The sequence below is a fragment of the Nothobranchius furzeri genome, chromosome 18 (genome assembly GCF_043380555.1).
Source record: "Nothobranchius furzeri strain GRZ-AD chromosome 18, NfurGRZ-RIMD1, whole genome shotgun sequence".
NCBI classification, from domain to species: Eukaryota; Metazoa; Chordata; class Actinopteri; order Cyprinodontiformes; family Nothobranchiidae; genus Nothobranchius; species Nothobranchius furzeri.
In genome coordinates this window covers 21,714,834-21,859,012 of record NC_091758.1, presented here as the reverse complement: position 1 = coordinate 21,859,012, position 144,179 = coordinate 21,714,834, and the positions used below count along the sequence as shown (strand labels likewise).

The 144,179-nt window shown below is 41.5% G+C and overlaps 2 protein-coding genes across 3 annotated transcripts; one reads left to right on the top strand and one right to left on the bottom strand.

Moving 5' to 3' along the window:
• Positions 1-37,875: 37,875 nt before the first annotated feature.
• Positions 37,876-69,007, bottom strand: crip2 (cysteine-rich protein 2). Its single transcript, XM_015969589.3, has 8 exons — positions 68,849-69,007; positions 46,545-46,639; positions 41,896-41,953; positions 41,684-41,815; positions 41,225-41,293; positions 41,028-41,122; positions 38,918-38,975; positions 37,876-38,707 (listed from the first exon to the last, which is right to left on the bottom strand). Exons 1-8 carry the CDS (start codon positions 68,889-68,891, stop codon positions 38,640-38,642), a joined length of 618 nt encoding a protein of 205 aa, XP_015825075.1. The 5' UTR covers positions 68,892-69,007; the 3' UTR covers positions 37,876-38,639.
• Positions 69,008-85,400: 16,393 nt separating this feature from the next.
• Positions 85,401-141,299, top strand: mta1 (metastasis associated 1). 2 transcript variants are annotated; one of them, XM_015969587.3, is made up of 18 exons: positions 85,401-85,540; positions 99,561-99,628; positions 103,454-103,547; positions 119,557-119,683; positions 120,633-120,696; positions 122,095-122,212; positions 124,426-124,528; positions 126,148-126,247; positions 126,464-126,652; positions 130,330-130,404; positions 130,660-130,718; positions 132,311-132,450; positions 132,600-132,751; positions 133,472-133,661; positions 133,765-133,854; positions 133,978-134,133; positions 138,076-138,210; positions 141,115-141,299. In XM_015969587.3, the coding sequence occupies exons 1-17, from the start codon at positions 85,513-85,515 to the stop codon at positions 138,183-138,185; spliced, it is 1,863 nt and encodes a 620-aa protein (XP_015825073.3). In that variant the 5' UTR covers positions 85,401-85,512; the 3' UTR covers positions 138,186-138,210; positions 141,115-141,299. The 2 variants fall into 2 exon arrangements, with proteins under 2 accessions (XP_015825073.3, XP_070402982.1); XM_070546881.1 differs by lacking the exon at positions 141,115-141,299 and having other exon boundaries at positions 138,076-138,214.
• The last annotated feature ends 2,880 nt before the right edge of the window (positions 141,300-144,179 follow it).

Sequence of the window (144,179 nt, the reverse complement as noted above, 5' to 3'; positions counted from 1 at the left end):
ATTTACCATAAAACAAAAATAAATTTGCATAGTAAAATATGAATGCTTTGTTTTTTATTTTGATTTACGAGCCTTAAAATAAAACTCTAGAAAATTGGAGAGAGCATCCTGGAAAAATAGTCTTGTGCTTTATAAAAATAAGTTTCGACAAACTAGAACTGCATATTTTTCATCACTAATTTAGGAGAATAAGAATAATCCTAAATTTATTTTCAGTACAGTTGCCAAACTTACACAGAATCATTGCTCTGAACCATTTTTCCCTTAGCCCTCAGCAGCAATGACTTTATGGGATTTTTCAGGGGTAAAATTAATTCTATTAGAAACAAAATCTTTAGCATCCTCCCTAATGCAATTTCTTCTTCCTCAGTAAGTGAGGCAGCATCAGAGGTAACTGTAGCCCCTCATCTGTGTTTGAACTGTTTTGATCCAGTTGAGCTTTCAGAGTTATCAAAAATATTAGCTTCATCTAAACCTTCAACTTGCATTTTAGATCCAATCCCAACCAAATTATTTAAAGATGCATTTCCTTTGGTTACTGCTCCCATTCTAGAAATAATCAATCTATCCTTAGTAAATGGATATGTACCACAGGATTTTAAGGTTGCTGTAATCAAACATTCACTTAAGAAGCCTTCTCTGGATCCAGATGACCCAATGAATTATAGACCAATATCTAACCTTCCATTTTTATCCAAAGTCCTGGAGAAAATAGTGGCCATCCAAGTATGTCAGCATTTAAACACTAATGATCTGTTTGTTTCAGTCTGGTTTTAGAGCGTATCACAGCACTCAAACTGCATTAGTGAAAGTTACAAGTTACGCTTCAGACCTGTAACAATACTGTGCAATAATTTGTATATAACACCTACTTTCCATATGTACAAAGCGCTGCAGAACTGTACCCCCCCCCCCCAAGTATGTTTGTTTTACACTGAGTAGGAGATGCTCTGTATCTCACTTTACACCTGTATAGTGACAATAAAGGCATTCTATTCTATTCTATTCTATTCTATTCTATTCTACAAATGATATTCTCGTGGCCTCAGATAAGAATCTTGTGTCTGTTCTAGTCTTGTTAGATCTCAGTGCTGCTTTTGACACGGTAGATCTTGTAGAAAGACTTGAACATGTTGAAGGGATCAAAGGAACAGCGCTAGGCTGGTTTAAATCCTACCTGTTTGACAGATTTCATTTTGTATATGCACATGACAAATCTTCTTCATACTCTGGGGTTACTTCTGGAGTACCACAGGATTCAGTGCTTGGACCAATTCTTTTTACTATGTATATGCTCCCAATTAGTAAAATCATTAGACAGCATTGGATAAACTTCCACTGTTATGCTGACGATACTCAGTTATATTTATCTATTAACCCTGATGAACCTAGTCAGTTAGGTAGATTACAGGCTTGTCTTGAAGGCATAAAAAATTGGATGACTCAAAACTTTCTGCTTTTAAATCAAGACAATAAATCTTTGGACTGGAACTTCAGGAAAGAAAATTGCTTAGTCGATCACCTGACCTGAATGGCATTAAATTAGTCTTCGAGAACAAAGTAAGGAATCTTGGTGTTATGTTCGATCAGGACATGTCATTCAAATACCACGTCAAACAGGCTTGGAGATTTCCTTTTTCCACCTTCGGAATATTGCTAAGATTAGAAGCATCCTTTCCAGGAGTGATGCTGAAAAACTAATTCATGCGTTTATTACATCAAGACTGGATTACTGTAATTCATTACTCTCAGGAAGTCCACAGAATGTAGTTAAAAGTCTTCAGCTTGTCCAAAATGCTGCAGCTAGAGTTCTGATGAGAATTAAAAAGAGAGATCATATCTCTCCTGTCTTAGCTTCCCTACATTGGCTACCTGTAAAATTCAGAATAGATTTTACACACGCACGCACGCACACACACACACACACACACACACACACACACACACACACACACACACACACACACACACACACACACACACACACACACACACACACACACACACACAGAGGCTGCTATATGCTGAGAAGCTCCCATATCCGTGAGGAGCTATTAGAAGAGATGCATCTGCAGCAGCTCTCTCCTACACATGATAGCTGGTTCTACTCTAATTTTTTGAAACAACTTGTTTCAGGCACATAATTCCTAAAACCAAACACTGACAGAAAACAGGTGGAAAGTTTTATTCATATTTTGAGTATTTAGAGGAAGAAAAGACCAGAATCTTCATGTATTGCTGTTTAGCCAAAGTGCTAAAAATTCCCATCTGAGTTGTTCTTCAAATGTGCAAAAGCAATAATGCTAACTGAATACTCTGTCTGCAGCAGAGCATGACAAGAGCTGGACAGCATGCAGGTAATCCGGGTGTAACAAGAAGAAAGTGTCTGGAGTCTGAATGAAAAAATCAACAGCTTCAAAAGAATGCATAAAATTTCAGCATTAAAGCGACCAGTTAACCTCTGAATCCATCAAAATGAGCCTTCATTGTCTTTTGCATTGTCTGGTTTTTGGAACACGTTATGTACATAAATTAACTTGCATGTTCCAGACTTGAACCAGCCTCCCCCAAACATATATAAAAATATATATTTTTCTAATGGCTAAAAAATGTCACCCAAATATTCCACACTACACTCCCTGGAAGAAGTCAGAAATGGAAGATAAGTTCAGACCATGTTTTTATTGGGTCCTTTTCCAGCCTTGGGCACTCAGTCAGAAAAAACACACCCTTTCACACACACACCCTTTCACACACACACACACACACACACACACACACACACACACACACACACACACACACACACACACACACACACACACACACACACACACACACACACACACACACACACACACACATGCATGTGCAAATGCTCTTCAAGTATTTGAATCTGCATGGGAAATCTCAAGGACTGAGGGAAAACATGACTGCAGACAATTTTGAAAAAAAAAAAAGGCAAAATAAACAAACAAAAAGAACCATTTAAACAGTGAAAATTTAAAACATCCATAAAAACCCACTGAGCTACAGTAAACTGTCATCATTAAGGCCCATTTAGTGCTGGGTTCTGGCACAGGCTCAACTATTTAGTCGGAAAGAAGAAAAAAAGGTCAAAATAAACAGTCATAAGCGGCAATTTCCTTAGCAACTGGTTGTTGTTTGCCAGGATGGTTGTGTCCGCTGCCATGGCAACGGTAGCTTCCTCAACAACAGGAAACGAGGAGGCTGAATGTTCCTCAGCTAATTTCCTTTTACAGACATGAGAGAAAATTCCCCTATAGGACGAACGTATTGGTTATTTTGATCTTTTTACATGTATTTTATCTTTGGATCCTCACATTGCGAAGTATCATTGTTTGTTGTACATTTATGGAGCATTCATGCTCCTTTGGTCAGCTGTCATGCTGTTTTTAAACGTGCTACATAAAAAATTTGGTTTGGTTTGGTATTAACTAAATTCTCCAGCTGTTCGGTTCAGGGCAAATTTAGAACACACCCTGTCATCGTGTGAAACGTGTATGATTAATGCTAACCCAGCTGGATGAAAGAGAAGAAGCAAAGTAAAACTTAGGTTTAACTTAATTGGCCCAACTCCACCAGCCTCCACGGGGCAGAACGGGCGGTTGATGGATCTTGGCTGTGGTAAATGAGAAGGAAATGGGAGTTAACCTCACAGGGCTGTGTAAGTTTCCAGAAGGAAATCGCCTAAAACCAACCTTCAGCTCATTCTGATCCTATAAAATTAGAGGACTGACAGCATGATTGTTAGTGTACATGAAAGAAGATGTGGATGGGCTTCATCCACCGACACGGACATTATGATAGCCTACAGAGGGTTCTGGGGCCCTTGGGAAATTGGTTTTCATCAAACTTGGATCAAATAGTAAAAATTAACATTTGAGGATCTGATTCTAGGATAATTGAGAGTAAATACACAAAAACACAGATGGGTAAGCATGTGTTCCTGACAACCCACATAAAGGCATATATATAAAGGTGACCTGGATAATTGAGTCAAGAAGCTCTTGTCATGTTCCTGAGCCGAGGTGAGCACTCTCTCCTCACTAACCATCTCTGAGGCAATATTCCACAGGCGAGGAGCGGAGGGAGCTGCAGGTGTGCCAAATCTCCAATCTGGAGGTCAGGTATAAAAGGAGGATGGAGACACCACACTACGCCGGATGATTGCACCTGTTAGGTAGCCCCAGCCTCTCGACTTCGTTTGCTTGTTAAATCTTTGATATTGGATTATTGGCTCTGAACCTTGGACTGTTTTTCTGGATTATGCCTTTTGGATTTTCCCCGAAATCTGTTTGTTAGCTCTGCTCACGATACTCAACTCGTCACACTTCTCTCGCCGCTTGAACCTCGGATTTCCTGAACCACGTCCCATCCTCTTCTACGCCTGCCCGTTTATCTCCGCTGCCTCACCCGCCTCAGCCCGCTGAATTCCACCTGCGCTCACCTTGGCTACCCTCCTTTCCCACACGTCGTGGACTACCATATGGACTAACCCCAAACGGCACACCCTCACTGGATTCACCAGTGCACTTTTTGTTCCTGCTTAGAAAATAAAGAACTTTTCTTTTTACCCACCTATTGAAGTCGTGTTGATTCTGAATGTCTTGGGTTAAACACCTCCCGCGAGTCATGACAGCTCTGTCCTCAGATCCATTCATTTTCTTCAAGATATTGAAAGTTAGCTTGTGGTCACTGCTGCTCTTGGAGGATCCTTTAAGTGTTCCCAGGCCAGAGAGGATCCAATCCCTCAACCAGGTTCTTTGGAAAGAGATATTATTATTAGTAGTAATGAGAGCAATACCCTCATCACTGAAGATGACACCTGGATCCACCCATCCTTCCATTTTCCCCCGCTTATCTGGGGTCAGGTTGCGGGGGCAGCGGTCTAAGCAGGGAGGCTCAGACTTCCCTCTCTCCAGCCACGTGGGTCAGCTGCGTTCCCTAGCCAGGCATCTGACGGTATCCCTAACCGTCGGTGGACACCAACGGGTTCGGAGATTGCCAACGCAACACTAACGACCCTGTGGCTGCAGCTCCGGTTGATTGCATCGACAATGGAAGCATGGAACCGGGCCCACTCAGACTCAATGTTCCCTGCCTCCCCCAGAACATTTTGGAAGTTCTGTTGGAGGCGAGAATTGAAACTTTTTCTGACAGGAGGCTCTTTCAGACATTCCCAGCTGACCCTCACAATATGTTTGGACCTGCCAGGTCTGACCGGCATCCTTCCCCACCATCAAAGCCAACTCATCACCGGGTAGTGGTCAGTTGGCAGCTCCACTCCTCTCTTCACCCGAGTGTCCAAGACATGCGGCCGCAGATCAGACGAAACAACAACAAAGTCAATCATTGAGGTGCGGCTTAAGGAATCCTGGCACCAAAGGTATGGACACCTTTATATCTGAACATGGCGTTCATTATGGACAATCCATGACGAGCGCAGAAGTCCAATAACTAAAGACCGCATCGCAGGGTGCCGTATCACACCTCTCCAGGTCTCACTGTCGTTGCCCAGCGTTAAAGTCCCCCAGCACAACGAGGGAGTCACTGGAAGCACCAGCACCTCTTCCAATGACTCCAAAGAGGGTGGGTGATATATTAAAGTCAAACAACATCTTGTTAGGAACATCAGAAAGATAAGTGTTAATCAGGGGAGCCTGAGATGAATAACCATAAGTTAACTAAGGTCCAAGGAGAGCATAACCTATGATGTTTATAGCACAGGTAAATACTGGCTGGCTGTTATAAAAATACCAATAACACCACTAATACCACAGGACACAGTTATTGCCTCCAAACTGCAATAATACAAATACATCTGCATAAACATAGCAAGGGATGAAAAACCCGGGTAGCAGAAAAACTATTCAGTTACACGTTTTAAATAATTTTCCATCGTAAATTACTGAAATAGTGAGATGTGTGCTGAAGCAACACACACACACGCACGCACGCACTCACGCACGCACACACACACACACACACACACACTCCATTTTACCATTTGTGTCTACATCTCACACATCTGGTTTTCTAACTACAGTATTCAGCGTCAGCACACCCTTGATTTGTTGCATTCTTACTCTCTCGTTGTTTTTGAAAACATTTTTCAAATGTTGATGAGCATTTTTCACTCCTGGCTGCAACTTTCTGTCTGTTTCAGGCTGACATTGCCCCCGTTTCTGTTCTTCTAGTCAACGTCCTCCTGGAGATGCTCTTTGTCTCACCCTCCTCCCTGAGATGACTTATTTTCTCACATTAAAAGTCTTGTTTTCACCTCAGATTTCGGCTGCTGGAACTCATTAGCTGGATAATAACCAGCAAAAATGCTTGCTGGATTAAATTAAGGGAGGTTTTATTCTAAAAATGGTCTGACTCTAATTTTCCACAATTGGTCTTTGTAAAATAGCTGGAGGCGGGACTTTGAGTTGAATGAAAACACAGCAGAGATCAGTTAGCAGCAGGCTACAATACCACATGTTAAATGTGTTTCCACTGAGGTCTTGTGTGTGCAGCATCCTGAGGAAGCATCTGTAATCATGCAGTCTCCTGTTCATTTAGCATATCTGGCTTTAAATAAATGGTAGATGACAGAAAACCTCCTTCTTGCCAGCTGGTTAAAAACTTTGAGGAAACAATCAGATCAGAACATTTGTGTCCTACACAGAGAAATAGTTTTAGATTGAGGAACTCCTGTATGATGGATCAGCAAGTCCATGCTCACACTCCCACCTCCCACATGGCTTCCATGACAAACCATTAATATTCTTTTCACTATGGTGGGTCAATGAGGAGGTGGCTTTAGGTGAGTCCCAACCACCAGGTGCTTACCAACACCCTTCTCTCCCAGGCCCAGCTCCAGGAGTGTCCCTCCTATTCTGGGGTTGGTTTATCATTGTTTGTCATGGTCCGTGGTGAGCTGCCTGTCTGAAACCCTGTTTTTCCCTGAGCCTCGTCTGCAGGCGGGCGTGTCTGAGAGCTACCAGCTGCAGCTAATCCTGTCATCAAGGCCCAGGGGATTTAAGGAGCAGTGTGACACTACACCACGCCGGATGATGACTGTTTGGGTTGCTCTAGCCGCTAACCTGTCGCGATACTGTGTACTTTACTAGTTCCTGTGTACTTTACTAGTTCCTGTGTACTTTACTAGTTCCTGTGTACTTTACTAGTTCCTGTGTACTTTACTTGATCCTGTGTACTTTACTAGTAGTTCCTGTGTACTTTACTAGTTCCTGTGTACTTTACTAGTTCCTGTGTACTTTACTAGTTCCTGTGTACTTTACTAGTTCCTGTGTACTTTACTTGATCCTGTGTACTTTACTAGTAGTTCCTGTGTACTTTACTAGTTCCTGTGTACTTTACTTGATCCTGTGAATTTTGCTGGATATCCTGCTGCCAGAAAAAGCCTGACTACTCTTCCCTGCTCCTCTCCAGGTTTCGCTCCACACTCCACCAGCTCCATAACCAGCTCGGACTCCTGCAACCCAGATCACACTGTCTCCTCCCGTGACCGCCCGCTCTCAGCCGCTCACCTGCCCTCATCAACCTCCGCTCCTACCTCTTCTCTGGGTACAGCAGTCATCGCCTTCTGGATCTCCGCAGCTCACCCGGACCAGGTCAACCCCTCCCCATACATTTTGTCTCTACAGGAAAACGTTAAGCTCCCGCCTAATTACAAATTCTCCAATTATTCCCACCGGATATTCACTCTGCCTCCCTCCTCAGAATCTCGCCCTGGAATCCTGTTACCTCTGCAGAGCTTCTTCTGTTCCCGTTACTCCTCTTAGTTCTTCATTTAAAAAATAAAACCTTTTTACACTTGTTTCTGAGAATTGATTGTGCATGTCATGGGTCAAGAAATTGCCACCCAACATGACATTGTTGTCCTAGGCCTTTGAGTCTGACCCCCCATCACCAGGAGAGACCCTACTGCAGTGTGACGCCCTGAGCCCCTGAGACAGGAGTCGGTTGAGGTGCTTTGGCCATCTGACAAGAATGTATCCTTTGGAGGATGTAGGCTCTAACCCTAACTGTAACTCCAATCCAGCACATGGTGGAATGGGAATGAATGAATTCTGGAAAGTGTCATCCAAACCAGCCTGAAGGTCTGACCGTGGAATTGAGCTGACTAGTACTCCTACAGCAACACTAAAGACATTTAAAAGGAAACCTTTTAAAATCTTGGCACGCTCTCTTTAAAGCTCAATTCATCAGAGAATTTGTGTTGTGAGTTTGAGATTGAGGAGGTACAATCCAGTCCTTTTGAAAGACCTGAAGGCGTTGTGTTTCAAGAAAAAACTCTAGATGAGACGAGGCTGTGGGCATTAGAGGCCAGTGGCATGTCCAGATCTTTTAAAATGGGGTGGCCCAGGTGAGGCACAACTTTGTGCATGGGTGGCACCAATGGTTATGCTTTTTTTTGTTTTACCCCCAATCCTTTTATGGACAAAGAAAAGCCTATTTAAAGGTAAATTAATGTGGTGGCACCTGGGGTGGCCAATCAGATTCCAAGGGTGGCATGTGCTACCCCAGACCACTCCCTGGACACGCCCCTGTTAGAGACGATAAGATCTGCAGTTGTTGTTCCCTAAAACCACAGGACATAACGTTGGGTTGTCTCAATTTCATTTTTTTCCCCACAGTAAAAGAAACATTTGCTCCCTCTGTGAGTAGTAATGTTGAGTTGATCAATTAATGCAACCTTCTTACAAATCCTTTAATTACAGGTTGAAGCATTTTGATAAATTAGATCTAAAAAGTGTTAATTTGGAACTGTGGGCCAATAATTTAGAACCTGCTGGCTGACACACTCAGGTGTTTGTGGCATTCCTTGTAGCTCCTCTGAAAACTCAAAACACTATGATGATTGGGGTCTATTTTTAGCACTGGTATCCATTACAACAGACCTATTAAAGTACAAGTTCCACATTTTTATGTCTCTTGATGCATATATCACAAAAAAAGTGGATTTTTAGCTAATTTTCTGGACTCTTGTTCTTTTTCATGGAGACTTTGTTCATTTTGCGCTCCACATCTCTTCGTGCTTCTTCCACAGAAACAAAAATATTTGAACGGCTTCTTTAAATCTTTGCAAGAACTAGAAAAGCAAGTCAGTTGGAATATTTGTAACCCATCATGTCAGTTTCAAACAAATGGCTAGAAATATTCAACTTTTTTGTACACTTTCCCCAAACTTTCAACATGTGAAAAAGTCTTCCAGAGCATGTGGCTGGCCTCGGCAGCCTCTTAATCAGGACCACTCAGACGGCTGAGTCTTTTAAAAGCTTCACGGTTGGTTTCAGTCTCGTCAGAAGCGGTAGTTAAATCTTGAGCTCTAATAGCGGTCGCTGCCCAAAGTGCTTTGAAGGGTTGGATCTTTATCCTGTAAATGCCACAAGAAACTTGCTTCATATCAATCACCAGAGCAATGATTTATAAAGTGCACTAAATCTAAAGATGGCTAAAGTACTGACGTTCTTTACAGTGTAAAAAACGACTCTGGTAAAAACAAAAGTGCTGAGTGAATTTCTTTACTTAAGTGAAAGTAAAAAGTACAGGTTCTAAAATGTTCTTAAGTACAAAAAGTAAAACAAAATCACCTTAAATGACACTAAATTACTTCTGGATTTGATCAAGAAGAGCAGCAGCATTCAGCTCTGGGTCTTCGTGGTCTTTGATTGTAATGGGCCATTCCCATCTGTACCGGGTCGGCCCGGGCCGGGTAACCCCAGTCGGCCCCAGCCTGGCCCGGTTGATTCCACACATCCTTGCCTTAAGCCCATGTGGGCTGATTCTACCCACCAATCAGAGGCTTGCTCTAATGGAAGGTGTGAATTTGCTGTCAGCAGTGGGCGTGTTGGCCCTGGTCGGCCTGAAGCAGTACCCCTCGGGAAGAGGGCCGAGAATGAGCCTTGGTTGGCCCGGAAAAATACCAGGCCACCCAGATATGTAAACAACCTATGCTACCCGGCCCGGGCCGACCCGGTACAGGTGGGAATGGGGCTTTACTGTCCTGAGAGATCTGGTCTGGTTGCAGCCGCTCTGTGAAAACCGCTGTGAGGGATCTGGAAGTTGTGTGGAGGTAAATGGGTTCTGACAAACACTTTCATGTAGATCCATTTGGAGTTTTTAGCCTCACTGCAGTCCAGGAAAGTCTGACTGTGCTTTTACAGAGGGGAACTCTTTTGAGGTGATTGTTTTTCGTCTGATGTCGCTCTACATTAATGCTGCAAAAGAAAAACTGTAAATGGCCTGTTTTGCTAAGCACCTTCTAGGGTTCTACAACCCCCCAAGGCCCTTAACACAATCAGTCATCCACCCATACATGCTGTTACGGCTGTTGCCGTTTGCCTCAGAAATCTGACACTGCAGAGGACAATCAGTGCTTCCTCCACCTCCTACCTGCACAGCTGCACTCACTTGGGCTGATCACCTCCTGAGCAGCATAAAAGGGAGAGCTGCCAGGAGGAAGGGAGAGACTGGATCTGTGCCAGTTCTCTCATGTGCTCCATTTGTTTGTGTTTTAATGGCTTTTAAATGGGTTTTAGTTCTTTAAGCTTAGTGAAGCTTAAGAGCTTTTAGAGGTTTTTAACAGACGAGGGACCAGAGTGCTGGTTACCTCTTGGCTCCCAAACTTGTGTTTAAGTCAGTGGACTTTGTTTTGTGAATGTTTGGGAGCATTTGATGTCTGTTTTAAACGTGAACCCTTGGCCATTTTAACAATGTGTTTAAGTACTTTTAGATTTGGAGCTTTTTGTCATTTTAAAATCCTTGTAATAAATCTGTGTTTACAATTTCCACAACTGAAGCACATGCCTCTGTGTTACTCCCCGTCCTTCTCCATATCCACCAATAGAGGACGTAACACACATTCACTTGCTGGTGATGATGAGCTACATTGTAGCCACAGCTGTCCTGAGGCGCACTGACAGAGGCAAGGCTACTGAACTCTGTCTCCACCGGTTCCTTTATCCACCACCAGCAGGCAAAGGGGGTTAAGTGTCTTTCCCAAGGACACAACAGCAGCATTCCCTGGTGGGAGCCGGGATCGAGCCTACAACCCTCTGATTACTGGACAACCCTCTACTCCTGAACTACTGCTGCCCCGAGTTATTTTACATTCAAAACATCTGAACTCAGAATTTGTTGATGTGTTTTAGACCTGGTTGTGCTGTGTTGTTTGGAAATCCTTGAATGTAACAACTGCAATCAATCGGTAATATGCCTTAGTGGAGAGATTTGGCTCACCTCAGGTCCAGGTTTGGTCGGATCATTCTATCATGTTGTGAGGGTGGAGATGGTGGACCAAGTGTGGTGGTGGGTTCCAGGAGGCAGAAGAGCAGGCACGGATGAAATAAAAATGGATTTAATAGCAACGGGAGTGACAGGACAAAACGAGACATGCACATACAATGATCCGACAAAGGACAGGAGCAAAACAGGTGGTATAAATACACAAGGCTAGTTAGGAAAACATGGGCAGGTTAACGAGGGACAGGTGAGAACAATACGGACTAATCAGGGCAGGAGAGAGACAGTCAGGAGGGCAGGGGCAGATCGTGACAGTAACCCCCCCCCCTAAGGGGCAGATACCAGACGCCCACAAGGCCACACAACACAGGAGACTGGGGACACTTGACTTGACTCGGGACGGGAACACTTGACTCGGGACAGGGACTCGAAGACTCGACTGGACAGGAAACACTTGACTTGACTGGACAGGAAACACTTGACTTGACTTGACTGGAGAGGAAACACTTGACTTGACTTGACTTGACTGGACAGGAAACACTTGACTTGACTGGACAGGAAACACTTGACTTGACTTGACTGGACAGGAAACACTTGACTTGACTGGACAGGAAACACTTGACTTGACTTGACTGGACAGGAAACACTTGACTTGACTGGACAGGAAACACTGCAGCAGCAGGCGTGGGACCCAGCAAGAACTGCAGCAGCAGGCATAGGACCCAGCAGGAACTGCAGCGTGAAGGGCCTGCAGGTATAGACCCTGCAGGCGTGGACCAGGAAGTGGGACAAAACAGCAGGAGCGACGCGAGGGAACCAGGAGCGGTAGCAGGTACTCGACCACAGTTCTGAGCAGGTGCACACCGTGACTCGACAGGATCCACAGGCAGGCTCAGGTGAAGGGAAGCAGACCACAGAGCAGGAAGACCAGCCCTACCACCCCGGAGAATGATGGCGTGCGTAGGGGGTTTTACCTCCATCAGAGAACTCCAGGAACCACAGCTTCTGTGAAGAAACAGGACGGGGCAGAACAGCAGGAGAGGAGAAAAGACCTTGACCACCCCGGAAACTGATAGGATGCGCCAGGATCACCCAGAGGGCTTGACCACCCCGAGAACAGGTAGGATGCGCCGAGAAACACAACTCCAGGCCGGAATCTCCCTCCGCACAGGTCCAGGTTTGGTCGGATCATTCTGTCATGTTGTGAGGGTGGAGATGGTGGACCAAGTGTGGTGGAGGGTTCCAGGAGGCAGAAGAGCAGGCACGGATGAAATAAAAATGGATTTAATAACAACGGGAGTGACAGGACAAAACGAGACATGCACATACAATGATCCGACAAAGGACAGGAGCAAAACAGGTGGTTAGGAAAACATGGGCAGGTTAACGAGGGACAGGTGAGAACAATACGGACTAATCAGGGCAGGAGAGAGACAGTCAGGAGGGCAGGGGCAGATCGTGACAGTCTCAGGAACACCATGTTTGAGGTCAAAGGTCAAATGTTTTGTTTTAGGATTTTTTTCATAGAGAGCAGACTTCCTGTAACCTGGCAGCAGCCAGATCTCTCAGTGTAGCCCCGCCCCGTGTTGAGTCTACACATTTCGGTCTGGAATCTCTGCAGCAGCAACCATCTGACAGAGGGAGGGCCATCTGGTAGAATACTTGGAGCTGATTGGAGGATGCGTAGGGTAGTGCCTGGCTGGCAATCAGAGTGACAATGCTGATACTGAAGAGGAACGGTAGTGGGGCACAGCAAAAACTTGATTTCCCAGACACTAACGTGGTTTTTAACCAATTGGATTGGCCCAGTTTGGGCCGGAGGTCGGACGGTTTGAACTGGAGCGGTACAAGATGGATTCTCCTGAGGTTGGAAAACTCCAAATGTTGTGAGAATTCATCTTGCAGCGCAGGGTTAGAATTCATGGTTCCATTAGTTACAGAAAATCATCTAGGTTCAGAAGAAGGAACTAAGCCCCAGACCATCCCACTACAAATGTGGGTATGATGTTTATTTTCCTAAAAGTTCCACTTTTGTCCACTGAATGTTTACCCAGAAGTCTCAGGGATCATCATGGTGTTTTTTGGTCAATGTGGACCTTTTTTTTTTTGTTTGTTTGTTTGACAGATGGATTGTGACCATAGATGTTCTAAGATTTTAAGGTCTTTGTTTCTTCATTAAGGGAATGCACGTGTTTTCACAGCACCGTAAATAATTTAAAAAAGTACCTCAGCTAAGAACCCATCAGTAAGACCATTACGGGCAAACTAATCGCACTCTTAAAGAGACACTCCCAAATACATCAAAGATGTTTTTCTGTATATTTCCAGGTGGTAAAACCATAAAAATCTGGTGGTTTCCCTCTGATCAGTTTCAGACTGGATCCAAATAAAATAAAGGTTCTTGTGGTTGGGGGATTTTTGTACCACATTTCTGGCATCCCTACCAACCCTGCAGAAATACAAGCCAAAGAGCCATCACATGCTAATAACTTGTTATTCCTATAATTAGTGCAAATCTTTCAGCGTGAGTGCATCTGAAGTAGACTGGATTTACATTTGATCTCTTGAAATGGAGTGATTTTCCAAAATCCGGATTTCTGCTTGAACAGAACAGAAAAGAGGCTGCTCAAATAACGCTAAAGTCAATGAAGTTCAAAATAACTTGGAATGCTTTTTGTCTGAGAAAGCCACGTCTCCATGGGAACCGCCTCCCGATAACACAAACAGGCCTCGACTGGCTGGCCCGGCAAAGAAAAGGCGGGAGCAGAGAAAATGTTTTCCCAAGTGATGAGCTCTGGAGAGTCTCTGTGGTGGGTGTTCATTATGTGGGAACACTTTATGGCCACTGGAGGAGTCTGTGCGGTAACAGCTGGGTCAGAGTGTAAAGAGTAAAAACCCTGTGAGTGTCTGATCATTATCAATGTGCAAAAACGCATTCCTTTCCTTTTAATTAAATTTAGGAGGTCAGAAAATATGTGGGGAATGAGAGCTTGACGTTTCTATCTCCGTCACCTCCACCCAGTGACATTTCAGTCATGTATCCTCCTCCAGCAGTGACAAACTGCTCCGTGGTATTTTGGTCCAGCGTCCCTCCTCGCCCATTTTCCATCCGGGCCTGGCAGCTGCACACTGCCTCTATTGTGCGCACCGTGACCGGATACGTAACAATGAGGGAAGCGGCTGTGATGTCAGCGGGTGTGTCCTCAGACAGCATAGTGCACCGTGTTCGTGACGTCCATTCAGACTAAAACTTATTTTATTTTGTGCAGTGGTTCTTTCCCATCAGACTCACCTGTTGTAGATCGCTTCACGAACAGCCTCAGTTTGGAGAAACAAGTTTTATCTCCCAGGATTGATGAGCTAACTGGTAGTAAGAGCATAACCACAAAGTATTTCTGCCATTTTAAATACTTTAAATCACCTGATATTTCTGCTGAATAATGATGTCATAGGATACTGATGATCCTGAAATAGTGTTTGGATAAAGTGACAGCTCCCACAACATTTTTTCTGAGTACGTGGATGAACTTGTGGAATAAAATCATTCATTTTGCATTTAAGGTTGTGTGGTGCTAAGATCAGATCTGTATTTTTATTTGGTAGTTTGTAATTAGTCGTATTCTCAAGGCTGACATCAGAACATGCATTAAGCAACAAAACAAAACCATCTGCGAATGCTGCACATGCAAAATGGATTTCGTTAGAACAGAAATAATTTGCTTAATAACCAAACAACTCCCTTTGCTAGTCAAACATGTGACTGCGTCTCCGGCCTTTTTGAATTTCCTGTTTTTTTGTTTTTTGTGAATTTTTTCAGAGCTGTTTATAAATACAACAAAGTGTTAGATCACATGTCAACGGTGAAATATTAAATATTTCTACAGTTTGTCATTTGATCCAAGGCTGTTTAAATGTCATGTACTCCGATCAAAATAGATTTTGTGGAAATTTTAATTGAATCAGGTTTTCTTTATTTTATTATGTTACGTAAATATTTCCTTTACAAAAACAGGTAAAGAGCATCATTAACTGTTCAGAAATGATTTTTGGTTTTGACATTTTAGAAAATGTTTAAGATATTCAACATTAAACATGGAATTGTTAGTTGGATGAGCCAACTTCATAGGCATGTTTTTCATAGTAACCTAACTTCAAAGGCAGCGTAGTCATGGTAACCAGTGAATTAGCATTCAAACAGCATTTTTGCAAGAAATGCAATTTATCTTGGTGTTATCATTATTGTGATAAACTGTTTCTATGTGCAGAATTCATTGACAAAGGGTGAATTATTTGACTGAAACCTGCTGCTGAAAGAAGAAAAAATACCAAAAATTACCAAAATATTCTAAAATGTATTATTATTTATTGGACGTAAACATCACAAAAACAGTGGATCTTCCTCCTCGTCACTGTTATCATTCCACATAAACTACATTCCTGCAGTTTTACATGAACTTAAATAAAAAATAAAAAAGTTCCCGAGAAACACACAATTACCAAAGCTAAACCTCGTCTTTTACTTTGGGAACTTGTTTGCTTAGTTTCCCATCCATCCCTGTCTAATAAACTCCGGTGTATGAAACTTCACTGGTTTGCATGACTAAATATGCAAAAACAAGAGAAGTGAACTAAAGAAGGGATAAGAAAAAGCCCTTGATGTTGGCCTGATCCACTTTGAGACTAAAAAGTTGTGAATGGGTTTTGAACTAACCCCACATCAGATGTTTCTCTGCTGAGGAACACACACGAAGGTCTAAACTTCCTCCTGACTTTTTATTCAGCGTCAGCAGAAAGTCTTCCTGTGTTTTTCTAATCATTTTCTCTTTCTCCTGCTTCTCTTTTTTCTGTTTTACATTGTCGGACACGATTGATGAGAACAGAAAGCAGAGCTGTTGTTCTTGGATTTGGGACCCGTCACTGGAAACCTGTTAAATAATTTGTGTTATATTTTGGCAGCAAATCAAAGCGGGCACACGGGCAAAGAACACACTCATTATTTGTGCAGCCATCTTTTTTTTAATCCTCTATCGGAGTGCCACATAATACCAGATAAGGGCAGCTGGTTGCTTTAGGTTAAAAGTGGAGCTTCTTTTGCCAGAAGCGTGATAAAAATCCCTTCTTCGTGGGCTGGTTGGGTCCAGAGGGACCGGCAGGAGGCAGGGATAAAAAGGATTCAGAGAGGAGGCAAGGCGGAGAGGAGGTCTTGGCTTCAGGCCCCACAGTGGCAGCCTGCCACGGTTTCATGTCTCTGCTGCTGTTCTCATCAATTTGTAACAGCAGACAGCCCACCTGTGCTGGGCGATTGTTCATGTGGAGCTGCAGGGGGGTGGGGGTGGGGAGGTGGGAAAAACACGGCCTGTTGTTCATTTGGTTGGGTAGCAAGGAGGTTCTGGGGTTCAGGTTTTAGACACAGGTCCATCTGGTGATGTTGAGTCAGGTCTGTGCTGCAGAAGGGAGGAGATCATTGCTGGTTCTTCAGGCATGACCTGGGCGATACCCAGAGAGTGCCGTTAACTGGAGCGGGTCTGAGTGTGGATGTCCTGGTAACCGTTTCTCTTTCATATTAACCAAACATGCCTCCATGTGGCTTTGGCCGAAGGAAATTAGAAGTTGTTTTAGAACCACAAAGAGCAAATAATTGATTTAGGTTTGACTTCAAAGTGAATATTAGACAGAACTAAAAGAAAGTTACCTTATTTTTCTAAATATATAAAATCACCTTACAGAAGGTATGGTTTAAGTTCCTGATCAGTTTTCATGTTCCCTCTGCACTCACCTGATCACCCTGATCAGATTCTTTCCTCCTCTGTAGAATCGATGGAAGCTCCCTGCAGCCACAACTCCATGGCCAGATCACCTACAGCCTTCATGCAGACCAGACACACCACCTTCAAGTCAAGTCAGGTCAGGTCAGGTCAGGTCAGGTCAATTCAAGTCAAGTCAAGTCAAGTCAGGTCAGGTCAGGTCAGGTCAATTCAAATCAAGTCAAGTCAAGGCAGATCAAGTCAGGTCAAGTCAGGTCAGGTAAGGTCAGGTCAAGTCAAGTCAAGTCAAGTCAGGTCAGCTCAAGTCAAGTCAAGTCTGGTCAGGTCAAGTCAGGTCAGGTCAGGTCAGGTCAGGACAGGACAGGACAGGTCAAGTCAAGTCAAGTCAATTCAAGTCAAGTCAAGTCAAGTCAGGTCAGGTCAGGTCAGGTCAAGTCTATTGAGTAGAAACTAGTCTAACTGAGTCAGCATTGTTGAATCAAGTCAAGCCAATAGAGTTAGCTGTAAAATCAAGTCTGTCAGCCCAAGTCAAGTTACTTAATTTTTGATGTGTTAAATAAATAAATTCAGTTGAGCCAAGTTCACCTTAACTACAAAATTTATGATTGGTTTAATATTTGGGTCCAGTTCTCCTGAACATGACACCTGCAGCTTTTATTTTGCAGTCCAATAAAATCCAGGTAGTTAAAAACCAAAAACCCATCCTCATGTCCTACTGATGCCCATGTTGTGCTTTTTCCAACTCTTAAAATCTGTCCAACACCAACGCAGCTTTTCATCCATAATTCAGGAAGAAGAAGAGAATGTTTCTGTGATGTTTGAGTTCAATCACAGCTTTCTTTAAATCTTCACAACAAGCAGCCTCTGATCCTGCGATTTGTGACTCTGAAACCGGGCCTGCCAAACAGAGTGAGTGAGCGAACCCTGGAGATTTGTCCCATTTCCATGAACGTGACCTCTACTTTTGGCTGCTTTGGTCACTTTGCTGAAGTGCTCTGACATCTGTTGGATATATTGAGTCCATCAAAGAATGCAGGATCTATTTAGGGAATAAAACAGTGGAAATAATAATTTATGATGTGAAACAAAATCCTATTCCCTCAGTGAAGAAGAAACGCTCCCAAGAAAGAGAAGAGAGGGAACTAGTGTCAACATGAACCAAAAAAATTAAATAAAAAAAATAAAACATAATAAAAACACTAAATAAATAAGATTTTTTTTGTTTTTGTACCAAACATCAGTGTTTTGATGAAGCGGTACACTGAAACAGAGGTGTGCGTGTGTTTGGATGTTTGGACTCATGCGGGGACTGCAGTACTTACTCTGAGTCGGCCACAGGATCTGAAACTAGAAGCCAGTGAGAAAATACCATAAGTGAGATTCATGGTTGCATGTACAGCAAATTCATTGCATCTCTCCGACCCCAGACAGAGAGGGATTATTCGTATCAAACCAACGCTGACAGATTTGTGTTCGGTTCTCCAGGAACCCAGCAGCGTGTTGACCTTGGCAGTGGTGCTACTGTCTGACTGACTAACCTGAACCAGAAGGAGGAAAACGGTGATATTTTTTCTTGTTAAAATTATGAGCATGACAAACAAACTACAGAATGTATGTAGGAACATTTGTAGGATTTTTAGTGAACTTCTCCTGTTCCAGTTGCAGCAACTGTACCTCATTAAAAACACCAAAGATGTTTTGTGATTGCTGTTCATGGATTTATGTTTCCTGCATTCATGATTACCGTAAATCCTCTAATACAGGCCCGGGCCTGTATTAGAGGATTTACGGTAATTCAAACTACAGACTTGTGTTAAACATTAGCAGATTCCCCTGCACCACTATTATTTAACAAAAACAAAATCTTGGCTCTGGTGCCAAAGTTATGGAGTTCAACACCAGAGGTGTGACCAAGTCACTGCTTTGCAAGTCACAAGCAAGTCACAAGTCTTTCCAGTCAAGTCTCAAGGCAAGTCCAAGTCAAAGACAACCAAGTCCAAATCGAGTCCAAAGTCAATGATGTGGAAGTCAAAGTCAAGTCCAAGTCCATAACTTTGAATTTTCAAGTTACAATCAAGTCATCTGTCAAACGTCAATTTTATGACAATGATAATAAATAAATTCCAGAAATAAAGCTTCTTAAAGCTTCATTTATTTGCTCAAACCAGCAGAAAATGCAACTGAAACTGATTATAAACAAAGGGCTGTTGCAGTTAGCAGTAAATCAAACCCAGAACCAAGAATGATTTGTGAATTTTGTCCATGTCGTGCCACTTTTGTGCTAAAATATCAAATAAGCTCAAGTTATCATCAAGTCAACAGATGCAAGTCGGTTGAAGTCGCAAGTCCTTGGCGTTCAAGTCCAAGTCAAGTCTTTATAGATTTTATCAAGTCAAGTCAGAAGTCATTAAAATAGTGACTGGAGTCTGCCTCAAGTCCAAGTCATGTGACTCGAGCCCACACCTCTGTTCAACACTCATGATTTTTAAAAAATGTTTGAAATTTTTATTTTATTGTTTAGCGAATTGCTGGTCTCTGTTTTTAGACTGCTTGTGTGTGTGTGTGTGTGTGTGTGTGTGTGTGTGTGTGTGTGTGTGTGTGTGTGTGTATTTCTTTGTAATGTTTTGAATTGTTTTAGCAGTGTACAGCAATTTGGTCTTCTTGTAAATGATTTGTTATAAAGTATCTTAGAAATCAAGATGGTTGATTAATAATGTTACCCAAATCATCAGCCCTCCACTGCCGTGCTGAAAGCTAGAAATGTTTTTTGTTGCTGTTTTCACCAAACATGCTGAATTATGGGTAAACATCTATTTTTGTCTCATTTTTCAGAAATGTTTCCAGAAGTCCTCTGCTTCATTCAGATTAAACATTTATTAGGCTTTCTCCTGCAGTCCTACTAGACAAATTTTGCTTGTTGAGTCTTAATTGTTGCATCATGAACTTTAACCTGAGAAAAACATGGCGGATTTTAAACTATAAAACTCTACTCCTCCTTTACTGTACACTTATACTATCATCCTGGTTTAGAAGATGCTCTCTGAAGAGTTGAGTCTTCAGGAGTTTCTTGAAAATCAACAAGGACGCCTGTTCTGGTAGTGCCTTGGTAGGTCATTCCACATCTGTGGAACAACTCATGAAAAGAGTCTGGATTGTCCTGAGCGTGGCGTCGCCACTGCTAGTCGACTATCCTTTGATGGCCGTAAGCCTTTTCAAGAGGATTCAGGTAGATGGGAGCTGTACCCTCCAGGCCTTTGTATGCTAATGTTAGCGATTTGAATTTGATGCATGCAGCTAACGGTGGCCAATGGAGCTCAGTGAACAGAGGAGTGACGTGCTCTTGTAGGCTGATTGAAGACCAGACACGTCACTGCATTCTGGACCATTTGAAGAAGTCTCACAGTACAGGCTGGAAGACCAGTGACATTGAAGGGCATCGCTTTGTTTCCTTCTCTTTCTTTGTTTATTGTCATGTCATTTTATGTGTTCTAAATTATTAAAAAGTCTCAGATTGAGAATCTGGGTTTGTGCGACCTATCTGAGCTTTGCACAGTTTGGGATAAATTTAGTGGGACATCGAGAAACTGTCTGACAGATTTCTGACACTTTGTGAATAACTTTAATGGCTCAGAAACCTTTTCCTAATGTTATTTCTGATGTATTTTCTCCTCATGTTAACCCACTCCTGTGTGCTCCAGACCAGAAAACTGACAAAACTCCTGCTTGTATTGAGGCGGTTGCACTGATGATCACTGATTCTAATAAACTGTTTTCAGTGTTGGCTTGGGTTAATGTTTGGCGTGTTTTGAGGTTAGATTTAAATCACTTTAGAACCCAGTGAAGCCCAGATCAACTTGATTATGTCATGACGCCCAAAACTAAACCTGAAACAGACTGTACTTTATTTTTACGACAGAACCTAATACCACTGGATGACAAATAATGTACTACAGCTTTTCGTTTGCTGAACAGATCCTTTCCAAGTATCTCTGGCTTGAATTGCTAATATATATCAACTGTTATACAATGAACCTTTTTAAATTTAGTCTGCTGTGGAAACCAGAGTCAACCTGAACTCAGCATCAGGTTCCAGTTAGATCCCACTGGTGTTGACAGCTCTATTCTTCCTCAGTCCTGTGTGTCCCGTTTCGCCTGCAACAGCTGTCTTTGTTTGGCGCTCTCCATCTTTGGGCCATGAGGTGCATGCAACTGCTGGAAGTGATGAGAAAACAATAAAAAGCTCACTGTTGGCCGCTCACTCAGTAGCTCTACTGACATGTTTTGTATCCTGACAACCGTTCCAGTACAGGTTTTAGACAACAATCCAGAAAAGGGTCAAGATGTTTTAATGGAAATAAACTTAAGTGTGAAAACGAGACTCATTGTTATCTTATGAATCACAAAGTTGCAGCAACTCACCGAAGTGTGCAGCAGCAGCGATGTAACCACACCAGTATCAGTGCAACTTCTTCGGAGATGACGTGAGACTGAAACTACACATCAGGGCAAAGTCATTAACTGTCAATCATTGTGCTTGGATATGGAGAGAAAGAACATCCAGGGCACGTTTCAGTCATCTCAGATATGCAGCCATGTTTCTGGGTGCTTTCAGCCTGAAGCTAACCTCACTCACCACTACAGGATGTTTCTGTTTTAACTCTCACACCAAATATAGAGCTCACATCAGAATGAAAGCTGACAATGTATTTCTCTAAAGAATAAATAAAAAACATACATATTTAAAGAGACAATGTGTAGTTTTTACCATTAATTTCTGGGAAAATCCATCAAAATGTTGTTGAAAATGAATTAAATATTGGCGGCTTTGTAACATACAACCATAGAATCAGGTCTAAAATACATGGGAGTGGGTCTAAGTCTCTGGGCTACGCCGTATTAGTGTCATGAGCCGGGGTGAGTGCTCCTCTCATTTCTCACCATCTTTGAGTTTTTTGTTTTCAGGAGACAGCTGTTCCTCATTCAGCTTATCAGCGGGCCGGCTTATAAGGAGGATGGGGGACGTGACTCGATGCCGGAAGTTTACTACTGATTGGTAGTCTCTAGCCTTTGATTACTCGCTCTCTAGTTCTTGAACTCTTGTGCTTTGTGTAACCTTGTTTAACTTTGGATTTGTTTGGGTCACTCACCTCAGGTTGGCTTCACCTCAGGACTCCACCCAACTCTGTATGGATCACTCCCCGGTTCGCTTCCTGGTTCACCATTCACCCACTTGACCGTCCCGCTCTCCACCACTTCTCGCTCCCTCTCCAACCCCTCACCGGCTCGGATACATTCCCTCTCACCATCTCATCCGCTCTCTGTTCATCACCTGGATTATCACCCCGGCTCACCCCCTCCCTAGTGCTCCTGCTCTTCCGAACCATAAGTCCCTCCATCAGTTTCCCCTGTATTGGACTACAACTCCCAGTACTCACCTCTGCTACTCTGCCCTCTAGACGCTGCTTCCCGTTTCCTCACCCGCTGGACTTCCAGTGTGCCTTTAGTTCCTTGTTTTAAATATTTATTTTTTCTTGAAATCTGAGTCCGTCTCCTGATTCTGCATGTCTTGGGTTAGACATTTGCCCCAGAACATGACAATTAGATGCCATGTTTCCTTCTACGAGAGCCCATGAGGACAAAATACATTACTCGTTTGTAACAAACGGTTAAAAAACTTTCACCATTCTTAAATGTTGTTGTTTTACACATTTACCTCTTCACTTGTTGCCAGTGATAAAATGGAGTTTGATGGGCTGGTTATTTTGCTAAAGTTTGCACTCCCCAGGGTTTCATTTTATTTTTTTACCCTAATGGGCATCTGCTGGTAAGGTCTTACTCCAACACAAAAATACTGTTTGCTTGCAATGATTTAGGTATCTACTGCCCCCTATTGACAGGAAAAAATACACACTGTAGCGGTCACTGTCACTTTAAAGCAACACTAAATAAGTTTCCCTGCTTCTCCCCTCTACTGGTTGAAAGTGGAATTACAACTGTCGTAAACAACCCTCCCACAGCTTGCTGTAGCTAGCACTAGCAACAAGCCCCTTGACATCAAATTAGCCATGAAGTACACACACACTTGTCTTTGTATCCTTGTGTGGACCCCCCATTGACTTCCATTCATTTTGGTGACTCCATTATGCCTAACCCTAACCCCAACCCAACCCTAACCAATACTGTTCTGTTGGGGGGTTGGTTGAGACCGTCACCATTAAAAAATTACTATCATGAAAGGCCATTTAGGTTCACACTTTGGTAGGTGCACAGGTCATGTGGCCAGCCTCTGTCAGCAATAGCAGCAGCCTTTTGCAGACGCACAAAAAGTTTCTGGTTGCAAAGTCATCGATGGGGTCATCTTATGCTACTTGAGTGGTCTGGTTATCATACGCTCTGATCAGCTCTCAAGTGTTCTTGTGGCATTGATGAGCCTCAGTTTGAAGCAACTGTAACAGAGTTAGGGTTCACTTCTACCTTCAGCATTGACCCTGTTATGACCAGAAATCCATTCAAGCAGATTAGGATTTGTTTTGGTCCAAATGGAAAATGACACAATGAAATTAATATAAATACTGTTACAACCTATGATATGATTATAATATAATAGAAAAACTATTCATACTCTCTCTTCCTAAATAGACCAGAAGCCTGCAGAGGTCAAAATTCCTCAAACATATTTTTTGCCTACTGACTGATATGATTTAAATATGAGATTCCAGCCAAGTTTGCTTTCATAACTTTAGTAACTTCAGGCTGATGACCCACATGGACATTATTCCTCTGTGTAGTGGATGCAATCACATCACAAAGATAGCTTAACGTGATAGTTTTTTTTGGCAAAAAATTATTACTAATAATATCATGAATGACATAATATTGCCCACCCCTAGATGGAATTAAAATTTCCATTGTTTTTCTGTTCTTGTCTAACACACAGAGCAGCTAAGTTTTTACCTTGTTTTTCTGACAGTTTCGGCTACGTCCGATTGCCTTCATCAGAGCTTCGGTGGCTTTGGTATCTGAGGGCAGTAGAGGACGACAATAAAGGACAACGGCTGTGACACCAAAGCTCTGAAGGTGACTGGAAGTAGCTGATCTCCCAATACAAGGTAAAAACTTTGCTACTCTGTGTGTTAGACAAGAACAGAAATCAGTGGGAACAGAAAATAAACACAGAAAGACCATAACAGGGAATTTTAATTTTAAAAAAGAATTATAAAGGTTCACATTTCTGACACAGCTGTAACTCTTAGCTCCGGATTGATGGATGACTAGATAGATAGATTAGATAGATAGCCTGGTAATCAGGCTTGTGTCAATAATAATTTACTCGGTGTTAAAGTTTGTTAAATTAAAATATAAAACAAATGTGACAAAATTCTGGAGAGTTAGAAGATTTTTTTTCTAGATGATTTTCTGGTTTTAAAGTTAAAGTCCCATTAGCTGTCACACACACTGATGTGTGTGTGAAATTTGTTCTCCGCATTTGACCCATCCCCTGGGGGAGCGGTGAGCTGCAGACACAGCCGTGCTCGGGAACCATTTGGTGGTTTAACCCCCAATCCAACCCCTTAATGCTGAGTGTCAAGCAGGGAGGCCTTGGGTCCCATTTTTTTCAGTCTTTGGTATGACCCAACCAGGAATTGAACCCTGATCTCCCAGTCTCAGGGAAGACACTCTACCACTAGGCCACTGAGCTGGTAACAAGTTCCTCCTAATAAATCTTCCCTAAGAAAAGAAAAACTTGTTTTTAACAAGGGTCAGGTCCCTCTGTAAAGTCAGAGGAATGTGAATAAATAAATAAATAAAACTATGTATGAAAGTGCACAAAAAGTCTCATTCAGTACAAAGATGAGTCACAGTTACACCTTCTAATATTAAACCAAACCTAATATTTGAATACTTTATATTGTTTTTAATTTTCATCTCCTCTCCAATCATTTCATAGATCATTTTTAATGATGGGGTGGTATTATTATTTTAACTTATTTAATTTCTTTTTCTTATTGTGTGCTGATGTTGAGGCAAAATTAGTTTGATGTTTCATAAGATTTCAATTTATAATTTCATTTCAACTTAAATTTAAAACAAAGAACCAAGTTTGGAAATAAAGAGAGATGCACGGACACATTTTGTTGCAGTTTATTTTTTCCAAAGGGTGGGGGTGGTAGCACCACTGAACCTTTGTGGCACCCAAATGGCAAGCACCGGCCCTGCATTTAATAGAAGGGCTGCTCCAGTCCTCGTCCAGACAGAATTATCCTCTCTTCTGTCTCATGATTAACAGCAGCTGGGATGTTTATGCCTAAAACGCTTTCCTTTTGTTGCAAACATTCCCACTTTCAAGTGAAGCACATTCCTCCATCCAGAGCCGGATTAAATAAATGGACTACACTAGGCAGGTTGCATTTTTAGCCCCCCCCTCCATCGATGTTATGTAATGAATTGAAATCTGAAACTTACAAAATTTACTTATAAAAGTTCATTCACATTTTACATTGCCTAGTTTTAGGTTACAAATTGGTTGTTTGTATGCCAAAATAAGTCATGTGTTGTAGGCTGTTGCCTCTGCTGAATCAGAAATTCTGTCAATTTTCTGAGTGTGAACTTATTGTTTTGCTATTTGAACATTAATAAAATTATTTGACAAATAATTAATAAAACCAGCAACACTTACCAAGGAAACCATTTAGCATTATCTACTCCGGGATAATCTTCAGCCTTCCAGCATCACATGCCTCAATCACAGCAGAAACACATCTAAAGAAGTGTTCCTTGGTTAAGCTTCAGTCTATGTCTCCAGATTTCCTCTGTGATGCAGAAGAATATCCAGTATTTTGAGAGGGATAGTTTACTGCAAAGTACTCATCAGTTTGGTACCACTTTGCAGGATCAGATGGGTAGCTAGTTGTTAATACCCTGTCTGGGTCTAGAGCAGGGGTGTCAAAGATGCGGCCCGCGGGCCGGATCCGGCCCGCAAGCGGGTTTAATCCGGCCCGCAAGACGATTGTGTAAACTTTATTTTCATACTTTACAATGTAGAGTGAAAATAAACTTATCTTTGTGAGCAAGTTTCCTCTGTAATGAGTATGAATAAAACAAAGCTGCGCTCAAGGCTCACACAAGAACTTGAATCACATCCTGAAGTTGGCTGCCACTCAGGATGTGACTTCTGATGTTGATGTGCTGGTGAAAGCTAAAAGATGTAAAGTAAAATGAGTCAAATATACTTTAAGTGCTGCATGAAACGGATCTTGCCATGTGATCTGTGAGCTCTTTGAATCACTAAGGAATGTTTTTTTTATTTAATGTTTTTTTTTTTCAAATTTTCAAGTACACTTCAGGTGTTGTACTTGTACTACACTGTCCTCAGGCTCCAGCCTTGTTTTATATTGATTGAATTAAAGCAAAAATAACAATCTCAAGTTTTTTTTTTTCATTTACTGGTCCGGCCCACCTGGGACTAGATTTCCCTCAATGTGGCCCCTGAGTTTGACACCCCTGGTTTAGAGGAATTTAGATTTTTATGATGATTTATGACAAAATTCCTTAAAATGAATAACTGAACCTAGTTTATCTTTATGTAGATGGTAAAGTGTAGTGAAACAGCGTTAGTCTCAGTCGGCATAAGCAGCAGGGCCCTGCAGGGAATCGAACCCCGTCTCATTACTGAGAGTTCCATTACCAGAGCCTTTTGCTTTGGGCGACTGGAGACGGTAAAGCAAAACCTGCATCAACACAGCATTTAATGTTGGAACATAAATTCTGTCTTGAAGCAGGAAAAAAGAAACCGTCAGAATAAATAATTATTTCCAATTAAATTCATTTTAATATTTTATAAACGTTTTACAGATTTAGAGCCTCCTTTGACTTTTATGCTTTTCGTTAACTTCTCGTTCTTTTACGATGTTTATCCGTTCTTTAGTCGCGGTCAAACGCATCGTAATTTTGTTCTGCGGTGAATCTTAAAGTTATGTTGAATGTAAATAATCTGAGTCTTTATTGCTTTAATTTAACAGCACAGTAACTTGTTAAAATATTCAAGTTAATTTGAATCATTTACATGTTTAGACTATATTTTATTAGCCTTTAATATTTTAGTATTTATTGTTTAACTTTTGTAAAGAGCTATTTTTAAACGCGTGCACATTTAAACACTAAAACCTTTGTTTGCTCCGTCTGTGTCAGAGCTCTGCTGTTCAGCTCCTTCCTGGTTCCTGCAGGACCACAAAGCCCAGAGAAGCTCGGTCCAGCAGGACGTGAGGACACAAACAGACACAGAGAGCTCCTCCTAAACCTGGAATCAAACTTTTCTACAGATTATTTAGAACAGTTTCTTGTGACAGAACAGTTAGTGAAACAGAAAGGACATGATGAAGATGATGTTATCGTCCTTGTCTTTCATACGGATCAAAGATCACCCCAGCTTATGCTCATGTCACCAAGTAAACGTCCCATTTCTCACTAAGACCTGCTCTATCTGCTCTACCAGATTATCAGAAGCATCACTGTAGTTGTAGTTTTGCCTCCATCTTCCTGCCCTCCTTGGTCTCTTGTTTATCTTCTACCACCTCTCACCATCCATCTCAGGTGGGATCTTGTTTGCTCCGATGGCCTCTTGTGTTCCAGCTTACACCTTTTAGTGAACGTCAGAATATCATATACTAATATATACGCGTGTGTGTGGTGTGTGTGTGGTGTGTGTGTGTGTGTGGTGTGTGTGTGTGTGTATGTGTATGATGCTAAACCAGACTGCCTGCTCCATCCGATGAAAGGAAATCCTCTCAGAACCAAAATAAAATAGAAGATTTAGCAACCAGACACAGAAGCCCAGGTGAAACCGTCCACATCAGCATCTCCAGTTCTACCAGCTCCAAAAACACACTTCTTAAATAATAAAACACTAAACTCAGCCAACGGATGAAGACGTCCTGGTGCCAGACGCTACCTAAGACATCACCAGTTCAGCTGACTTGATAAAACACTTGGTGACTAAAACAAACATCTGGTGACCTGGTAAAAAACAGTCCTGGTGCAACAAGCTACCTGAGACAAACGTTTCCAGTCGACCAGTTCAAGAAAGAAAGAAAGAAAAAAAATGATCTTCAGTGATCCTCAATAGCAAACTCTGCCTCTACTGGAGGAGCCTGACCATGACCCACAAACACAACATCATCACTACTCAGACCCACTGGAAGAAAAAGATATCTCTAGTCCGAGTCGGAGTCGTCCCATCTTGGTCTCTTCGGTGGGATGTACGGGAAGCGCTCTCCAGTCCTCTTCTGGCTGGATCCAAGGACCGAGGTAGAAGGAGAGGGTTCTTCTACATCCTGGACCTCTTCAGCGCTCCCGTGGGCAGGCCTGGGATCTTCTGGAAGCTCTTCCGGCGGGGCCAGAGGAGCTACCGCCAGCCAGAAGTCTTCTGGTGGTGGAAGCTACTGGTCTTCATCGCTATCCAGAACTGAGCTACCATAACCAGAGTCCACACTAGAAGCCATAAAACCTTCTAAATCTGACCAATCTGAGCTACTGTCAGTCTCCTCCGACTCCTCGTCACTACTCAGACCCTCAAAAACAAACTCTGCCTCTACTGGAGGAGCCTGACCATGACCCACAAACACCACATCATCATCACTACTCAGACCCTCAATAGCACACGCTGCCTCCAACTCCTCATCCCTACTCTGACCCTCAATAGCACACGCTGCCTCCAACTCCTCAACACTACTCGGACCCTCAAAAACAAACTCTACCTCCGACTCCTCATTTCTACTCAGACCCACAAAAACATACTCAACCCCCGACTCCTCATCTCTAGTCAGACCCTCAAAAACAAACTCTACCTCCGACTCCTCATCACTACTCAGACCCTCAATAGCAAACTCTGCCTCTACTGGAGGAGCCCGACCATGACCCACAAACACATCATCACTACTCAGACCCTCAATAGCACACGCTGCCTCCAACTCCTCATCCCTACTCTGACCCTCAATAGCAAACTCTACCTCTGCTGGAGGAGCCTGACCATGACCCACAAACACATCATCATCAGGAATGTGAAGGGCTGGGTACCCAAAACCTAAATCAGACCAATCTGAGCTAATGTCAGTCTCCTCCGACTCCTCATCTCTACTCAGACCCTCAAAAACAAACTCTAGCTCCAACTCCTCATCACTACTCGGACCCTCAATAGCAAACTCTACCTCTGCTGGAGGGGCCTGACCATGACCCACAAACACATCATCAGGAATGTGAAGGGCTGGGTACCTACCTTCATCGAGAATCCGGATGACGTCCTCAGGGACCCCTGCAGTCACGGGACGCTCCACGATGAAGATGCCTGTGAGGACAAAACAAGACACATTAAATCCACTTGTGTCATAAAACAGTTATGAAAAAGCTACAATGACTTGTTTACAAGAGATGTGTGTCTGCATCTGCACGTGTGCACAAGACACACTTTACTAATCTGGTTGTTTTTGGGGTTTAACAGGTTAAAACAGAGTTTTGCTTTTACTGAAAAAGTTTCCATTTTTAATTTATGTGATTGTTTATTATTTATGTTTCATGTTTATAGCTGATGTATTTCTAAAAAGATGTAATGTTTTACAGCTTGTAAACATAACACTGCTCAAATAATGTTTTAAAATGGGCTCTATAAAAATAAACAGAAGACTCATTGAACTGGTGAAAAGTGTTTAAAATAGATTCAAACAGACAGAAATGCATTTATAAACCTGAGAACCAACTCAGAGAACACATCAAACTTTCTACTTGGATAAAACAGATGAAGTCCTTAAAGATCAAAGGTCTCTAGTTCACTCAGATTTATGGAAACAACTCATGTTCACCGATGCTAACAGGCCGAAGCTAAAGCTAGCTGTATGTTCTAGCATGTTCTATGTCATGACGTTTCATACCTGGTTCATCCGTTGCTATGGTCACGAAACATGTTTATGTTTGAAGCATTCTTTTTTAGAATCGTACATGTCATTTTATTAGTTTTAAAAATTTCGATGTAAAATTGAACTAAATCTGGTCTCCTTCCGCCTATCCATGTCCGGGTCGCAAGGGCAGCATCCCAACTAGGGAGTTCCACACCGTCCTCTCTCCGGTCACCTCCACCAGCTCCTCCGGCAGGACCCCAAGGCGTTCCTGGGCATGTTCGGATATGTACTTTCTCCAACGTGTCCTGGGTCGTCCAGGGGGCCTCCTGCCAGCAGGACATGCCCAAAACACCTCACCAGGGAGGCGTCCAGGAGGCCTTCTAACAAGATGCCCAAACCACCTCAACTGACTCCTTGATATGGAGGAGCAGCGGCTCTATTCCGAGTCTCTACCGAATGTCCGAGCTCCGCACCCTATCCCTAAGGCTGATGCAGCCACCCCGCGGAGAAAACTCATTTCGGACGCTTGTATCCGCGATCGTGTCCTTTCGGTCATTACACAAAGCTCGTGACCATAGGGGAGGACTGGGCGGGAAACCGAGAGCCTTGCTTTCCGGCTCAGCTCCTTCTTCCCCACAATTGACCGGTTCAGCGGGCGCATCACTGCAGACGCTGCCCCATTCCGCCTGTCGATCTCGCACCCTCATCTCTGCTTTATGTGGACGATGTGGTCCTCCTAGCTTCATCAGGCTCCGACCTACAGCTCTTGCTGGGGAGGTTCGCAGCCGAGTGTGAAGAGGCTGGGATGAGGATCAGCACCTCCAAGTCTGAGACCATGGTTCTCGATCGGAAAAGAGCGTTTGTCAACTCCAGGTCGGTGGAGAGGTCCTGCCTCAAGTGGAGGAGTTCAAGTATCTCGGGGTCTTGTTCACGAGTAAAACACCAAATGTGATTTTAAACACACATTCGGTCTCTCAAATACACGAATTTAACATTATAATAATGTTTCAGTAGTTTGTCCTTTAGGAAACATGAAATAAGTCAGACGGAGAATTTAACTGATGTTAGCTTACCGCGCTCCTCCCGGAAGACCAACATCTCTCTGGTAGGTTGGTTCTCGGGTCTTCTTCAGCTAGCCACAAACTTCTTCAGCGATTTCTGCTCTGCAGAGGCTCTCCAAGCTCGTCCAAGGGCTACTTTTGAAGCAAATCTCAAGAGACTCTCTCGACCAAGTGCTGCTCTAGCGCAAGTTCTTTAAAAATTCCATGAGCTTTTATAGACGAGCCCGTTCTAATTCTATGACGTAGACACGCACATGCGTGCAACAGATTCCTAACCTGTCTCTTTGCAGCAGGTGCACCCGAGGGGTCTCTCAGGCCCTCTGGTGGACAGAAGCTATTACTGCAGCTGTTTTCGAACGGTAACTTAGCTAATTATGTAATAGCAGTGAGGACTTTTAGTGCCGTTGTGCTTTTGTAATCTCCAGTTTGAATACATCAGATGTTTTGTATTCAAACAAAAACATGTTTTTTTCGTGACCATAGCAACGGATGAACCAGGTATGAAACGTCATGACGTAGAACATGCTAGAACGCACAGCTAGCTTTAGCTTCGGCCTGTTAGCATCGGTGAACATGAGTTGTTTCCATAAATCTGAGTGAACTAGAGACCTTTGATCTTTAAGGACTTCATCTGTTTTATCCAAGTAGAAAGTTTGATGTGTTCTCTGAGTTGGTTCTCAGGTTTATAAATGCATTTCTGTCCATTTGAATATATTTTTAACACCACCAGTTTAATGAGTCTTCTGTTTATTTTTATAGAGCCCATTTTAAAACAACTTTATTTGAGCAGTGTTGTGTCTACAAGCTGTAAAACATTACATCTTTTTAGAAATGCATCAGCTATAAACATGAAACATAAGTAATAAAACAATCACATAAATTAAAAATGGAAACTTTTTCAGTAAAAGCAGAACTCGGTTTTAACCTGTTAAACCCCAAAACAACCAGATTAGTAAAGTGTGTCTTGTGCACACATGCAGATGCAGACACACATCTCTTGTATTGTAAACAAGTCATTGTAGCTTTTTCATAACTGTTTTATGACACAAGTGGATTTAATGTGTCTTGTTTTGTCCTCACAGGCATCTTCATCGTGGAGCGTCTCGCGACTGCAGGGGCCCCTGAGGTCATCCGTATTCTCGATGAAGATGAAGGTAGGTACCCAGCCCTTCACATTCCTGATGATGATGTTGTGTTTGTGGGTCATGGTCAGGCTCCTCCAGTAGAGGCAGAGTTTGCTATTGAGGGTCTGAGTAGTGATGAGGAGTTGGAGGAGACTGACAGTAGCTCAGATTGTTCAGCTTTAGAAGGTTTTATGGCTTCTAGTGAGGACTCTGGTTATGGTAGCTCAGTTCTGGATAGCGATGAAGACCAGCAGCTTCCACCACTAGAAGACTTCTGGCTGGCGGTAGCTCCTCCGGTCCCGCCGGAAGAGCTTCCAGAAGATCCCAGGTCTGCCCACGGGAGCGCTGAAGAGGTCCAGGAGGTAGAAGAACCCACTCCTTCTACCTCGGTCCTTGGATCCAGCCAGAAGAGGATGAGAGCGCTTCCCGTACATCCCACCGAAGAGACCAAGATGGGACGACTCGGGATCTGACTAGAGATATATTTTTTGTTCCAGTGCAGCGTCACTGAAGATCATTTTTTTCTTTCTTTCTTGAACTGGTCGACTGGAAACGTTTGTCTCAGGTAGCTTGTTGCACCAGGACTGTTTTTTTACCAGGTCACCAGATGTTTGTTTTAGTCACCAAGTGTTTTATCAAGTCAGCTGAACTGGTGATGTCTTAGGTAGCATCTGGCACCAGGACGTCTTCATCCGTTGGCTGAGTTTAGTGTTTTATCATTTAAGAAGTGTGTTTTTGGAGCTGGTAGAACTGGAGATGCTGATGTGGACGGTTTCACCTGGGCTTCTGTGTCTGGTTGCTAAATCTTCTATTTTATTTTGGTTCTGAGAGGATTTCCTTTCATCTGATGGAGCAGGCAGTCTGGTTTAGCATCATACACACACACACACACACACACACACACACACACACACACACACACACACACACACACACACACACACACACACACACACACATGCATATATATTAGTACATGATATTCTGACGTTCACTAAAAGGTGTAAGCTGGAACACAAGAGGCCATCGGAGCAAACAAGATCCCACCTGAGATGGATGGTGAGAGGTGGTAGAAGATAAACAAGAGACCAAGGAGGGCAGGAAGATGGAGGCAAAACTACAACTACAGTGATGCTTCTGATAATCTGGTAGAGCAGATAGAGCAGGTCTTAGTGAGAAATGGGACGTTTACTTGGTGACATGAGCATAAGCTGGGGTGATCTTTGATCCGTATGAAAGACAAGGACGATAACATCATCTTCATCATGTCCTTTCTGTTTCACTAACTGTTCTGTCACAAGAAACTGTTCTAAATAATCTGTAGAAAAGTTTGATTCCAGGTTTAGGAGGAGCTCTCTGTGTCTGTTTGTGTCCTCACGTCCTGCTGGACCGAGCTTCTCTGGGCTTTGTGGTCCTGCAGGAACCAGGAAGGAGCTGAACAGCAGAGCTCTGACACAGACGGAGCAAACAAAGGTTTTAGTGTTTAAATGTGCACGCGTTTAAAAATAGCTCTTTACAAAAGTTAAACAATAAATACTAAAATATTAAAGGCTAATAAAATATAGTCTAAACATGTAAATGATTCAAATTAACTTGAATATTTTAACAAGTTACTGTGCTGTTAAATTAAAGCAATAAAGACTCAGATTATTTACATTCAACATAACTTTAAGATTCACCGCAGAACAAAATTACGATGCGTTTGACCGCGACTAAAGAACGGATAAACATCGTAAAAGAACGAGAAGTTAACGAAAAGCATAAAAGTCAAAGGAGGCTCTAAATCTGTAAAACGTTTATAAAATACTAAAATGAATTTAATTAGAAATAATTATTTATTCTGACGGTTTCTTTTTTCCTGCTTCAAGACAGAATTTATGTTCCAACATTAAATGCTGTGTTGATGCAGGTTTTGCTTTACCGTCTCCGGTCGCCCAAAGCAAAAGGCTCTGGTAACGGAACTCTCAGTAATGAGACGGGGTTCGATTCCCTGCAGGGCCCTGCTGCTTATGCCGACTGAGACTACGCTGTTTCACTACACTTTACCATCTACATAAAGATAAACTAGGTTCAGTTATTCATTTTAAGGAATTTTGTCATAAATCATCATAAAAATCTAAATTCCTCCAAACAGTGAAGAGCTGTTTGTCATACGTCACTAAAAAGATGTCTTACAGGGCAGCTCATGCCGCTAGTACGTCGTGATTAGCTGTATTTTAATCAACTTCATATTCAATAATTACAGAAATTTGTGTTTACTGTTGCAGCAAAACGTCTGAACCCTATGTCGGAGTCCTACACACATTGTAACTAACGGTTTGACCTAAAATAATAACCTAAATCTCTCTGGAACCGCTACCGGTCCTTCTGCACTCCAGACGAGTCCCGTTAGCATGACTGCAGCAACACAGCTAACTGTGTTAGCAAGGGGAAAAGTCATTTGGAAAGCCACGACACACTCACACAGATAAGATCTAAAAGAAGATCCACATATTTCAACAATGGATCCTCCAGAGACCGGTAGAACCTCAGAACCATCCTGGATTACTACAAACACAAGCTAGCGAGCTACTGCAGCATCCCAGTCCGGAGGAATTATTCTGCTGATCTATCGATTCAATTTGTTCTGGAGTTATTTCAATATAAACACGCAGCGGTTCAACTGGCAGCACATTGTTTTATCTATAGATTAGTGAATTATATTCGGACGGTATGATGGGGCTAATGGTCAGCTAACAACTCGTCAGCTGAGGGCTACAAGCTTAGAAATGAAACATTCATCTAAAGTAAACAAACTGAACTGATTTTGGTTCTGAAGATGTTCAGCATCCTCCCTGGAGTCCAGATCAGGCTCACGGGTCTTCTCGCCGTATCCCAGATCTGACCGATCTTGTCATGTTCAAGAAGCCAATGTGAAATGATTTGAGCTTTATGACATGGTGCATTATCCTGCTGTCATGGTCTGCATCTTCCCTCATGTGTCTCCTGATGTTTCTCCATCCCTCTCTAGATTCCCTTTTGTGTCTCATAGTGCCCTCATGTGTCCTTTGTCTGCATCTCATTTATGTGTTTCCTGTTTGTAGGCATTCAATCATCCCCATCCCCTCCAGTTGTAGCTCCAGCCTCTTTGTCCCCAGCTTCTCCTGGGTCTGTCTCCTCCGGGTCTGACTTCGGCCCGGCCTCTGGCTCTGCTGACTCGAGTATGTTCACAGCTGTCGGACGGCTGCCCGAGCAGCCCGACAGAAACTTCTGTAAAGCCCCCCGCTGTCTCTTCTTTAGTTCCTCTTCATTTTTTTTTTTTTTTTTTTTTTTTACGTTTTGCCACACCCGAAAGCATCGTGAAAGTTAGCCTACTCAAAAACACCTGCTAGCTTTGTTGTGTCCCGCTCTAACTCTGACCGCTTCTCTGACGTCCTTAATTGGGTGGCGTCTTAACCCTCTGGGGTCCAGGGTGTAATTTGCCGTGAGTTTTCCTTTGTATTTCCAGAATAAAAACCATAACCACTGCCTTATGTGGTATCAATCTTTTCAGCACAACCTGGACTTTATGAATCTATACTTATTTTTTATATTTGGACATAAAGGGGTTGCATATTAGACCTTAAATCACTCAAAAACATAAAATCTGAATAGGAAAAAAGTTGTTTATTTTACTGTGAAACCAACAAACATTTATGACGAATGTTTTTTATCATTTAGACTGGTAATCTAGACTGTACATGTATAAAAAATATGACTAAATATAGCAAATAACTAATTAAAAAAAATTATTAGCTCTCTGGGATCCAGAGTGTAAATCACCGTTTTTGACTCATTTTGGTTTTTCTTTTGTATTTTCTAATAAAAACAATAAATATTGCCTTATGGGGTATCATTAATTTCAGGACAACCTGGACTATCTGAATTTATACTTATTTTATTAATTTGGCAATAATATACATGGATTTTGGAGAGAGAAGAGTGGCTCCGTCTCACGCCGAGATCTGACAGCTGCGCGGTGCCGCCCACTCCTCGAGGAGCTGGATCTCTGCCTTCATCCTCTGCCTCATCATGACCCAACTCTTCTATGAGGAAGGATGGATCTGCCACATCATCATCAACATCCTCGCTGTTTGCCTCAGCGAGTCTCCGTCCACTTCCTCTGCTTCCAGTTTAAAAAAAAAACAGCCGTACTATCTGAACTGCCTGGTGGACATTTATCCTTCTCATCATCCTTTATATAAGCCTAATAAAAGCCTACTAAACTGCAGAGACAATATATCTGTCCGGATCGCTCCAAAATACAAAGTTTACTGTCAATATCTGTCTAATTGTTTGTTCTTACTCCGTTCCCGCCACTACTTTCCCCGTGAAGCGGCTCCTTTTTGCGCACATCTCTTTACTCGTGCAGCCTTCCTTTCTCTCTCTCAGCTACATAATGATACTTTTTATCAACTGAATATGTGAGACTTCCACCAACAGCAAAAGGATCTCGTGTTTTTGTGGGTTTTTAATGTTCACAAGCACATTCCCGCTCACAGATTACTAAACCGCTGTTTTGACAAGTTATCAGATTGTCTAAAAATAGGTCATTTTTTAGTTTAGTATAACTCCGCTTTTACGTTGCCTATTAACAAAATTTAAAAACTGGGGTGTAGTTTATAATCTCCTTTTTAAAGCTGAATTGAAACCGAAACCCAGGGAGGCGGAGTCTTGCTGCTACAGCATCCCAAATCAGACCTGTTCAAAAGACGCGTATACTTGTCCGTGGACCCCAGAGGTTTAATGTGACGTAGCCAATGAAACGGTCTATGGTTAAGATAAACATTGTCACTATTTTTAGTTAATTGATAAATTATTGAAACAAATTGTAGATAGGAGTCCTAGCTACAAATTCTATCATAGGACATTTGTACATTTAATTTTTAATTTATTTATTTATAATTTTGTTCCTCTGTCTGGGCCCCATCCAGCCAATCAGGCCCTAGGCACGTGCCTACTTTGCCTTTGCGTTAATCCGGCTCTGCCTCCATCTCTCCTCTGCCGTAGACCTGTCGGCACATTTAACCACTGGTTTGGTCAGGTGCTGTGTGCGGAATTGTGCACGTGTGGGGATAACTAATATTTTTTATCTCATCTTGTCTGCTGACAGTAGCGTGTCACGGAAGACGGCTTCAGGGTGATGTCAAATATGAAGTTGGTAAAGTTTCCACCCCAAGAATCACTGAAACCACTTTAAAAGCAATAGCTTATAGTGTTTAAAACTCTAGCGTTGCTTCCATGAAGACTATTTAAACCCTGGTTGCTGTTAGTTTGTCACAAATACAAGAAACTGTCAAATCATCCTAAAACGTCTGACAAAATGAGACAAACACGTTTACTGTTCATTTATTGCAGTTTCTGAAAAGAAAAAGGAGTCCAACATTGACTTTAGTAACACAGATGAAGAGTTTCTGAAACATTCACTCTTGAAATCTAAGAAACGAGCAGCAGGGGTGCTGTGGTACGAATCAAACGAGCCCTGCAGTGACGATGGACATCAAGTAATAAACACAGTGGCAATCGAACAATAATACTAGAATGCACATTCTTACAGAATGACTTGTCTTTAGTTCTACAAGCTAATCTAATGCATTTGCAAATAGCAAAAAAATACACAATACTTCAAGCAGAGCATCATCTGTTGGAGAAGAACAGCAGGGTTTTGAATTTTATTATAAAAATCTTGTTCAGAGATTTATACAGCTGACATTTTATTGCTTTAATATTCTCAATCATCTACAAAAAAAAAAACTTCAGTTAAAGAAATAAATATGTTCCAGAAACTTCCTCAACATTCTACCTGTAAAATACTTTAATGGAACAGATTGGCGGAAACGCTCACAATCACATTTTAGTTCCTTCAGATTCGGATAAAAAAAATAAAATTAAAATAAAACGGTAAAAAGAACATTTCAGGACGTGTTGAAAATAACATCAGAAATGCACCTTTTTACAATATGTTTGGATTTTTTTCACAGCAGGAATGTTGTTATGCAGCCAAAGTACAAATATGACATTAGTAAAATGCAGATTTATTGGCAACGTGCTCCACTCCTGGGCACCATCTGTGCATGCAGCAGCCTTCAAGGTTGGATTTCTCTGCTTGTTGTCATCAATCTACCCACAATGCACCTTTCTATCATTTTTAGTTTGAATCATGTCCCATGAATACACTTGTGTGGAATTTTGAAATTTTTGACTTTTCTGTGTTCTTCTGTAAAATTTGTGGAGTAAATTTGGGAAGAAAGCATAAATGTGGGAATGCTGGATGTGTTTGTGCCCCTTTAGTGGAAGGATGTACCAGTCTGCTACTCCTCATGCTGCTTTATGTGATCCAGAGCAAAGGAGAGGACTTGGGGGAGGATCCACGGCAGATGGATGCCTTCTCAGGTGTGAATGCACAAGTGGAGGGGAGGAGAAGTACAAATAAAGGCTACAGAAAATACTGTGGTAGACGGTCAGTGTAGTGTAGAGAAGAATGGGTGAGGCTGAGGGGGGAGAGGTTCAAGGCTGGGTCACGGCACTGGGCTCCTTGTCATAGACGTAGCTGCCCACACCACCGGTGTTGACGCCTGGAGAGACCACAGGGACAGCAGAGGGAGTCAGCGGGGACAAAGAAGGAGAAAACGAGGTGCAGCATAAGCAGGACGGGTTGCAAAACACTTCCTGTGCAGCTGGCTGCACGGGTGTGGAGGCTGCATATGAAACAACTAGAGAAACGCTTGTGAGACATTCTCTTTTAAGTGATAACTGGTGAGACGGCAGCGCCCCCTAGCGGTTACCTTTGGGCCCAAAGAGAACGGCGTAGCAGGGTTTGTGGCAGTAAGGCTGGCCGTCATGCTGGTGGGAGAAACAAATGTTAGAGATTTCATAAACAGACTCAAACACATTTACATAAAATTAAAACGACTTAACTGTCCAAAAACAGAAACATTAAGACGCAAAGGCTTGTAATCGGCCCTGAAGTGCTGCATAATTACATATTTTTCTCCAAGCTTGATGCAGACTTTTAGTGCTGAAGACTGAAAACCTTCTAGGATCAAAGCCTGGATCCATCTGACCATGTTTACACAAAGGTTTGAGTTCACTCAGCTTTCCAGAGTCTCTTTTCCATGACATCCTACAGATACCAGAACTTTACGGGTGTTTTCCAGTTCAGCAGGGATCAGACACCTTTTATCAACATGAAGCAGCATTAATCTGATGTTAACACTCAGCAGTCACCGTCCTCCACCTAACACGTTCACTTCCTTATCCTCTAAAGAAGGAAGCGGACATGTGTTTGGTCACAAAACAGAGAACTCTGGATGCCTTAGCACATAAATGGCTAAATCAGAGGGTGGGTCTAGAGAAAGTAGCTCCTGTCTGAATTTAAATGGTAAATGGCCTGTATTTGATATAGCGCCTTCTAGAGTCATGGAACCCCCCAAGGCGCTTTACAACACAATCAGTCATTCACCCATTCACACACACACATTCACACACTGGTGGGGATGAGCTACAATGTAGCCACAGCTGCCCTGGGGTGCACTGACAGAGGCAAGGCTGCCGAGCACTGGCGCCACCGGACCCTCCGACCACCACCAGCAGGTAACGTGGGTTAGGTGTCCTACCCAAGGACACAACGACAGCGACAGACTGAACGGGGCTCGAACCTGCAACCTTCCGATTACGGGGCGAGCACTTAACTCCTGTGCCACCGTCGCCCAAACTCACACAGATCATCTCCCCATCCTTATCTTCATGTCCTTCTCGTTTAGCAACACGTTCCAGGAAGTGTTTGTGTCTGAAGAGGAGCTGTAATTGAAAACCTGCTCATTATCCAGATGTGTGTAATCACATCCTCCAGACTACACAACTTAATGTCTCCAAGTGTTTGTTTACAGTGGGTCTCAGGTCTCAGTACACACTTTTGCTGCTGGTTGGGAGGGTCGCCACGGCGAACTTCCCAGAATACAAGTGGGTAAACAAAAGACAGAAGCTCCTAAAGGTGCTGGAAGCGATTATCGGTCCTGTCTTGCATCTATCTGCTGATGGGAGTTCACCTCTTCTGTGGGACAACAGCTGACTCTGATCATCTTTACCGATCTCTGCTGCAAGGATCCTAAACGAACCTGCAGCGGGAGCTTTTCCACCAAGCCACAGATCAGGGAGAAGCAATAATCAAACATCCCGATCACCTAATGGCTGTTAGTCTTCATCAGACACAAACGATCCCCGTTTATGGCCAGATGCTGTACAAGCCTTAAGCCCCGCCCACTCAGTGTAAAAAAAGGATATTTTAGAAAATAAAAACACACCTCAGATGTTGTTTTGCTGCTATGTGCTATTTATTTTTCATCTTTTATGTGTGTTTATGTGTTTATATGAGTGTGTGGGACACCTATTAGTTATCGCTCCTGCTACCATACATTTTTAGTTCTTTGTGTAAAAATACTATTATTCAGTTGGTCTGTAATCCAGATTCCTCCTTTTTGACCATCGTTCCTTCTCCTCTGTGTCTTATATTCTCTTTCTTTAAGCAAATCAAACAAACGGCAAAGACACAAGAATGTATAGAAAACAAAAGTTTACAACATGATTCTAATTACACATGAAATGCCTCCGTCTTTGATTCCAAAATGCCTCGACACTCTCATGAGGGTTCTTTATTGTCTTGCACAAGTCAAGAGGCCTCACTTTGGTTTTTAAGTTTAACCTGCTGCTTTTTTGTTTCTGTAAGTCAGAATATAAAAGGCAATGTGAGAAAAGCTGTTGTAACCAAATAGTGAATGAAACAAGACTCAAACTGAGACATAGTTAAGACATCTTTAAATCTTAAGAGTAGACTTCCTCACTTAACTAAAAGAAATCCTTGTTTCTTGTAAATATGAGTCTAAAACACAGTCTCACCTCTGCATGGCCGCCAGCAGACAGAGTTTTACCACATCTCTCACAGCGCAGACAGGGTCGGTGCCAGTCCTTTCCCAGAGACGTCACCTTCTCAGCTGTTATAGAAATAACACACACACAGACGTACACACACACAACCAGTCAGACACTTAATGTCTTCACACTCCAACGTTCCTCCTCCCTCTTTCACTCCTCACCAAAATACACCTTCTTGTTGCATCGGGGACACAGGTTGGCCTCGCCGGAGAAAGTGGTGATGCTGCCAGCTGCAGATAAATTGCAAACACACACACACACACACACACACACACACACACACACACACACACACACACACACACACACACACACACACACACACACACACACACACACACACACACACACATTAGAAAAGGTCTAATGAGTGTAAAGTCCTCTGGGTTAATAATGAAGGGAAAATCAAATAACTTTCGAAGTGACTTAAACACTTCTCTCATTCCTTTCCTGCCAAAGCTACTCCACAAAATGTTCCACATGTATCCCTTTAAAGCTTACAGCCAGAACAGAGACTAAATCCTAAGTAAGGAATATCTTTTATTTCTGTATTCTTCCCAGCACTTCCACCCTCTGAGGTCCTAGCAGCTTTCCACTAAAGACGCCTTTCCTGTGTTTACCTTTTGAAGGAGCTTTGGGTGCGAACACACGCTTCTCTTCAGCTTTTGAGGCTGAATCCACACTAGTGGGAGACGCGTTGTTGTTGGCTGGAGCGTCATACACATACGATCCTGCTCCGCCAATGTTGACACCTGCAAAGGTGTAACCAGGGGAACGGTTTACATTCCAACATGAGCACGTTACATAACAAGTACAACTGCATGCATTTTACCTTTTGGCCCAAAGAGGGCAGCATAGCATGGTTTGTGGCAGTAGGGCCGTCCATCGTGCTGCAGGAGACAGAGAAACACATGAGGACAAAGACACCCAGGGGAGAGAACTGGACACGACATGCATAAGACATCACATCTAGTTTTCTGATGTCCTTTTGTTTTATTTTTCTTTCATCCGATGATGTTACCTTTTGCCCAAACCCAAAATAACTCCTGCTGTATCCAAGAAACAGGTTTCCGTTGATCAGCACCCTTCAGTCAGAGCCTTGGGCCCGTTTTCACTTTCAGGAGGAACAAAATAACCTGAGCTGTGACACAAGGACCTGGTGCTGAAACACAGAAGCGTGTGATGGGCTCTGGAATCAGGGCCGGGAGCCAGGAAGACCGGTGACCCGAGACCCGGTGACCATAGATGAGAACATTTGAGACAAACAGCAAACAGGGGGCCCAGTTCTGGGTGGTGAGGGGACAATCTGGTCACTTGAGCTCTTTTTTCCCCCAGAAGACGATGTGGAAGAAAAAAAAAGAGGATCCTCGCCGCCTTTAATAATGCATTAGACCGTGACTGGATCAGCTGCTTTAAAGCTGTCTCACACTCTGGAGGAGATGCATGAAGTGGTTAGATTCTGGGCTGACTACTTACTATTTTATCAAATGGCTCAATCATGAGAAATGACCCAGAGTTAACCTCATTTTGTCCCCTTTTGTTCTGGTTTCATCTAATTTATTTCATCTATTAATTTTTAGAGCACCTTCCACAACCTTTAGCAGAAGCCCAAGGTGCTGAACACAACTACAAAAAGCAGTCACACTAATAAATACAATAAAAGATCAAAAATATAAAAACACAATAAAAACAGCATAAAACAGATAAAAATCAACAATTAAACTATTAAAATCCAGACAAAATTGCAGACCCCAGTGGTGAAAATGCCTGGACATAATAATGGGCCTTCAGACATGACTTAAACATCTGGAAGGAAGGTGTCAGCCTAACAGTCAAAGGTAGACCATTCCACAAAGTTGAAGCAAGGGCCACAAACGCACGATCTCCCCTCGTTTTGCATCTGGAACAAGGGACCACCAGAAATTCCTGGTCAACAGAGCGTAGAGAGCGGGTGGAGACACGCCTTTGTAGTAGTGCTGATAAATGGGCAGGAGCAGTACCGTGAAGAGCCCTAAAAGCATTTATGTATGTATGTAAATACATATAATATATGCAAGTATGTAGGTATGTAAATATTCTTCTCCTTTTGAGTTAATTAGTTTTTCTCCTTTTTTCTTGCTTTACTTTATAAATTTAAATTTTGTTACTCAATCAGTCCAGCAATCACTATGTTAAAAGTTCATTTACAATTATACTGTTATTTCATTTGCATTAGCATTATTAGTTAAAAGGGGCAGGCAACATAAGTTTTTCTTCTTTCTGTCCCCTTTTCATTTTGGTTTTACTAATTTACTTTTGTATATTGTTTATTTTTCTTTTTATTTGAATAAATGAAAATAAGGTTTAAAAAAATAAAGCAAGCATCAGCACTTCAGACTTTGCTCTGTACTGCATGTGAAGCCAGTGGAGTCCCGCCAACACCGGACTAATATGGTCACGGCGTCTTGGTTTCAGATAAGAGCTTTTGCCAACTGGTCTCAAAAACAGACTGGATAATGTTTTCATCCCAGTATTATTTCTATTTCATTATTTTAGAAGCTAACAAAAAGACAGAAGGAGTATTCCACAAGGCCGATACAGAAACGTGATGTTCCCCGACTTTACCGCTGAAAAGCTTTGTACACGGATGGTTCATTCCTAACAAATCCATCCTTCTAGAAGCAGGGAGCCAGCACATTTCCTGGTGTTGGTCAGGACTCTGCCAGCAGCTTCTTATCAGTAAACTGGTCCAGGACTCTAACTTACGGAAACTTAAACCCGGTTTCTGTCTCTTTTAATCAGGAATACCATACAGGCCTATGTCCATCTAGCCCATCTAGAGAGCCTCTTTTAACCAATTAAAAATAACACAAAACAAAGTTGAATGTTTGTGTTTAAATTGACAACATAAACAAACACTTTTTGGAGTGTTTGGAGTTTGTGTGAAAGAAAAAACCCAAAATACAATCATTTATAAACCCAAAAACAACTAAGGATTGATGATGCAGTGGTCCCTTTTACTGTTGTTTGTTAGACGGAGTTCATATTTGTAAATCTCTGAGAGGTTTCACACCAAACCCACCCAATAATCAACGTTTTAACATATCTGAGGCAAAAGCAACACTTAGTTTTGGCCTTTTTGGGACATTTAATTCTGAATTAAGCAACAATCTGATGTAATTATTCAGTTTCAGATCAGCCTAAAGGGGAGTTATTTATTGTAATACCAGTCTATAATAAGTTCTGAGGAAGAAAGTCCAAAATTGTTTATTTAAAATATTTAGTTAGTTCTATTATGAGGATGCTATTTGGTTTGGACATATGTAGAGAAATACAGAATAATGAATAGATAAATCCTTTGCTCTTAATTTGAAAGGTAGTGTAGGTTTTGTTAGTAGAGATGGAAAAAATGGTGCTCTCAATGCAAAGTTGTCTTCCCCTTGTCTAGATGAATGGTACCAAACTTTACTGATGCTACACTTTAAAAACGACTTGGTGCTTCACAGGGAAAATATAAAAACTATGATAAATACAACAAATAAACCATGAAATAAAAGAGGTAAACTTTGGTTTTTATTTTTTGGACCAAAAAAACCCCCACTTTTGTTTTTCAATGTAAAACGTAAAAACCATGGGACACAAAATTAAAGGCCTTGGCAGAGGTGTGGACTGGAGACACATGACTTGGACTGGAGTCAGGACTTCTGACTTGACTTCATAAAATCTGTTAAGACTTACGACTTGACTCGGACTTGAATGTCAATGACGTGGGGCTTGAATCGACTTGCATCTGTTGACTTTAATATTTTAGCACAAAAGTGGCACGACATGGACAAAAATCATGAATCATTCTTGGTTCTAAGTTTGATCTTGTACAGCTAAATGCAGCAGCACTTTGTTTATCTGCTGGTTTGAGCAAATAAACGGAGCTTTAAGAAGCTTTATTTCTGGAATTTATTTAATATAGTCATTAAATTGAAGTTGAACAGATGACTTGATTATGACTTGAAAATTCTAAGTTTAGGACTTGACTTGGACTTCCACATCACTGACTTTGGACTCGACTTGGACTTGGTTGTCTTTGACTTGGACTTGACTGGAATGACTTGTGACTTGCAAAGCAGTGACTTGGTCACACCTCTGGGACTTGCCCCTTTAAGTGTAAAAAAAAAACTTAAGGCACAGGATGTGAAGTCCTTAAAGACCAAAACAAGTTTTGAAATTAGCACTCAACTAATTCCTGACCATTAGGATTCATGGAAGTTTAACTGAGTCCAGATGCTCCAGATGTTTTTAGCTCTCTCGCTGTGATTGCTGAAATGCCTCAGAGTGGTGCAGATGTAATAGGCGCGCTCTTTCAGGGTCGACGGTGGTGACTTGTCGGTTTGTCTCATATCTGGCTCGGGGCCAGAGGCCTCGGGGAACGGCTGCCCTGCTTCAGCCCACAGACATCAGGCCACATGGGTCTGACCGCTGTCCTCAGCTCCTTTTAAAGAAACAGCCCATCCTGCTCGGAGGTTCATTACCTTCTACATAAAAGGCCAGCGGTGACAACAAAGAATGACCCAGAACATCCAGCCATGCAGCTTAAAAATGTCCCCCCACATTCAGTTTCCACGATGACGATGAAGCATAGATTTCTTTCCTGTTAAAGTCAGTTTTGTGGCATGAAGCTGCAGCCCGGGTGGGATTTGGATGTTATCCATAGAAGGGGATGGATGGAGAGTGCGCGGGCTTCACAGAGACTGTGTGACTACGTTATTCTAATCAAGCAGAGATTAAAGAGCAGACCAGCATTCATTAGGGTCTGCCAGGATGATTTGCTTTGGTACACCGAGAGAGGTTGAGATCACATCCTCTTTGACGGGAGCCGGATATTCCAGTTGGTGCATGTTTGATATCGGTGCATTGCAAAGAGAGAGTGGAAAGGAGCTGTTGGTCGGGTCGTGAACGACAAAATCAAAAGGAAAAGATAAGAGAGCCCCCCCAAGGGTGAGCGAGCGGTGCACAGTCAGGGGAATGGATGCTGCAGTCTGATTATATAAGATAGAGAGGAAGGATCTGAAAGCAGCTCATCCTGCAGAGCTAAGGGAGTTAGAAATCTCACGAGGACGCAACATATTGACAAAGACACACAACATAAGACAGGGAAAGGAAAGAGCGCACACAGCAAGATCATGATAAAAATCCAAGGTTCAAAAGGCCAAAACATCAAAACATGTGAGAGCTAAAGTTCAATGAATGAAATAATAAGCAAGCAGCAGTGGCTTCCTGTTATTTCACAACCGTAAACATTGAGCTGTGGAGATACAACAGCCTGAGAGGTCACAGACCTTTGGTTTGGAGTTTGAAACATCTCTTGGGAAGACCTGAAAAGTCTGAACATGGTTTGAAAATTGTTGCAGACAGTCCCTGCCTGGTGAGACACGGACTTCAAATGAATACACCAAAGATCAGAAGTGGTGGCAGTGCTGTCTCTGTGCTGCTCCTATTGTTACTGACCTCAGCGTGGCCTCCGGCGTTCAGAAGCTTGTTACAGCGGTCACATTTAAGACACAGCTTGTGCCAGTCCTTGCCCAGCGACGACACCTTCTCAGCTGCACACGACAAGAGAGATAGAAAAGAAAAGGGATGAGTGCAAAACATTTACAACAAGCAGCTTTTATCAGGAGAACAATACAACTTCTTCCCCCTCCTGTTCTGTTTGCTGATGTCACGATCAGTGTGGAGACGAGGGACACCCTTTATTGCTTCGCTATAATGATTAGCTTGTCCTGTTTTGTCTCTGGAGTCAGTGGAGATCCTGTCAACACACCAGCTGTTTGTTTTCTTGGGGGTGGGGACACTGGGAATGCCTGTGTCCCACACAGGAAGCTGCGATGATGTCACACCAGGATCGAACGACAGTGGCACTATACCCAGTCCAGCTGGAACAGCAGGGGGGATCCACATCTAACCCAGATTCTTTGTATTACCCCTTCAAGCGAACTCCCATCCCCCAGTTTACAGTATCCTGCTGCAGAGTCAGACGGACCCTCAACCCCATTTCCGTGCCCTTTTCCTCCAGCCACCCAAACCACTGCCCCTCCAGACAAGCAAGGGACCCTAATCACACACTTTCCAATAATAAATCACCACTGCTTCCACACAATGGGCCCCAAGGAGTCGTGCTGGCAGAGGAGGAAACACCTTCTCTTATCAAGACGAGGCAAAAATAGCCGGATACTAGAGCCTGTTTCCTACATACTTCCACTCAAAACAGACAAACACGTCTGCAATATTACAACAAATATGCCGGAAAACCTTTCCTTCCTTTCACTGTTTGACTGAAATTCCAGAAATACCATAACCTGTACAAAGAAAAGTTTGTTTGTGGACGTACATCAATTACATTGTTTTTTAAATACAGTTTCTATGTTAACAAAACATCAGAAATCAAAACAAAAAGGTATTGCAAAGCAATTATGTCTGTATAATCTATTGTTTTGTCCATAAAAAAGGGTAAAAATAACGAGTTAAAAGAACACGGAGCCTAAATTTGACTCCTATCACACTTCTCCATTTAGCACTCATTTGCGGGTTTAATAGAGTTAGCATTATAAAGAGTGAGCACCGCTTTGACATAACGTGCTGCTTTGTAAGGTCTCTTATCTGAATCACCTTTTCAGCACTTTATTTATATTTTTTCCACACCTGATCAAATTAACTTGCCTCTTTGGGTAATCGTGTTAAAACGGATTTGATTTAGTGTGAATTACTAAAATGATGTTAAAGTATCAAGTGGAAATTTCCCCTCATGATTGTGTAGAGACATGGCGACTCCCTGCTGAGGTTTCTGTTTACTCTCCTGTTTCACTCAGACCAATGGACAAACAACAAGACCCCGGAGATCAGATCAGGATGGGAGTGCAACATGAGGAGGGGGATGGGGGTCTTATCAACATAAACGTAGATTTGCACTATACATGCATTGCTGCAAGGGTTAAATTACTCCTAAAACTGCAACTACAGTCTACAAAATTAAACCAATTTTAATGATCACCTGTCTATTTTATAAACAATGTTTTTTAGACAGCAGTCATTACTTGTGAAAGCTCTTAATTGATCTCTGATTAGTATTTACTGAACACAACAGTTAACGAAGAAGTCCAAAGGACCAGGATCCATAACGGTGATATTCAAAGAGCCAGCAATGTTTATAAATGCTGCTTCAAACAATGTTTATCAATTGATCTATTATTTGACCTGCTTATTCCTGTCATGTTATGATTAGTAAATCTAGCTCGATGGTAGCCCCTGTCAGGTCCATTGACCCAAGAAGTTTGATAAGAAGCCATACGCAATGCATGCTCCATTGCATGTCATTTCCAGTTCTCTATTTCAGATATATCTTAGGTGTATTTACTATTGTCCCTTTGTTTTATTCCAAGGGTAAAGTGATCAAAAGAGATTCTGCTTGATGTGGGAATCTAGAAGAATTATGGTTTGGGTTGAAATGGAAGTCAGGGGGAACGGGTAACGTCAAGATAGGTGTGGGGGTGAAGAACGATGTGTTAAAGCTGGTCATGCACTGTGATTCTTTGCCTATTTTAAGCCAATTTTCCTCTTGTGTGACAATCTTTGAGGTCGGGCCAAGTTTTGGGTCGTGTAGTATGGGGTAAAGATAATTGGCTAACACCTCACCACCAGCTCCTGATTGGCAGGTGTGCAGTCGCATGAACATCAAAAATCCTCGTCCCTTTTGAGGGTACCGCACTGTTAAGCAGTGCCATGACCCAAATATACCTGAACGACGCACACAGTGCAAGCACCAATACATCCAGCCTTTTCCATTTTCATACATTCTTGTTTTGGGCGACAGTGGCACAGGAGTTAACTGCTCGCCCCGTAATCGGGAGGTTGCAGGTTGGGGCCCCACTCAGTCTGTTGCTGTCGTTGTGTTCTTGGGCAAGACACTTAACCCACCTTGCCTGCTGGTGGTGGTCGGAGGGACCGGTGGCGCCAGTGTTCGGCAGGCCTCACCTCTGTCAGTGCGCCCTAGGGCAGCTGTGGCTACATCGTAGCTCATCCCCACCAGTGTGAGAATGTGTGTGTGAATGGGTGAATGACTGATTGTGTTGTAAAGCACCTTGGGGGGTTCCAGGACTCTAGAAGGCGCTATATCAAATACAGGCCATTTACCATAGTTTTATTTTCACACTTTTCTCCACACTCAACGGCAAGGATGGTCATGAAAGTGTGTTTGCTGTGTTTATGTCAAATAATGGATTGCAAACTTTGGTTTACTTCCTTTTATTCTTCTTCCTCCTCCAACCCCCATAAACCCATGCGTGCTTTAAATACAGCAAGCCTCAAGGACAACAGACCTCAATAACAGCCCAACAGTATTTTCTCTTTTGGGTTTTCAGATGCAAAAGTCTGTACCATGTAAAAATGACAATTTTTAGCCTATTTTTAGGTAAAATGTCTGGCTAATGCTAACACACGTACAGTGTGAGCAGTCAGGTTGCATCTAAGCATTACGCTGTATAGTGTGAGAACATGACTAATGTGCTTTGTCCTGAGAAATAGTCATACAGTTTGAGATAAAAGCAACAACTGAAAAAGTTGCAGTGTATGTAAAGCTTAGTGTTTTGGCTTCTGGTTAGGATATGGGGTGGGGTTTAGGCCTAGGTCATGGTCTAGGTTTGAAGGTTGAACATAGGGTGATGTTGCAATTTGTGGTTTCAATGTCGTGTTTTAGGCAGGTAGACAAGTGTAGGGTTAGTGTTGAATCCGACGGACCCGGCCGGTACCTGGTCCGAGCGCACTTCCGGTGACAAAATTGTACAAAAACCATGCTTGATATTCACCAATATATGCAAACTGCACACGTACGTAACAGGAAGAGGCTCATCTAAACTACAGAATCCACATGTTCTCCCTCAACAACACCTTTGGCCAACAAAATGCAACAATTAGCTGCTAAGTGACATGGCCGCAAAAACACGTCAACTACACTGATAAAGAAAAACACAGTAATGACATTGCACTATGATCCTATCCACAGCAGCAGCCATTTAAATTAAAGCCCAGACTCGCTTCCATCCTACAACATAAGTCTCATTACTCTATGTGCAAAACTCATGAAGCCAACTGATAAAGCACCAAAACAAAGCCAATTTCATGATGATTGATGCGTAAATTCAGTCTTACCTTTGCTGTTTCCTGGACATAATCCATGTTATAGTTTAATAAATCCACTCGTTTCATGTAATTCTATGTCCCAATCACCAAACGGCGCAGATAAATGACTATTTTGGGTTGTTTTTACCTGCTGGAGAAACTTTACAACTCTCTGACGTAAAGTTCCATCATTTCCTGATTAACGGCAATTCTACTCCTGCGATTGGCTTTCCAAAGACAGCCAAAAAAAAAAAAAACCTGCTGAAGTGTCTGTATATAAACCTCTGTAGAATTGTTGTTCTTCACGTTATCAAATTCAAACTTTGTACAGTTACTGTCGAGATGTAGAGCTATGTATTTATTGAAGTCTGAAGCTACTGCTACACTTATCCAAAGAGTTATTCAGCCTGAAATAAAAATTAAGCTGGCACAAAAAAAATTAAATAATTAAAAAAAATCTACTTTTTTACAATGTCCATTTATACGTAGTAACACATAAACTAATATTTACACATCTGAAGATTTTACTTTAAAATGAGACCAAAAGCAATCAAAAAGGCATTGAAGTTACAGAAATATACTCATTAAAGTGTGGGCATGCCATTTTGGAGCAGATTCTTCAAAAAAGGCCTAGTTTCAACATTATAGGTTGGGTTATGAGGAGCCTATCTAGCCTGGCAAGCCAGACTAAATAAATACCTTGTTTACTCTGACAACACTCCATTGACGGTTCTCGGTCATGGGGCGGGTTCTACCGTTGTCTTTCAAATGATCTCTGCATGCTACTGGACAATGAACAATGTGACGTACTCACCGCAACCAATGTCGGTAAATGAGGCTGTCCACTGTTGAAGGCGGCAAAAATACATCCATCTTCTAAATAAAGGACTTAAATATGTCTATCTGCTCCTAATTCTATTAAAGCCCAAGTCCAAATAGTCCAAAATCTGCATAAAAGCCGTTTCAAATTAGCTGTCGCCATCTTGTTACACACCGTTGCATCATCAAGCCCACCGGACGATTAGAGGGCCCTGATTGGCCCACAAAGCCAATAGAGCGCTGTGATTTGCCCACAATGCGGATAGAGCACTGTGATTGCCCCACCATTATGGACCAATCACAGCGCATTATCAGTTTAAATCCCCTACAGAAAGCTGTGATTGGCCAGCCAGAATGCTGCTAGGGGCTGTGGAGGTTCCAATGGAGCGTTCCTAGAACAAACTTTGCAAAGCAAGAATTTGGTCTGGTTCACTAGACTAGATCCTATCTGCTTATCTGTAACAATGACCAGGTGAGAGGCAGGAGACACAAAGGACAGGTCTCTAGAACATCACAGACACAGATTTGAACCTTTGATATTCGTGCAGCTAGACAACAGTGCTACCAACCGCACCACACTGCACACCCAGTAAATAAACTACACTGCAAGAAAAACTTACATTACATGAACTAGAATAGCATTGTTCATGTTTGCTGTAAAGCAGAACAACCCCTTCAGATGATGTTTGTAAAGACCAACTTCCACTGTCAGCACAAAGCCGGTGTTTATGTGATGCATTGGCTCTGAAGCTGACTGTATAAGCAGTGGCACCTATTATGTGTTGACTGAAAGCAGGACCGCTGCCAGTGTGTGCTCTGTGTTGTGTTTGTATGAATGAGTGATTCATAAAAACAGACACATCTCTACAACGATTAAAACAAGTGAGCGCATAAAAGGAAATGGACGTCAGAGGGCCAAGTGTGCGTCCTCGTCTCCATACTCGATTGTCTTCTGTTTGCCGGCTCCTATAATAAAGCAGCTATACAGAAAGAAGGGTGAGGTCATCTGTCTGTGTTGTATGGTGAGGGAGCTGCAGTGGGCGAGGTAGGGAGGACCTACATCTGGAGCGGATGATTATTACCCTCAAGACTTCTTCTATAGTGCCAACCAATAAAAGTGCCCCATCATGTTCATCCATTTCCTCTTTACACCAAAAATATAGAAAACATCAAAAAGAAATTACGTAATTACTCCACCGTTACATAATTTTCAATAGAGACTTAAGTTTCCTAAAATAGTCCACATGTAGGCACGGACGATGCTGATGAAATGCCACCACATCTCCCTCTCCTGTCTATTTATAGCATCATCAGAGTAAATGCATCCAGTTGTGTAAACAAGCTCCAGCTCACAGGGAAGTCTCAGAATTACATGTACATAGTCAAGATAAATGAGAAGGTGCCAAGTCAGCTCTCAACCCCAAAAAACTAACACACACATAAAAGAGACTGTGACGAAGTAAACAGCAGACCTCTTTCAGAGAAATCCACCCAAAAAACTATAAATGGTCTCAATAATTCAAACATTTCTACCATCTTTCACAAATGGCAGAACAACAAGCTATAGAGATAAAAACAATCAGTAGACAGTGAAGAACTGGGCTTTTAGATTTAAAAAAGACACTTCTCACCACAACCAGGATTATGTCTAATTCCAGGAGTTTGTTGATCTAATTTGCAACTCTTTCTGACACAGAAACCAAACAGTCGCGATGTCCCAATACAACTTTTTCACTTCCGATACGATACTGATACTGCAGACTTCAGTATTGACCGATACCAATATCAATCCGATACGATATCAGCAGAAATCATACATACTTTTACCTATTTCATAGTGTGGAATGTATGAATGGCTTTATTAAGTGATTTTACTCAATCGGAAAACAAGAGCCAATAACAGTAAGTATGAAAAAAAAGAAATTTTTTTCTTAACCATTGGTTGCAAAAATGTGAACCTTAACAGACTGCTTATATCGGAGACTTTTGATAGCGTCTGATATAATCCGATACAATGTTTTTGGGCCCATATTGAATTACTTCTGATATCAATATCGGAACGGGACATCCCTACCAAACGGATTAGCAAAACCAACCTTAGAATAATCCATTCAGGTAAGAACATTTTATACAATTTTAATAAAAAGATTTTAGATTTGAAAATAATTTTGGCTAAAATCAGACTAAATTGGGTGTAAAGCATAAAGATTTAATTTCGGGCGTTAAAAACACTGACTGAATCCTGTCTGTAAATCACTTCACATAACTATGCAGATGACACCAAGAAAAGACAGTACTGACTTTGTCCAAAGTCCCATTATTACAAAATTTCCAAGTCCTGGATGTCAGGACCTACTGCACTACATATCGTCTCCCTAATGACCTCACTGATTTAGTGAACCACTTTTCTTACTAACATTGCAGGGAGCTTGTACATATCTAAAGCTGTCATTGTGCAGAAGCCATGGGATACCCTGGACAGGTCTGCAGTCCATCACAGGGAGACAATCGATCACTCTCTCACACGCACGCACGCACGCACGCACGCACGCACGCACACACACACACACACACACACACACACACACACACACACACACACACACACACACACACACACACACACACAAGAGCAACTTCAGACTCTCCAATTAACCCGACATGCGTTTGGTTTGTAAGAAAGTACCACAGTACCTGTAAACCCAACCATGCATGGGGAGAATATGCTAGCTGAGTTGAGAAAGTTCACTGCTGGGAATTGAACCTACAACCTTCTTACCGCAGGTAACAGTGCCACCAGCTGCCTTACCACGCAGCCCCCTTATCAAGCTTCTGCCAATCACAATTCGACAACGGATTGTGAAAGAACGGATAACGATGGAAAAGCGCAGATTCTTACAGATGCAAGAGGTGAGTCTCCTCTTTGTTTTGTTAGTTCTGGCGTTGACATCATCCTAGCATGTAACGTTCTGTGACTCTTAAAAACCTGTAAAAATGCAGAAAAACGCTGGCAGCAAAGGGCTTTTCTGATCAGGAAATGGCTGGCAGTGAATGAGTTAACTGACACATTTTGGCTAAATATCACCATTTTTCAATCTGAGGGGAAAGAAGAAGAAGAAGAAGAAGAAGAAGAAGAAGAAGAAGAAGAAGAAGAAGAAGAAGAAGAAGAAGAAGAAGAAGAAGAAGAAGAAGAAGAAGAAGAAGAAGAAGAAGAAGAAGAAGAAGAAGAAGAAGAAGAAGAAGAAGAAGAAGAAGAAGAAGAAGAAGAAGAAGAAGAAGAAGAAGAAGAAGAAGAAGAAGAAGAAGAAGAAGAAGAAGAAGAAGAAAAATATCATTTCTATAGCGCCTCTCAAGATAAAAATCACGAGGTGCTTCACAAAAACAAAAAAAATTGTAAAAATATAAAAAAGCTTTTAGAAAATGCTTAAAAATATATTTAAAATGAGCAAGAATAAGCAATTGCAATTTCAAAGAAAAAAAATGTTAAGAAAGAGAGAGAGAGTGAATAGGAAAGAGGGAAGTCAGTGGATCCTGAGGAAGGTGGAATAGATGGGGAGAGCATAATAAAGAGAGAGTGGTTGAAGAAGGTCATACAAAAGCCAGCTTGAACAAGTGAGTCTTCAGCTGCTTTTTAAAGGAGTTCACCGAGTCCACTGATCTCAGGCTCAGGGGGAGAGAGGTCCAGAGTCTGGGGGCCACAGCAGCAAATGATCTGTCACCTTTGGTCTTTAGCCTGGTGCGCTGCACAACCAGTAGGCTTTGGTGACTGGACCTCAGGGACCTGCTGGGGGTGTAGGGACTAAGAAGATCACCAATGTAAGATGGTGCTTGTCCATGTAAGGCCCTATAGACCAGAACCAGGATCTTGAAATGAACCCCGAAGTTGACTGGCAGCCAGTGAAGCTGGAGGAGAAGTGGGGTGATGTGGGTGTGTTTGGAGGACTTGGTCAGAAGCCGAGCACAGGCATTCTGAACCACCTGTAGACGTTTCAGGGAGGCTCTGCTCAGACACGTGAAAAGAGAGTTACAGTAGTCTAAGTGTGAGGAGATGAAGGTGTGGAGAACTGTCTCAAGTTCAGAGCGAGACAGAATGGGACTCAGCTTAGCAATGTTCCTGAGATGGAAGAAGGAAGAGCGAACAAGAGAACTGACATGAGAATCCAGGGTGAGAGCTGGGTCAAAGGTCACGCCAAGATTCCTGACGGAAGGTTTGGTGTGGGAAGCAAGCTAACCAAGAGAGTCTCTGACTTTGGGAACCAGCTTGTCTGGGGCACAGATGAGGATCTCAGTCTTATCTTCATTCAGCTGTAGAAAGATCCCAGCCATCCAGGTTTTGATAGAGTCTAAGCAGGTGTGTAACAGCTGCAGCTTAGACATCTCATGGGGCTTGAAGGAGATGTACAGTTGGATGTCATCTGCATAAAGATGGTAGGAGATTCCTTTGAAGGAGCTCAGGATGTGCTGAAGAGGAAGCAGATAGAGGAGGAAGAGTAGAGGCCCCAGCACAGAACCTTGTGGGACACCATGGGTAAGAGAGGTGGTGGAGGACCTAAACTTGGAGACAGCCACAGAAAAGGAGCGCTCAGAGAGATAAGAGGAGAACCACTCCAGAGCAGATTCTGATAGGCCTACCCAGTCTCTCAGCCTCTCCAGTAGCAGGTGATGGTCAACAGTGTCAAAGGCTGCAGTCAGGTCCAGCAGGACCAGAACAGAACAGTCCCCTGCATCACTGTGAGTCAGAAGGTCATTAGAGACCCTAAGAAGAGCTGTTTCAGTAGAATGAGCTCTACGAAAACCTGACTGGAAGCTATCATAGATTTTATGTTCATCAAGAGCAGCTGTGAGTTGTTTAGCCACAACCTTTTCCAAGATCTTGGAGATGAACGGAAGTTTAGAGATGGGTCTGAAGCTGCTATGGAGAGAGGGGTCGAGACTCGGTTTTTTAAGAAGCGGGTGGATTACAGCGTTCTTAAAGTAAGCAGGGACCTGACCAGAAACCAGAGAAGCATTAATTATAGAGAGCACGCTGGGACTGATGGACTGAAAAGCACTTTTAAACAAAGATGAGGGTAAGATGTCGAGGGGGCATGCAGAGGTCTTCATAGAGTTAACTAGTTTGGTTAACTCAGGCAAAGAAACAGGAGCAAAGCTATCTAGGATGACGGGCCTGATTGGAGTCGGGAGAGGCGGCGATAAGGCTGAAGGAGAGATGCTAGATCTAACCTTATTGACTTGTCCACAAAGAAAGACAGAAAGTTCTCACAGTCTGTAACAGAGTGGATGGAGGCTGTAGGAGAGGCAGGAGAGACAATGCTGCTGATGGTGTTAAACAGCACCTTGGTGTTCCCTTTGCTCTGGGACACCAGGTTGGAAAAATAGGAAACCCTAGCGTCTCTGACTGCAGAGTAAAAGGATGTCAGAAGATCCTTTAGGTGCAGCAGATGGACGTGGAGATGGGTTTTCTTCCACAAACGCTCAATTTTTCTGCACTGGCGCTTTCGGCTGCGAAGGCTGTCATTTAACCAGGGAGTAGGGTTCACTGCAGGAACTGATCTGGTTCTGACAGGACAGATATGGGCCATTCCCATCTGTACCGGGTCGGCCTGGGCCGGGTAGCGTAGGTTGTTTACATATCTGGGTGGCCTGGTATTTTTCCGGGCCAACCAAGGCTCATTCTCAGCCCTCTTCTCGAGGGGGTCTGCTTCAGGCCAACCAGGGCCAACACACCCACTGCTGACAGCAAATTCACACCTTCCATTAGAGCAAGCCTCTGACTGGTGGGTAGAATCAGCCCACATGGGCTTAAGGCAAGGATGTGTGGAATCATCCGGGCCAGGCTGGGGCCGACTGGGGCCGACTGGGGCTACCCGGCCCGGGCCAACCCGGTACAGATGGGAATGGCCCAATATTGTCCAGAATGGAGAGGCAGTGCTCGTTAAACCGAGAAGTTAAGGAATCTGGGTCGTTATCAGTCACTAAGAGTAAACAGAGAACATGGATGACTTTAGATTTGAGTCCCAGTGACTTTTTAACCTTCAGCTGCATGTTTAAAACCCTTTGGGCCCTAACGTTCCCCAATTGGGGGGCAAAAAGTTTTGAGGACTCTTCTCAAAAGTAGACTTAAAAAAATAAATTCACATCTTAGTTGTAATGTCCGGTTTTAAAATGTAAACAGAGAGCTAATTAAAGACTGCAGCTTTTTATCCTTGATAGCTGGATAGATTAAAGGAAAAATGAGTATTTGTTTTCAAAGAAGACCTGGGCTTGTTGTAGCTTTAAATAGTTCATAATTTAGGGTTTTAGCATGTGAAGGGTTGCATTTGTGGTGGTTCCTGCTTGGGAAAGTGCTTTGTGTGGGCCTGTCGGGTGACTTTCGACCTGCTCGTTACAGAGGCATTTGGAACTCTCTGGATTTGAGTAACTTTTTTTCAATTTTATGTAATTGTGTGTTTAAAGAGACAATGTGAACAATAAATGAATACAAAAATCTATGCCATCAGCTCAAAGACAGAAGTAAATATCCGAGCAGAGGTCATCACTGGAACCTTATGATACCTGCATCACTGTAAGCTGCTTAGCTTCATTTGTAAATTCCTGATTTAAGCTCTCTAGCAGGTGGTCAGTCTCTCTGACTGCAACATCAATATGGTTTAAATCTCAAGCAGCCTGTGAGTCTCCCCATCACTGATTTGGACGTCAATTAAAGGATGCAGTACTAGGGCTGCACGATAATATTACAATATTTTTCTAACCCTGTGATAAACATTGTAAAAATAAAAAAAGTTTGAACAAATGATTTAAAAAGCACTTTAGTTTATTCTGCTATTTTTGCATCTGGTTGACAATGAGCCTGCAGATGTTTTACACATGGCGGGTGGTAAATTACTTTCTTCTACATTATAACTTTAGACACAGTAAAACACACAGAAATGCTAAATAAAGTTCTACTTACAATTCAAAGCCTCATCATTGATAGAACAAATAAGTACTGTACTGTACAAGTCTTGTGTCACAATCCAAGATAACTGCTGAATATCTTCTAAATTTACTTAAGATGCGTCTTTATTAAAGTGACAGTGTGCATTTTTCCTGGCAATGGGGGCAGTAGATACCTAAATTGTTGCAAGCAACAGTATTTTTGTGTTGAGTAAGACCTTACCATCAGAAGCACATCAGACTCCCTTTTATCACTGGCAACGAGTAAAGAGGTAAATGTGTAAAACAACATTTAAGAACAATGAAAGTTTTGTAAGCATTTGTTACAAATCAGTAAATGCATTTTGTCCTCACGGGCTCCCTTAGAAGGAAACATGGAGTCTAATATGGCGTCGTCCCGAGACTTAGACCCGCTCCCATGTATTTTAGACCTGATTTTTATGGTTATATGTTACAAAGCCGCCAATATTTTTCAACAAATGTGTATCGTTTAATTTTCAACAACATTTTGATGGATATTTCAAGAAATTAATGGTAAAAACTACACATTGTCTCTTTAAAAGGTTTTCAATGTAACGTCCAACTTCTAATTAGCTTCAAACATTTACGTTTTTAATCAATACCTTACCTGATCAAATAGGTGACGAGTTACCCCCTCTGCTGGGACAAAATCCTCAACAGCTGGCCGAAAGGTCAAAAGTGGTGCTACCTTTTTTCACGTGTAGCTCGAACCAATTGCGGCATCATATATTGGTTTGATACATCAATGGCCAAAACAATTTTGAAAAGCAACTATATTTCGTGATACCGCGTGGTCTGCTTCCACAAAACCGATTAGGAACTATTGTGATTGGTGGATCCTGTGTGTCTGGTAGCCTCAACAATAAATGAGAACACGTGAGTTAGTTTACCGCCATCATCACAGCTAGACCTGTGATGTGACTATAGCGGACACGTACACTGCGGAAATGTAATGAGTTTGACAAAGAGGGGGAAAACATGCTGCTTGGCATGCTGCAGGAGCTAAATTCAACAAAAAGTCAGGAAATGCCCAAATGTGACAGATCTTCAACAATAGCGATTTATTAGGAGTAAGAATGTTGTAATTAGCACATTTGGTCCTTTGACTTTATTTCAAAGGAGTTTTTTTTTTTTTTTTTTTTAACATTAGATTCATCACCACCGAACATAAATTACGCGTGATTTGGTTTTCGGGGGCAGTCAATGGTCGAGCATCTGAAGCTCTTTAGATTTTAACTTTGTTGTCATTAGCAAGATGATGCATTCTCACTGGAGACTGTCTTAAAACCGAACCTATAAATGGAACGGCGTGGGAACAAACCTGAAACAAATGGTCTACAAACACAGTAAATGGACAGAACATTAGGTAACACAGAGGCCTTCTGTGGGAAACATTAAGACTAATTTCTCCAAATGACTTAACTACGTTTACCCGACTGTCAACAGCTACACTTCAGAGGAAATGTGTCCTGACTTTCACTTGTGACCGACAAACAAGGACCGAGTGCCAAACAGCTGAAGTTACAACGTGTAACAGGACAGGAAAAGTCCATCAGGGGAGCAAGGTTTTGAAATCTCATATGGGCATTTCACTTAAGTCAATAATTCGATTAGTGTGCAATGGGCGGAAATGTAATGAGTTTGACAAAGAGGGGGAAAACAGAGCTGCTGCTTGGCATGCTGCAGGAGCTAAATTCAACAAAACGTCAGGAAATCACTGGAAAGACCTCCATTATTATTTTATTCGCTATTCAGTCGTGAACCAATGATAAATTAAAAGCTCAAGCCTCCTGTAGTGATAGAAGCTGTTGTAAATATCCTAAAACCACAGGCAGGAGGGTTTTGTTCTGGTGAAGCTCCCGTAATGTGGACCCATCTGTTCACAGTTTTCTACAAACAAACCCATCCAAATCTCTCACTCACTCACTCACGCACGCACGCACGCACGCACGCACGCACGCACGCACACACACACACACACACACACACACACACACACGCACGCGCACGCGCACACGCACACGCACACACACACGCACACCTCTTCATCCTCTCATCCAATCCAGTCCTCTATTAGTAACAGCTGAGTCCACGCGGGTGTCTTTTCTGGCTTTTGACCATAGCAGCGTGAGATCTGAGCGTCCTAACAAACATCACGCACCTGAGTGACCGAAGGTGAAGCAGGACCCAGAACATGGAAGGAAAAACACTCTGCTCCAGGTCCCATGAGACATCAGGCTAACAAAGAAAATTTCAGCACCCCGTGCTTCCTGTCTTGCATCCTCTCCCAATTCTGCATTCTGGAGGACAAGTGCCCTCAAGGACATTTAGGTACCATAAAGATAATGGCCATTCAGTTTCACACAGAATTCACCTTCGCCAAAGGAAGATAGAGTTTTTAGACAATTCAACCTGAGTCTATCAGTCCAGACCGCATCTGTGGGATGTCCAAACAAGGTTTTAGCACAGTGAGTTACTTTTAAGAATGACCGCTGTTATAAATATTTAAATGTTTATGACAATATGTTCTATATTTTCATAATTTATAACAATTGATACAAAATTAAAAGAAACTGACATTGAAAGGATAGTTTATTACACTGGCAAAAAATATATGTAAGAATTTTGGAGAATTTCACTGAATAAAGTTGTTTTTTTCCCTTGAAATGCTGTGATGGTGTTGACCATTGAAGTAGATATCAGTGAGCACTCATAGCTCTCTTGTGTGTGTGCCTGTGCAAATTGAGTTGGGCTTGCATGATGGCTGATGCAACCCTGTAGCAAAAACCAGCTCTGGAGGTCATCCGCTGCCTCAGCCATTCGGGGCTTCCTCTCCAGGCCTTCTCCATTCCCCCCCACCCCCCACCCCCACCCCATGTGTGAATAAAAGAGAGTGAATCCCACTGGCTGACGTAAATGGACTGTAGCTAACTTGCATCCTGTCTGCACTGGCCAGCAGAGCCGCAGGCCAAACGGCCTTTCCACAGTCCATCTTCATGACTTGCTGGCCTCCCTGAACTACTGAGCCTACTTTCTCTAGACAGACAGGACACATTTACATGCACATCAGAAAACCGAGCTATTGCCCTTAAATAGACTAACTTTGTTTTATGATGTCTGTATTGTCTTGCTGAAGCCGAACTGGTTCTAATCATGCTGAAGCACACAGATAATGCTGCAGGAGCTCAACTTCATCTGCATGTAAACCAAACTGAGCACGCCAGGAAGTGACGAGACCATGGAAGTGGTCTTCTGATATTGTCATCGTCACAAAGTAACACCAACAAACAGTACAGTACATACCAAATAAGCTGTGCTGCAATGTTGTTGTTATCCATTCCTTCGGCCACTGTGCATATCCTGTTTTAACGTTGTCTTCATCACTTACCACCATTTGTTTACCATTTAGGGTGTTTCTCAATGTCAATGAACCTTGCCTTGATGTCTTGGCCCTACCCTGGATGCCTAGGAGATACATCATCAGGAGCCGCCAAGACGTGTTCCATTGTTCCTGTTCTACCGAGGCGTGTGTTCTCTGTTTGTTAGCCGTTTAGCTAGCTGAGCAAGGATACACGGGAGGTGTCTTGCAGCCTAACCTTGGTAAAAAATTACCTAGAATACACCGCAGTATTTTCAAAAGGATGGCGGATCAGAAGCCTGCAGCTACTTTGGGGGCAAATTTCAAGTTTAAACGTAAGACAATTAATTCAAAATGTTTTTTTTTTTTTTTTAGATCCAAAGCAGTTATCTATGTGGTTAGTTGCTTATTAGTTGCAGCTTCGGTGGCTAGCAGGTAGTAACTCACATATTTAATTTAACAAACATATACACAATTTAATAAGTAAAAGGCTTGTTATATATTTATATTGAAACTTTTACGTATAAAATACAACGTTGTCTCCCATGTCACGTGATGTTACGTGACCGCCGTGGAAGCAGCGGTCATGTGATGCAAGTCTGTTCTATTTAACCATTTTCTTTTACCAAGGAAGGACAGTGTCCTCGTAAGCAAGGCGTCTGGCCTCGCAAGACATCGCCTTGCAAGGCCAGGCGCCTTGACATTGAGAAACACCCCTAGTGTTGTTTTAAGCTGAATGGAAGAATGCAATCACAAAAGGGCGCATGTTGCCACCTAGTGTACCGGAGTGGAACAAACTTCAGTTGAGAGTTAGTTTTCTAACCTACATGTAAACTAGGATAAAGGCTCCCAGTTTATAACTTTTAATCAACCTAGATTGATTTAGATGCACATTTAAACGCACTGGCTGACCTAGCCAAAGGGCCTTCACACAGATAGTCCCTGTTTACCCAGCACCAGATTATATTTTTTAAAGATAATTCATTTGAACTCTGTCTTCTTCTCCAAATTGCTATAATCTGATAACATGTCTCCAAGGGAAAGGCGTCACATAGTGAGGGCAATAAAATCTTATTAAATGAAACCATTTAAATTAGGGGTGGGCAATATAAACGATATAAGGTAGAAATGATATAAAATTGGGTAATAATAGAGTTTTTGGTAATATCGCAATACCGCCATAGCACATGACTCCACTAAGATGTGCACCCTGCTGACTTTGGGACAACAGAATGGCAGTGACTGCAAGCATGGAGTGGGTGGAGGAGGAGGCCTATATGCCTCAAGTGGCATATATTTGGCACATGAGGATATTTGTCATTTTGACATATATAAACAGAGGAAAAAATATATCGCAATATATATCGTTACTGCACATGCTTCAGATTATATCGCAATATAGATTTGAGGCCATATCGCCCAGCCCTAATTTAAATTTTGTAAGCCAACAAAATGAACCTTGTTTACTTACTCAATAAGTTTGATGTGTCACATGATCCTCTTCCTATTGAAAATACAAAAGTTGGATTCAAGATGGCCGACTTTAAAATGGCCACCATGGTCACCACCCATCTTGAAAAGTTTGCCCCCTCACATATACTAATGTGCCACAAACAGGACGTTAATATCACCAACCATTCCCATTTTATTAAGGTGAATCCATATAAATGGCCCACCCTGTAGACATGATTTCCATTTGATTTAGAAAATTTCAAGTATTACCGATGGTAGAATTTAATCTTGTGTGCCTTCCATCAATGGGAGGGTTTGTTGGCTAATGCAAACATAAAATACAAGATGAGCCTTCACTGGATAAAAAAAGGAAAAAGTGAAATTTTATATAAAAGAAACTATATTTGTCTGGCGTATGTATGTATGTTTGGAGCAGAACTACAAACATGAACGAGTAATTTTAGCCTCCATTTGATGAGTCAAGATCTAACTTTAAGGATCACAGCGATAGGACAATGTAATGTAAAAAACAATTATTGTTAAATTCATTTAGTTGCATTCCGCTTTGCTATTTTGCTTCAATTTTTTAAATGTCCATCCATCGATTGTCTTCCGCTTATCCGGAATCGGGTCATGGGAGCAGCAGCCTTTCGATAGGCCCAGACTTCCCTCTCCCCAGCCACTTGGGCCAGCTCTTCCGGGGGTATCCCAAGGCGTTCCTTGGCCAGCCAAGAGGCATAGTCCCTCCAGGGTGACCTTCCTACACCTTCCTTTAGGTCTCCTCCTGGTTGGACGTGCCCAGAAAATCTCACTATGTAGGCATCCAGGAGGCATCCTAATCAGATGTCTGAGCCACCTCAACTGGCTCCTCTTGATGTGGAGGAGCAGTGGATCTACTCCGAGCCCCTCACAGATAACAGAGCTTCTCATCCTATCTCTAAGCCCAGCCACCCTGTAGAGAAAACTCATTTCGGCTGCTTGTATCAACTATCTTGTTCTTTCGGTTACTACCCAAAGCTCGTGACCATAGGTGAGGGTAGGAGAGTAGATCGCCTTCTGGCTCAGTTCTCTCTTCACCATAAGAGATTAGTACAATGCCCGCATCACTGCAGAAGTAGCACCAATACGCCTGTCGATCTTGTGCTCCAGATGTCCCTCACTTGTGAACAAGACCCGGAGATACTTAAACTCCTCCACGTGGGATAGGACCTCATCCCTGACCTGGAGAAGGCATTCTAACATTTTCCGACTCAAGACCATGGACTCGGATTTAGAGGAGCTGATTCTCATCCCAGACACTTCACACTCGGCTGTGAAAAGCTCCAGCGAAAGCCGAAGATCACGTTCTGATGACGCCAAAAGGACCACATCATCTGCAAAAAGCAGGGACTCGATCCTTAGGCCACCAAATCTGATCCCCTCAACGCCTTAGCTGTGCCTAGAAATTCTGTCCATAAAAGTATGAACACAATCGGTGACAAAGGGCAGCCTTGGCGGAGTCCAACTCTCACTGGAAACAAGCTAAACTTACTGCCGGTCCCCCTTTTTAAATAGGGGGAACTCCACCCCAGTCTGTCAGTTCAGTGGAACTGCCCCTGATGTCCACTCGATATTGCAGAGCCGTGTCAGCCAACACAGCCCTACGATATACAGAGCCTCAAGGTGCTCTAGGTGGATCTCATCCACCCCCGGAGCCTTTTGACAACTTCAGTGACTTCAGCCCCAGTGATTGGAGAGTCCAACCAATAGTCCCTGGATTCTGCTTCCTCACTGGACGAAGTGCCGATGGGATTGAGGAGGTCTTTAAAGTACTCCGCCAACTGATCCACAATGCCCCGAGTCGAGGTCAGCAGCACATCATCCACAATATAAACAGTGTTGGTAGCACACTGCTTCCCCTTCTGAGGCGCTGGATGGTGGACCAGAATCTCCTCGAAGCTGTGTGGATGTCTTGCTACATTCCATGCCTGGTTTTTTGCCTCCGTGACCACCCGAGCCGCATTCCGCTTGGACTGCTGGTACCTATCAGCTGCCTCTGGAGTCCTTCAGGTCAACAAAACCTGATAGGACTTTTTCTTCAGCTTGACAGCATCCCTAACCACCGGTGTCCATCAGCGGGTTCGGGGGTTGCCACCACAACAGGTGCCGATGACCCTGCGGCCACGACTCTGGGCAGCCACCTCAACAATGGAGGCACGGAACAGGGCCCATCTGAACATGTCCATGTCTATTTTCTATTGACGGCTAATGGAGGAAATAGGGGTAGAAAACCCTTTTCACATTTAGACTGCAAGTGAAACTGATGAATCATATTTCAAAAATAAAAAGTGAAAATATGGTTTCTTAGTGAACTTGGTGTTTAAATAACCAGAAAATGATTGTTAGAAAATCTTGAAGGTTCAGTGAGAAAATAACTGGACTTGTCTTGTATTCCTTGAAGACATTTCACCCTGGACTACTGAGAATCTGCACAAATGTTGTCTAGGAAAGCTTTCTGCTCTCAAGACAACGCCTATTGGCAATAAAAATATAAAGTTTTTTTCAAAAGTACGACTAAATAAGAAATAATTTTTTAAAAGTTATTATGAGCAATGTAGCGTACTTGATATTATTTTTAAAAAGCTGACGGCAGCATGTCCATCCTGGTTAAGCCAGCCAGAAAAGGAGAAATATTTGTAGCATTTACCAACTTGATGAGTAATCATGGTAAATGTTAACCAAAATAATCATACTTACCATATATTTTCGCACAATTGAGCAACCGCTGATTACACCCATTTAATAATAAGATATTTAGGCATTATTTGTAGAGCTAAATTATAGAAATACTTGCACCTGCGCACCTTTTGGAGAAGGATTTGGATCATAATGTGAACATGAAATAGCATAAACACGTATAAAACTTAATTTTTATAAGCAAAAAAAAAAAAACCTAATTTTGTCCAACGTGTGACATAAAAGCGCTTCATTGAGATGATGGATAATAAAAAATTCTGTTTTAAACTTGTAGTACAAAGCTGTGAAGCTATGTAGCTGGTAGCTTCAGAGGACTCCATAGCAGGACACAAAACAGAATTGTGTCTTTTTGGATGAATAATGAACTCTGTTCCTTTGTGCTGGTATATAACAGGTCTGAGTGCTGTGTGGCTTCACCTGTGTGTGAGGCGGTGGGAACGGGGGAGTTGTCAGCACCTCTCTTAATGCCATCTCCATTAGGGGGATCATATTTGTGCCTCAGAAAAGCAGAAAAAAGGGAGCCTGGCTGAGTGGCACACAGGAGCCGGTGGGTTATGCAACGTCACCGAGCAGGAGGGAGCAAACTCAAGAAGTGATGTTATATAACTGACAAGGCACATTCACACAGCAGCACACCGAGCAGCCAAGTGGAAAACAGGGTGCTCGAACACTGGAGGAAAAGTGAGGGCATTGTGTGGATGTTTTGGGATAAAAGCAGGATTAAAAAAAGAAGAGGTGTGTGGGAAATGGAACGCTGGCCCATGCCGCCGGACTGAGGGGGTCGAAGGTAGCCTGTCTCACTAAAACACAAACGTGCTAAGAGACAGAGAGAGCCTTCTGTGAATAGCCATGTCGCATGAAGAGCCTCGTTTTAAATAAAGACGAGCCAGCTCACCCCGTTTCCCCCAATCCGTGCAGTTAGGGAGGAAAAAAACATAAGGAGGAACTCGTGGTCTGGGCTACCACCAAGAGAGTCAGAGGAATAAAAAAAAGTTACTCACAGGAGAGCAGCATTAGGTCCCATTAGCTCCTCATTTATTCACTTATTGAAAAAGGAGCATTGCTTCTGCTTTTCGTCTACAGAACTTAGATGAGTCTGGTGGTTTGGAGTTGGAGATATATTTAACCATGCTGAGGCGTGTTCTGCATGGACTCATGGATTTCTGCTGGTCACGCGTCAGCCAACAGTCCCCTGGGTATTATAAGCCTCTCTGCACCACGACAGATGCGGGGCCACGATGTGGATGCTGGGAATCTGACCAACCGTACACTCGTAGAGCAACCCTGATGTTCACATTCTTTTAATACCAGAGCCAACCATGGATTTCCATTTTTTCCCTTTGCTGCTGTTTATTTGGTTTCTTAAAATACACACCAATCTGAACCTTCAAAACCAGAAGCAACATTTTCCCTTTATTGGCAATAAAACGGAGCTGTCACCGCTTCCCTTTCCAATAAAGCAGCAACGAAAAACCGATCCCAAAAACACTTCTGTAAAATCAGGATGATTCCCATCCAAACTGTGGCTCACCGCCACCTTCTGATAAAACATTTGTTAGTAGATTAAAAAGTTAGGTCTACCACCGAACGCCCCGTGCTCCACAAAGAGATTCCAATAACGGTGGACCAGCTGGAGGACCAGGCGGGATTTGCGGGACAGGCTCTAAATAGCCCTCCCTGAACCGCCACTGCAAAACAGAAAGCAAAAGAGCTAAATAAGAGAGGAAATCAACAATTTCCTCTAGCAATAACACATGTCCCCATTTAGATCAGGTTTAGCTCGTGTCTGCTTTCTGCAGACCTGAAAATTTCCCTTCAGCTCTGGATTTCTCACATCTCTGAGACTGAGAGGAGGGCATGTGTAGGTGGAGCAGCTGAGCTCATTTTACAATCCTTAGCCGTCATTAAACATCATGATGAACAATACTCCCTCACATCCACAGCCTCCCTCCAGATGACCAATATTGTCACCAAGGCCTCCTCTCCTCTCGCTGCTGCTAATTTTAACACACCTTCATCAAATTCATCACTGCCTCCGTCCAGAGCACTCCCCACCCAGTGACACACACCCAAAACGAAAATAAACTCCTCCAGGATGGGCGTAAGGAGCAAAATAAAAGCTCATTGTGTTTAATTTTAGTAAATAAATCTTATTTGTAGATATATTACTCCTGGGACCCACAGGATGAGCAGCAGCTGGGATGCATGCTGCTGCTGCTGTTACACAAGACTTGCATCCACTCACATAATTTGGTTTTGAACTGCGTGAAAAGCTCTGAGGTGAGTATTTATGTTTTCCAGCATGTGACAACAAACACTAGACTACTAAAGGTTCAGCTGCAAAACAGAATGTGTATAAATTCATGTTTACGCTCAAGATGAGATCCTTTAATCCTGTGCTTTGCCCTCAATTTTGAGCAAATCTTAAACCGTAAACATCTGCTGTAACTTATAAAGTGTCGCTATGACCATGTGGGTGCTTTCATTTTTGTCAGTTTTTTCTTAATAAATAAAGATGCAAAATATTTGACTTTGCAGCTTTTCATGTCTCTGGCGCAGCAGGATGTTGTTGCGCTCCTGTCAGTGGACGGTCTCAGCATATGGGGCTCCTGCTCCTGGCAAGGACCTCCATCAGCTACTCACCAAAGCCAACTGTCAAGCTTGGATGTTTACCAAACACAACAAATTAAAAATGGCACAGTTTGGTGTCAAACTAATAATAATAATAATAATAATAATAATAATAATACATTTTATTTCAAAGCGCCTTTCAGGACACCCAAGGTCACTTTACAGAAAAAACTAAGATAAATCATTAATCTAGCAGCACAAACCGAGGATAGAATAGGATAACCAAACACATTTTTCTCTAAAGAAAACTATTTGATTCATAAAATTTGTTCTGATCTTTTGTTTACTTTTTTTTTGCTTATTTATTAACTCTCTGGGCTCTTTCTAGGCTTCTCACAGGTGGCCCATGTGAATTATTCACCTTCCAAAGGACTCTTGTCTAAAAAAAAAAAAGGCAAATTCCAAGGAATGTTTGGAAGTATGTGAAAAATTCCTTTGGAAAACCAGGGTAGTTTTTCACAAAATACACATTATTCCAACAACTAATGTCAGGTATTCAAATGAAAAATGTTACTGCCCTCTTTAAAAGACATAGAGGATGAAATTTTTCCTCCATTAAAAATAACACCTTAAAAATTGTTTATTTACTTATGTTAATTAAACCATATCAACTGCTTAACGAGCGAAGATCTCCGTCAGCTAAAAGTCGTTTTAACTAAACGCAGCGCACAAAGAGGATGCTACTTACCGAAATAAACCGTCTTCTCGCACTTGGGACACTTTGAAGCCATGCTGGAGCGATGTGGGTCGGGTGAACGTGTTTCGTCTGCCCGCTCCGGCTCTTTTCTCCACAGCAAGTGTCCCGCCGCTCAGGAGCTGGAGCATCTATTCAGCCCACGAGTCCTCGTTTACATGGCCACGCCCCCTGCTTCTAAACGCGTCATGACTACTTCATGGACTGTAGGAAATGTTGCCACATTGCATAGAAAAGATAATGGCTGATATTCTCTCTCTCTCTCTCTCTCTCTCTCTCTCTCTCTCTCTCTCTCTCTCTCTCTCTCTCTCTCTCTCTCTCTCTCTCTCTCTCTCTCTCTCTCTCTCTCCCACACACACACACACACACACACACACACACACACACACACACACACACACACACACACACACACACACACACACACAGATATAAATAATGATTTAATTAGTTTGCTGCTTATTAAAAAATTCCCAGCAAAAATGAGTTATAGATGTAAATATTTAACTAGAAATTTTTGACTGAAGATTACCAGATTAAGGTACATTTTTTAATATATTTTTCTATCTAAAAAGTATGCAATAATCTAAAATTATCATAATTTTCTGTTACACACTTAATCTTATCATTTATTCTGACCTTTTTACAAACATTTTGCTCAGAGTTCTGACTTTTAAAATGTAGCACGATTAAAGTGACTGTGTGTATTTTCCCCAGCGATTGGGAGCAGTACATACCTAAATCACTACAAGCAAGCAGTATTTTTGTGTTCAAGTTATACCATACCAACAGATGGCCATTAGGGTTAAAAATCCCTGGGAGTGCAATTTTCAAACGAATACCATTTCTGATCATTCAATCTCCAGCAAAATGATGCACATCAGACTCAATTTCATCACTTACGAGCAAAGAGGTAAATGTGTAAAACAACGTTCATGAATGGCAAAAGTTTTGTAAGCACTGGTCACAAATCAGTAAATGCATTTTGTCCTCATAGGCTTCCCTAGAAGAAAACATTGTGTCTAACATGGCATCGCCCAAAGACAAATGGTGTTTCTCAATGTCAAGAGCCTCGCTTTGGTCTCACCCCGGTTCCCTAGGATATACGTAATCAGGAACCGCCAAGGCGTGTTCCAATGTTCATGTGCTACAAAGGTGTCTGTTCTCTGTTTGTTAGCCATTTAGCTAGCTGACCAAGGATACATGGGAGGTGTCTTGTCGCTTGGCCTCAGTCAAAAAAATTCCCAGCATACATTGCGATATTTTCAAAAAGATGGCGGATCAGGAGCCAGCAGCTACTTCTAGGGCAAATTTCCAGTTTAAATATAAATTAAATAATTGTAGCTATCGGGTCTAATATCTAAAATGCTTTTTAGATCCAAAGCAGGTCTGTGGTTGGTTAGCTGCTTAGTAGTTGCAGCTTCAGTGGCTAGCAGGTGGTAAGTCACTTACATATTTATTTAACAAATATACACACAAATAAAAACTAAAAGACTCGTTATACTTATATGTATAAAATATAACTTTGCCTTATGTGTCACGTGACATGGCAGGTGCCTTGACATTGACAAGCACCCTTAGACCCTCTCCTATGTATTTTAGACCTGGTTTATGGTAATATGTTATTAAGCCGCTAAAATTTTTCAACCACAACTCATTTAAATAATTTTCAACAACATTTTGACGGATATTTCCAGAGATTAATAGTAAAAATTACACATTGTCTCTTTAGTGGTTCTTGAGTTATTTTAAAGAAATAGACTGTAAATTTGCTTTTTACTGATAACACAATATGAGTGATTGGATGTGTTGTAGGAGTGTCCTTTAATATTATCGCTTTCTGAAAAAAGAAATATCAGTTGCTGCATGTTAAAGTCATTCATCTTCATGTGGAAGATGAAATGGCAACATTTCACTAATCAACATTTAAATAATTTCAGGCGCCTTATTTACTAACATGCCACTACATTTATCAGATATCTGTTTTAGTGTTTAAGGGTGATAACCTCTTGAGAAGAAAGAAGCAAAACGTCTAAATCCTGGAGGAAATCCTATAGAAAGTGCTCAGTCTCAGATTAGCCATTTAGCAAAGTTTTGTTTTAGCAATAATCTAATATTTTACTTGTGATTTAATAGAATTTTAATATTTTAGAGATATTTAACTATTTTTAGCAGAGGGCTTTTATTTACATGCTCAGATATTGCTATTTGGTTCAAATTAGGCATTTTTTCTTAAATAACTTGTCATGTAATGTTATTTTATGTGCTCTTTGTTTTTTTTAGAGTCAAGCAGGAAAGCAGCATGTCTGCCATAGCCAGGAGAAAACAGGCGGGAAATATTTTGTTGGCCAAGTGGTAGAGCAGTCCTCTGGAGCAAATGCACTCCCACTTCCTTTCCTCCCTCTTCCGTTCGAGGAGCAGGCAGCATTCAGTTAGATCACAATGCTCCCTTTCAGACTGGTAGGAATTAGTAAGGGAAAAGAAGATGCTGAAACGTGGATGGGCTGGATCAGCTTTCCACTTAGGAGGCTGGCTGGCTTCACAACAAATTAGGCATACAGAGAGAGAGAGAGAGACAGAGAGAGAGAGAGAGAGAGAGAGAGAGAGAGAGAGAGAGAGAGAGAGAGAGAGAGAGGCAGTTAGAAAGCAGATTGTGAGTTTCTCACAGTCCAGCATCACATGATGTGACTACTGGATTCACTTAGGGCCAATAAAAGAGCTGACGAATTTCCTCCATTAGAGAGTCTGCATCTTTTCACTGAGTCTTTTGAGAGTGGATGAACTAAGATCCTTCACACGTTGGAGCTGTCTGGTCTGTCTGCCTGCTGACACAGAGCAGATCCTGATGCAGGAACAGCCACCTTGAGATATTTCCCACATCTGTGTAACGGCTGATTAACAGCCGTCAGCGAGCGTGCACACAGCCACTTCCTCCTTATCTCTGAGCTCACGGTTCTAAAAAGATCTCAGACTAACTAACGGCCAACAGGAGACTCAAAGGACTCAAGGGCAGGACTGGGCGGTGGCAGTAGATAAATGTGCGTGTGTGTGTGTGTGTGTGTGTGTGTGTGTGTGTGTGTGTGTGTGTGTGTGTGTGTGTGTGTGTGTGTGTGTGTGTGTGTGTGTGTGTGTGTGTGTGTGTGTGTGTGTGTGTGTGTGTGTGTGTGTGTGTGTGTGTGTGTGTGTTGTTTGCTGTGGCTGCAGGTTTGTTGTCTGTTCAGCTTCAGATCTGCTGAGAGGAGACCAAATCTACTCTTGAGTGAACTGGAAGTATAAGCAAGGCTGAAAATGAAGGGCCAGGATTTTCTAAAACAGTTCAACTCATCAAATCAAAATAAATGAAGGGTGAAATTCTATAATATCCATCTTTTAAAAAGGGAGTTTAATGTTCTTTGCATTTTTAAAAGTGGGAATCTCAAAGTCTTTCACTTCTTTAATGAAAAGTGGGAAGGCAGATAGTTTTAATCTCCAAACCAGGAAAATTATACAGGCACAATATTGGGAAGACTTTAACAGAATTATATTATTCCCAGCAGACATTTCTCTGGAATTGGATTCATTGTTGACTACATGTCAAGTCCAGCACAGAGGGAAAATATTAAGCTGCTTTATGCACAAATGACAAGGACTGCCCCTTTACTCACAACATTAGAAAACCAGCAAAACATCATTCTGGAAATGTTTAAAATTAAAACAGTTTTAAAGTTCTGACAGCTCAGGCAGGCAGAAAATTGGATCTGGGAGTCTACTCCTGTTTTGTATTTAACTTTACTGAGTTTATCCATTCCAGCTCCAACAGTGGACAGGCAGAGAGAAACTAAATATAAAAAAGAAAAATAACAAAGAAATTAAGTGAATAACAACGATAATGGCACATTTACTTACTCAGACATACATTTTGGAGGTTCATATTGTGAATATGTGGTTTTGGTCATCATAGGTCTACAAGGAACAAGATGCCTGCAAATGGATTAACTGCTAAAATCAACGTTTTCAAAAGACTTCCACCCTGAGCCGGTTTGATCTGAGGTTTCTGATTAAATTCAATTCAGTTTATTTGTATAATGCCAAATCACGATAAGAGTCGTCTCAAGGCACTTCACAAAGTAAACGTTCCAATTACAGTTCAGTTCATTAAGCCAATTAGTGAAATGTTTCCTATATAAGGAACCCAGCAGGTTGCATCGAGTCACTGACTAGTGCCGGTGTCTTTACAGCAATCCTCATACTAAGCAAGGATGCAGCGACAGTGGAGAGGAAAACTCCCTTTTAAATGGAAGAAACCTTACATATACCAAGTCTTTCTATGGCTCCATTGTGATTTCTTAGTAAATGTTCTATTTAGTAAGAGTCAAACTTTATTGTCGTTATCTTAGTGAATCTATATTTAATTCAGCAGGTAAACTAGTAGTAGCACATTTTATGTCAAAGAAAGAAAAATGTTATTATCAGGAGAGGGAGAATGTTTGAGTTGTTAGCAGCAGTGTTCAAGCTGATGAGGCTACCACAGCTCAGCAGAAAATCATTGTAGCTTCTTCTGGGGAGAAAAACACTTAGAGGGGAAATAAAGTTAGCAGCTGAAATAGCAGGAAATAATGGAATTAGAGAGAAAGGAGAAGAAAGTAGTAGAGTGTGTCTAAGCCTATAGCAGCATAACTACAGAGATAACTGGATAACCTAGCCTTTTAGTTGGAGGCAGGGCAAGGGAGAGCCGTCCTTACCGACTGTATTCTCCACTGTACACTCCACCTCCCTCTACTCCCCCACTAGTCTTAAAACTACACAAGGTGTCTGCCTCACGGTCTAAAGCTGGGAGCTGGTTCCACAAGAAAGGAGCCTGATAGCTAAAAGATCTGCCTCCCATCCTATTTTTAGATATTCTAGGAGCCACTAGAGAAGCGAGGGACTCTAGGGAAACAGGAGTAGACATATTTAGGCCAGTGTTTCTTTTTTTTTCTGGAGTTTAGTTCAGAACTTGCTCTTCTAGAGCTGATCAAGTATGTCGTCCACCAGGGACAGATAGGAGGAAAGAAAAAACGAAAAGTAGAAAATGAAAGGGCTTTAGAATACGTCACTAGTGTACTGTTATAGCGTGGCAACGTTTCTGTCATTGTTTATATTTTAAAAAGTTTTGCTGATGATAATCTATTGGAAAGACAAAAATTGGAGGCTTAAGAAGACTTTTAATTTGTCTTAGTCTGCAGGGACATGAGCTTACGTTTGGCGAGCACTTTCCTTTAGCAAACTGGGATTAGTGGGAGCTCATCAACATATAAAACAAATGCTGTCTTGAACAATTAGAAGCTGTTCATTTCAGAATCTGTACACTCAAGAGATTTCTCCTTTTAAATGCATGTTTAAAACATCCAGCAACCAGGATTTTCCTAAACAACCCAAACAAAGAGATGTCTGGAGAAATGACTCAGCCAGTAAGCTAACACATTTAAAAGTAAACCACTGTTAGAAAACTTTCTATTGATTCTGCTGCATTAAAAAAACACTGTTTAAAACATTTATTACAGCATTAATTATGTGTCTACATAAACCCTGAAGAATAAATTAGCACTAATCTGAGCGGAAGCTGTAAACATCGTCCTCATGCATTACTTATAAAGAGTTTAACCAATGTGCTTCAATATAATGTGGGTGTAGTTTGTTCTGGTGGGCTGAAGGAGGCAGAGAATGCATGACAGCTAGCTGTCAGGTTTTGGTGGAAATGAAGGAAAACGAGGAACTTAAGTAACACTATAGAGCACTTAAAGTTGATTAGAATGTGTTTAAATCTGTAATTTTACCATGTTATTGGCTGCTAGTTCTTTGTTCTGATTAACACAAATGACCCAACAAGCTGCAGACGAGCGTTTCTGAATTCCAGCAGGACACCTGTCTTTAACACGACTCGCTCCTAGACGCATCACACCACAAGGTCAAACAGGTGCTGCCTATGGCCCCAGACAGTAAACATCCCACCCTCACGTTTTTTCCTCCCTGCACCCCTCAGTCTATAAATTCCCACAAACTCACTCATTAACACCATACAGATTCAAAATGCAGCAATATCGACCACATCCATGTGTTGTGAGTAGCATGCTGAACAGCCGACTCGACAACAGCCTGGCCGACGCAGGAAACCCGACCACAGGCCTGGCTTTAAAAGACCTCAGAAAACTATGGCTTTTCCTTAAATTGTGAGCACATCTGCTCTTTTGAGCAACACTTGCTCACTCCTTTTGTGTCAAACAGAGGAAAAGCAGCTCAAATCAATTATTCCAACATTCCCAGAGAACACTTTTAAAAAATGGTCTATTGAGAGACAGAAGCCTGTTTTTAATCACCACTACTGGGAGCAGATAATAGACCATAAATTACGCTGAATTTACACTTTATCCAATGAATACGTCCCAAGAGAAAGATTCAGGTCTCGCAATGGGAAGTCATGTTTTTGCTTTTCTGTTGCTGAACCACACTACAAGTAAGAAGTAAAAAAATAGTCCCTCTGCAAACCAGTAATCCAATAATCCAACCCCATTTGGTCTCAGGGCAGAGTGTCAAAAAAGATTCTGGGATTCAACAGCAACATGGTTAAATGCAAGGTTCAAAGTCAGTAGATTACATTAGATTAGAAAGCTTTATTGGCATTATACAACAATCAATCAATCAAAGATACTTTATTCTTTATTAATCCCAGAGGGAAATTAGAGTTTCAGTACACACAATTCTGAGATCAGACAACAGGCAAAGACACATGACAAGAATTGGTGACTGTGGTCATTCACAACCCGAGTCGCACGTGCTCAAACGTGCTGCTGGCATAACGGAATTGCAAAGGCTACTTAAAGGTGCTGGTCAACAGAAATGGTCACAACTAGCTACATCAAAAAATGTTGTGCCCAAAATCACAATATGTAATTCATCAGCACTGAATGTGTATATACCGAATCTTAGCTCACAAGCTCTGCAGTCGACTGAGTTGTAGCCATTTTTACGTTTTCTAAAGTTGATACACTTCGGCGGCCATCTTGAGTTGGCTTTGCTCCAACGCAGCTGAACATGCACTAGCAGCGATTGCTTTCCAAGAGTTTCATTAAAATTCGTCCAGCGCTTTGTGGGATATTTTGCTAGCAAACACAGATGCACTCGGAGACACCTGAAACCTTTAGAATCTTGTAAGAACATTTACCGTAACTTTTGTAATAAAATCAGCTGACAGGACTCCAGGTTTTAAATTGACCTATGTGAGAAGCCTTGTATGAGACTTTTATGATGTGCTAGAACTGATTTAATGTGTCTGCATCACTTCCAGCCAAACACCTCTTCTGAACATATGCAGAGCATGACTTCAGCCACAGAGTGGCTTTTACAGACTAAATAAGTTTATTAGCAGATCATGGCAGTGGTTTGAAGCGTGGGCAGGCAGAGTGCTCATGTGTTTTTGGCCTTGGACAGTCAATTCCTAAGTATTTGAGTCCCTTCAGGCCTGTGGACGAAGGAGGGGGTGAATTTGAATCCACTGAATGCCTTATTCAGTGACAAGGGTGTATTATTTTACTTGCCTTAGCTGATCATCAAGGCTCCAGTTCACTCACTTCTACTGCATCTGCATCAGATTTAAGAGCTTATTTTTAGGAAAGTAAGCGTATCACCCCCCCCCCCCCCCCCCCCCCCCCAAATGATGTTTGTTAGTGCTTCAAAGTTTTGGGAAGACATGTGGCACTTGGAGGCGTGGCACTGGTGCCGATCCCAGAGAGGGCCTCTGTGGAGAGGGTGTGGTGGCAGCTGGCAGAAGGTTTGGGATGTTTTGATCTCTTCAGTGACCCACCCTCGTAGTGCTCCCTTTCACTTCTAAAGGAATCATGCAAAACCCTCTAAACACATAGCGGTTGCTAATTCTTGTATTAGGATAAAATGCAGAAATAACACAAACACCTTTTCTAAGAGTGCTAACTGCATCTCTTTTTTTGCCTTTTGCTATTCATGCAGTTTTATGGCATGCGAGGCCCTGAATGTCTGAGTAATCAAGGCTTTTCTGTTGGCGTGGCAGTGTGTTGTTGGAGTGTAACTGACTACGGATCAATAAGTCTGATCAGGGATGCATTTGTCCCACATATAGTACTCAGCAGATAGGTAAATGTGCTGTGTGAGCTTCAGTCAGCAGACAAATTGTCGGTTTTGCACAAACTGGTCTCATCTTTCTCCTCACAAGTAATTCCTGGTGAATAATTTTCACAATTTTATGTTATGTAATTAAACTCCACAAGTTTCAACTCCAGTTTTAGCTGCATTGGACTTTTATTTACCACTCATCATTAGTTTTCTCTGCAGGTGTAACTGTCTGGTTTTTATCTAAATGAATCACCAGCAAAAGAAACAGCAGCATATGCACCAGTCTCCTTTGCAGATGCACTTAACTCACAAATGGGCCATTCCCATCTGTACCGGGTCGGCCCGGGCTGGGTAGCGCTAGGTTGTTTACATATCTGGGTGGCCTGGTATTTTTCCGGGCCAACCAAGGCTCATTCTCAGCCCTCTTCTCGAGGGGGTCTGCTTCAGGCCGACCAGGGCCAACACACCCACTGTTGACAGCAAATTCACACCTTCCAGTAGAGCAAGCCTCTGATTGGTGGGTAGAATCAGCCCACATGGACTTAAGGCAAGGATGTGTGGAATCAACCGGGCCAGGCTGGGGCCGACTGGGGCTACCCGGCCCGGGCCGACCCGGTACAGATGGGAATGGCCCAATAGCAATAACATTACACGTACATAATAATAATCCTCTGAAGAAGTATTTTTTAGATCTGCAGCAAAAAAAGTGCCTTTAAATATTCATCACTTCAAAAGCATCAACATAAATGTCAACAGATGCGGCTTTGTGCCCAATTCAAACACGACACAACCTCCAGTAATAATTATTTAGTAACTAATGATGCACCGATATGAATTTTTTGGGTCAGTACCGATATCCAATATTAAGATCACTGCTATGGCTGATAACCGATATTTGCCGATACCGATATACTGACGTTAATGCTTCTAAAATCAGCAGATTTTGTTTAGAAAAAAAATCATGAAAGCTGAATTTACATTATTATGTACAGACACCACACGCATTTACACTTCTGAGATGATTACATTCACTGTCACATGACTAAACAATTACACATCACCCCCCTCACCCTCTGAAACAGGCAAACAAGTTGAGACAAGATGAAAAAAATATTGGTTGTTAATATCGGCCCGGTTTTATTTATCGGACCGATACCGATATGTTAAAAAAATAACTAACATCGGCCAATACCGATATTAAGGCCGATATATTGTCCACCCCTATCAAAAACTTAAGAACTCTCACAGATTTGTGTTTATATGTAACTTAGTAATTATTGATTGTGCCACATGTGTGTCAAGGAAATAAAAGGGTCTAACTGGCTGTTTACCTTTTATGCACATAAAGTACACATCTGACACCTGCATACTGACTTTATCTTCACCGATAAAACAACTATCCCTGTCGAAAAGAATCTGAAACCCAGTCTGTCATTTAGACACCATTTGTCATTCCTGCAGTGCCTTTCTGCATGTCTCCAAGCTTCCCCCACATGGTTCAAACCAACTGCAGGATTCTCTGAGAGGATGGAGACGCTTGATGATTCACCAGCTGTTTCTGCCCCCAAAATGTGAAACTTGTCTCGGGTATTTTGAGCACTGGGTTGAGGGCGGAAACGCCGTGACAGGATTCCCCTGCGAGGTGGGACCAGGGACGAACAAAAGACGTCTTTTAGAGTGAGACAGATTTCACTGTCCGCATCCATATCTGAGTGACTTTCATCTTTTCTCTTCTTTTTCATTCTGTGAAGGTCAGAGTATCAATAACACAAGAGACTGTTGTTAATCTCTCTGGATTATTGCCAAGGGTTCTGATCAGATTCAGGTAGATGGCAGAATAAAGAGAATTCTCCCAAAAGCAGCAAATAACTGACAACTAAGTAAACTTTAATTATAGCAATTTGACAACTTGAATCAAATTTGTAAACATGGTTTATCTAAACGTCTAAAACATGTTTTTTTCTGATTCCTGCATTTCTAGTCTTTTTGTGTCTCACTGCATGATTTCTTTGATGGAGCAAATGAAGTCAGAAAAAATCCTTGTGGATGATGACCCCTGCTGGTATATTTGAGTCCCTGCAGTTTACTTATTTTTTGGAAGGGCTTTGCAACACTCTAGGCTCACTTTCTGATTTAAATCTTGAATTTATGATTTAAATTGTCAAAATATAATTACATTATTATATTCAATCTATGTCTTTGTCAAAATAAAAAAGTATTTGTCTTAAATGGGTAAAACCAATGTATTGGCTCCCTCTGTTGTTTATCATTGAAAGAGCAAGCTTTTGACTGGATGGTCATGAAACGTTACCTGGATGCTCTTCGTTAAAGTGACAAAGTGTAGTTTTTACCACGAATCTCTGGAGATATCCATTAAAATGTTGTTAAAATGAAATAAGTGATGCTCAGTTATTGAAAAATATAACTTTGTAACATATAACCATTAAAATTGGGTCTACAATACGTGGGAGCGGGTCTAACACTCTGGGGGATGCCATATTGGACGTGATATTTCCTTCTACATGAGCCTGTGAGGACAAAACACATTTACTGATTTGTGACAAACGATTACAGGAATTTCACCTTTCATAAACATTGTTAACACATTTTATCCCTTTGCTCGTTGCCAGCTATGAAAAGGGATCTGATGTGCTTGTCATTTTGCTGAAGGTTGAACTTAAGTAGCCTAGCGAACTAGACCAAATTCTTGCTTTGCAAAGAATGGTCTAGGCAGGCTCCATTGGAACCTCAGCAGCTCCTACCAGGACTCTGGCTAGCCAATCACAGCTCTCTAGAGGGGTTTCAAACACATAAAGAGCTGTGATTGGTCCATAATGGTGGGCCAATCATAGTGCTCTATCTGCTTAGTGAACAAATCGCAGAGCTTTATCTGCTTTGTGGGCCAATCAGGGCACTCTATATGCCTGGTGGGTGGGATGATCCAACAGAGTGAAACAAGAGTATGTCACATTCATTGTCCAGTAGCATGCGGAGATCATTTGAAAGACAACGGTAGAACCCGCCCCACAACCGAGAGCCGTCAATGGAGCATGGACAGACTAAATAATACATTTATTTAGTCTGGCTTGCCAGGCTAGAACTGAAGTATTTGCTCAAAAATTTCTCTCCCATGGATTTTGACCCTAATGGGTATCTGTTGGTAAGGTCTTACTCAAACACAACAATACTTCTTGCTTGCGATGATTTAAGTATGTATTACCTCCTATAACCCCACACACCCCCACCCCACACACACACACACACTAGGGGTTGCATGACTTAATTTTTTTTAAAGTCGACAGTCAAGTAATGAAAATCGAGTCGACTTCGACTAGTCGTTGATGACATCATACACCTGAAGCAGCACGGGGGGGGGGGGGGGGTGTCGGTAGGTTCGCTGGAGTTTTTGACAATTTAAATTGCGCCCACATTTTCTAAGTTAACACATCTCTTTTAACAACGGTAGTTTCTGCGACCTACTTCAGCCCTCTCCCCCTGCGCAGCAGCCGCAAACTCACTGATGCGCCTGCAGCCTTTCCTGCTGCTCTAAACATTAAAATAATTATTTCATTTTCTGTTCCTCACTTCTGATTATCTTCAGTGGTGTCTGTTTGTTGCAACCACCAGGTACAAAAACTAACTTGTTTTTATTTGACTATTTTTCTGTCCTGTCTGTTTATTATCTTCCTGTATTTCCTCCCAATCCTAAAGAAAAACTGCTACCTGGGTTCATATATATTCACCTTATGAGGTACCTTTGAACTGCAGTTCTAAAAGATCTACCGACCGCAAAAACAGCGGAGTGCCGCTGCTCGCCGGCCGACTACAACGGGACCGTTTTTGCTGCAGAGTTCGTGCCGGAGCGGAGATAGTGGAATTTTGGAGGTGCGTCACCGGAGGACAAAACAGGTGATGCGCCTCGCTCCACAGCAGCGAAACGCATCAGGCACAAATAACAGACAGAAAACATTAAAGGAAATGAGCCGACATAAACGATCGCGTGTTTAATTTGTTTTTGAGGTGGTGACACTTGATTTGGCGGTGCTCAGGACGCAAATGTCTGGAGCGCGTCAGCGATCAGAGCTTTGCATGCACAAACCGGTTAAGATTAGGATGGGGGTGAGGGGAAGGTAAAATTACAAGAGGGAAAAGGTCACAATTTGGTTAAATGTCCGTTTTACCGCCGGTGTCAGTACGGACGCTCTGGCACAGCGTGTCGCCTCCGCCTCCCGTGGCGCAGGGGCTCATCACCTGTTGTCTTTTCCGAGGACTGCATCTTGTCAGTCATTATCACGTGACAGCGACTAGTCGATGACAGGCATAAAAAGTCACTACAGAGCCCTGAAGTCGACTAGTCAACTAGTTCATACAACCCCTAACAGACACACACACACACACACACACACACACACACACACACACACACACACACACACACACGCGCGCGCGCTCACACACACACACACACGCGCGCGCGCACACACACACACACACACACACACACACACACACACACACGCATGCAAACCTTTTCTGTAGCAACTGTTATTCGGCTACTTCAAAACATCCACTATTCCAAACCATTTCTACCTCTAACATTTTTTTCCAAACCTGAGCTCTCTTAAAGACTAATTTCTAACGCTGTCCATCTTAACCACTTTTGACATGTTCAGTTTTACAACCTCATCTTTTTAAATTTGCAACACCATTTGCAACATCTCATGACTACAACATGTAAACCCTCAGTTTCACTTTTGCAGCTCTTGTTCTGACGCAAGTCACCCCCGACCCTGCAGTGGTGAAACTTTACAACAGTGTTCTGATCAATGATTGTTACCTCTGACATGTGGCGTACCTCAGGGATCTGTTATTGGCTTCGTTACAGAGATAAAGACATTCACTTGCACATTCTATCACTTTATACTGATGATACTCACACTTATCTGTTTACTAAGCCTGATGATTGTGTAAATACAATTCTTCATAAAACCAGGAAGTGGATGGCTTCACTTTTCGTTCAGGTAAGGTTCGAATAAAATTTCATTTTTGTCCAAACTCCATTTCTATAGTTTCTCTCACTGTTTGCACCAAATCATCTGAAAAACAACCCCCAAAGTGTATGGGCTATCTTTTTAACAAACATGTCAAGCCTGTAGATGTGGACTTCCACTTTAGATAAAAGGGCCCAAAAATTCAGTTTCCTTTTCAGCAATTAGACACGGTGCTTCATGCCTGTGTGTAATCACATATAATCTGCTGTAACTCTGCTTTAGGGCTCGGCAATACGGCCTAAAATAAACATCACAATATATCCAGGAGTTCACTTTGATAACGATAAATGGACTACAACTACATATTTGCGCATAAATAAAAGCTGCCCACTAGATGGAGCTGTCACGTGTCATGTGACTCCAGATGGAACAGCTTCTTAAAGGGACATGAACCTCACAACCCACACACATCTTTCTATTTGTTTTATTACTGAATTTTTGGCATGGGAAAAATTATATCGGTTAGAGTCAGAAATTTCGATAAAAATTAATTTTCGATTTATTGCCCAGCTCTGTTTATCCTTGTTTAAACCAAGACTCCCTATTTAGTCCAAACCTCATCAGCAAGACCACATTTTGCTCTCAAATCTTCCTCATTCTCACCTCACTACACTGGCTTCCTGTAGAGTTCACGTTTCATTTTAAACTCCTCTACAAAGCGCTGAACCATTGAACCCTCTAAGGTTCTCATCAAGTCCTCCAAGTTGCGCAGGGGTCTTTGCGTTCTTTGATCAGGCTCTTAGAATATGGCATCACCCTCATGTAGAAGTCTGATTAGCAAGCTCTCTAGAGTTTTTAAAATCACAACTAATTTTAAAATTCAAGTTTGATTTTTGCATTTTTTTTATTTACACACATGCATTCTGTCTGGCTTTTATAGGATTTAATTCGTCTGCCTTTCCAGGTTCTCTTCCACCTGCTCCCACTGCAGCCAACAATATTGTCTGAAACATGGTCCATGGGGATTCCTGCTTGACCTCATCACCAAATAAAATGAACTGTGCGACCCTACTGAGTCTATTAGTATTCTAGGTATAAATGCAGGAATGGTGGGATTTATAACAGTCATTTGTATCATTAAAACCAAAATTGTTGATTTCACAGCCACTATAATTCAGTTGTACAGCATGATTCAACATGTGCAGAACATGTCATAATTAGACTAATACAGTTCAGGTCAACATGCACCAATATAGTTATCATTCCTTTATAAAGTGCCCTCCAGTGAGCTATGTCACAGGTTGCTCTATAATAAAAGTAATTAGGCTTTTCATTCAGTTAATCAAGAATATTCTCTGTGAGGTGTTCAGGAGAAAGTGCCACGACAATGGCCTTATTTCTAACCCTTCCTTCTTACACCCACCAGAGAGAGATCTGTGGAAGCACATTCAGTGGCATGTGATGCTTCTTCAGGGATACAGTCCTAATTGATTTCCTTTGTGTCTTTGTCTCTCCCGTGCATCTCTAGCTGCAACGTGTTGGAGAAGAGGGAAGGGAATTCATCCAAGGTCATCTTCCAGGATAGCAAATAAAAAAGTTTCAGAAGATTTGCTGAGTTTTGAGCCAAACTACAGACTGGAATCCACCAGGGAAAACACCTGCCCTGCCTGCACGCTTGTCTGCTCGTCATCCTGACTACAGCAACATCTGGCAGAGGAGCAAGTAGATTCAAAATGAACATCTGCAACAGCAGCAAGCTGCCAAGTAAACAGGTCTAATGAAAGTAGATACAGTTCCCAAAAATCAGGCTACAGTCGACTATTCCTTTTTCTTCAATTAAGCCCATACCGGCAGACATAAAAACACAGAATATTACATGGAGCCGTGGAAACTCAAAATGATCAAATTGAAGATTATTGTGTAAAACCCTCCCATGCTGCATGTCTCTTGTTTTTTGCCATAAAAGAGCTCTAGGATTTAAAACAGGATTCTTCACATGCTGCACACTTAACGAGTGCACACTGCAACTACACACGATTGGCCCGCAACAGTCATGTGACTGCAGACTGTAGTCCCTTGTGTTAGGCCACAGTAATTGAAGCTTCCATATGGTATAGATCATATGTAGCGTTCACCACAGCATTCCTCCTGCACTGAGGCTCTACACTCACATCCAGATTTAAAAACAAAGCTGTGGAAAAACCATGCTGCATTCTCTCATCACAGAGTGTCACTCATATTTAACACTTGCTAATGATTTCTCTGACAGCAGAAGAATTTCTCTTGCAGGGTGTTTGAGGCAATTTATGTATTATTTATACATAAGTAGCAACATGCTGCAAGGATCCAAGAAGAGTATGTGTTTGTGTTGGGAAAATAACAAAAGCAGAGCAAATGTATAATTTATTTTGTATGGTGGATTATGCTACAGTACATTTCTCCTTTACCATTTCAACAAAAGACAACATAAACGCAAACATTTAACTATTGAGTCATGGAAATCCCTGGATATTTTTTATAATGTTAAAACCTTGCATGTTCCAAATTATCATTCCATGAGTCACTTGGCATGTTTTTGCCTCGATAGAACACTGTGTACTTTATTTTGCGCATTGACGTCTAGGCAACAGCAGTATGTGTCCTTATTTTGGTTCAGTCACTGATACAATTCACTTGTACGTGTAAATTTTTGCTAATAAAATGATCTGTACAGATTGTTCTGCTAGTGTTGTTAAGGCCGGTAAACACCTTCAGAATAAGATGAGAGTTAAACTGCTTCTTTTAAAATAATACACATATTTGGAAATGAATTAAATGAGCGAATAAACCCATGATACATTTCTATATACAATCCCCATGAACTCCTTGTACAGTTCATAAACATAGTGAATGACGAATGAAATGAATGAAAAGCTTTATTTGTCCCAGGGAAGGGAAATTAGTGGGTCAACTCCTTGAGTTTTGGGGCTTATTTAAAATATATTGCATTCAGTTTGCATTTTTATAGCAAAATAATTAAATTGTTGATTTCACTGAGCACAGCAGTGTAGACGATAAAATAATTATTAATTACACCCCTTCTAACGTCAAGCGTGACCCAGAGGTCACGTAAAGGGGTTTACTCTCAAATCTCGCGATATTTCAGTTGATGAGGGAGAACAAAAAATTGGGACAAAGTTACAAAAACAGGCGAGTTTACTTTATCTTAATAACTATTCTAACTACCAGATAACTACTTTAACTATTAACAAAAACACGACTAAACCGAAAGGCGGTGGGCTACTGCGGTGACTGTGACGCATATTGAGATATATATTAAGAAATAATGGCGTAGTTAGCCACTGACGATGTTATAAAGGTAATAAGTAGTGAGATTAACGCGCCCTTTGTTATCCGTGCCGATAAGTTGGGTTTCCTGAAAAGGTGTACTGTCTCTTTAAGGTCTCTCGGGCAGTCTGTTTCGTATTGATCAATCCACCATTTTCCAACACACAGCTCCGGCAGCGGGAGAGAGCAGAGAGCCACCCCTCTACCTGGAGAGGAAGCCCGGGACCGGGGGCAGTCATGGCAGCCAACATGTACCGGGTTGGAGGTAAGCTTTGGGGCGTTTGCGTTTCGGAGCCGTGTGGCGTTTTTACTCGGCGGACTCGCCATTACCCACGGAAGCTCGTTATGAGCGTGGCTCGTCTTTTAAAAACATTTCCGTAAGCTGGGAGAGCTTTGTGCTTCTCGCAGATGATGGTGAGGAGGAGGAGGATGGTGATGAAGAGCAGCGAGCGGTTCTCTTAAACATTTGCTTCTTTTGCTGTTTTCCCCCTTAATGAACCCAGAGAGCCATCTCGGTGTTCTGGCACACCTGAACCCTCCATGACGGTTTAGTTTATTTTAAATAACATGTCACGGGTTTTCTGAAAGTTTCACCTAACTATTGTTCTTTCTGCTGCCTCCTGTAAGGAACATCGTGAGTACTTTACTGGAACCGCATAGGCATCAATGCAAGGAGGCAGCCGGGACAAAAACTTTACACTACATTTAGTTTTAACACTTTAAATGTAGAAATGACCAACAAAATATTCCAGATTAAGCTTTTTGCACATCCAGGGAGTCTCTTAATACCTAATGAAGATTCTTGAGTCCCACTCAGGTAAGACAGGTGTAAGATAGTCACGTGGCAGTGTCCAATCGTGATCTTTTTGTTTTTATTTATTTATTTTCCACATACTTTAGTGCCCAGATTAGTGTCCACTCCTGTTTGGAATGATGTTGTATAGTGAGCGTTTCTGTGTTGTTGTACATTACCACATATTTACTCTGACAACTGTTCTGTAATTCAGGGATGCTGTGACTGTACTTGGCTCGGATACAGCATCAGAAATAGCCCAAAGTGAACGTCATATATCAAATTAAAGGAGGCCTACCTGCGTGAGAACAGGATTAGTCCAGAGAGGGGTAGAAAGTTAACAATTCAGTCACCAAATGTCACTTTGTTCAGTTTCTTCATGCCACTCAGTTTTATTGATGCGCTAGGTTTTTCAAACCAGTTGTGCAAAGATTATTTTCCTTTGCTGTTTGTTTATTAGCTGAAAATGCACATTTTGGAACACATGTTACTTCACTTTACTCCAGCAAGTGATATATATCAAATGGCACTAAACCACTCACATTTACGTCTTAAGTTGTTATTTTAGTAAAATATTGTTGAGTCTGTCTAGTAAACCTAGTAATAATTGAATTTGGCCAAACTGAACTGAAACCACAACAATGAACTCTTATTAATTGCTGAGTAAACACACTTTGGGATTATTTTTCTTCTGTTGTAATAATCTAGATTAAAAAAAGGCCAGAAATGAGGCCTGATAACAAGGATCCTTTCAGAGCAGCATCACAACAAAGAGCTGCCCTTGAAGAGATGGCTGCAATTTTACAAGATAATAAGAAGCATCCTTGGGCTTTGATGTCTTTTTATTTTTATTTTTTTAACTGTGCTGGCCACAAACCACTCATCTGCTGCCTGTATCACCTTTTTCCTTGTGTCCCCATCCAAAAAATATGTTGAAGAAGTGTGTCAGACCACCAAGTTCAGACCTAGTTCAGTAAATTGCTGAGTAAATGGGAAGAGGAACTGTACGTGGTGGTTTGATTTTATTATTATAAATTGTAGAAATCCAGAATTTTTATTGGAGGGATTTAGTCAGTGGGCATGCATCCTGAAATGAATGTGATTGGCTAATAAAGGACCATGCTTAATAATTGTTTGTTATACAGAAGTTGTGTCAAGCTTAAGAATAGGGTTTGTTTAATCTACATAACAGCTGAGGTAAAATACACACACACACACACACACACACACACACACACACACACACACACACACACACACACACACACGCAGCTGCAGCAGTAGGTTTTCTGTGACGTTTTGGGAAATCTCACAAATCATATTTTATTCCATCAACTGCAGCCCTGTCCAAACTTTTTTCCCTGAGGTTTAATGTAAAACCGCTATCTTCAACTCCGTGCAAACCACTCGAGCTGCAACAGAAAATCTGCACCTGTTCTTAAAACGCATTTCATTTTAAAATATTCTTTTATTTCCTGCATCCGATTCTGATCTGCTTGAATAACGTCGTTATGAGAAAAAACACCCAGAGTTTTGAGAGGCGGTGCAGCATCACATCTGATAAACAGCAGCTAACATGTAAAATGTCTGTTTTTCTTGATCAGAGTAAAAGTAGATTTCCTTTTTGATTCTGTCCTTTTTGTTGTAAAATGTATTTAAATTATTTGTGTCTACATGTTGAGAAATTAACTGTGAGAATATTAAGTGCCAAAACCTGAAATTAGTGTCTTAAAAGCCTTTTCGTGCAAGATTACAGAATTAGCTCTAATCTCTCGTTCCCAGCATTTGTGGAGCAGGAGTCCATTATTAAGCCCCTGTTTCTACTGGAAGCTGTGGTGACTCTGCTAGTTGGTATTTTTCAGAACTGCAACAAGCCAATCAGCAAAATGTTCCCCTAAAATGCATCCACCCACTGGTCACTTTATTAGGTACAGCTTACTGGAGGCAGATGCCTTCAGAAATGAATTCTACAAGATTATAGATGCATTTCTCAGAGTCCATGTTGGTCCAAATTAACATGACTGCATCACATAGCAACATACACGATGAATCTCCCATTCCACCACATCTCTAAGTTCTGGGGCCTCATTTATCAGGCTTGCTTACGCACAAAACGGGGTCGGAAAACTGCGTAAGCAACTTTCCACGCAAACTTTGGGATTCATGAAAGAAAACGTAGTAGAAAAATGTGCGCAACTTTAAGTTGACTAAGGACCTGGCTTACGTACATTTTGGACATGGAGAGCACCTGCAGTGTTGCTGCTGAGAAGGATAAAATTATGAAATCCTGCAGCATTATCACTTGTACTGCTTTGTTTTCACACAGAACAAGACCCCCACCCCCCCACCCCCCCACACACACACAGCCTGAAGCGCAGAATACGGAATGCAAAATATCAGCAAGGGGACAGATTGAGACAGAATGTCATGCGTCTGTGACAGTGTGTGTCCTGTCACTGTGACTCGATTGATCAGTAGCCCTGGCTACTTGTACAGGGGAGATCTCCATTTGGATGACTGGTTAGCGTGTGTGACTTTCACCCAGGAGTCTGGGGATCGAATCCCGATTGGACCATTTTTTTTATATCCGCCACAGATCTCTCTGAAGAATTCACAACATTGACTGCTTCAGCAACGCTGTGCCACTCCGTGGATTTTCTGTTATTTTTTTTGCAAAAGCACTTCCTTTCATTTCTCCACCTCACCCACAAGTACCTCAATTTCTGCTTCTGTGAAATAGCGCTTCCTTGATCTGCCTTGATCTATAGTCGCCATGTCATTGGCGGAGCGCTGCAACAGCCGGCTTATGTATATGCATGAGATCCACAAGGCATTTTGCATTGACTATTTATGGCAGTAAGTGGGCGTGGCGAGGGCGGGATGTGACTAAAATTCAACTGAGAAACAGTCTCCGATTTATGAAGTGGAGATTGCGTGCAGCTGTGCATACTCCATGTTTGATAGATCATAAACCTACTTGGCGTAAGTACATTTTTTTTGGTTGCTGAGCTTAAAGGGGCATTATGGAAGTTTGGCAGCCAAAACATGTATAGAAATAATAAATTTCTTCTTCATACATTCTCCTGCAATGCCCTGGTCCTGTAGAATGAGCCCTGGCATTTTTACTGTGATTGCCTGTTTTTTTGTAAAATCACAGAAAAAGAGAGATGCTCAGGTCGAGCAGGCTGCTTCATGCTTCATGCTCAGGCATAGCCCGTAGCATTTGCTATCAGTAGCTTTAGCAGCAGAGAGTGGGGTAGTGCCAACTAGGGTTGTCACGGTAACCGGTGTAGCGGTAAACCCCGGTAAAAAAGTTGACAATAATAATAACCGTCTTGTTTTTAAAAAAAACTATATTATCTCGGTGGGTTTACTGTGGCTGCGGTGTAGGCGCGGTGACCCTTTCCAGCCACCGTATCATCTGCTGAAGGTGCCGGAGGCACATGCGCACTTTGTTGTTTACAACCAAAACTTTCTTGTAGCTAAAGCTGAAATAATGGCCAAAGGAGGAGACGGCAGCGCTCAGGAGGACATTTGTTATCCCTCAAAGAAGACAAAGTGGGAAGTACGGGCATCTTTTGGATATTTGAAGGATGTCGAGGGACAGTTGATGGAAGACGGCTATACTGTTTGCAGCACGTGCAGAAAAAGTGTCTGTGAAAGGTAGGGCTGTAGCGAAGCCTCGACGAAGTCGACGGCTCGATTCTAAAAATTTGTCGACGTCAGATCCGGAAGTCGACGCACCGCGCCCACTTGTTGCATCCCCAGGAGTTTGTAAATAGAGGAGGAATCTGCCTGTTTTTCCTCTAGTTCGCCCTCTTCTCCGCCTTCACTAACATCTCCGCCAAATACCGAAGACCCGGAACAACGTCCGTCCACTACTAGATTATTTTCCTGTTTTGCCCCTTCGTCTCCCGGCAACGGACAACAACTTCCGGGGTCAGATGCGCTGCTTCGTGTCTATCGCAGATGTAGAAAATCACCGGGAGCGCTTCTCCCTTCATTAAGGAGCTTCTTTCAGACATTAGGAGAGCTGTTTTGGTGGTAGCAGTCTCTCCTCCTTGCTGGTCTGTTTGCTGCTGGGTGTTTTTGGTTTATTTAAACTTGGTAACTTGAACTTAATGTTGGTAAAGCTACTGTTAGCATCTTCGCTAACAGCTTCTTGCGTTGGGATAAGCTGTTACGTTTTGGTTTAGAGTTCATCTTTTTTGTGGTGCAGATCTCCCTTTTATTACATTTAGAGTGTTGTGGGTTTTCGGTTTAGTGTAAAATATCACCTGAGTTTGGTTTAACTCGTAAGATCACTCGCCTCACGCTCCTAAGTGACCAAAACAAAGCAGCATGGAGACACTCCATCTTCTACCACCTCTCAGGCAGCAGCCTGCACTCCCAAGTTCTACAGTCACCAGAACATAACCAACCGCAACACAATAAAAGCAGTGTTATACAAAATGGAAGGCCTGTAGTGTTTATTCTCTTACAGTAAGAATTTATCAATTTTTTTGAGGAATTTATTTGAGAATTTCTGGTTTTTGTTAATTGTGCAATAGAAAAATAATCATTAGATTAATTTTCGAAATAGTCATTAGAATAGTCGACTATTCGATAAAATAATCGTCAGAATAATCGTTTTAAAAATAATCGTTTACCCCCAGCCCTAGTGAAAGGCAGCAACGCTTCAAATCTCATGACACATCTGCGTGACCATCACCCACAACTCTACAGTCAACGCAAGGCAAGCTAACGTTAGCGTTTTAGCTAAAATGCGTGATCCGAGGATTTGGGTTGAGGGAGAATGCAACGAGTCGCTATATAAAGCAGCTGCAGCACCGCTACCTGCATATAAACTGTGTCGCGGACACCCCCATATTGAAATGACGCTATGCATTACGGGGCTCCCAGGGGCAGATAAGAGTTGGTCTCTCTCTGAGAATAATTATGAATTTAACAATGATTACTGCCTGATGACATTTTCCCAAATCTGCAAAGCTCACTGGAAGGACACAAACCGAGGACAATATTTTCCTCATATAGGGTTTATTACTCAAGTAAGGGTAAAAAAGTATCTGATTAAAAGGCTACTTGAGTACTGAGTATCATCTGATCTAATATTTTTAAAATGATTACATCAAACAGACAAAAAATAAGTTATGGGCAAATATTGGTATTTTAAAGATTAAAGGGAAAAAATGTAAACAAATAAACAACATAATTACAAAATAACACATTTTAGGCAAAATTTAGACACAAACTGAGGACAATATTTCCTGACATACAGGGTTTATTTAATTGTGTGAAAATGTAGCACGTTTAAAAAAAATACCGAGATAATACCGAAAACCGTGGTAATTTTTAGGTCACAATAACCGTGAGGTTAAATTTTCACACCGTGACAACACTTGTGCCAACGTCTAGTGATTAACCTAGCTACATTTCTGAGGACCCTTAGCTACTTTCTTCCAGATATTTCCTGCAAATTAGCAACAAAATAGCCATTTTCGCTCCGAACCGTTCTTTGAACGGTGTTTCAGTTGTCCTCTAGCATATAAAAGTTACAGATACAAAATTTGTCATTGGCGTTATAGCTCATCTGGTAAGACATCGGACTTTCGTGCGGGGGACCCGGGTTCGATTCTGGATGTAAATATAGTTTATTTAGAGATTACTTTTTACATTAATGGTAGAATTTTTTACAGTAAGATGCCCAAATTTTTATTTGAGACTCGCTGAACGGCATTGAATTCACAGATAAAAAAAGATGTGGGTTCAACGTTCATTTTGGAACAATTTTTCAAGCAAGGGAAGGGCATGATCTGAGCATGCAGGAAGACTGACCCATCTTAAACCTTTGTCAGCTGTGCTGAAGAGAAAGGTACAGAACCAAATTATTGAATTAATTAGCTGCGCGTTCTCCTGTCTTCTGTCCTCCGGGCCACACACACACACACACTCACACACTAATGTCTCAGCTGTTATTTTCGTTAAGGAGTGTGCACGTACAGCATGCGCACCTCGTGCACAAGCCTACTATTGAAGCTGCCGTTACGCTTTTGACCTGAGGGGGCAATCGCGAGCATAAAAATTCAAAACTCCGTAAAGTTCCTTTAAGCACGGTTTTATTAAGGATTCTACGCAATGTTTGATAAATGAGACCCCTGATCTGGACTGAGATCTGGTGACTGTGGAAGCCGCTTGAGTCCATTGAACTCATGGCCATGTTCTAGAAACCAGTTGGAGATGATCTGAGCTTTGTGACTTGGTGCTTTTTTCCTGTTGGAATTAGCCATCAGAAGATGGATTTACTGTGGTCATAAAGGGATGGACATGGTCAGCATCAATACTCAGGTAGGCCGGGGTTTCTAAACCAAGCTTAATGCGTTTTTCCAGGAACACTACTCAGAGCAACTTGGACCGTTGCACCACTGTTCCCAAGGGCACGGTTCAGTATTTTCCCTCTTACTTTCTCCTCTATTTTTAGTCCTTGCTCTGTTGAGGTACCTGGCAAGGCTGAGTCAGGCCGGCAACGTTATTCTGGCCGCTGATTGTCTAGGGGCGGAGTCACTGGTTGTTCCGGAGTTTTCTGTGTTCAGCTTCACTGCCTGCAGCCATTTCCTGGTTCAGAGCCAAAAGACCAAAAGGCCACAAAACTGAGCTAAATATTCAGCAAAACCTTCATTTTTCAGCTGAGCTATGTTTCTGTGGAGCAGACAAGTTACCTTACACTACTGATCAACTCATGTTATTTTGTCATGACTACCCCCCCCCCCCCCCCCCCCCCCCCCCCGGCACCTATGAGGGTTGCACCCACTTTGTGTCATGGAGCTGGTATGGGAAAAAAGGCTTTTGTGGTACTAAAGTGTCCAAAGTGGGACAAGAACATCTCCCTACAATATCACACCCCCCGGAAGCAGCCTGAAGCACTGATACAAGGCAGGATGTATCCATGGTTTTCTGCAGAGGTGTAGACTCGAGTCACTTGATTTGGACATTTTTTGGGCCAATACCGATATCCGATATTAAGATCACTGTTATGGCCGATAACCGATATTTGCCAATATCGATACACTGACATTAATGCTTCTAAAATCAGCAAATTTTGTATAGAATGAAAATGATTAAAGCTGAATTTACATTATTATGTACACACACCACACACTTACGCTTCTGAGATGATTACATTCACTGTCACACGACTAAACAATTACAAATCCTGTTCTTATATTTAGGAACATTTCTATGCACAAGTACAAACTGGTAAAAACCGCACAATGCTTAAAATCAGTCCACACAAAATATATAGCATTGATAAATAAGAGCACATGTGGTCTTCTGCTGCAAGTCCATCTGATTCAAGTTTAACATGTAGGTCAGAGATGCTGTTCTGGAGACCTTGGTTGGAACCGGTGGTTATTAGAGCTGCTGTTGTCTTTCTAGAACCAGTCTGACCATTCTCTTCTGACCTTAGAAAGGTGTTTTCATTCACACAACTGCTGCTCACTGGGTATTTTCTCTTTTTCAGACTGTAATCTGTAAACTCTAGAGATGAAATTTCCAGTAGATCCACAACTCAGACGAGCCTGTCAGGCACCAATAACAATTTGTTTTGTTCCCCATTCTCATGCTCAGTTTGAACTTCAGCAAGTCATCTTCACCACATCTAGATCAATAAATGCATTCAGTTGCTCCCTTGTGACTGGCTGATTAATTAATAAAGTAGCCATGAGTAGCCATGAGTGCAGATAAGCCAAGATCAGATACGTTGAATGAAATTTTGACACATGTGTTCATAAAATAGGATCAGTTTTCAATATGCTTCTCTGTGGAGCTCCTTCATGGCAGAAGACGGGGTTTTGGATGTTAACTGAAAGGCTGGTCATGTTCTCTGATAGCTGTAGCATATAAAATAATTAGTTCAGCTCTGTCGTTTTTAAAGATGGAGTCTCTGTTTGTGAATGTTTCTGGTTTGGAAGAAGGAACCACTGGAATGAAATGCTACCACTTACATTTTGGAGCAAGACAAGAACATAACTCACCATTGAGGAGCCATCATCAGGGCACCCGACTGGTTTCGCATACCCACATCGCTGCCTTTTAATCAAACCTCTTTAGTGTTTGACAGCTTTTGGACACAGTGCTCTAAATGTGTCGTGTTTGCTCATTTGAAATGTGACAAACTCGGGTGTCAATGGGCACTTCTTGTAGCTTGGAGAAAATCCTTCACGATGCCAAATATGACTCAAGTGCTTGAAGTTGTTGTACTATTTACTAATATACACAAACTGACTAACTTACAAACTTTGACAGTGCTCGTACTTTGCTTGGCAGATAGTTGGTGTTAATTTCTCACGCTGGCAGTTGTCTCCGTCGCTGCTCTGGTGGGTAGACTCGCAGTGAAAATCCGAGGCTTTTGCAGCCTTCCTGCCAAGTTCAGGACAGCCAGTTGGACAGATGCATGACAGCAATTACATCCCCCTCAACAAAGTGTCCCCACCGTTGTGTTTCTGAGGCCAAACATCACCCTTGTCTGTAACAATGAGCATCATTTGCCAAGAGCTACATGCTTTTTTTGTTGGCAGGACCAGAAGTTTTTCAGATCTCAGATCTGGTCTGCTCTAAAAAAAGATGCCTGGGACTTTTAAATGCTGGACAGATTTGATTAATTATCACATCTTGTTAAACTCCTCTGCATAAACACCATCACTGATGGCTAGTGAAACAATTATAGATATAAAAAGATGGAAAAGACGTAGTTAATCTACTTTTCTTTAAAGCAGCAAAGATGTTGGTTTGTCGACGTCAGATGCATGTTTCTTTTGAAAACCCCATCCACGCTGAAACTGGTCCTGCTCACGACAACAGACACACAGGTGTGTGAGAAACATTGGAAGGGGTGTGGGCCGTGGAGGGGTACGTGTGCACGGGCACACGTGGGTGGATACTCGTGCTTTTCAGTTCCTGCCTCTCTGCCGCCATCCCTTGCTCGACCCGGCCCTTTTCACGACGGTAATTGTTTAAGTAATATGTTTTAATGCCTTGGGATGTTTTTTCTGATCTCAAATATTTAAAATAAATAAATAAATCTAAATAGTGAATTACTTGTTCAGATTTGAAATGATTGAAAGCAGATTTATTTCTGCTGACTGCTTACTGATGAGGTTTTAGTGCCCTTGGGCCAGTACCAATCTTTCCAATGCTGCTCTTCTGTCAGGCTTTGCTGCTAGCCTGTCACGTCTGCATAGCTACAGCTTAATAGGAGAGCCGGTGGCTGGAACTGGATCATGTCTCAGTCAGGTGACTTCCACGTGCTGTGTTTGCTGCAGCAGGGCGGCCCCTAATCTCAAAAACCATCTCCCAAAAAGTCATTTTAGTATCGTAGATATCTGCTCGGATATAAAAGTGGTGTTAATTAGACTGAGTATCACCTGGTTAGAGAGGCCGTGCTTTATGTGGTAACTGCCAGGATGTACGCAGGTGTGTGAAGAGTTAAACTAACATCTGGACTTCTGCTTTGTTGTGATTCTGTTGTTGCTCTGTCGGAACTTTCTGTGTTGGCATCTTGATGTTTTCTATTTTCGAAACAAAGATTTTAATCAGATGTAACTCCACACAGGTCCGTTTAAAAGTTTCAGAGTCTCTGACTTTACAGTTTACTGTACTTTCTACTCCATAGATGTAATTATTTAACTCATCTTCACATTTTCTTTTTGTTTAAGAGGCTTTTTAATGAGCACACCCACTTTGTGCCTCCATCTGTGAGTTCCTGTTGGTTCCCATGTTTTGGCTCTTTCATTACTGCATCTCTGTTTCTGCCTGCTTCTCTGGCCTGGTTTGGATCAGCCCAACAGACCCACTCTTTTGGGGCTTGAGAACGTGCTTTGATTGGCTCACACAAAATTTGACTGCACCATGACATCATAGCCGCCGGAGCTTGCTGTTTGGCTGATGCCAAGAGTGGGGGATGGAGAGCCCGGCGGTTAGACGCAGGGTGAGGCGGCGGGAGGGCTCATGGGAAACGCAGAGACTGAGTGACGCTGCTGAGTGCCTACAGGCCTTCTCTCCCTCGCAGTTGCTCTCATTTTGAGTTCCTCTCTGCTCTGCCAGGCTTCAGCTCGTCTCATGGTGGAAACTCAACACTGAATGTCACTTAACTCTGTTCTTGCTGTTTCTCGTTGGAGGCAGCAGGAGGGGGATCTTGTTAATCTGAAAACTGTTTTCATTCCTGGTGGCTTAAGTTCCTGAGCCGGGGAAAAGAGGACAAGGAGCTGTACCCAATGCCCCACCTTTGTTTGACTGGTTGGACCAATTCACTTATTAAAGCTGCTTTCCGGAGTTTACCTCTTTCAGAAATTGTGAATGATTTGTCAGAAATCCGTAAAAGTGATTATCTCATCATGTACTGTGATATAATATAAGCAATATGTCTTTTTTTTTGTTGCTAAGCACGCCCCCTGCCCGGCAGAGCTCCGTGCAATAGGAAACTGAGCGCTGACCAGAACTATCCAACAGCGTTGGACTACCGCTTAGACGCTTCAAATTTAAGGAATACCTCAGCTGATGCAGAGTTGATGAACTTTTCACAGACAAGAAAGTCGCTAAAATATAAATATATGGCAACACATGACATGAGAATAATACTCGTAAAACAACGTGTTTTAGCTGTTTGTCGGCTACAAAAGCACATTTATAAACAGAAACGTGAAGTCGCCATCTTAAAAAAACAAAGGAACAGCGTTTTTGTGTGATATGCTTGTCAGCCACTAGATGGTGCCATTAGATAAGAGAAATACTCCGGAAAGAAGCTTTAAGTCTTGGTGTGTGGTGGTGATTTACCCAAGACTACATCAGATACCAAACTTTCAGGATTCATGAGACTTCCGTGTTTTTAGAGCCTGTTTGACTCGCGTTTTTAGAAACTGCCCAGTTTGAGATCTTTAGTCTTTAGCAATCGGTGTGGCTGACACCTGATGCACAACACCATTTAATTTTATTATTACTTTTCAATTTTACTTACTACAAGAAAAATCTCAAAGCTGTTTGACCAATGAGAAAACAGGAGGGGTTTATGTGTTTTTGTCCACATCCAGGTGTTGGTACATATGTAGGCCCAAGTACAGGTGAAAATTAGAATATGGTGCAAAAGTTCATTTATGCCACTTATTCAACCCGAAAGGTAAATCTAATATACGAGATTGACTCATTACTCGCAAAGCCAAATATTTCAAGTATGTTATAAATGTTATGATTATGGCTTATATCTTATGAAAACCCCAAATTCAGAATATCAGACAGAAGAATATTGTGAAAAGGTTAAATTTTCTAGACTCAGTGTCACACTCTAATCAGCTAATCAATCTAGAACACCCGCAAAGGGTTCCCGAGCCTTTATATGGTCTCTCAGCCTAAGTTGAATGACTGGAATCGGGTAACTTTTGCACCATATTCTAATTTTTCCAGTTTCACAGGCCTTGTGCTTCACATAAAAGGAAATCACAAAAAGTGCCAAAGGTGTTCTGGTTATTCAGAGTTTCTCTTTGGGAGGAAAACTTAAATGACTGAATAAATTCATCAGTTGTCTTTCTCAAACTCATGGCCAGAGTCATTTAGGACACACTTGATTAGTTTTATTAGAGAAGCTTGCATTTTAATATCAGCTAATCATGCATATTTTATTGCAGGAAGCCAACATATTAAAACTTGACAAATTTATCTTTGTTTTGCTCAATCATGCATCTGATGCGTGTTGAAACCATCAACACATGGCTTGAAACAAAGAGTTGATAAAGAGTCGGTTTGTTTTTAAATCAGTAAAATGAAGGTTTCATTATGTCAAACAGCTGTTAGCGCTGGATTCTTCTTTATTATTGTTATACTGTGCATATATAAATCTAAGTATTGCTTCTAACTTTAAGTTCAAGGATAATTTATTTCTGCTGCCTTTTTAATATTCAGCATCGTGATGAAGACGTAGAACAGTGGAGTCTGCTAGGCAGCTGTTACCGGGTGAGGGGTGACGGCCTGATGTGTTGACCTGCGGATGTCCTGTAGCGATGTTCAGCAGCGCTGCTGCTCTCACAAGACCGACTTGCATCTTTTTACAAGATATAATCAGACAATGGTCATTGCACACTTTATTAATTTAGACTATATTCTCCATCTACTGACCCAAATAAGAACTTTTGGTTCAATGGTTTAGATTTTTTTGTTTCCTGAGGTTGAATAAAATTTTTCTGAATGAAATATTCATATATAATTTGTTTTCATTCAAAAATGCAATCTTGTGCCTAAATAAATTAGATTTGCAAAACAAGAAATGCAGAGAAATCATTCCCATGTTCACTTAATGTTTTTGTGTGTAAAAAAAATCTAAATGATGAGATCTTCTGTTGCCAAAATGCTTTTGCAGTCATAAAATGTTCCTTTATAATATTAATTAATATAATAATAAACAAATATTTGTAGTTATAATAAACCTTTTAAAATACCTACATAATTTAAATTGTATTATTTGTTTTGTTCAGTAAAATTGATATTTTTAATTGCTTTTGTTTTGTAACTATTATCTCTAAGAAGCTAAAAAAATCCTTTTAGTTTTTGCTCAAAGTCACTGAGATGTTTTTTGTTTTGGCTTTCTGCACTTCCTGTGTGTGCAAACAAGATGGGTGAATGCTTAAACTGGTTTGTGTTGGACATTTTAGCAGGGATGCTGTGGTTATGCTGGTGGAGTTTAGTGCAACACCAACCTCTTTGGTCAGGACTACAGGACAGGGTGGGAGTCTGAGCGAGGGGTGGGAGGGAAACGGGAGAATAGCTCCAGCACCAGGCAACCCACCAAGAGCGGTGTATAATCTGAAAGCCCTCGTCCAAGACACATGCAGGGCTAAGATCAGGCACCCTACCAAGACTGGGGCCTGTGGGGACATCCTGGTGAGAGCTAAGCCTCCAATGGGCCTGGAGTGGCGCCAGGAGCCACATACACACAGACGCACACACACGGTAAAGCTTGTGCAGGCTCTCATCCCACCCACACAAATGCAGACACACTGTGCATGTGAACAACAGCACGCAGGGGGAGAATGAATGGAGCAGGGAGACAAAGACAGCACGAAGGCTGAGGAAATCTAAGGTTTGCAGCCTGAGTGGAAGGTTTGGTGTGCCTGATTTGTTACGTGTGTGTGTGTGTGTGTGTGTGTGTGTGCGTGTGCGTGTGCGTGTGTGTGTGTGTGTGTGTGTGTGTGTGTGTGTGTGTGTGTGTGTGTGTGTGTGTGTGTGTGTGTGTGTGTGTGTGCGTGTGTGCATTAGCACGTCAACATCTCATTCAGTCAGACCTCCCAACTTCAATGGCATCTGTTGTCTATGAAATGAGACTAATCAGGTTAAACCAACATTTTGAAGATCACTAATTAAATTGAGACGACTTGGTGTGTTTGACGTGAAAAAGCTGATTGAGATTGTTTTCTTTGTTCTCATCACTCTCCTCTGTCTTTTTCTGCAGATTACGTTTATTTTGAGAACTCGTCCAGTAACCCTCTGCTGATCAGGAGGATAGAGGAGTTGAATAAGGTGAGTCTCCGGCACAGTTCCTTCTACTGTGCATTACAGTTAGACGCTTTTATCACAGTCTAGCAAATGTATTACATTCATCTGTGTTTGAACACAGATAGTGTGTAACTCCACACTGTTACTGCTAAGCAAGCAAGGGTGAAAGGTTGGGAGTTTGGAATGAAACTGTTACTGTTTTAATGGTTACCATGGCAAAATTTTCTATGAAGAAGATAGAAGAAATTATATTTTTATATAGAGCCTCTCAAGTTAAAAAATCGCAAGGTGCTTCACACGAACAAACATATAAATATAATATAAAAATATTGTAAACAAAATGTAGATGAAAGAAACATTTAGATAAAAAATGAGGGAAGAAAAAATAATAAATATGGTTGGTATAGCCTTTTGAACATCTGTTTACTAATTAAACTCATGGTGACAGTACTATTAAAAAGCATCATTAAGCTTTTCATTCCTGATTGATTAGCTCGTTAACTGACTGACTCCCAGTTTACACCAGGTATGTGAGCGGCGCCTTACTCTAATTAATACTTCTCTGGTCTCTGGTCAGGTCCCTGCTTACTTTAAGAATGCTGTAATCCACCCGCTTCTTAAAAAAACGAGTCTCGACCCCTCTCTCCATAGCAGCTTCAGACCCATCTCTAAACTTCCGTTTGTCTCCAAGATCTTGGAAACGGTTGTGGCTAAACAATTCACAGCTGCTCTTGATGAACACTTGGCCCTTTTTTGTGTTTGCACCTGACTGTTACTCGCTGATCTGTACCGACGCTGTTTTGAATATATTAGCCGTTTTTATAATTATTGCCTCTCTGTGTTCTTATTTTATTGTGCCTATTTATTATTTCTCATTTTTTTAGCACAACGTACAACAACAATTTCCTAATGTTGTGATTTCTCACACATGTGAAAATAAACCCTTCTGAATCAGATTCTTTCCTGTGATTTTGTGAGTCTAGCTACATGGACTGCAACACAGTCGCTCTGCGTCTGGCACACTCCCGATTGGAATTGACGCGCAGCAGAGGTCACGACAAAACCTTGTCATTCCTGTAATGCACCACTCACACACCCGGTGCAAGTTGGGATGCTGGAAAATGTACTTTGTGTCAGTTGGCCACCATTATAGTGGATTGGTTCCTTTCCACTGGTGGCGAAGTGTCATGGATTGGATCCCTATAGCATAAGGATGCAGCGATTACATTTGGAGCCTATTTTTTACTCACTATGCTTCCAGAACACGTTAAACTCTGCAGTTCAGATCGGGCCAGACAGGAAGTCAAACAGTAAAGAAGTGTAAAACATCCAGAAGTTTCAAAACAAAAGTCACGGGAAGATTTCCAGTTGCTTAACTAGTAGATGCACATCATTTCATGTGAAACCTCTGGAAATTAAACCGCAGACCTTTTTTGATACATGCAGCCATCTTTCTCCGTGCTTGTTGTCCTGTGAACTTCCAAAGTCACATGTGGTGTTGCAATTCTCTTGTGATTTTGTGACCTCACCAAATATGTGGAACGCTTTTGCTCCCGTTTCGTGTCTGAAATGCTCCCGGTTGGGAGGGAGCTTGCAGGGTAAAACCTCTATTAAGTCATACACCTCTCCCACATCTGGTGGAAAGGAGCAGTGAGAGTAACTTGGTTGAACTGCTAAAATAGTTATAAAGTTTTTGCTACATGTTCTTCGTCCTTCTGACAATGCAGGGACTGAGCTACCTGTTCGTTTTCAGTGGAATGAGAGATTATGGGATTGAGTACAATGCCAAATGCTTTCACTACATCAAGGAACTTTTTGAGATAAAATTATAATAAATTACCAATCAGAACCATTTATTAAACATACTTATTTCCATCACAGAAGTGTTCAAAAGAAAAGTACAGCCTGGAAATGTGAAATCTACCCGTGTATGCCTAATATAATTGATCCTGTTCTAACTGGAAGCAGTAAAACTTCTATTCTGGTGATTGTGGTAAAACTGAGTGGCTAAATCTCAGCCTTAGAAGAAGGAAAAGCCACAGGTGCTGGGTGTCTGTTCCCTGATGTGATTGACACAGATCCCAGAGTCAGCCCTCGTTCCTGCTCATCACCGTCGGCCTCTGTGCTCCTCAGGGATCTTTTAGGATTCTCTTGATAAGGATGTAGGTGCTGGTTTAGAGCTGTGACTAGAGGAACAGCACGCAAACAGTTTTATTTCACACTTTTGCCTTAAAGATCCCAACATTTTTTTGTTATCCCATTAGACAATGAGATCATTTGTAACATACATGCAAGAATCTGACATTTTTCAGGGAAAACACTGTAAAAAAGATTCAGTGCTTGATTCCAGCCACACTAAATTTGTAAACTGACACATCAGTTGACTTTATCAGTACAGATATCGTTTTACTCTCCTGCTCCGGCCCGGCTCGGCCCGTTCTGTACCATTGCTGATCCTCAGCTCATGTTAGGGGCTCGACACACGGGAGGCGACAAACGACCGCGATAAGCAAAATTTGTCGCTTTCATTACCTGACACACGGGAGGCGACCCGCGGCCAGCGGCAAAACCGTCTACGCGTTCTGTTCCATGGCGAAATCGAAACTTCCGTTGTTTTGCTTGGCTGTGTCAGGTTGGAGGGAATTAAGGTTATTTAAGTGGTTCAGAGTTAAAAAAGGTGGTAGATATGATGTTTCACAAGGTGCTGCTAGAGTTATGTGAAATCTTACTTCTGATTTTACTATATAAAACATAATAATAATCAACTTCTTCTTCATGTTTGCTCGGAGATGTACGGAGCATCCTGTCCGCTCATTGGTCAGTGAATGAAACCTCCGTTGATTGGTCCTCGTCCGAGCGACAGCGATGAAAAATTGAAAATATTTCAACTTTCTGGGATCGCTTTGCTGGGTCGCCTGTGCACGAGACGTGCACGAGCGCAAAATTTCACACGCACGTTTTTCGTATTTCGTTTAGTAGGAGGGAGATCCACGATTATCGCTTTGTTGCGCATGTCTCATTGAAAATGAATGGAGGAGAGGCGATATCGCCTCCCGTGTGTCGAGCCCATTAGGCTGCAGACCAAGTCTTATCTCGCATGTAACTTGAATGCTCTTTTAATATTCATGATTTCAAACTCCTAATTCTGCTCTGCCTTGACAGATAGTTTTACATTTTTACTTAATTAACTTTAAAAAATGTAATTAGTTGGTGTTGCTGCTTGGCCACAGTGTAAGGCTCCTTCAGTTAAATCTGATGCCGGAACAAAAATATATATTTTTTCATTTTTGGAAAATTCTGTCAGATATTACGTCCAAATTGGGCCATACACCAATAATTGATTTATTTAAACAGCCAGTTATTATTTGTTTCATATCTTTTTTAATTAGGTGAACTAGAAAATTTGGATTTTAATTATTAAATGACTAAGAAAGAAGATGGATGCTGTTTCCCACCGTGGTAGGATTCATTAGTTTTTATTCAGTATGTGGGCTCTCTCATGGTGTACTTCGATGCTTATCTGGAATAACATTTAGAATTCATCAGTTTACACAAATTTCATTTATGGAGGTAAAAAGATTTGAACACATTTTAAATTTGTTGATTAACTCTTCATGTTTTATTCAGTAAAGCATAATTATAACCTTTGTATTTTTACCAGAATACTAATGTGATTATTTATGCTTTTCTACTGTTTTAAAAATGCTTCAATCTCTAACTTATTTTTAAAAACTGAATCTGTAATCCTGGTTTTTCATCTGTGTGAGCACACGGGCACGCGTGTTGCTGCTCTTTGCGGTTGATGCACCACTTGTTGCCTTGGTAACGCCAATTTTCTCTGCTTTGCAGACAGCCAATGGGAATGTGGAGGCCAAAGTGGTGTGTTTTTACCGGCGCAGGGACATCTCCAGCACACTCATCGCTTTGGCAGACAAACATGCAAGTGAGTGACCGACCATAACCTGACCAGCACGCATCAGAACTGCGCCATTAAAAAAAAACCTTTAAATGCTGTAACACTCTATCCAGATAAGTCTACACTGAAACAATTGTGCCCCTACTGTTTATTTGGCTTGACTGTGAAGCTTGTTTAAATATTTTATGGATCAAGTCCTGATTAAAACCAATACATTCCAGTTTTTACTGAACCGGCTTCAGACTACACTCCAATGGGCGTGTCAATATCTTTTCTGCTGTTTTCATCAGTCTGTCTACACCTCGGTGACTTTTGTTAAGTGTGTAGTTGCAGCAACACAGTGTTGTAGTGTTCTCCAAAACTTATTAGTAGTAAATATGAAATCACTGTTTAATATTTCTAACAACTTTCCTTTAAACCCAGAAAATTTAAACAGTTTTATCAATAATCAATATTAAATTAATCAATAATACAGCAAAAAGGAGACATAAAGCTTTGTTGTTGTAATATGAACTGTGCTTAGAGCTTTTCAAGACAAGGGCCAAAACAATCAAGTTTAAAATCCTTGTAGGCTCTCCTGACAAGCCGTCCTACATATATTGACCCTTTGCACGTGACGTCACGCCACTCATGTGACCGCCCCCTTCGCCATGATGGACGGCAAAAAGACCGTTTACACCCGTAGAAACTCCAGTGAAGGTAGTCAAAACAAGCCAGTTTGTAGCCTTTTATCGCTTTTATTTAGTTGATTTGATGGTAAAAGGGTTCTAGCTTGCTTCGTGGTTGGCTGCACTAAGAGACAAGGACGTAAACTCAACTCGTTTTTTCTTTTTAATAACTTTGATGGAGACTGATGACAGAGATGAACTGCCGCGTTAAGTGGACTAGCAGCCCTCAGATTTGCAGCGAACATGTTTTTACCGGGTAAGATTGACGTTCATTTATTTCACGAGGAAGACAGGGACAGGGATAAATGTGATGTGCTTATACTAGTTATTGATAATCCTGATAGGTGGGTATTTCACCACGGATGATGCGCGCTGTCTACTGTAGTGTAAAGCAAAATAATTATTAACAATATTAAAGCTCCGATGTATGATTACGTGTTAAAATTACGTTATTTATTTATATGAGCGTCGCCGTTCAGAGATCTTCTCATTCCGGTGTGAGAGCAGCAGCTGAACCCAGTAACACCACCAGCAACAAGGGATCCGGACTTTTTAACAATCAGCTTTGGTGTAAAGTGAAACGCTGTTTATAACATAAAGTAATAAATTCAGCAGGGCGAATTTAGGCAAAGTCAACAACATGTTTACATTGGTGAACAGCTGCAGAGAGAACGTACGCTAACGTTGGTAAACCCCGGCTAGATGCGCTACTTCTTCTGATAACTGAACTGGGCATGAACTAGTTGAAGGAATGCTGGAGGAGTTTTGTTTTAGTTTTGATCGCAAAAACAATTTCAGACTCTACTTTCCTCTTTGTTTAGTACTCGTGTTGCTTACTGTTTACATGCTTTTGCCGTCCAGCGTGGTGGACCCGCGTGATTAGGTGACGTCGGTGCAAAGGGTCAATATAAATATATAAACCTCTGGCAATGGGCCATTGATGGCTCTCTTTCGTGGGGCAGGATTTACGGATGTCTTTCAAACCATTTCCGCGTGTTACAGAGTAACAAACAACATGACATACTCACCGATACGGCAACTTGGCAGTCCACCATACTCAAAGATGCAAATGCATCCTTTTTCTAAATAGACTTATGTACCCCTATCTGCTCTTGACTCAAAGAAAAGGCCAAGTCAAAAGAGTCCAATGTTGATGCCAAAGCTGTTTCAAATGTGCCGTTGCCATCTTTTTTTTCAGTAACATCCCACCAACAGAGTGCTGTGATTGGCCCACCAAACCTATAGAGCGCTAGGATTGGACCGCTATAGATGTCAGTCAACAGGGTAGTTCGCAATTATTACATCATGGAAGAAGCAGGGAAGAAAATGAAATAAAATAGTTTTTCTAAATAAATGCACCGTGATTGGCCAGCCACAATACTGGCTGGGGCTGCTGAGGTTCCAGTGGAGCATTTCTAGACTGACAAGTTAAAGCAAAGTTATTTTGTTTTGGCAAATGATGGTCTAGATTCGAGGCTACTTGTGGTCTACAGAAATGTTGTTTTCTTAAATAAAAACAGAAAACTTTATTTTATGGTAACTTTATTCATTTGTAGTCCTCAGGCAGGTCCAAAATAGGCATTTAAGTAAACATCTGAACATAGAAATTTTAGAAACTTTGTCAACAGCCTACTGGAGACACAAAATTAAGCACTCTAGAAGTTCAAGTGGGGCCCCCACAAATGGCCCCTGGGCTGCTCTTTGGATATGCCTGGCTTAGGATGAAATGTGTTTGAGGACTGACCCATAACACGTAGGGCTGCTCGATTATGGCAAAAATGATAATCACGATTATGGTGACTGAAATTGAGATCTCGATTATTTAAGACGATTTTTCAATTTATGTTGATTTTATTTGTTTTTATTCAGTCATAAAACTGCTCAGGGCACAATCAGGACAAAAATAAGAAACAAGATGATCACTAAAATAACTCCTGATTCCCAGTATAAAAAGACCAATATACTTATAGCTCATAGTCTATGACCCAAGGGCTATAGACCTTGGTTTAACTCATTTAAGTCTAACCAGTACAGACCCAAATACCAATATCTTGCAAATACTGACAGCAAGAATTATACAGTGGCATTTATAACAATAAATGTAAATAAATTGATGTTCACAAAATGTTGCATAACATTTATTTTGTGTCAACTTTAGGAGAGTGCACTAGCACAGTGTCCTCAGAGAGATTAGTTATTAGTTATCAGCGTGAGGAACTTATTTCTACCTTATTTATAAACTATGTATTTACAGGTCCATCTGATAATGTAATAATCGTCCCAACCACAGCTGCACCCCCCAACCCGGTCTCAGTGATCGGGGCAAGCTGCACATGTGTTTAGCTTGCCACACGCACACATTTAGCCGTTTTTAGTGGCTCAGGAGTCCGCAGGTACGGTGTGTGTCACTCACTCTGGTTACTCCAACAGGGAGCCGGCTCTTGAGAGCCGTTTCTTTAGCGACCAACACATCACTACATCATTCCCTTTCCTAATGTCCTGAAGAACGGTCCGGAGCGCAGGCGGAGTGTTTAGCTAACCTGCAGGAAATGTCGACGACAGTTATCCAGAAAGTAGTTAAGGGTTACCAGAGATGTGTCTGAGGTGTTCGCTAGGTATTTTTACGATTTAAAAAGTCAAGAAGGGGGTCTGAAAAGCTGTTAGAAATAGCGTCAAAGTCGCCAAGTTGGCAACACTGTGGGAGGAGCGCTTCATTTGCAACTCGGGGCAGCGCAAGTGGGAGGAGCAAATAATCGGCTTGCTTTGTTTTTATAATCGTTCAAAACTCAGATCGTAATCGTGATTAAAATTTGATTAATTGAGCAGCCCTAATAACATGCCTCACAACCATTTTAAAATTATCGTTTGCGTAAGGAAGCAAACTTTCTCCTAAAGTATATTTTTATGACATTATCTAAAGGACTGTTTTTCCGATTTCTTCTGAAAAACAAATTCTCTATCTTTGTCTTTTCTGGCAAGATATTATTAGATTTTTATTTTAAAAATGTTGGTGATCATTTCCGATCACATGTTAAAATTTGAATGGTTTCTATAAATTAATCTCAAAGTGATGGGATCCTCTGTTATCTAATAGGAATGTGCATCTGTGGTCTGCAGCTTGTATGTTGTTTCTCACTATGCTGTCAAACATTTGGTAGCTTAAAGATGAATGACCAGTAAAAACTGAAAACAATATGATTCTCTCCTAAATCATGGAGCACTCTGTGTCAAATTTGCATAAATAATTCAAACAAATGTCAGATAAGAACTTGGTTTAGTTCGCAGATTTAAGCTCTTCCGTTCCTCCCTCTTAACACAGAAACACTGTCATCCTGTTACGGATGTTAGCCAACCAGATGCTAAATGTTGACTGGGTGTGGTGGGCTTTGTTGGCTCATGGAGTTTGAAAGTGTGGTTTTACAGGTCAGAGAGCAACCAATGGCCTGTTTGAATATGTGAGTGTGTAAATATTCATCCTAACTTGAGTGTTTACAGACGAGGCCAGGTAGTGCATCTGTTACAGGAGTTTCTTTTGTTGTTTTGGACCTAAAGTCTTTAGTTTTGATTAGGAAAGGAATTTATTTCTGTTAGGAAAGTGCTGCAATGTAGGTGTTACAATTAATAGGATTTTCTTACTGGTACAAATGTTGCTACAGAAGGTTTGGAGAGATTTTAAGAGCAGAGTGGATCTCATGTTTCTTCTGTGGTAACCACAGTTTGGTGAGGGGTCTGCACCACATGGGTGTGGTCTATATCCTGGACATTCATGTGGATCCAGTGTGTTTGTGCCTGTTGGATGAAGACAGTTTCCCTTTGTCATAGATGCTTTATAGTGGATGCGTATTGTCCATGTGTGCAGATAGACTCGTGTATGTGTCAGCTCTGAGTCATTGATCAAATATCTTTACTTGCAGAGATTTGGAGCTCTTCCCTCAGCGAGGCCTCCAACTCCAGTAGAGTGAAGTATGTTCCTGAGTGGACGAGTTTGTGGCGGATTTGGCATTTTCCCCTCTGTGGCTCCTTCTTTCAAATGCTCCAGTTTGCCATGACTCAGACCCTTTCCCCCTGTTTTTGAAATGTGGTGCCTTCATTCTATAAACAATGGTCACAAGGTTGCCAGTGAATAAAAAGTAGTCTTAACACAGAACACTGGGGATGTTGTTGCTATCCCAGTAATAAAAAAATGCAAACTTTTAACGAACATTTCTTTAAATAAATCATTCCCAATGTTCTCTAGAGGTTTCCCGGGCCTGGTTCAGTGGAAAGAGATCTCGGGTCAGATCCAGAACTTTCTGTAGGGATTGTATTTCCTCTCTGGCCTGGGAGCGCCATGAGCTGGAGAGTGTCACTGGGGAGACGTAATTCTGGGCTTCCCAGCTATGGATGGATGGATAAACCAGCATAAATATGTTATATGTTTATATGTTTATTTATTTAGGAGATGCTTTTATCCAAAGCGACTAACAATTCATAATCTATAGGGCATGTTGCGATCTGTGGGGGAAACCGGAGTACCCGGAGGAAACCCACGCATGCATGGGGAGAACACGCAACTCCACGCAGAAAGGCCGCAGATGAGTTTCGAACCTACGACCTTCGTGCTGCGTTTCACAGTGCTAACCACTGTGCCACCATGCAGCCCAAAAAATACCAAAAGCACCAGCAAAGTTTTTTTTTAGGATCACCATTGAAATTTTCTTTACAGCTACATAATTTATTAATTTGGTAATTTATTAATGTATGCATTATTTATAGTTTTTTTTTCATCCTCTGCATTTTTTATCAATAATTTAAAGAAATGTAAATGTCACCATCATTTTTGGTACTACACATACTGTGTAACAGAGAAGCAAGGACTGCCTGTGTGCAGTAAATGAATCATAAAACTGTGCACTACAAAGTGAATAAATGAACATTTCTGACACAGTTAAGAAGGCTGAGAAATGCTGGTGTGCAAAAAAGTGATCATTTTCGAAGGGTGGGTGGGATTTGTTGGAGCCATCTCTGTCTTTGTGTGCCTGCTGCTTTCATTTGGTGAATCATGAAATTTAAACAGTTGAAAATGGAAATTTGTCTAAGATTACAGCAAATGAATGCATTTAATAAACCTTTTTGGTTGTTTCTTTGTGGTATGATCAGACTAAAGCATTTGAAGTTCATCAAAATGAGACACGATATGAGATTACAGCAACACAGGTTTGGTTACCTGTATGAGCTAGTCCTGTTCATATTTAGAACCAGACAGGAGCAGCTCGTTCATAGGGGGCACTATGGCACTGCCCCACCAGTCTCATAGGAAGAAGAAGAATACATGAAAATTAAACTAAATGATCTACACTCAGTGGCCACGCCACTTTTTGGGTGCACCTGTCCAACTGCTCGTTAACACAAATGACTAATTGGCCAATCGCACGGTGGCAACTCAATGCTTTTAGGCATGTTGATATAGTCAAGACGATCCGCCACAACTCAATCTGAGCTTCAGAATGGGGAAGAAAGGTGAGTTAAGTGACTTTGAATGTGGCATGTTTGTTGGTGCCAGACGGGCTGGTCTGAGTATTTCAGAAACTGCTGATCTTCTGGGATGGCCACACACAACCATCTCTAGGGTTTACAGAGAGTGGTCTGAAAAAGGGAAAACATCCAGTATGCAGCAGTCCTGTGGGCAAAAATGCCTTGTTGATGCCAGAGGTCAGAGGAGAACGGCCAAGACTAGTTCGAGCTGATAGAAAGGAAACAGTAACTCGAATAACCACGCGACAGAGACTCAGTCCCAGGGCTGTGGGCTATGAAGGCCGCCGACAGCTGGGCTGATATCGGGGCACTCAGAGTTATAAAGACTGAGTATCTGAACACTCCTCACATGTCGGCAGACATTCTGTAACAAAATAAACACAAAACGTAAGCACACACACTCACCAAAAAGTAAAAAATACTAACTAACCACCGCTAGCATTGATGCTAGTTAGCTTTGAGCTTCATGGGTAACACAATGCCATCTGCCTTTTTGTTTGGTCAAACAACAAAATACTAGTTCTTACCTGTTTAGGAGAACTCTGCATCCCTCCTGAAATTGATTTGGTCCTAACATCTCCTTTGAAAATAGTTTCCATTGTTTAGCTTCGTTTAATTTCTCCTGTTCTTCAGTCATTGGGAATGATGGTGAGGCTTCTTATGTTTACAAGAAAATCCTTCTGTACTGCTCCATGTGCTGGTTTCATCTCTCTCCACAACACTGTTTCAACTAACCAGAGGGGTAAGATGCTCATCCAGGCTGGAGTTGAAGTTGGTGGTGGAGAGTGAAGGCGAATAACAAATGCAACACAGCGGTGGTGTTGGAGACGAGGCAACACACCAGGCTCAGTTATGATTGCCTCTGGGACCAGGAAGAATGAGGGGGGCGCTGTTTGTTAACAGAAAGGCCGTCATGACCCGGCCATTTTTGAAAACAGAAAATTTGGCATTCCCCCAGCCAGCTGAAACGGAGATCTTGTCATTGTAACCTTCCCTTCAATGTGATAGACACATTGGGCTGTTTTGTGATCATTTTACTGTCCAATTCTTACATAATTCACCTTTCAGTATGTGTGCAGTTTGGATGTACTGGTGAATATTAAGCATGTTTTTGGAAGTGCTTGTGGACCTGGTGCTGGGTTTGTTGTGTTAAAGTCGTGTGATGCATAGACCCTTTTACTACCTACGTCATCAAAAGTTGCGCGCGCAGCCTGGCAACGAGAGTGAAGGCTTCCTCATTCACACTCGATACTAAAACAGCGTTTTAAACCCTTTGTTTTGAAGTTCTGAGCACATAAAAATGTCGGGTTGTTGCGTGTATGGATGCCAGAATCGCTTCTCTTCAAGCAGTGGATTGAAACTTTACAGAATTCCGAAGGGAGCACATCCATTTCAACAAAATCGGAGGCGTCTGTGGCTGCAGGCCATCAAAAGGGTTGATGAAAACTCGACTGAAAACACGATCCGAAATGCTCGAGTTTGTAGCGCCCATTTTATATCAGGTAAGGTAATTATGTACTAAGTTTAATGCAGAAAGCTGGTTAATGTGTGTTCTATTAAATAAAGTAAGTTGCGTTTGCTGGTTTGCTTTTAAGCAGTCTATTTATTTACAGGCGAGGTGTCATTGGACTCCTCAAGTCCTGATTTTGTTATTTAATTAAGAAATAATACATTCAATGTGCAACCACAAACCAGAACTTAGATTACACTTGTCATTCGTTACATGCCTCTTAGTGTGACACTGCTCCTCCTAACAGTTTCGGAAGCAGCTGGGAGCTGTATGCAAAACTTCTTCGGTTTGTGGAAACTGATCTTCTTCAGTTCTCCGGGAGTCTGTTGCCATTCGTTAAAGTGAGTTTAATAATGTAACATTCAAGATTTGCCTGTGATAACCCCGCAGCGTAGCTTGATAAAGCCTGAAACAACGCCATTCTCTGTTGCCAACCTGCACGCGCATTCTCGCTGACGTCATATTGTTTACAAACAGTAAAAGGGTCTATAAGAAGGGTAATTTGGCATCGCCTAGTGGTGATATGTGGTTAGCACATCTGAAAACAGATGGCAAAAACGCACCCCACACAAAAACAGTTTTATTCACCAGCCGCCATTGGATCCAGACTAAAACTTAAGTGCACTCTAATTAATATAATTCATTAAATAATCAAAGATAAGAACAGGCTTTGCATGGATTCTATTATTAATTTCCACGTTTCCTTTATAATAACCAATCACATGTTTTTCAATGGTCGTTGCTTCTAGCAGCAATTAAACCATTAATCATAATTTTCAATCATACCAACCTCGATGTGAATGTTCATTGGAGACTGGAGTGGATTTCTGCCTTGAAAGGACTTGACATGATTATTTTGTATTTTCTAGTTAATTTATAGGTTTATTTTCATTTCTACACTTGTGGATGGATGGAAACTTATACTTTTGTTAAAGTGCGCCATCTTGGAGTCATTTTTAAAATAAAGATAAGGTTAGTCGCAGTTTTCACTCAAATTATTATTTAAACACATTTCTCGTAATTTTTGCGTCACACGTTTAGGTTCCCCAAGTACTAAATGATTTGTGTTTTAATGTATAAATGAAACTACTGGTTAAAAGGGAACTTTTTATTAAAACATGCATGAAGAAACAAAAGCTGTAGCAAACAAAATTAACAATGTAGTTTTTATTCCTCAAGGTTTACACCCTGACAGTTTTATTCCAAACCCAAAGTTTTGAGGACACAAGTTTTTCTGTACTTCTCTACAATCCGAACACCTTATTAGCACACAGCTATGTGTAACATTACAGTTGACTTGTCGCCAAGTTATTAAGGTAATAACAGTCAGTTCTACTTTCCTCACCTCCTCGTCTCGCCTCCAGCCCGGCTCCTTCTTTTTCTTTAGCCTCCCCCTCCTTCTCGGCCCAGTAAGGCGACCCATTCATCAATAATTGATAATTGGCTGGGACAGGTGAGATGGAGAGGCAATTTGTAGAGAGTATAGTGTTGGAGCAATGCCAGTATTATTGACTCAAGGGAAGAGAGAAGGAGGACTGAGGTTGGGGAGTTGAGTTGCTGCTCAAGAACTCACAGCCAGGAGTCAGCTGGAGAAGCCAGACAGCTGACGGACCACTAGATAATTGTGTGTGTGTGTGTGTGTGTGTGTGTGTGTGTGTGTGTGTAAAAACAGAACATATCTGTACAAGGCGAGAGTAATTCATATGCTCGCCTCCCTTTAGTTTAAAGTTAATATCAATAGGGATTACTATTAACTTATATTGTAATAACTTCATATTAATAATAACTTAACACTGCATTAACTTCTGAGAAAAGTGTTTTTAAGTTCTAACAGAGTAGTCGTCATTCTGTTTAGTTTTAGCTTTGCACAAACTTCATGAAGAAGCAGTTGTAGACATTCATACCCTTTAAAGTCAGCTGACATGCTGTTTTTAAATGCGCTATATAAATAAAATTGGATTGGATTGGATTAAAGGGACAATGTGTAGTTTTTATCATTAATCTCTTGAAAAATCCATCAAAATGTTGTTCAAAATGAATGAAATGATGCCCACTTGTTGAAAAATATTGGTGGCTTCTTAACATATAACCATAAAAATCTGGTCTGAAGTGGGTCTAAGTGTCTGGGCGACACCCTATTTGATGCAATGTTTCCTTCTACGGGAGCCCGTGAGGACAAAGTTTAGTTACTGATTTGTAACAAACGGGTACAGAACTTTCTCATGAACGTTGTTTTACACATTTACCTCCACTCGTTTTCATTGATGAAAGGGAGTCTGACGTGCTTGTCATTTTGCTGAAGTTTGCACTCACCAGGGCTTTTTGACCCTAATGGGCATTTGTTGGTAAGGTCTTACTCCAACATAAAAATACTGCTTGCTTGCAACGATTTAGGTGTCTACTGCCCCTATCACCAGGAAAAATACACACTGTCACTTTAAAGATGTGGAACACTGAAAACTCATTTTAAATTATTATTTTTGATTATAACGGCTGTTTTTCTTGTAGGCATAATCAACAACTCCAATTGTTCCAATCTGAGCCTTTTTCATCCTTTTTTTAAAAGGCAATTTTTTTTTTTTGCTGTCAGTAAAAAATAAAATCCTAGACCAGTTGTTAGGGTTAGGGAAACATTTGATGCATTTAAAAGGTTTTATTCTTTTCATCAGTTAACTGTAAGTTTTGGAAATTATCACATATTTTTATTTCTAAGGTGATTACATGTTAAGATCCAGATTACCCATGGAAACATTGACAATCAAGTGCAACATTGATCAACATGTTAGAGGAGGATTAAAACGTACAAGCATTCCCTCAGGCCCAAGAGAGTAAGACCTGCCTCCTGTACGGGTGTTATCAGAGAAGAGTACATCACATCTTCTTAATCAAGCAGAAGGGACCACACATCACCCATCTTCCAGGGATTATAGAAAGACAACATTATCAGATAAGATCACCCTAAACTTCACAAAAGTAGAGAAAGTTGACAGATTCGACAGCGTTGGGGTCATTTGGGTGGTTTTCTAGGTTGGGTTCGTTTTGTGTTGTTAAAGCTTTCCAAAACTGTACCTTAATACCGTCTTCCCATGAGGATTTAGTGTTTATAACTACATGTCATTCAGGATATTTAGAGTTTCAAATATATTTACATTTCATTTTTTTAGATTATAGGGGCACCAGTTAAGTTTTACATCATGGAACAAAGTGATTTAATCAACAAAAAGATAATCACAGATTTTAATAAGAACTCTTGTGATTAATTATTGAATTTAAGAAGTCATGCAGGCAGAAATACACTGAAATGAGCTATGCCTCCATGGGATTCACATCCTGTCTTTAGTCAAGCATGCATTTTGTCAATTTAATAGTTTTCTTACTCAAATCCTGTTCTGCTCTCTCTCAAAACTCTGTTCACCCTTTAAAAGTTCCTTCTTACTTTTAAATATGTTTACGTGCTCTCAAATGGACTATTCTGGACCCCTCTCTGGAGTATGAGCTCCTTCCCTCTGCGCTCGGACCTTCTTTCTGTGCTCTTCAAACCTGCTCTTTGCTGATTTATCCTGTTCCCTTTGGACTGAATCAAGATTATCCTGGTAAAATTCTCCCAGCCAATAGGAAACCAGATATGATGCTGATGAGCTTGTTGCTGCATCAAATGTGCAGCGCCTCACATACCTTAACCCTTTGATGCATGAATTATGAAATCTTCAGCCATGATTTTTTTAACAATTTTTTTCATTCATCTTTAGGTGTGAATGAAACAAATTTCAACAAATATTTTTTGTAAAATTTTATAATTTACAAATAATTTATTACAGGTCCACCTTAGTGGACCACGTGCATTCTGAACATGAAATATGTTGGCTTGACTTACTGAAGTCCAAATGGAGGGGCTCAAATACAATAAAGTCTTCAACAGCTGTGCTTAATAGCAAAAACAAATAAATAACAATTTTGAATACCTGTCCACTGTAGTGACCATCATGCACCAAAGGGTTAAACTCGTGCTTTTTCTTCCGCTACCAATGGTGGGTGAGAAAATACGGTATGTTATTAAAATGATACGTTTCCTTTCTGTTTCCAGCAGGCATTGCTTAAGAGACAAATAATAAAGCTACAGAAATGGCAGCTGAGGAAGAGTTACAGTATACTCTTCATCCACCAGCATTATGCTAGCTGATTATATCATGGGGAGATGAAATTGCCAGCAGTTTGTGAGAACCAGATTGAACTTGAAACCATTTAGGGATACCCTTGGTTACACCGTATTACTGTAATAACCAACAATAGTAAAGCACAATGATTTTAGCAGGGAATTTAAGAGTTTCTTGCTTGACTTGGTCCCTGGATGCACCATTTTTTTGCTGCTGGTGATGGTCACATATGTGAATATCCATAGAGCTCTAGCCATTAGCTCATCAGGCCTGAACCACACAGGTGTTCAGGGAGCTAACTACGGTAGGCTTCAAAATTGTCAAAACGTCCCTTTAAAATGCAAGTAAATGAACAAAAACAAAAGTACACTCATGACCTGCATGTTCTAGTTCTACCCACGTGCCTCTTTCTGTTCAGTTTGTCTCGTGTGGATCTTAGTCCACAATTTTCTGCATTCATAAGGAAGACGATGAAGCGAGGCCCATGCTGTGTGTGTACGCGTGTGCATGTTCTTCCTGGGCATTGATGGTGTGTCTGCTGGGTGCTGAGTGCTGGGCAGAGTGAGGGAGTATAGGAGTACTTATTGATTTTGGCCACACATCTCTTCTCTGAAATCCCTTGATTGCTTTTGTTCTGTTCCCAGTCTCCCTTTTTCTGTCTCACATCCTCTAATGAAACTCCAAATGAATTGGAGCGCTCACTGACTGCTTTCTCACTCGCTTCACTTCTCTCTCACAGACCTTGTTCCTCTCTTGTCCTGCCTGTGCCTCTATTTCTCTCGTTTTTTACTTTTCCCGGACTTAATACTTTGATATTATTTAATAAATAACTTTTGATACTTTTTTTCTCTTTAACTTTCTTTCTTGACTTTTTTTTTTTAACCTTTCCACATTTGAACAGAAGAGGCTGCTTCCTATTAGGGTTGTCACGGTGTGAAAATTTAACCTCGCGGGTAAACTGTCACGGTTTTCAGTATTATCGCGGTATTTTTTTTTAAACGTGTTACATTTTCCAACAACTAAATAAACCCTGTATATCAGGAAAATATTGTGCTCAGTTGGCGTTTACATTTTGCCTAAAATTTATTATTTTGTCATTATGTTGTTGATTTGTTTACATTTTTCCCCTTTAGTCTTTAAAATACCAAAATGTGCTCATAGCTTCTCATTTTTTGTCTGTTTGATGTCATCATTTCACAAACATGAGATCGATATGTGTGTTAGGCGACTGTTGTTTATTAACAGACTTGATGGTCCGGTGGTTGGGAGTGCCTGCCTTGCATGCTGTTTAGCAACAGTTCCACTCCCGGTCTCAGCAGAAACTTTCTTTCTTTTTTTTAGCTACACTTGCCAGCGTTATGTTTTCAACCCTTTATTGGTAAACTGTTTGAAATATAAGGTCTAATATTTTAATGTGGTCCATTACACACTGGGAGAGTTTGCAGCGGAACAGCTTCCTCTCTGTGCTCCTCGCTGGATTCAGGAGATCACAAAATCCTTCAAGACTTCAAGACTGCTTTGTTTATGCAATCTGCCATTATCCCAAAATAAGGAAATCATGTTTGATATTGCTGTTTGATGTCATATACAGTTAGGGATGGGTACCTTTGACATTTGAATCAATATGGTACCAATTCCCGGTACCTACGAATCGATACTGGTACTTAACGGTACCAATTTTCAATACTTTTGAGTGTTTAATAATTATTTTAATAGCTGTTTAAATTAAATATATATTATTTTCCTAATATATAACCATATTTGATAAATATCATGATAAACACCATACAACTGTGTGTATTTTATCATCGTAGTGTTGTACTAAATTCTTCAATATGAAAACCTTTAACAACAACTGTTTCTAAATGACGCAAAAACAAACCCAGCTCCATGCGCCTAATCCTCTTTTATGCCCTCTGGAATAACTCATGAGGAGACCATGTATTATAAACTACAAATGAAACTAAAGCAAACTTCGATATATACAACAGTTAGTATTTTAATACTGTGGTGTTTCACAAACTAAACCCAGCTCCATGTACTCCTTTTCCTCTTCTTTCCGCTCTGGACAAACTGTGTGACGGTGGTAAGTTCTAGTTTTATAAACTACAAATTACACAGAAGCAAACATCTTTGCTGTGAACTAAATTCACTGTGTATCTTCATTCCTTTTGCCGTTCATTTTCAAACTGTTTATTTTTCCTACTCGGAAATCGGAATTTCCGAGGAGAAAGCGAACTTACCATTAGCTGTGCAAACAAAAACTAAAACTATTTTAAGCAGTTTATTTTTCTGCTGGAGCGGATTAAAAAGCCTCATAGTCAGATTTTTGCCGCTGGTTTCATCATCACCCAACAGCCCATCGCATTTAGTAAAGTAAAGCCAAACTTTAGAGCGCGTTCCCTTTCTTCTAGTCAGAATTTCGGATTTCCGAGGAGAAAATGAACGCACCATTAGCTGAACGGAAGCTAACATATCAAGCTAAGGCTATCTTAAACATTTTATTTACCTACTGGAGCAGATTAAGATGATGATGCCTCACTTAGATCATTGACACTAGTTTCATCATCGCCCAGTTACCCATCACATTTAATGAAGTGGACCCAAACTTCACAACGCTTCCTCTCTGCCATGCTGCTTTGTTTACAACTCGCCCACAGTGACTGATGACATTACGCTCTTGCGCCGGCACACGTTATGGGTACGTAAAAAAGGCACCATTTCATATGACATGAATCGGTACTATGGAATTCGATTGGCGCCTTAAAAAGTACCAATTTCGGTACCCATCCCTTGTTACAGTACAGGCCAAAAGTTTGGACACATTCTCATTCAATGTGTTTTCTTTATTTTCACAACCATGGCCATTTACAAAGTGGCCAACAAGTGCTAAACACCTATGGGAACTCCTTCAAGATTGTTGGAAAACCATTTCAGGTGACTACCTCTTGAAGCTCATCAAGAGAATGCAGAGTGTGCAAAGCAGTAATCAGAGCAAAGGGTGGCTACTTTGAAGAAAATAGCATGGAAAACATGTTCTCAGTTATTTCATCTTTTTTGGTGTAGTACAACTCCACATGTGTTCATTCATAGTTTTGATGCCTTCAGTGAGAGTCTCCCTATGTAAATGGCCATGAAAATAATGACAACAAATAGAATGAGAAGGCGTGTCCAAACTTTTGGCCTGTCCTATATGATGTTGTACCCCTCCACCGCCAGGATTAAAGCTATGTAAAACACACTGCTGCACTTCTGGAAAAATGCTGGGAGTGAATAAGCCGTTGGGTCAGACATAAGCCACATATATATAAAATGACATTGCTGCAGTACTTTTATTTAAAAAATTACTGTAGATTTTACACTGAAACCACCTGTGATTTCCTGTCTAGCCCTATGTTAACTCCGGAAATCGATGTGTCCCAGAAGCGATTTGTGGCAAAAAAATAGAACCGATCCTATCTTTAGCGCACAGCTGATGCTTCCAGTGTGAAACAGGCTCAAGACACTGTTGTAGGCGTGTTTTATCAGAGGGGTGTGTGGGTGGGGCTTCACTGATACATTCCGTTTTGCTTAATTTCTGGGTACAGATTCAGACTGACGAAAATAACTCATATTTGACATAAAAGCACATCTAAATAGTGCCATTGCTATTATGTTATCATTGAGTTTACAAAAGCTCCAATAAAGACTGAGAATAATATCATTTTGTAGTAAGTGTTTGAATTTTAAACTATAACTGAAAACACAAAAACTTTGGCTTTAATTAGGGAAAAAACTTCAATGCTTCTTTCACTGTTGTTCATCTCGTGTTTTGTTAAGGCAATTAAGAAAGCAAAGAATCTTAAACACCTTTCTGACATTTCTGTCCAAACTTCTACGTTTGGATAAAAATTTGTCGAAGCGGCGGTGTGTGTTTAGTTTGTTTCATGCTGCTCGTCTTATGTGGATGATGTCGCTGCGATTGAAAAGCCTCCAGTTTGCACACAACTCTCCTCCCTCGAGACTTCATTGTTCTGGCTCATCAAGTGTGCATCCTTGTGTTTTAGACTCGCTCTTTGTGCACCTGAGACTGAGTGCGTCTGCAGCGGCAGATAGATTTGCATTCCCGCCGTTTCCCCCCTCGAGAACACCATTGTTCCGCCTCATCTGATGTGCTTATGGTTGACCTTTTCCACTTTTTTATCATGTAGGGGAGCTGGAGGAGGAGATGGAGAATTCAGAGATGGCGGATCTACCCGAGAAACAGAAGCACCAACTCAGACACAGAGAGCTGTTCCTGTCGCGCCAGCTGGAGTCCCTGCCAGCCACACACATCAGGTACCATGCAGTAAAATATGCTGGTACTAGAGCAGCCTGCCTTTAAACAATGCCTCAGGATGAAAGTAGCATTTGCATGAAACCATCTTAATGAGTGTTTTATGTGACAGTGGGGTCAATAACACTCTATTTTCCTTAAAACAAAAAGATCATTTGTGTGGAAGTGATGCGTGATGCAGCCACCACATTTGGTAAGTTCATAGAACTGTTCCAGACCTACAAAACAGGCTGATGGACGTCTTGTACAAATCCATCATCAGGACGTTAAACTCTGACCTCTTAGCATAAAAGAGTAAATAGTTATAACTCATAAATCATATAATCTGCATCATCATTTTGTTACAAGTATTCTTGCTTAAAACAGTCATTTTTCAGATTATTACAGATATTAGAATTACAGATTTTAACGTGTACACATTTAAGCTTTCTTGTTTGTAAACTGTTATTATTCATTTGTGTTATAATTTTTAATGAAACCCAAAGAAATGTTATAACTAAACCGCTGAATAGACAGCTTCAGGCCGACGCCCTCGTTCTTCACACCATTACTTGACATTTCTCAAGAGTATTTTAACCAATAACAATCTTCTGATAAGTAGCTTTAGTGAAAGTTCAAGTCTGATTACAGTTTAACTAAATGTTGTCGTGTAGCACTGTTTCAGAAGGTGTCTGAGTTTGTCTAATTGCACTAGACTCAGGAAATGACTAATAGATGTGAAATCATCTAAATTCAGACCTCAGTAATTAGCAAGTTAACAAACGAATCCTTTTCTCTACTTCAGACAGGGATTCACCACATAAGATACAAGATTCTGAGCTTGATCCCACTTCGATTCTTCCTGAGGAGTTTTTCGTCTCACACTTATGTAATGTCATTCTTCCTTCTTGTCTCTTGTTATTTATTTCCCCTCCTTTCTTTGTCCCTTTCACTTCCTTAACCAAACTCCAGAGGAAAGTGTTGCGTGACGCTGCTGAATGAGACAGAAGCCCTGAAGTCCTACCTGGACAGAGAGGTACATCATTAAACCAACATCTGCCCCTCTTAACTTTTCCAGTTTGGGATAGCCACCAATGCTAACTGACCTTAATGTAAGAAAAAGTCCAAATTCATGGGCGGCATCCTTCTAAGGTCTCACTTTGAGGCGGATTATGTCACAGCAAGACAACAAGGCTGTCCAACATCAAAGGTTCCCTGAATTCCAAGAATGGGCCCAGTGTGTCCTCACCGGCTAACCCTTTCCCAAAATTCATTGCAGGTCCAAGGGAAGATTTTTGTTCTTAAGAAGAATGGCAGACAAAGCAGGAAAGGATTACAGTTTAATCTAAATCTATTAAAATCTGGCCGTACAAAATAGCATTTGTGTTGTCAGGCTTTTGGCGTTTGCATATTTATTATTTAAAATTTTTTTTTGTAGAAAATAAGAAAAATTCTCTTGTGTGGCGAGTCCCATAGTTCGTCACGTAATGCTGCTGAGTTTAGTTTTAACTTCTGTTTACCGGTGTCATGGTTGCTAGGCAACAGGACTTGCCTTGCGGAAGGATGAAAATAAATATGAAGGCTTGACCGTCTACATTCACAGCCGCTCACTTCCAGTCCTAGCGGTGAACGAACGAGGATGTTGCTCCTGAATTTGGGCACAGCTGTTATTTTCCAGGTTTTCCAGATATCAGGTGGTCTTTTTCTAAAACTGAAACCATTTTTTAAGGAATGAAGGAAAGGAACAAAGGCTTTAATTGGATAGTATGATTCCTTCTTCCGTCAATTTTTTAAACCCTACATCTGACTCAGAAAACTGAGCAGGGCAGGATTCAGGAATCCCCTGGGCTCAAGCTACTTTGAGGCCCTATCAAGAATATTCCTTAATGTATATGAATTACAATTTTGATTATGTTCAATTTTACCCTGTGGCTTATGCACATTAGATTAAAATTTTATTTTAAATCAACCTCATTGATACATGTCTCCTTATAGATTCTGGTGAAACTGTGATCTTTCTTTGCTTTCACTTTCATTAGAACACTTAATTTAGTTTTCCGTGTGTTTGTAATTCTGGTGATCACACCTTTGCTTCTGCACATGTTCAGAGTTTCAGTGTCAAAAATAGTTGTCTGCGGTGATCCCTGTGTCGATGCTCAGTAGCATCGTCTGGTTTTCCTAAATATGTGATTAGCTTATTGAAGTGTGTTTGTGTGTGTGTGTGTTGTATGAGTTTAAAGATTCTTGTTTCCAGATGAATTATTCAACATATTGAACCAGAATATTCTTTGCATGTACTGTAATGAGAAGATGAGAGACTAGTGGAGAGGAAAACACACACACACACACACACACACACACACACACACACACACACACACATCTCTGCTAGCCTTTCTTGTGCTCTACTTTTCACTCCATCTGCATTTCCCAGGATGCCTTCTTCTACTCGTTGGTGTATGACCCTCAGCAAAAGACCCTACTGGCTGATAAGGGCGAGATCCGCATCGGGAACAAATACCAGGCTGACATCACTGACTTCCTACAAGAAGGTGCACCTGACCTCAGTTCTGAAAGTTTACATTGATTCAGATTTAGTAGATTTTCCAGGTCCCGGAAAAGCAGGACTACATATTTCTATTATTCTTTTTTTGGTGAGTTTTGAACTTTGCTATAAATGATTTGCCCTGGTACAGAACTCTGATCTGTTACTGTTAAAGTTTTAAAATATTTTAGCTCCTCCTGTGTTCCAGCTCCAACGAACAATTTAAATTTTTAAGAAAGACTTCTCCACAGCAACTCTAGCTTTACCACACGACTAAACTTTAGTGTGCTACACTGGTGGTGGTGTTGTCACCTGTAAGGAAGACTTTGTTCATTACAATATTGATCTAATTTAATGTCTACAGCAACATGTTTCTTTTTCAGAGTACACAAATCCACCATGCTATGTTATGCAATAATTAATTTGCATTGCGTAATCCTTCCAATTGAACTGCTTGAACTTTTATTTATAATTTATTTTTCCAGAGAAGTTAAGGGCCTGCCCCGTAACCCTGGGGTTGCAGGTTCAAGCCTCATCTGATGCAGTTCGAGTGTTGGGCACGCCGTGCCTGTTGGTGGCGGTCGGAGGGACCAATGGCGCCTGTACTCAACAGATTTGCTTCTTTTATTGTCCAAGATAGCAGAAGTGCAGCGTAACCTAAATTGCTTCAAGTCATCTGTTCAAAATCACCAAATATATCATAGAACAATATAAAAGAATAGGAAACAATGTGTATTTTTTCCAGGGTCCTCTAGCTTTCCTTTAAACTAGACGTGGGAGATATACAGAAATGTATGTCTGTTACCGGCATGTCGATAAATGAAGTATTTGAAGAAAAATGAAAAGGTGTGTATGTTGTTTCTTTAACACACTGCGCTATGAACAGTGACACCTCCAGATAATTTTCATAGGGGCCAGAAAAAACCGAAATTGTCAGTGTAGCCTGTGGTGATGCATTTCATGCTTCTTTATTCTTTTTCATTAAAAAAAACTATTTGCATTCAACATGTTTACCTCAAATTTGAAGAACACAATTTTTCTGAAAAATTTATTTCAAATAGTTATTTGGAGTGTGATTTAAAAATTATTGTATTGTAGACTTTTTAAAAACACTTTAATTGCTCTCTTCACAAAAACTATAGGTTTAAACTTTTGTTTTAAATGAATGAATGAAATTTTATTTAAGTGTCATACACTACATGTGCCCAGCCCCACGGGCTTATAAGGCACTACTAACAAACAATAAAGCCATAGATGGTCATACATTTACAAACAACAGCTCACGCGACAGGATAAAGTGCAGATTGTCTACATCCCCACGCTCTTTCTATAAATTTAGCCAGGACAAAAATTCTTTCGTTAAAAAGCCAACTTAACATGTCACCTTCCCATAACCAGAGCAAATCTGGATTTTTCTGCTGGATCTTTTCAAACATGGACCTTCTCAAATCTTTATATAACGGACAGTAAAACAAAAAATGAAATTCGTCTTCAACAGCATCTAGATGGCATAAAACGCACAGACATTGCTCCTCCAATAACCCTTTATGTATCCCTACTTCAACAGCAAGAGGCAAAGTCCCTGCTTGCAGTTGAACACAGAGATCACGGTATTCTTTTAAAATTAAAACTAAATTAAATTGTTTTAAATTTTCTGAGCCGGGGAATCAAATATTTAAAAAAAAATCTTATTATTTACACTTTAATTGTGTATTTTTTATTTATGTCTGATTAAATTATATGATTTTATAGTTTATGTGAACATTAATATGATTAATTAAAGAACACTGGTCACCTCTGGGGTGGCCAGCAATTTTCTAGGGGTGTCCCTGGTCCTGACTGACTAGAGGAGTCACGTGACTTTACCCCACCCAGTTTGTAGGAAGAAGGGCAAGATGGTGAAAAAATGGGAGGATGATTCAAATGCTGAAGCAGTGGGCGGGGCCGCAGGTAGCAGCCGGCAGAAGCTAGTGCCATTAACCAAATCCATCTCCTCAACCAAATCTATTACCATCACCCCCTCTAACTGCCATTGTAAGGGTAGTCATTGTCCATTTGTCATTATGGAGGTGAACAGCTCAATACATCATAATATTGATTTGAGGCCACGTCATGTAGCCCTACTTAAACTGTATTTTTTTTCGAACAGGAAGAAATTAAATTTATATGTTTTTGTAATGATTTGACACGTGACTCTGTGTGCATTGTTGGTAAATTCAGGTGAAGAAGACAGCAGGGACCTGATGAAACTGGAAGAGAAGGTCTGGGACCCCAACAGCTCCCTAACAGAGAAACAGATCGACCAGTTTTTAGTCGTAGCTCGGTAAGTCACCAAAACCATGTCAGCTATACTTCAGAAAGACAATGTGTAGTTTTTACTGTATCGCTGGAAATATCCATCAAAATGCTGTTGAAAGTTAATTAAATGATGCCCAGTTTAAAAAAAATAAAATATTGGCGGCTTCATAACAAATAACCATAAAATCGTGTCTAAAATACATGGGAGCGGATCGGAGTCTTTGGGCGATGCCATGCTTTCCTTAATGGGAGCCCCTGAAGACTAATGCATTTACTGATTTGTAACAAATGGTTGCAAAACTTTCACCATTTATAAACATTGTTGTTTAACACGTTTACCACTTTGCTTGTCACCTGTGATGAAAGGGATCTGATGTTGGAAATTATGCTCCCAGGTGTTTTTGACCCTAATGGCCGTCTGTTGGTAAGGTCTTACTTGAACACAAAAATGTTGCTTGCTTGCAATTATTTAGGCTTGTACCGCCCCCTATCGCCAAGGAAAATACACATTATCACTTTAATAAACAATATTATTATTGTTGATAACGTGGTGGGTTTCCTGGCGCAGACTCAGATTTCAAGTATAGTACAAATAGTTTGATAGAGTTGAGGTTGAAACTTTGGGATAGCCTGCTGCAGGTTTGTATCCATTTAACAGTAGGTATTGTAGTGACCTCTGACATTTTCATGTTTTACACTATACTTTAAACATGATAAATAAGAGTATTGAACATAAAATAGATGATACAAGTGTGACCTCAAACTACTTTCATTATCAGTGGCATCAGGTGCAGTTCAAACAGTAGGAACTTACTGGAGGCACAAAGTTCCAGAGTTGTTTAAAGAGCCTAAGCCAGTATACAGGAGTGACCCAGAAGGTATTTTTTGTACCACTAAGAAGCCACAGCATCGTTTTGTTTTACTCTTATAAAAGTAAAGAAGGTTAGGATATATAAGTTAAACTTTATTTCAAACGAAATAAATCATACGGTGACCGGAGTTAGAGGCTAACCTTTAGCTTACAATATTAACGGTGAATTAGAAGCAAATAGTCGGTACAAAAAATTTCTCTTAACTACTTTTTCAGTTACCAGCAACTCGATATTAAAGTGAAATGTGTGAAGTGAATAATGGACCAATGGCATTTTATATCCTTTAATGAGTCGTTCAAAACTAAAACAGTAAGCTAACAGCCAGACAGCAAACAACCACACTTCCTCTGTGCTGGACGCATATTACCATAATAAGGGTAGTAAGTGCTACCTACCGTAAAACACCCAAGAGCGTGACCACCATATATTACAATGTATTTATTTACTTGTAAACTTACTGTGTATGACTCATCTTCGTTTGTCCTCTAGAATCTTCTGGTGCTGATCCGTAACCAGCAACAGCCACGAAACTCAGAATGGTTGTCAGAAAGTGTAGTTTTGTTTACAAAAAATGGGCTGCAGTACCCAAATTTGACCACAGGATGTCATTCTTTCTTCCTTCTTACATATTTGATTTAGTTTTAGTTATTCTTTATTTAAGCAGGATGGTCCCATCAAGAAAAATCCCAATTTTTCAAGGGAGTCCTGGCCAAGAGACATATTGCATTTTTAAAATAAAAGCTGTTTCGTTCTTCATGTCTTTGTCTCTTAGATCAGTAGGAACATTTGCCAGGGCTTTGGACTGCAGCAGTTCTGTCCGACAGCCGAGTCTCCATATGAGTGCTGCAGCAGCCTCCAGGGACATCACGCTGGTGAGCTACATGGAGTCAGATCGCTGTATTGTAGAGACTATTGATGAAGGCAAATGTCTGTGGTGCACACACCTTCATGTATCTGTAATTATTAGTAAACCTGGATTGTAGCAAGACAATACACTATAGAGCATTGGTGTTTTTGCAGTTTACACACACACACACACACACACACACTTACAGATTTCTAACACACTAATCTGTTTTTGTATCAAGTTTCACGCTATGGACATGCTCCACGCTAACAGCTACGACATGACCCGAGCCATCGCAGCGCTGGTGCCTCAGGGTGGGCCTGTCCTCTGCAGGGACGAAATGGAGGAGTGGAGCGCCTCAGAAGCCAACCTGTTCGAGGAGGCGCTCGAGAAATACGGCAAAGACTTCACAGACATCCAGCAGGATTTTGTGAGTGGTAAAACAAAAATGGGGGTATATTTAGGGAAGATGCAACTTAAAGCTAATGTTAAAATTTTCTTTCATGTTAACTATTCATCAAACTGAACGTGTTTGAGATGGATTTGATCTTATGGATTGGCGGTCTGCAACCTTTACAATCCAAGTCTCATTTCACCGAAATAAAGCTGCGGCTGTTACAGGAACTTTCGAAAAGATAGTTCTGAGAAACAAATCAGAACTCAACCTTCGTAGAAATATTCCTTCCTATGAACTAAATTTAGAATGTTCGTACAAACAGTCAAAATCCTGATTTAGGAAACGTACGGTGTCCACTCGTGCGCACGTTCCTCCGCAGCCATCTGATGATAAATTCCACCTGTGTGTACGCAGGTGCTCGTGTCCGTTCATCGTCAATTACATACAGAGTCACCCTCAATTAACCACATTTAGTCACACCACGTCCTCGGCACGTGAGGGGATTCCCTGGGTTCTTTACGGGTCTTTACAGAAAAAACTTCACTAACGAGGTCGAGACACTGGCTGCCAAAGTGCAAAGGAACCAAAGAAGTTCCAGAGGTTATAAACACGGTCGGGACAAAGGAGAGGTCCCCGTCAGGAAAAAATAAATAAATTAATTATGATAAATTGTTTAGTAGTCTCTTCTGAGCCGTCATTTATTCTGGTTATCATGGCAACTTTTGTATGATCAAGGAGCAGAGGAGGTTCTGGGGGGTGAAATAGAATATGGACAAGAATTGAATTTGTGTGGTTTATCTGTCACTCCACAAAGTGTCCCAAATCACAGCATAGTTCCAGAAGGATCTCCATCAGGAATCAGCTGTGTGCTCATGGTGGACACATTCCCTCTGAGTGCACACGCTGTAGATCCTCCAACATAAATAGTAATGATAATAAGAAGAAACAATCTTTTATTATAGCGCCTCTCAAGGTACAAATCACGAGACAATTCACAAGAACAGAAAATAAAATAAAACATTATAATATCCATCTATTCGTCCGTCGGATTTCAGCCACTTATCCAGAGTCGGGTCGCGGGAGCAGCAGCCTAAGCTGAGAGGCCCAGACTTCCCTCTCCCCAGCTCCTCTCTGTGCTTGTAAAATAATGAATGGATATTTAAATGAAATGCTTTATATTTTACTGAATTAATTTTATATCTGTAAGTCAATTCTATGTAAAGATTGTCTGTGTAAACCTGAACAGGCCCAACCCGGTCTTACTGTGAGACCGGGTTGACGCGTCACGCTTATGCGTAATCATATCGGCGCATTCTGAGCTGAAGATGTCAGATTCTGGGCTTCTCCTCAGACGGCTCATGGATGTGTCGCCACATTGGAGACAGGAACAAGCACTATTCAGCCAAAGTTTCATAATCAGGGAACATTTTCTAAGTGACAAGTCTCTCTGAGCGACAGGGTTTGGAAAGCACTCGCTTCAGTTGGAGGAATCTTCCCGCATGCGCTCTGGTTCTGCGATGCGCTCCAAGCCAATCTCCACAACTTCAGCTTGCTGTGCACATATGCGCTGACAGCGAGCTGCGCTGAGCAGCTCAGATGTTCAGATGGGAATCTTTTAGCTACATCTGCAATGTGCGTAACGAATAAAATGTCAGTTCGTCTGCATGCGTCGGGGTAATTCTTTCTATTCTTTGTCCGTCAAAATAAACGGTCAAATACGGGAACTATCCGGTCAACACAAGCCCTGCTTTTAACTGTTCTGTTTTCTTGTGAAAATTGTTGGAAAGAGATAAAATGTAACTTGATTACCACCAGAGCCAGTGCGCCATCATCTCCGTGACGATAAATGAGGGAAAAACAAATTGATCGGATCCTGCATGTCTTTTAACACATTGGTCAGGATTGACGCACTTTGTTTTCATTTAGTTGGTTAAAAAAAGGTCGGGCTCGGGTCGGGCCAGAGAATCCTGAAAACCTTTTCGGGCTGGGTCGGGCTGGGGCTCCACCCCCTCGGGCCGGGCCGGACACGGGCTCAGATTTTAGGCCCGTGCAGGGCTCTAGTTCATACGCACAGATCTGTGTGTAAGTGTGGTTGATAAATGAGGGCCCTGACGTTTTTCTGGAGTTAAAGTCGGATCTTTTCATCTGTTCCATAAAAATAGACTGTAAAGAGATTTTGTTTATATAAGAAATAGGGCTGCACAATATATCGTAAATATATCGTTATCGCGATATCACCATGCACAATATGCATATTGCAAAGAACAGATAAATATCGCAATGAATGGTCAGCTCAAATGTTTGCTACACATAATGCATTCTGTCAATCAAACGGAAACATGATGTTTTTTTTAACAAATCAAACAGAGCTCTTCACCCATTTGGCCAAATGTGTGGGTTCTCATAGCTTAGATGCCCGCCCCCGAGGTGGACGGCACTTCATTTAGATGGTTAGCAAACACCTGAGATAGCTTTGTTCAGCTCTTTTTGCTGAATCTGCTTTTCCTGGGATCCACGGATTGCCTTTTCTTGTTCATTTTCTTTTTCCCTTTCCTTCCCTTTAGCTTTTCTCATTTTGATGATTTTTTATTTTTGATTAATTTTCTTCCTGAGTTAAGTTTTTATTTATCGCAAGTAATATCGTCATCGCAATATTAATCAATGTTATCGAACACAAAAATGTTTGCAGGTTTTCCTAATATCGTGCAGCCCTAATAAGAAAGAAGAAATATATAAAACTTGTAAAAAGAGCATAGATATTTAATTATTTATGGGATGTTTTTTTTTTTTACAGAAAGTGATCTAATAAATCAAAAACTATTACAGGCACTATTAGTCATTCTCTTTTTGAATCCCAATGCAATTATTCAAAGAAATAACTGAAAAGCTGATTAAAGCTGCATTTGTATCATATTTATACTGAAAGCACGAGTTAGTTTTTTTTATCCTTTTATGCTGAGCTGCCAAGGAACATCCTGCTACAGCATTTTGGTTCCTGAAATGTTTTCATTCAAAAACGTTTGTTAAACTATTTAAGGAGGGCAGGAGGAGGCGGCTGGATGTCCACAAATGTAGTTGAGAAACCGTTAGTCATAGTTTTTGCTCCTGTTGGCAGATCACTCCAGATTAAAGAGATATTTTGGACTTTAGCTGATTAGTCGTAAAAACAACTGTAGTCCAGAGCTGCTGCTTCACTTCATATGTAAAAAGTGAACATTAGACCCTGGAGCTCCTCATGCTCTGAAGTGCTACCTGCCAGAGATGAAAAGTGCTGCAGACACATGGAGCTGTTTTCACTCTGCTACCTGGTGGCCAGATGCTGTCACTACTGCTCATCCTGCTTCTCCTCAGACTTTTTCTGAGACAACGGGACTCCAGCACCATGATGGGTGGGGCTTCTGCTTACTCACACCTTCAGTCTCTGAACATCTCAGAGGGATCCTGATTCAACTCGCGATAAATAAATGTCTGTTTTCTTCTCGTGAGAGTTTATGGAAGCATTTACGCTCAAATGTTCTAAAAGAGAGAGAAACGCTGTGATTTGATACATCGACCTTAGTGGAAATAAAATATTAAATATTATTTTTAGGACATATTAGTTCATCAGCTATTTTCAGTCAAATTTAATTTTTTTATGAAGATTTTCTCGCTGACGTGTGCAATTGTGACCTGCAGGTTCAAAATCTACCATTTTCTATCGCTTCTTCTAGTTGCCCTGGAAGTCACTGACGAGTATAATTGAGTATTACTACATGTGGAAGACCACAGACAGATATGTTCAGCAGGTAAGTTGTAACGCTTGATTAGTTTTATTTTATTCTGATCTGAACACATTTACTCAGTTTCATGCAAAACTTCGGTAAAACAACACAGCTAATTTAAAATGATGCTAATTAGTTTGTTGAAATTAACGAGAACTTTTACATTTAAATGTTAAAGAACGATATTGATGTAATCCTCACACTGCTGGTGACGATTAGGCTTAATCCCATCATTCCGTCTCTCTGCTCTTCTTCCTCCTCCGCCTGTTTCTGCTTCAGAAACGGTTAAAAGCTGCTGAAGCCGAGAGCAAACTGAAGCAGGTCTACATCCCCAACTAGTGAGTTGTTCTTCTCTCATCACATTTTGTGCAAACTGGGTTTACTTTGACCAATTTCTTTGATTTCAGTTCAAAATACATAAACTACCTATTAGAAAATATGTATATTTCATACTGTTTCTACTTCTATCTGCTAATAAATAAAAGTAGTTCGTGCAGAATCTTTTTGATTTTGCAGTTTTTGCACAAAGATGGAACAACAAAAATGTGTAGAAATAAGAGCAAAAATGCTATTTTAAAGTTAAAAGTCCTACTAGTTATCACACACACTGGTGTGTGTGTGTGTGTGTGTGTGTGTGTGTGTGTGTGTGTGTGTGTGTGTGTGTGTGTGTGTGTGTGTGTGTGTGTGTGTGTGTGTGTGTGTGTGTGAAATTTGTTCTCTGCATTTGACCCATCCCCGTGGGGAGTGGTGAGCTGCAGACATGGCCGCGCTCGGGAAGCATTTGGTGGTTTAATCTCCCAATCCCACTTTTGGAGTGTCAATCGAGGCGGGATTAGGTCCCATTTTTCCAAAGTCTTTGGTATGACCTGACCAGGATTTGAACCCTGGTCTCCCAGTTCCAGAGCTGACACTCTACCACTAGGCCACTAAGATGGTTTTGCTTTCATTTTTGGCTTCATGCACGAGATCATCATTAAGGAATCCATTGTATGGCCACTCATTTTGAGATTCTACCGTACAAGTTATAATAAATCATGATAACTTTCAGTAGATCAGTAAAACTCCTGTTTAACAGCATGGTTGTGACTCTTAGCTGTTCCCCAAGCACTTGGGAGTTGATTCTGACGTTAGGATCATGGAAGAATACAACCTCAGTTTATGGTATTTAGCTTTTATTCAGTGAAAGGATGTATTTAAATTTCCTTTACTTAAGTTACACTACCAAAATGTTCATCCACAAAAATTCACCTTCAGAATTTTAATCAGCAAAAATGACGTAACGATGGAGTGGCGATTACTTTGGCTTGGGTCGCCACCTGGGGGTCTCCTCAGGTGAATTTTTACTAATCATATTTTTGCCGGTGTATTTTACGTAAAAAAAAATCAAATTTCACCAAACATGTATACTATGCCATATATAGGATAACCCTGAATAAATGCAACATTTTGAATACCTACACATAAAATACAACTTTTTCCTCTAAAAACAATGTGATTTATTTGTAAACAACTCTTTGAAACATGACTCAAAATGTATCTCCGTTTGTCAGCAAAACCACAAAGAACAGGCCGTTTTGATGCTGTGTTTTCAACATTAATAGCATCACTACAAACTGTAAACATGATAAACAGCCAAGTGTCACTTTTTTACTTATTATTATTATTATAACAGAAAACCAGTATTTAGACAAGCAGCTTCTAGAGGTTAATTTGTTTACATTGGTGCCTAAATAAGCCCCATTAGCACCATGAAATGTTTCTTCACCCTCTGGGGATTGACACTCCAGTTTTCTACCTGAAGATCCTGAACAGCTGATTTTGTTTAGGTGGGGAGAAAAGTCCACCTTCTTCAGCGGTTACATGAATGCACACGGAGTAGACCTGTGGTCCATTTAGCTTTCTAACTCGTTCCCTGTTCGTGTCCTCCCAGTAACAAGCCAAACCCCAACCAGCTGAGCAACAATGTAAAGCCCACTCTTTTAAATGGAACAGCGGGCGGAGGGAACTCGGTACCGCCGGGCCCAGCAGGTCAGACCCCGGGCCTGGGCCGGGCCTGTGAAAGCTGCTACAGTAAGTCTTTCGTGTCATGTTACACTTGCTGTAGAATACTTACTACCTCCCTGCAGTTTTAACACCATACACGCTTGTGTTCAAGCTCTTATGAATGTTTTCTTTTCTTTCTGCTGTTTGACCTCACAAGTGTAATTGTGTGTTTGCAGCTAGCAGCTCATACCAGTGGTATTCATGGGGCCCTCCCAACATGCAGTGCCGTCTCTGTGCTTCATGCTGGACCTACTGGAAGAAGTATGGAGGGTTAAAGATGCCCACGAGGTTGGACGGTGAGAGGCCAGGACCCAACCGCAGCAGCACGGTACAAGATAACTGCTGTTTTGTGTCAAATTGTTAATCACAGCTGTTTTTGCATCTATAATATTATATGTGTATCTGTATAGATACATACCTGAGTTCACCCCACTACATTTGTCAGAAAACCTATAGTTTCAGAATCAACATTTATGAGATAACAAGTACTCCCACAAATGTGGGCCATTGATTGCAAACATAAAAAGTGATTTTCCTCACAAATCTATTCAAGCCCGTGTTTCAAAAATGAGTACACCCCAATTATAGTCTTGGGAGAAAAGCCACACTTAAGACTACAAAATCCAAACTAACAGGCATTCAACCACAGGTGAGCCTAATAATTCATCTAAGAGGTGTCCAGCAGACAGGTTGATTTTGTGATCTAAGTTATATTATTAACCTTAATTTCATTTAATGGAGTTAAGCACGTGTTCAATAAAGCCCAGCCTTGTGAAAATTCTGGAAATTGTCTTTTTCTTCATTGAACTGCTGATTAAATTTGGGCTTTTTAAATGGGGTGTACTCATTTAGGCTGAGCAGACAGACAGACAGACAGACAGATGAGTGGTTAATATTGTCTTGGTTAATAGACTTTTGGACATTTTTGTAGTAAAGACACACCTGTGATATGTTATGCAGCTCTGATCACTAACCTTTCTCTACTGATACATTTACTCTTGTGAAACATTGGAGGAAAACTTGAATCCATCTTAAACTGTACTTTCAGATCCCCCACGGCCTTACCCTTCGACACAGCGGCAGCCCAAAGTTTGCTGTAAAAACTCGACAGGCGTTTTTCCTGCAGACCACCGGTCTGACACGCCTGGCTCGCCGCCTCTGCCAGGACGTCATCCGGCCCCGATACTTGGCCCGGCACCCCTACCTCCTAGTCAACACAGTAGCCATCAAAGCAGAATGTAGGAGGCCCGCCACGCTCTTGTTCAGTAGTTAACGCTATATTCAATGACACTTAAGCCGATATCTGATCACTTACTGTATTTTATCACTGACTGTCGCTAGGTGCCCTGCGGTTACCAGATAAGCCAAAAAAGACTCTGCAACAAAAACCCATGGAGCGTAAACCTCTGGAGTCTGTGGTCCGGTACTTAGGTAAGAAGAAACCACGCACCTGGTGAATCTGGAGGTGCTTTTTATTATCAAGTGATTTTTATTTGCTGATTTGGACAGATTTAGTCTAATCAGCAAGATGAAATCGTTTGTCTAACTTTACAGAAGCACATCCCCGTCCACCCAAGCCCGTACCCCTGACCCGAGGATGCTCCATCTCCACAGGCAGCTTGATGCCCATAAAGCCGTCCCCCATCCTCAACAACGGCTCCCCCACCATCCTAGGCAAACGCACCTATGAGCAGCACAACGGACTGGATGGTCAGTGGAACAGAGAGCTCCTGTTACAGCTCTACCGCACTCGTTATGTTTGCTAATATGTCCCGAAATAATCTAAATTACTTCACTTAATGCTGACTGGAGAAACTTAAGTTTTATTCATGCCATAATTAAAGGTATTTTCATAATTCTTAACTTAATGCTTAAATGTGGAAACTTGAACGTGAATCAAGTTTTTATTTGAGCTTTTGTCCCACTTTCCCTCTGAAATGAGACAGGGTAGAGAGAGAAAAGGTGAGGATGTGTTGGAGAAAGATGGAGAGGAGGAGATTGGAGCACCCTTGCTGCTTTAGCTGAAGACTGTTGTCATGGTAACATGGCAGCAAGGGAAAGATGAAGATGGCTGGGTTCCCTGAGGGAGGGATGGAAAGAGTACTAAAATTTCCTACTTAAGTACGAGTACCAATACTTGGATAATTTTTTACTCAAGTACAAGTAAAAAGTATCGTAAATAAAATGTACTCAAAGTAAAAGTTACTTGGTTACATTTTTGTCAGCGTGAAGATGGCTACATCGGTGCAAAATCACAACACCAGTTCACAACACGCTCGTGTCACGTACACACACTCACTGTTTGATGGAAGGGTTTCTATCCAATCAGTGAGAACGGGACGTGCACATTGATTGGACGAGGTTTTTCTAGGATTGTATTTGTATTAGGATTTGTGTTTAAAAATCTTTATTTTGAAAAAATAAAGAGTTTTTTTTAGCTCCCATCAGCATGTGAGGTATCTCAATGTTCTCATGACAAAAGTAACATGAGACTGTGCTCTAACCTGTCACATAACATAACAAGCTAAATAAAATTCGAACATTTCAAATGGACTGTATGACAGCCGCTAACGTTGGCCCTGCCCTACTTTACCTCTACATTACAGTTCCTTTATCTATGTCCATCCTAGAGCTCCTCTCTGACCTTCATGCTTATTTAGAGCAGCTGATTTTTAAAGTTAGAGTTCATCCTTGGTAGTGGGTTCACTCACTCATTTAACCCTTCACCACTGAAATCGGTTTGTTCATTCCAATCCTCCTAAATAATCCTCCAATCATCCAACTGGAATCCTTAAAGCTGGGCGTACACTGTGCGACTTTTTCACTTTTTTGAGCCGATTTTCCAGTCGTGCGAGAAGCCACGACATCGGGGCGAGTTTTGCGCCGAGCGGTCGTGTAGTGTACAGGGGGTTACGAGAGGCGATTAACACCACGTGACCAGCCGCCGATCAGCAGTCGTGAGGTCGCAGGGACTTCTGGTGTGTTTAATATTTCGCTCGTCCCTCGTGAGGGTATCGCACTGTTGAAGCGGCGCTGCGAGCAGCTACGATCCAAAAAGTATCAGAACCGCTCACGGCGCATGCGCGCGCAATCCTGCATCAACGCCGGCCGGTCGCTCGCTATTTCCCTAATAACACACGCTGTTCGTTTTTGTTTCTACACGTTTTTTTTACTCACAGAGATTGTCAAGAAAGCGTGTTTGTCGTGTTCATGTCAAATTAAACTGATCACAAAACACAGATTTACTCTCTTTATTTCGTTTTCCTCATCCAACCCCCATAAATCCCTGTGTGTCCTCCTGCAGCACTCCCGAAGGACAACAGGCAAGACAAAAAAGTCTGACGTGTTGAGTAAAAACTGCTATTTTTAGCACATTTTTAGGGCCGACGTGTTGCTACCAGACGTACAGTGTGAGCAGTCAGGTCGCATGCGAGAACAGGGTCGTACAGTGTGAGCACACGACTCGTGAGATCTGCCCTGCGAGGAAGTCGTACAGTTTGAGCTGAAGCTGAACGCTGCGAGTGAAAAAGTCGCACAGTGTACGCCCGGCTTAAGGGTCCCGTAACGTCCATCCTGTCAGAGCAGGCCTTGGGAGCCCAGGTGTTACTAGAACTAACGGTGTCTCCTCACCAGCGTGAGCCTCCAAACTGTGAAGGTTGGTCTCCAAACATGAACTTTAAATTCATGCATTTATCTCCTCTTGTAACACTTTAACATGTTTTAAAAGGCTTGTATCATGATATGGTACACCTCCCAGACCAAAGAAAAGTCCAATATAAGATAATTATCATAAATACTGCAGAGACGTCATTATTTATGAAATACAAGTTATTTTGTTCACCATTACTTCAGCCAAGAAATAAGATGCATGGATTTGATGAAACCATGCTGTCTTATGCAATCCTAAATGTGTAACACACACACACACACACACACACACACACACACACTGCAGCATGTTAGAATCATTTCAATGACTAATTTAACTACATTGAACTGCTTTTGTAATAATTTAATCTCTTATTCTGGAGTAAAATAAAGAAACAAGCTAAATCATCACATATCTGTGGCATCAAGGAGCATATTCTGAGTTCAAACACAGAGATGGAGCACAACGTTTACACCTGAACAGTGTCAGGATGTTTTAACTCAGAGGCCTGCAGGTCTTCTGTTTTATGAGCAAAGCTCTGAGAATCCGTTTGTTATGAGCGCTAAACGTTATTTTGCCACTACTGTGCGGAGCGGTTGGGGAAACACATTTCAAACACGGAACCGAGTCCAGCTACCGAACCGAGCAGAATTCTGATGACGTAACACCGGTGCGCGAAGGTGCGGGTTCCAACCTACGAGAGGAGGGAGAGAGCGAGTGGATCACAGGGGCTGAACTGATGTTTTTGAGCAAAGTGTACACCCACACCCCCACGGTTTAGACGCGGTGCTCATGCAGGCGTCTCTTTCTGTTCCGACGCTGCTACATGCAATGTTTTTAATTTATTAAGCCTATAATTTGTTTTTACTTAGTAACGGTTATGATTTAAAATGTAGTGAATACAATTCTTTTTAAAAAACATACTCAAGTAAAAGTACAGCTTTTAAAAATGACTTAAAAAGTATAAACACAAAAAAAGCTACTCAATTACAGTAACGTGAGTAAATGTAATTTGTTACTTTCCACCTCTGGTGTTTGGCAATTTTGTGAATACATCTAAAACTATAGAAGCCATTTAAAGAGCATTTCCCAGTCAAAATGTATTTAAAACAGTACAAAACCTTTCAATTGTTATGTTGTGTTATGATTCTTTTTCCAAACAATCCAACAAAATATTTCTTATAAAATAAATGAAGTAGAAGATATTTTAAATCATTTACAAGCTAAATGTGATGAAAAACAAAATTCCAATGATTTAGCAGATCAAAGGGATCTACTTACGTTAGCGGAGTGTGTGCTGGAATAGGAACATGTGTTGTTTGTTATTGCATTGTTATTATTCATAGAACTATGTTTATTTACATGTCTAAAGGGGCAGCAGTAGCTCAGGAGGTAGAGCAGGTTTCCTCATGATCGGAGGGTCATGGGTTCCATTCCAGCGCCCACCAGGGGTATTCTGCTGTTGTGTCCTTGGGCAAGGCACTTCACTCAACTTGCCTGTGTTGGTGGTGGTCAGAGGAGCCGACGGCGCCAAAAGGCAGCCTCGTCTCTGTCAGACCTCCCCAGGGCTGTGGCTACGTAGCAGATTACCATCACCGGCAGTGTGTGAATGTGAGAGTGCATGTAAGCGTCTTTAAGTGTCCTTAAAAGCTCTATATAAGTCTGATGTATTATTATTATTATTATTAATCACAAGGATCCATGTGCATGTCTACAGTTCCAGCTCTGAAGAGAGATTTCTCTCTGCGCCTCCTGATGCCTTTTAGAGATCAACATCTTCTCCTTAAACCAACGCCTAGATCACAGACAGATAGGAGGACATGTCTAAAGATGCTGAAAAGTTCTGCGTCTGTCTTTAGGGACACTCCAAACTTTTATTTATTCCTGTTATTTTTTGTTTCTGATAACAAAAGAGTTGTTCTCACTTGGAACCACCAGGGGGCTTGTGAGTTATTGTTTGGGTGTTCAGCTGCATCAAGTCTCCTGCTCCGTTTTGTTTTTAGGTACCAAATCCAAAGCATTGACTCCACAGTGGGACATCATGGCCAAACGCGTTGGAGATGCAGGACGGCCCTCAGCCTCACTGCAGGATGAAGTTCATGAGCTGGACTGAGTCTGTAGGAGCCAGCGCCACTGAGGTGAGACTGGTGGGTCTGACTGGTTTCTGTGTGGTCCATTTTCCTTTATAAATACTCATCCAGTATGATAACATAATAAGTAGGAATTAAAGTTTATGAAAGCAGAAGGTTTATTACCTTCTAAGAGGTGGTTTAAAGGAACATATAAAGATGTGCTCTGCCAGAAAAAGGGGAGTTTGTTCCAGTTTAATGGACATAAAACATAAACCAGACTAATGCCTAGTTTATGCATATGAGTCGGTACGGAGACACACAACGTCATTATCCATCCTCACAAGGCCTCTCCAGCAGGCTCGCAAGGACGGATGAAGTCAAGCCCACTTATAAACATCCGTCAAATGAGACAAAGAATGCAAGCTTGTGATTGGTCTGGACACCGCTTTTGTCAACAGCGCCGCCCATGCACCCTCAAAAACATAGAGAGAGCCGAAGATATCTAGCAACAGATACGGAGCAGCTTGAAGAAAACCTCACGGAAAAACTAAAAATATGAACATTTTATTCACCCGTGACTGTAGGAGTAAAGAAATACGCAGCAAACGTTTTATTCGTGGATGGGACTGAAGGGGAACGTGGGTTTAGAGGGGGCGAGCACATGAAGAGGTGGAGGAGAATGAGGGACACATTAGTCTGTTAAAAAGTCTCTGAAATGCAAAAACACAATAAACACAATAGTAAATGTACTATCGTGGACCGGATACCACAGAACAGCGCTACGCCCTCCGTTGTTCTGGCGGGGAATTGCTTCGCAGCACTCTCCAGGAGACGGAGAAGTCCGAGAGCAAAACGTTTCCGCCAGTTTGTGTGCGTTTCTCTCTCGTGGAGCTGACAAGACATATAAACTGAGTCAAATACAGAAAGAAAACTGGAAAATTGATACTAGAAACACTTGAGTGTAAAACTGTTTTCACCAAATCGTATGAAACCTTGCAAGGCTAACAGAATCCTCACTGGCATCTGGAAGCAGGCGTGAGCACTTCTCAGCTTAGCTTTGGAGAGTCAGATAGTAATGTGTGTTCACAGGAGGCAGTGCCATTCTGTTTATCCACTGCAATCATAACGCTAGTAGATCAATGTGTCTTCTCAACAGATCTAAACATCATTTTCTGTGGATTTCAACATGTTTATGGTGGAAATGGACACATTTACACATTTCCTGTTCAATTACATAGCAGACATCAGAGGTGAAGCAGAGATTAGCGATGACTGGTGCAGGAAGTTGGCCCATCCCTATTGCTGTCTCTCTTTATGTCACCAACATACATGTTTAATTCTGCATGTGCTGCACATGCTGAAGACAAAGGGTAGCGGAGACACTCAACCGCAGTTTTCTGGCCAACCTCCATTAGCTTCGGTTAGCTCAGCTAGCTCATAGCTACATGTGCTGGTGAAGATTCTCAGTCATCCAGGTCATGGTAATCCTAAAGGGTTCAAATGAAAGGCAACTGGACTTCTTTGGTTTGTTGAAGAGCCACATGGGCTCACAGGTGATGGTGCGACGGGTCTGTCCATTATTCATACAGTCTGGTTTCTCCAAGTTTCTGATGGTTTTCTCGTTTGACTTTAACTGGATTTTGACTAAGTTTCTGTCCAGTCCTTCTACTTTACAGCATGTTGTCAGTTTGTAGGTGAAAAATATAGGAAGGTGGACAAACTAAGGGTAACAAAAAAATTCCAATGGATGAACAGAATGGAAAAAATAGGTTTTTGAAAACAAAAATAACCCCCAGTTAAGACCTGGGGCCTCATTTATCAGGCTTGCTTACACACAAAACAGGGTCAGAAAACTGCGTAAGCAACTTTCCACGCAAACTTTGGGATTTATGAAAGAAAACTTAGTGGAAAAATGTGCGCAACTTTAAGTTGACTAAGGACCTTGCTTACGCACATGTTGGACATGGAGAGCACCTGCAGTGCTGCTGCTGAGAAGGGTAAAATTATGAAATCATGCAGCATTATCACTTGTACTGCTTCGTTTTCACACAGAACAAACCCCCCCACACGTGCACACACATGCGCACACGCAGACTCACAGCCTGAAGCACAGATTACGGAATGCTGAATATCAGCAGGGGGACAGATTGTGACAGAATGTCATGTGTCTGTGACAGTATGCGTCCTGTCACTGTGACCCGATTGATCATGCGCCCTGGCTACTTGTACAGGAGAGATCTCCGTTTGGCTGACTGGTTAGCACACGTGACTTTCACCCAGGAGTCTGGGGATCGAATCCCGATTGGACCATTTTTTTTTATATCCACCACAGACCTCTCTGAAGAATTCACAACATTGACGGCTTCAGCAATGCTGTGCCACTCCAGGGATTTTCTCTTATTTGTTTAGCAAAAGCACTTCTTTCATTTCTCCACCTCACACACAAGTACCTCAATTTCTGCTTCTGTGAAATTGCGCTTCCTTGATCTGCCTTGATCTACAGTCGCCATGTCATTGGCGGAGCGCTGCAACAGCCGGCTTATGTATATGCATGAGATCCACAAGGCACTTTGCATTGACTATTTATGGCAGTAAGTGGGCGTGGTGAGGGCAGTCTGCGACTAAAATGCAGCTGAGAAACATTCTCGTTAGTCTCCGATTTATGAAGCGGAGATTGCGTGCAGCTGTGCGAACTCCATGTTTGATAGATCACAAACCTACTTGGCGCTAGTACATTTTTTTGCTGAGCTGAAGTACGGTTTTAGTAAGGATTCTACGCAATGTTTGTTAAATGAGACCCCTGGAGAAAACATAAGTGAAAACTGGAAGATATCAAGGTAAAGGTCATTAAAAAAAATAACTGAGTTACACGTTTGTTTTGTTTCCTCATGTGACCAAAACTTATTTTACTTCTGTGTAGTGAATAAATAATTTGACAGTTTGTGACTTTGTCTTGTGCTCCATTTGCAGTGAAAAGAGAAATCAAATGGAAAAGGCATTTTCCACTGAACCATAGCCATGTGCAGCTGAAGGAAGATGAAGATGACTCGTCTTTAGTCTCCAGCTGCTGGAGATGAGTCCGATGGTTTGGCGGTGGTTTATCACTCGATGAGCCTGACTGTACAGGACTGTGTTTATTACTTACATCTCTTGTTATTACCGTCTTTGTAATTATCGTCATTGTTATTATAATTTTTTACCAACTATAATTCAACTTCTTGTATGTCGATCAAACGATGGAAACTTGTGAAGTTTCATAGAAAATGCTTGTGAAACCCCGTGGTAAAGGGTGGAAGGAAAGTAACATAAGCCACTTGGATTTTCTATGTTTTCTTTGTTTTTGTTTTGTTTGTTCTGAAGTCAGTAAGGACTCGCACTTTCGTTTCAGCATCGTGAGCTCGACTTGTCTTTAGTTTCGTTGAATCTGAATGCTTTACAGAAAATGTTTTGTGTTGTATGAGCCAGCTCTGCTGTTTGGCCAGAAAGGTTTAACTTATTGAGAAAGACTTGGTGTTTTTTCTACCTTTTTCACAATTAATGCATCTATGCTTCGATATTGTAATTAAAAAAAAGATCATTGATATTCTCTTTTCTTTTGGTGTTTGTGCTCATTGGTAGAAAGTGTCAAAGTTTGCCCTGAATGTGTTTTGTAACCAGAGTCACAGCCGTCTTCAGTCTGGTAACCAGATAAGCTTGGTTTATGCTTGACACATTTACTTTCCGCTTGGTGATGCGGCTCGCGGATGGAACGCACTTCACAACTTGCAGCGTTTATAGGTTAATGCGGCTTGCCTCTGCGGTGAGCCAATATTCTCCTAAACTGTAGGGGGCAGCATGGAGCTCGACGGCATGCATGCAACACTACACTATAGTGGAAGTAAAAATTACTGTTGTTTACAACATGTCATTCCAGCATTTTTTTAACAGCGTCCTTGTCTTTTCCGACAGTGCGAGCTATTTCTCTCCAAGAATTATTAACGACATGTTGATCACGGTGATCTTGGAGAGCTGAATCATACAAATGTCTGTATTTACGAACCTCTGCCATAACTAGTTCTTGCCAGTCTGCCATGTTTTTCCGTGTTCGACCATCCGCGTGGTTAGAAAATTTCCTAGGTGCGCGGTGTGGAAAGTTTGGGCCAGGTGGAGGGGCGTGGTTGTTAAAATGACGCAATTTTGCCGCACGGAGCCGTGCGAACCTTGTGGACGCATCAAGCTTAAACCAACCTTTAGTCTGCCTGGTAACAGCGGAACAGTAGTCACAGTCCTGTTTGGTCTCAGGGTGTGTACCACACTGAGGATGGACCACAGAAAGCTAAAGACAAAGTTGTCCCAGGAGATTAAAATACTTTTATTGATCAGGATCATAAAAGTAAAGACTTGAAGACTGTTTCCAAGCTGTTCCTCTGACTAAAAGGTCAAGTTTAATCAGTGTCAGATCAAAGTATCGGTTACTTTTTGAGAATAACATGGACTCAGACAGCTGAGGAGCATGCTGCTGATGGAAGTAAATCCAACAAAGTGAAAATGGAATACAATGCAAAAAGAGCCACAAAGCTTCTCATCCTTTGGACAGATGAGTTAAAACTGAAGCTTTTGGGAAATTACAGCCCAAAAATTACAGCCTTATAATCAGACTCGTAAAGAAAACAACCCATGGACCCATAGTGAAGAGGCTCAGTTTTGTTTTGGTTCTGCTTTACCGCATCTGCACCAGGAAGTCTTAAATCTGAGCAGGGTCCAATAAAATCTCAAGAACATAGAGACATTCTGTTGCTAAATGTGCTGTTCAGTGTCCAAAGACTTCCTTGTCTCAGGTTATGGGGTCTAATGATCCAAAACACAATATTAAAGATCAGATCATCAGACTTTTTTGAAAAGGTCTATGAGTCCTTATCCAGAACCTGTAGAACATCTGTGGAAGGAGCTGAAACATCTGAAGAAGGAACCTCACAGGCCTGAGACAACTGGAGTTGGTACATTTTTAATGTTTCAATGTCCACTGCTTAATGGAAGGGTACCAGCAATTTTACACAAAACATAAGTACTCTCTTGTGGCTGCTTCTGGTATCTGTCTAAGCCACGCTCCCTCCTTTTAAACAAATATTTTTCTGGCGTTAAAGATAATTATACACCTTGGATAACATTCTTCATTTGCTACATAAATGCTTGAGTTTACTTCCTGGACATATTATCTCAGAGACTTTGGATGTGAGGTGGGAAATGCACCCATACAGTGAGCCACATAAGTATTTGAACACCCTACAGTTTTTCAAGTTCTCTCAGAAATCATGGAGGGCTCTGATATTCACATTGGAGGTGCATTCTCACTGTGAGAGATGGCAGGCAAAAAAAAAAAATTATATATATATATCAGGAAAGGACATTGTATGATTAAAGAACGTATTTGTATTACACTGCTACACATACATATTTGAACACTTTGCAGTCAGCAAGAATTCGTGCTCTGTAACTCTGCCTTTAAAAAGTACATCTCTACTTATTAAACTAAATTATTAACACCTGTCTGAGCTTGTTAAAGACACTTGTCCACCTACTACTATAGGCAAGACCAAAGAGCTGTCAAAAGCTAACCCTAACCAGGAGTCAAAACTTTGGAACTCCACAAGGCTGGAAAGGGCTACCAAGCAGCTTGGTGAAAATAGATCAACAGTTGGAGCAATCGTTAGTCAATGGAAGCGGCTAAAGAGGACTGTCAGTCTCCCTCGGACGGGGGCTCCATGCAAGAGCTTCCCTTGTGGGGTATCACTGATGATAAGAAAGGTGAAGAATCAGCCCAGAACTACATGGGAGGAGCTGGTCAATGACATGAAGAGAGTTGGGACCACAGTTTCAAACGTCAATGTCGGCAGAACACTACACCGTCATGGTTTAAAATCATGCATTGCACGAAAGGTTTCCCTGCTAAAGTCATCACATGTCCAGGCCCGTCTGAAGTGTGCCACTGCCCATCTGATCCAGAGGAGGCATGGAAAGTCGTGTGGTCAGATATAAAGAAAATCTGGTCTAAACTC

What these genes read in the sequence shown, in the direction of transcription:
- crip2 (XM_015969589.3), bottom strand. Translation starts at nt 68,891, where the DNA reads ATGGCTTCAAAGTGTCCCAAGTGCGAGAAGACGGTTTATTTCG. An exon ending in ACCCAAAGCTCCTTCAAAAG is followed by an intron (nt 41,294 to 41,683) that starts GTAAACACAGGA and finishes ATTTATCTGCAG; the next exon opens with CTGGCAGCATCACCACTTTC. An exon ending in CAACAAGAAGGTGTATTTTG is followed by an intron (nt 41,123 to 41,224) that starts GTGAGGAGTGAA and finishes TTTCTATAACAG; the next exon opens with CTGAGAAGGTGACGTCTCTG.
- mta1 (XM_015969587.3), top strand. Translation starts at nt 85,513, where the DNA reads ATGGCAGCCAACATGTACCGGGTTGGAG. An exon ending in CAACATGTACCGGGTTGGAG is followed by an intron (nt 85,541 to 99,560) that starts GTAAGCTTTGGG and finishes CTTTTTCTGCAG; the next exon opens with ATTACGTTTATTTTGAGAAC. An exon ending in GTCTGTGGTCCGGTACTTAG is followed by an intron (nt 133,855 to 133,977) that starts GTAAGAAGAAAC and finishes CTAACTTTACAG; the next exon opens with AAGCACATCCCCGTCCACCC.